Consider the following 140,993-nt stretch of genomic DNA (forward strand, 5'->3'; position numbering starts at 1 on the left):
CTCTCCGAGGGAGCCGGGACAGCGGAAGCAGCCCGCCGGGCTGGGATGTCAGACGCACCCCCATCCAGCTTCCACCTGGCAAGTTGTGGACCCTTGATGAGCCTCAATTTTCCCTTCCATAAAATGCGCACAATCACGAGGTCTTTGCACAGGAATTAAATGAGCTAATGCACGTAAAGAACGTGGCACAAGTCTGGACCCATGGGAAGCTCGGTCACTGTTGGCAGTGGCGGCGGGGGCAGGACTCCTGGATCTGCTAGACACTCAATAATGAACTTTGCTTCCCTTCTCCTGGCCCTGAGAGCACCGGGGGCACAGCCAACATTCATGCAGCCGACCTGGAACTAACAAAGGCCCAGACGTTATAAAACAACTCCTGAAACCCTGCGCAGCCTGGCAGGAGGCTTCTTGAGAGCCGTCCTGGAGATCCCCACAGGTGTGGGGCTGGGTGTGGTTCCCCATTCATTCCACAAACACGTAATGTGCTTCTGGGGATACAGTAAAGGACAAGACAGATTCTGTTCCCGCTCTCCTGCATTTCCATTTTAGTGAGGGAGACCCAATAAATGAGTAAACAAAATGATTACTAATTACGGTAAGAACTGCAGAGGAGGTAAAAGGCTGAAACAGAAAATTAGGGGAGAGGAGATCCTAATCTGAGCCCAGGGTAGCCTCTCTTGGGGAAGCGGTACTAGTAGGAATGTCTGTGCATAGAATAGCTATAAAATAAATCTACTGAGGTTCCCCTGTGCCCTGGCTTCCTCCATACACAGGTAGGCCAAATCCTGAGTAAGAAGTCCAGAGGGTGAGGGCTACGAAGAGAATACATACAATTGAAAGGGGCGGGCACGGAAGTACTGGAGAAACAGTGGTCAGCCAGGGTTTCTCCGAGCTGAGACCTGAACAAGGGGAAAGAGGCTGAGGAGAAAGGCAAGCAAGATTTCCAGGTGGCGGGTACAGCACGTGCAAAGGCTCTGTGACGGGAAAGAGCTTGGCGTGTTCCAGGGAAGGGAGGCCGGCGGCTGGAGCGTCTGAGGAGGTCGGGCTATGCAGGCCAGGGCAAGAAGGGCAAGAAGGGTTTATCCTGGTTGCAGGGGCACACAGCTGATGGGTTTTTAAAGGGTTTGATTTTTTTTTTTTTAAGATTTTATTTATTATTTATTTGAGACAGAGAGAATGAGAGACAGAGAGCATGAGAGGGAGGAGGGTCAGAGGGAGAAGCAGGCTCCCTGCCGAGCAGGGAGCCCGATGCGGGACCCGATCCCGGGACTCCAGGATCATGACCCGAGCCGAAGGCAGTCGCCCAACCAACTGAGCCACCCAGGCGCCCTAAAGGGTTTGATTTTTAATAAGATTATTCTGTGTGTTGGATGGCCTGGAAGGGACAGGAACAGAGCAAAGAGATCTGTTGTGGTATGATGGGGACAGAGACCAGTCAGGGACAGATGATGAGGACTTGGGGAAAAGCTGCAAAAGTAAGATAGTGAAAAATGGCCCAAATGAGGGTATATTTAGAGGTAAGTGTGTCAGAGCAAGCTGGCGAGCTGGAAGTGGGATGTGACAGAAAGGGGAATCGAGGATGAGCCCCAGGGTCCTTGACACCAACTAAGCACCAGCTACTAAGACATAGAAGTATGGGAGCAAGCTGGGAGGAGACCAAGAGTTCTGGGATTTTAGGGGGGTTTTTTGGTTTGGTTTTGTTTTTGAGAGAGAGAGAGAGAGCAGGGGAGGAACAGAGGGAGAGAGAATCTGAAGCAGGCTCCACTCCCTGTGCAGAGCTCAACACAGGGCTCAATCTCATGACCCTGGGATCATGACCTGAGCCGAAATCAAGAGTCAGATGCTTCACCGACGGAGCCACCCAGATGCCCCAAGAGTTCTGTTTTTGACAGGTCATGTTTGAAGTGCCCGTTTCACACCCAAGTGGAGAGGTCAAGCAGGCAGCTGGACAGGAGAACCTGGGCCTCGGGGGACATCAGGGTGAAAGCAGACGAGCGATCCCCAAGCCCTCCAACATGTAGAGAACAGGAAAGAGCCAAGGAAGCCAGGGGGTAAGAAGACACGGGGTATGATGTCAGGAGCCCCGGGAAGAAGATGTTTCAGGGAGGAGAGAGGCCCCCCGGGCCCCAGCTCCTGAGAAGGGACATGGGGGGGGGCCCACTGGGGCAGGTGGACGAGAATGGGAGCACAAAAGCAAAGTCCTCAAATCTCAGGAGTGCTTTCAAGTTTTGCTGTGAAGTGGAGCAGAGAAATCGGGCATCTGGGGGAGGTCAAGGGACAGTGTGCACGTGTGTTTAAGATCGATGGTGCCATTAAGGAAATGCTCAGGGGAAAACAGAGATTAATGGTGCCAGACTTAGGAGCCATGGCCAAGCAGGAGGCCAGAGTGGGATTCCGAGCCAGACAAGGGTGGTCCTAGTGGAGGGAGGCCCCTGAACCAGGAGCAGGGACGGGCTGGGGCAGGAAGGGACAGGGAGATCACAGAAGTCCTCACACCGGGCCAGGCAGAACCTAGGTGATCTACACAGCTCCTGGCACAGTTTTGTGAGCCAAGTTGGGGCCAGGCCAGGGATGGTCGTGCAGCGAGAGGCGGGGGCCTTGTGTTTCCCTCCGAGTGAAAGCTTCCGAGAGGCTTTAGGTTCCCTCCCTTAACCCACACACACCCTCTTTGGCCGAAGCCCTGGGCTCAGCGAGGGCCGAGTGGCAGCGTGTCTCCACAGGCCGGGCTCCTTGCTTCCCCAGGCCCCGAAACTGCCTCCCACACCTGCCAGGAGCCACAAGCTTGACAGACAAAAAGACGAGACCCAGGTTTCCAGCCAGAGGACTGAGCTCAAGACCGGTAGCTAACTCCACCCAAGGTCACACAGCATTCAGATCCCAGCATTCTAAATGCTGTTGTCTTCCTTCTGAGACAGTTTAGGGCACTTGCAACTTCATAACCCCCAAACCTCCAGGCCCTTTCCTCCCAACCCAGCTGCACCCCCCTAGGATTCCTGCAGAGAGGAGCAAAATATGCCAACTGAGGTGAATGGGCCTTGTTCTTTTAAAGTGTATTGGAAGCAAAGAGAAAGGGAGCTTTGGGGGTGATGCCAGGAGCCCATCACAGGGGAGCCCTGTTCCCCTCGGATGTGACCTCCTTATGCCCCCATATTCAACATATACTCTCTTCCCTTCAGGGAAGCCCCCCACCTAACACCCCACTGCCCGTGCCTGCCACCTCTGGCCTATGCCTTTGGCCCCCACAACCAGCCACCTCCCAGAAAGCCTGTCTCCCTCCCTCCTCTATTCCACCCCACATTCACCACGTCAATCTTGCCAAGTCCGGGGAAGTTTCTCCTGAACCAGCGAGCCTGGGCCTGGTGGTGTGCACGGTCTCCACCCCACCCCAGGGAAGACCCACCTGGGCAGTCCCGTTGGGCTGTGGGCCCTGTCACCTCACTCCTGCCCAGCCCTGACCCCTCTCTCTCCCTACTCCTCCACCATTAAATGGTACCTCATTTAAATGCAGGAACTTCACGAGATGGTTTTTACTAATGGAACGACCCCCGCAGCTCCTTCCTGTATGCTCTGGCCATGCCACCCATCTCCATCCAGCTCAGATGACACTGGCGCACTCCATACTGATGACATCCTCCCATTCCTCCTTAGCCTTGGAACCCGAGTCTCAAAGATTCAGGGTGCATTCCATCCCCCACAGGCTTCCTCCACGTGGGCACAATTTAGTGACCAGTGTTTCTACCTCCAGCTTCTTGCTACAGATTTCTAGCTTTTCGGCGGGGGATGTTTGAGCCTTCACTTCCCCACTGGGATTAACACTTTTCTGAGTTGGTCCAACTAAGGACTATGTTTGTTTTTTTCCTGGACTGAGAGCCTCAGAGCTTAAGATCTACTACAGGTCTGCTGACCACTTGGAGGAAATCAGGTAAATGTGTCAGGAGCCAGCCAAAATCTTTCTCTCTTTGTCCCAGTACATCTCACTTCTGGGAATCTAGTTAAGGAGAAAAAACACAAAATATAGGGGGGAAAAAAAACCCAACACATAAAGATATTTATTACAGCTCTATTTATAGCTAAAATAAAATGCATATATATAGAAACATATCCAACAAGAAAATACCATGCAGCCATTTGAGGGAAAAAAAAAAAGCATTCTACATCAACACTGAAAAATAGAAAAAAAGTAGGACAAAAGTTAAATGTACATTTACAATTTTGTAAAGAAAAGTGCCCATGAGAAAAGTTTATTTTCTCCTTTTTCTCCAATTTCCCCTTTAGGATTTCTTTCAAAGCAGCCAACAAAGTGGTGCAGTCCTAAACCCCTCCCAAAGTCTAAGGCAGGAAAGAAACCTTGAATAATCTACCCTTAAGGGAAGCAGCTGTTGGCAGGGACTTGCTTGGCACTTGGGAGATAGAAACACCACACGGAACGCCAGGGTCTTAGAGCTGAGATGTGGCAGGAAGATCCCGTTCCTATGTGTGTTCAGATTCCGGTTTTTAGATGGTGGAGACTGGGAGTCACTGAGTGACTCATAGACAAAGAATTGTAAGGATGAAGGGGACATTGCATACGAATGGACTCTTCAAGCCATAAGGCACTGTCCGCTTGCAAGACAGTTCTGAGAAGGGGCTGGGCAGCGAGAGGAGCCCAGACTCAGGGTTTCAAGGAAGCCCAGTAGTATCCCCAAACGGCTGCCCAGTACCTCTCCACTGCCATTCCCGGAGGCCCCATGCACTGCTGGCCAGGGGCCAAGAAGGATCTATCTTCAGCTGAGCTGAAATGGGCTGACTTCCCGCAAACTGGCCCCACTTCTGCCTGCTTTTTGGAACTACCCAGAACAATCGCAGCCCCTCGGCCTTGCCCTGTCAGTGTTTGCAAACATCTCTCGATTCTCTCTTTTTTAGGCCAAATGCCTCAGTCTGTTCCAGGGTCCCCTGCACTGTCCAGACTGCCTACCTCCGAGAAACCCCCTAGGGAGGGGAACAGTGCCCGTAACCAAAAGCCCTCCGCTCGTCTGACCCAGGCACTGGCACAAGGCCCCCCGTCTCCCGGCAGCCTGAAAACTCCTACCCCTCAGCCCAGGACAGATTTTGCTCCTTCAGCGACCTCGTCTCACTCCGTAACTTATGTTGGAGCTTCGAGCTGACAAAACTGTCCCTTTTTGCATCCAGTCTACAGCCCCTATTTAATGCTCACGCAGGTGATATTTTCAAGGGAGAAACTGCATTGTCTGGACCCAATGCCAGTCCCTCCCCACTTGGGCACTTGACCCCTCTGGGAAGGCTGTGAACAGTCATGTGGGGGGGGGGGGAAGGAGACGCAAGACAAAAGGACATTATTACGGTGCTTTTTCCGTTTTTCTTTTTGCACAAAAACAGTCCATTTATTCAAGTGTTCTCCAGCACAAGTACATTAGAAAGGAGCTTTATTATATTCTTCTGGGCACAAAAAAAATGTGATGAAGGCGGAACTGACAGACTTTCTACATCTGCTGTACGCATTGACCTCTTTAATTATTTCATAAACAGCTATGTCACGAGCATCACTTACACAGAGATACAACAGAACACCGGGGGACGGGGCTGGGGACCCACTCGGGGTGGGGGGGCCCCCCTCTCCCGCGCCCCTCCTTGGATGTCCCAGAACCAGACTGTGAAATGTACATTATTATTGTCAATAAATAGAGAAGCAACCCTAAAAAAAAAAAAAAATACAGTGGTGAAAGGATGCTGGAACCAGGAAAACAAACAAACGAAAAAAAAAAAAACCCCAAAGAAAAAAAAAAAAGAGGAACTGAAGAGAAAGGCTGGGGTGGGGGAAGGGCGGGGGAGGAAGTCCTGCATTTAGCTGCGTGGAATGTGGAGTAAAAGTGCTCTGCCGCGGGGGGTCAAAGCGAAATCGTCTGTAACAGTAAAAGGTATTACCAAATCAGCTACAGAGTTTATTCTTCAGTATGAATACATGATTTCCCACAAATAAGTAAGCACCCGCTACTTCAATGCCTCAGCTAAAACACATGAAATCGCTCATTTAGTTTTCAAGTACAAAGTTAAAATGCCTTTTTAATAATAATATATCAGAGTAAAATAATAGTCTCTTTTAAACTCCACTACAAGAAAACAAAACAAACAGTCATTGTCCAGACAGCAGACTTAATTTAACAATATATATTTTTAATAAAATGTTTTTAGCACCTTGTTGAGTCACCTCCTCCCTCTGCGTATTCTAAGAAATTTCGGCATTTTGGTTGGATGTTGAATTCTAGAGCTGTGCGACCGAATCAGTCTGGGAAGTGAAATGGGACTGGTGTGAGGCTTTCGATCCCTGCTCATCTCCTCAGGTGCAGGGGCTGGAGGCTGCGGGACTGGGGTGGGGCGCGGGGAGCGGGGAGCCGCCTGCCCTCCTGCAGCCCTCCGGTGGAGCAGACTGGGGGGGTTTCCAGTTACCAGAGTTCCAGGAGTCCATGGGCCTCCGTTCAGGCAATTCAGCCACAGTCACAAATAGCAAAGGGACCTTGTGTCCTTGTCCTCGCTGCTTTAGACCTGCCTGTTTCTCCCGCCCCAGAAGCTCCACTGCCTAGGGTCCGTGATGGGCAAGAGGTCACCAAGCAAAGGCCCCCCTCAGCCAGGTCTCTGAGACACACAGGGACAGGAGGGGCTGCCCTCGCTTCCCAAAGACACCCAGGCTTTCCTTTACCAAAATGTAAAGATTCGAGAGCTTCTGCTAGAACCTCAGAGTCTATCCTTGCCATCAATCTCCCCCTCTTTCCTCCCAGATCCTGCAAACATGTGTCGTGAATCCCTGCCTCAGCAGGGTCAGGCCGGGAGGCCGTGCCAGCTCCGGGCCAGGCCTCCACAACAGCCCCCCATCCTGTGCTGGAGGAAAGCCTTCAGCTCTCCTGCCAAGGACAACTCCGATGTCACCTCTAATCACAAGCACTGGGAGCAACCAGACTAGACAATGCCCGAAGACAAACTCAGATCCCTCACCTCCTGGGATCAGAACGGGGCCTGGCTAGAAATTCTGTTCTCGCCAGAATCTTGGGTCTGCTGTTCCCCTGACCAAAGGGAACAACCAGCCCTCTCTAGATCACAGCGCCAGGGGAGGCCCCAAGGCCCTAATCCACAGTTTGAGGGGACTCCTGCAAGTTTCCTAAAAATGACTGCTCCGAAAGCCACAGCAACCTCTGGCCAAGCAGAACGGCGACAGGAATTCAAAACCTCCTCCGAGATCAACTTTATGTATACCTAGATCGTCAAACACAGGAGGACTCTGGATTGCAGTTTTCCTGGAGCACATGCTTCCCAGATGGCTCCTTCCCTTGCTCCTGCGACAGACCTTCCTGTGCTGGAGATGGTAGGTATTCTCATCTAGGTTTTCCCAGAACCACCAGCGAAGCGGGGAGGAGGGGGAGCCGACCCTCAAGAGACCAGTTCAGTGTCCAGCAGCCTTCCCTGCTGCCCGGTCTGCCTGTCCCAATCCACACCCTAGCGACTCACCAAGACTCCCACGGGCATCTCCACCAGCCAACCACTCCCAGGCCTGTCTCAAAAGCTAAGAGGTCCTGGACGCTCTTTGGGGAAGTTTGCTTTCTAGAAGAATGTTCAATAGCAGGAAGGTTCTGAGGTCTAGAGAGAAAAACAGATAGTAACACACTCATGGCGTGATCTGCTGACTGCAAGAACCCTCTCCCCGCCCCAGTCCTCACCTGCTGCTCCCCCAGCCAACTGCTCTCCAGCCAATCCCACGGGGAAGGGGCTTAGCACCGGCCAGCTTGAGGCCCGGCCCACAGGGCTCAGCAGCTGCCTGCGGGAGACTCACTTCCTCCCCAGGCAGGCGACCGTCGGCTCTGTGACCTTGGCACAAGCCCCCGGCAACCTCCCCCAGACAAAAGCCACCCATCTCTTTGGCGCCATCTTCTACTTGGCACCTGCCACAAATGGGGAGGCATCAGCCTCAGTACCCAGAAGCCCTGGTTTCCAGGGGTAAATTTCGTAAGAAAAATCCCACTGGGGACATACTCCAGAATTTTCCCTGGGCCTTCTTGGTTTCTCCTACTCCACGCCTCTACCCTTGGCTTCACCCACAGCAAGTGTAATGATCCCCTCCTTAATCCTCACGCAACCCTGCCTCGGCCAAAGCACAGCCCTCCTTTAGAAGGCGACCAGATCCATGTCCCCAGAAGCACCCCAACCAGGGCTAGAAGCAGACTGTTGCGAGCATCGGGCACGGCCAAGCTGGTACGTTCCCAAGTTCTACTGAGGGGACCAAGCCCGTGGGGCGGGCTGGAAGAAAAGCTGGTGATTGCTAACGGTCATCTGGCCCATTCTGGGGCCTAGTCAGGTTGCTGGACCAGGAGAAACAAGTACTCCTCAGGATCAGTCACAACAAGCAGGCGTCCCCCCAGCAAGCTGGCCAGCCCACACTAAGCCCTCAGGCTTGCTGCCTCCACGGCTACCACACCAACCCCCCGGTGAAGCTTGGGCCATCGGGAAAGGCAAACTCCTTCACGTAAGCAGTGGACGAAAGGCCTAGGAGGGCCAGGAGAGCTGGAAAGTCTGTTTGCAGAGGCAGGCCCGTGAAGAGCCGGTCCTGACACTGGGGGCTGCGAAGACCTTAGCCTTGGCCAGTGGGGGAGGGAGCACCTTGGACTGCCTGAGGCAGCCCCTCCTCCCCGCAGCCCTCCTGGAGTGGTGCTGGTGGACCCAGGCCAGGGAGATGGAGCCCAGCTGGAGAAGGAGGGGACGAGGGTGAGCACCACGGGTTAGGTACAGGGATTCCAAAGAGGGAGGGGCAGAGGTATTCCCCCTCCTAGCTGCTCCAGCCCCAAGGGGGCCCACCGTGGCCACCTGCCGCCAAGTCACAGAGTTGGCAGGGAGCAAACTGGGTGTGATCTTAAAAACCAATCTGACAAGGAAACACGTAGCCTGAAGCCCAGGACCAAGCACCTCTAAAAGGAGTGGGAGACCGTGGCCACCAGCTGTGAGCTTACTCCTGAGCAATGAGCGAGGGATTCAAAGCCTTGGTTTAGTTTTGTCACCAATTACTAATTTACTTTATTCAAAAGATGAGTTTCACTGTCCCATTTTTCTTTTTTTTTTTTTTCCCAATGGAAGCCCCCTGGCCAAGACAGACCTGGATGTCAATTTTATTTTGATTGGGGGAGAATAGGTAGGGGGAGTCGAGGGCTGACTTGACTGGTGCCTAGAGTTGCAGGTCAGTATCACAGGTTGCTAACAGAAGAATCTTTTGACATCACCAGGGGCAAAAGAGATAGAATGCTACCTGCTAGAGGAGAGCACCTGCGGGAATAAAACCTCCTCCTTTTCCTGCCTTCAGCACCTAGCAACTTCTGGGATTGAGAGTCTACCTGCAATCAGGGCAACAGAGGTAAAGAGCTGCAGGGTCGACGCCACAAAGTCCTGAATCCTGGGGAGAAGAGCGCTGGGAGCCCCCCGGCTGTGTGTGTGTGTGTGTGTGTGTGTGCCCATTCCGCATCTGTAGAGATCGGTTCCTGTGTATGCGTGTGGGATTGATTGATTGGTGTGGGGCTTATGTCTGCAGTGGGACCCGAGGCTCAGCACTCTGAGCCCCCTCGCCCCGCTCCCCACTACATAATATTTCTTATACATGACCCTATCTATGTATTTATATAGCGCCTATCACCGTAGGCCCTATCTTCTAGGGATGCGAACTTGGGACCATGTGCTTGACGGCACCCCTCCCAGCCCTGCCCGTCCCAGGAGGTGCCATCCCCCCTCCCATTATAAAATATATATCTCTATATGCCACATATCTACACCCCATCTATTCAGGCAAGCATCTGCCCATTGGGCCCTCACCCTGGAGCCACTGATGCTGGCCCTGCCTACCGCCAACGCCTGCCTCGGTAGGAGGGGCAACCAAGTGTCCGTGCCCTTGGGGCTCCAGGAGCTGCCGGCTCCGGGTAAGAGCACGGCTATCATCAGACCAAGTACTAGAAAAGAAATACACACCACTCCAATCATACACACGAGGAGAGAGATGGCCTGGTCCTCCCTCCGGCCCTGACACGCACGACTCAGAGGAGGGGAAGTAGAAGAGAGGAGAGACGCGCCCGGAAGGCCGGCCTCGGGGACTCCCCTGGCCGCCCAGCTTTCGCTGCGCCCGGTGGCCCACCTGGCCCGAGGGGTGGGGAGCCAGGGCACCAGGGCCACCGCTAACTTAGAAGCACCCTGCTCCCCGCACCTCGGTTTGAAACTGCAAGGGAGGGGGGGTTGGGTTTTTGTTTTCTTAAAGAAAAAATCTGAAAACAAACATAATTATAACCAGAACCATAAGAATAATTATTAACAAAAGGTGTCATCAGCCTCCCAGTATAAAACTGCAGCCTTTGGAGATGACCAAAAACATCACATTCCAGGGGCCGGAAGCCGCCTTGTGCACAGAGGGTGGATGGTGAGGGCCTCATAAAAGAACACACAAAAGGCGACTTAGACAGGAAAGCACCAGTACGTTTTGTATGTTTTTTTATTTGCTCCAGGTGGGGTTTTAACGGTCACTTGCCCACACTCTGGATTATTTCTGATCCCACCACAAGGAGCCCTCGAATCGGCTAATGTGAGAAATTGGGAAGGAAGACCCCTTATCCTGTCATCTTGCCGAGGGAGTCTCCTTTTCGAAAAAAAATCAAAAGGTTATTGCGTGAGCCTGGATGAATCCCACTCTCAGCTCTCCACGGTCCGACCCACCTCCCCTCACCCCCGTTTTTGACAGGGAGAAGCAGGAGAACGCGGGTCCCGGATTCTCCCCCTTCACCTTGTTCAATACCGGGGGAAAGCCCACCGCGGCAACGATTCACCTTCAAGCTGCCTCCCTTCTCCATCCTCGGTTTAACCCTTTGCACGTAAGGCAACGTGGAAGCTGATGTTTTTACTCATCTCGCTGTTTAAAGCACCAGTATGAAGTCGGGTTGTACAGTAGTTAACAGTACCTTTTATATATAGATCTCATATCTATCATATATATATAAACTGTAAACAAGAGGTAACAGCGGCTTCTAGAAACTGATTTTCTTCAAGGTTTCCTGTGTGGTAGGCACCTGAAATACTGTATAAAAGGGTCTTGTGTGTTCTGTCTTCCTGCTGCTAGTTGGGCTCTGTTCTGCATGACCAGGAATGGTGCTGGCAAGACAGCTCAGCGGCTGGGAGGGAATTCTGCCGCTGAGTGTCACTATTTTCTGTCCCTTGCTTGTGCTCCTATCTGATCAGGCTAGAGACAACAACGAAAAAAAAAAAAAAAAAAAAAAAGATATATAGTAAAAAAAAAAAAATTCAATATATAGATTTCTATAGAATTTCCTTTTTTCCTTTTCTCCCACCCTTCTTCTGCAAGGTATTGTTACTATTTCTTGTTACTGATTTTTGCTGCAACAAACCCTCTCGTTTCAGTCACAGCAAGAAACAAAAACCCAAACAAACAGAAAACCCCTCTGAAAAGAGTAGAAAACAAAAGGTTTGACCAAAACCAAAAAAAAGGGGGTGGGGGGTGGGGGGGGGGGAGGGAGCTTGGTTTTGTTTTTAAATAGGACTGAAGATTAACATTGAAAAATCAGGAGATGATGTCCAACCCTTTGTGCAAGGCAAAGCCTCCGGTACTTCGGACTCTGTGGTTTCTGTTTGAAATTCCTTTTTCTCTTCTGGGTGCTGATACTCCTCTCGATCCTCATGTTGTTGGTGTTTTGTGTTTTGTGTTTTTTGTTTGTTTAACTTTGTGTCACTACCTCAGTTTGCCCTCATGTCCCTTACACACAAGCAAAATATTCCTTCAGCGGAGCGAAGAGGTGGCGGATGACCGGCACGCTCCACGACCGGCCCAGCAGTCTCTGCCTCGCCAAGCGGCTCATGTTGGAGACGTCGGTATAGTGGACAGGGAAGCCAAACACCCTGGGGAGAAAAGGCAGAAAGGGCGGGGGTGAGCGCGGGCGGGTGCGATCCGGCTGCATCTTCCGTCTGTGTCGCCAACCACGACTCAGGCACCCTGCCACCTGCCGGGGGCCTGAAGGGAAGGAAGCCAACCGCCGCCCGGAGTGGCCACAGGACAGAAACAAAGTTAGCATCGGGGAAAGACACCTCCAGGGCGTGCTCCGCCGGAGACGGAGCCGCAGCAGGTACCTGGAGTCTATCCGTAATAAACGCGCATCCCTAGGACCTCGCCCACAAGAGCAAGAACTCGACAAAGGAGCCGAACTCTTGCCCGACTGCAGGAGCTCCAAGCTTCTGTCTGCTCGCGTCGCGTATGTCAAGGGTCGCTTCGGCTAAACTGCAGTTCCACTGGGGACCAGGAGGCCGTCTAGCCCGTGAGTCTGGTTTGCACCCAGTCAGGGCATGAGGGTGCGCGGCCCGCCTGGTCCTGTGCTGTCCTGGTTTGCACAGTTCCCGAAATGAGCGGCCCTGTTTCCTGGGAGTTTAGCCACGGCCCCCTGAGCCCACTCCTAGATCCCTCTGATCCTGGGCCCGGCCTTACAATGCACAGGAGTGTCCCCCTACCTCCAGGAACCTGCCCTGCTGGGAAATGCTCGGGGAGACCCACTGCTCACGTGGTATCTGGGCAAGCTACGAGCCCGGCCGGAAGGGGCAGCGATCCCTCCCTCAGAGGCCGCAACCGCCACGAGCCACGCATCCCACGACACCAGCACGTGGCCTCGGGTACTACCTTTCCATTTCAGTGCACCATAAGATGTCCTCTTTCTCATTCATGAAGACGGGGAAATGCTGGTCTTTGCCTTGCTTTATGGAGTTCGACCTAGTAGTAATGGTCCGCACTTTGCTGAACTAGAAGATGAGGAGAGGAAAAGAGGAATGAGCACTCGTTCGCTGGCCATGCATCCAACACGTGTGCCAGGCATGGGCCGGGACGGGTGAATCAAACACGGACAAGGCCTGGTCCACACAGGTGGCCGGGGTAAGGCTCCAGCGCGGGCCTCCACAGACCCCACTGCCCTGCTCTTCTTCCCACTTGGAGGTCACCCGGCCATCCTCAGTCCAGGCTCGCTGGCCAAGGACTTGAGAGGGAGCAGCTCGCACCACTGAACTTCCTCAGTCTTCTACGAATGGGTTCTTGCACACGTGTAGTGACTTTGCAGGCAAAAGGATCCCAAATTACTGAGGGGCGCCCGCAGGGCTGGATGCTGGCGCCCCGACTCATGGAACCTGACGCCCGATACACTCACTCCGGGAGATTTCTCCAGAGAGAAATGCAGCTTCCACATCACAGGAGAATGCGCCGTCCTGAAGGCTTGTGCAATAGGTCCTGGCCAAAACGTTTAAGCGCCCTAGCAGATCCAGGGACTTTGGCAAAGACTTCTTAAGTGTCTGCTTCTTCCAGGACCAGCAGGCGATGCTCAACGAGGGACTGAAGACCGGGAAGGATTTCTGATCTCTCTCCTTGCCATCCAGGCTCTCCCCTGGGCGCCCCCCTCTGGCCGGCTAGGTGTACGACCCCGAGCCACCTCCTAAACTGTTCTCCGCACCAGCAGGGGACACTGGCCTGGACAGCACTCGGGCTCATCCTGCCCTCTCTGCCCTTCTCCCTACCCCCCAGCAGAGAGAGGGCTTTGGCACCGGGGCTAACCTTGGCTATTCTGCCGTGCTCCAGACACTCCTGCAGCTCCAGCTTATCATTCACAGTGGATGCCAACGGCCTAGGAAGCAGAAAGAGAGGTAATGACAGAGACCAGGAGACCAGCAGGGATGCAGCCAGCAGCCAGGACTCACACGGAGAGGTAAAAGGGGACTGTCGTCACCCGCACACACTGAGACCCCCTTCAAACTCCCCCAGAACATTCGCACACACACTGCAGCCATCCACGGACAGCACACCAAGCGTTAACCCTTAAACCTAAATTCCACAGTGGTCTCAATCTACAAATAAGCAGATACCACCTGTCCACAAGAAGGAAAACCCAGGGCGCCTGGGTGGCTCAGTCGTTAAGCGTCTGCCTTCGGCTCAGGTCATGATCCCAGGGTCCTGGGATTGAGTCCCACATCGGGCTCCCTGCTCGGCAGGAAGCCTGCTTCTCCCTCTCCCACTCCCCCTGCTTGTGTTCCCTCTCTCATTGTCTCTCTGTCAAATAAATTTAAAAAGATCTTAAAAAAAAAAAAGGAAGGAAAACCCAATGACTTTTATGCCAGTCATCGTGAAACATACTGAGTTCTAAAAGTATCTGTCACAGGGTCACCTGGGTGGCTCAGTCGGTTAAGCATCTGACCTGGGCTCAGGTGATGATCTCAGGGTCCTGGGATCGAGCCCCGCTTCGGGAATCGGCACTGAGTGAGGCCGTCTGCTTGTCCCTCTCCCTCTGCCCCTCCCCCCACCCAAGGGTTCTCTAATAAAATCTTTTAAAAAAAAAGTATCCGTCACAAAGCAAGCTTTGGGGGTGACCAAATGTTCTGTACCTTTGAATACGGGGATGGCTGCATGGGTGTATGCTGGATGAAATTCATCGAAGCGTGCACCTGAACTGTACAGTTTAAAAGGCTTTAACTTCTGCACAGTGCCCAGAAGACCACAGTTCTGTGACACTGAATGTGTCACTTCTCAGAGAGCGGAGCAGATCACTGAACGTCACCTTTAGGGCTGACCTTTTCTGATATTTCACACAGCAGTCTACCATCTCAGCATGGGACCCAAAGGGACCCGTGGCCAAAGTGCACGCCTCCAGCCTCCGCCCTATTTATGCACACACACACCCCCTACATGGCCCCACACAGTACCTCTGCTCCACCTCGAAGCTCAGAGTTCTAGAATTTTAGAGTTGGAAGAAGCAGGTGAGAACAATCCCATAGGACCAAGGTCTGTGAGGAGACACTGAGTTCGTGGCTCCATGGAATACTGGACCACATAACCCAGTCTACTCTTCCAGGACACAGGTACAGCTGGGGAACCTAGGAAGGGGCACTCAACGGTCTGTAGGTCAGCTATCCCATGGACAGGTCTCCTTCCCATCAATAAACCTTCACAAAAGATAGCAGCTTTGTAAAGCGGGGTATGAGACTGGGATGTTCCTACAACTTCATGCTAATGGCGGAGAGGGAGAGAAGACTGAAGCCAGATTAGATGATGTGAACAATTTATAGATACAACAAAGTTGACAATCCACTCTTAGAACATTCTGGAAAATATTTCCCTGCATAACAGATATCCAGATGGGGTGGATCTCACTCTGCTCTTGAACTGCTGACTCTCAATCAGAATTCCTTTCTCCTCACAGGCCTTTTTATAATCCAACTATGACACTGAAGAAATGAAGTTATCTTTGTTCCCAGACATTAACATCTCTCTCTGTGTAACCTAAATAAAGAACCTCCTCCCAACGATGGACCCGAAGCCACAAAGTGTGTGGCTCATAAGCAAAGCAGGACTCTCTAAGCTGCACCCAGCAGGTGTGGCCCAGCTGTGGGCACCACTCTTCCCCATCCCAACTCCACCCTCCACAGCTTCACCTCTGAAGACCGAGGACAAGCTGACTCCAGATACGTCACCAGTGCACGAGAACCAACGATGTAACTCGGCAGCATGGTGAGTCTCCTATTTCAACCACTAGCCGTTGGTTTCTCAGGCAAATATTTTCTATACCCTCACTCCCCTTCCCCCTCAAGGAGAAGGAAACAGAAGAACGTGGTAGAGCAGCAAGCTAGTCAGCGGGGGAGGGTGCCCAAGAGCGGCCACTCAGTGATCGCCTCCTCCTTGGGCCGAGCTGCCTGCAGACACCAACCCACTGCCTCCCCAGGCCCGAGCACTCTCACCAACCTGTTCATACCAGGAAGGTTCCCCCAGAAGTAGCGGGCCCTGTGTGCAGCTGACACTTCTTTGGCATCAATCATCACAGGGTTGGACTATAAAACAGGAGAAAGATTAAAGATGAGCGAGAGAGGAACAGCAGACGGTGCCAGGAAATTATGCTAGTTTGGAGCCTTACAGCCTCAGAGGCTCTTGCTTACTCCTCTCTCAGGAAGCCACGCAGTGGGACAGCCTGAAGCCTCCAGGAAAAGCCAGAATGGAACCCAGCCACATTCCACATGCTCTCGTTAGAACATTCTAGACCACTGCAGTCTAACTGAACATTCTGTGATGATGGACAGGTTTTCTGTCTGCACTGTTCAGTGGAGTGGCTGCAGGTGGCTAATGAGTACTTGAAATGAGGCTCGAGCGACAGACGAATTTTAATGTTACTTTAAATACCACACGTGCCTGAGGACTACCCTAACTGGACTACGTAGCTCTAGCTCACCCAGAGGCTCTGAGCAAGAAAGTTCCAATGAGTGCAGACGTGTTCACTGTATGTCCAGATCATGAGCCAAATAGACACTTGCTCACGCTTCAGAACACCCGCTCGAGGCGTTACTGACCCCAAGACTCTGGAGCATGGGCTCGAGCTCCCAGACCGCCCACCCCGAGAATGCCTCTGGCCACAGAGACCCTCTGTGCATGCCTCCAACCCGGCTCAGCACGGACATGGGACCCACGTTATGGGGAATAAAAACAGGTAAGCCGTGTCTTTTACTTCCCAGGCACCACAGCGCATCTGTCATGGTGCCAGGGAGTGAGGGCAAGCCATTCTGGTCGGGGAAGATTGGCGTGGCCACCTCAAAGGGCGCCCCTAGGGAAACACCACTCAGAATCCCAAACTCTAGGAGCCTGGCACCCCACCCTATTAGGAACAGTCAAGTCCTTCAAGCCCTGAGGCCCACACCCACACACTACCTCTTAGAGTCAGACCACAGGTTCTGTCCAGAGCAGGCCTCGACCAGTGTCTCCTCCCTGTCTAACTGGGAAGCCCTCGAGCTTCCCGAACAGGCCCCTTGCAAAGCAGAAGTCACCAGTCCCCAGCTCCACAATGCAGATGAGACAGGGATAAAGCAGCAGTCCAAGGTAGAAGCCATTAGTGAGCTGGCCAAACCAAGGTTGCTGGCTATACCTCGAGAAATCGCGAGATGTCCCTCTTGTCACTAACGCCCATGGCCACCACATTCTCAAAGAGCCAGAAGAAGGGGCGGTCATCTCCCTCCTTGGGCCGCGCATCATGCAGGAGGCGGTAGAACTCAAAGAAGAGCCGGCCAGTGCCCTCTGAGAGGTCGGAAGAGAAAGCCATCAGCTGGGGCTGTCTGCACGAGACAGTGGTGTGGCTCGGGCACAGGGAGGGCAAGGGAGGACAGGGTCATCGGGAGTAGCTGTCCCAGGGCAGAAATGTCCAAGTAGGAAACCTACGTGCGGAAGCACCAGCTCAGAAGGTGGAGGGGTGAGCACGGCACCTACCGTAGAGTCCTTTACGGGCAGGGTTGACGATGGAGAGATCATTGCAAGGACTGCCCCCAATCACCAGATCGAACGGGCCCCACTCCTGGATCTGGGAGGATAAAGGTAATGGGATGGCCTGATGTCCGGGGACAGAGGCAGAAAGGAAGAAGGAAGTTATCCGTGGACTTGGCTAAAAAAAGTACTTTGGCACCGGAGAGAGGAGACCCAGCGGCTCGGTATGCTCACTCTACACCTTCATAAGTACATACTTCACACACACACAGCACCACGGGCAAGTCACTGAGGCTCTCTGAGCTCAGTTTCCTAAACAAAGGGAAGGGATCCAGTTGGATCATCTTGGAGGCCAGCAGGGAGACAGCTGTGCTCCCAACACGAAAAGCAGCCACTTAGGGGGAAGGCGGTCCAGGCCGGGCAGCTGACCATGAAGGCATTTTGCGCTCTGTGCACTTTGGGCAGGGTGTCCGGGCCATCTGAATGCCCTCCAAACGCCCTTGGGGATCCCTGAGGGCCTGCAGTTTCAGGGTCGTAGACACAGTTAACTGGAAAGGCAAAGGGTCACCTGGGCAAGACCCTGCCAGAGTCCCCCCCAGAAACGGAGGCTGGTAAAGCTGTTGCCAAAAGTACTGGGAAAATGGGAACCAAAGCGCTCTGCTACAAAGGCCCTGAAGCTAGTCAGGGGGCAGCCGGAGCCTCAAAAGGCCAGCTCCCGGTTCCCACTGGAATCTGCCCATATTCCACACGGCAGAGAAGAGACTGGGAAAAAGGAGAAAGGAAAAGAGCAAATGAGCAAAATGCCAGAGGGCCGCCGCCGCCCCCAGGAGCAAAGTGCAAGGGACACAGAGAAGTGGGACGGGACCCACGACACTGACGTACATGCTTCTGCGTGACGCTGCGGACGTCCCCGACGTACATGATCTTCCCCTGGTGCCGCACCATGCCCACCGTGATGGAGTCCTCACACACCTCTGAGGCGATGTAGCGGTCCACCTGAATTCCCAAGTCCTTCAGCACCAGAAGCCCTGTGCCAGCCAGCGAAAGGCACGGTCACTGGGGCTCCTCCCCAGCACCCTGGTCTTCGCAGGGGGCTCTCCGGCCAGCCGGACACATGGGTCAGCAACAGGCCTGAGCCCTACCCTGCCCAGTGAGCTGCAGGATCCTTCTGGATCCCATTTCATACCTACTCTGATCTACTTAGAAGGCCGTCAAGACCAGACAATAGGTGGTTTCCAGGACCAGAGAAAACAGCAGGTGACTTTTTGGGTGGCCTTTTCTTTGCTGTTCCTACATCCTGCATAGACTGCTCCTTCCTCACCCCCCCACCCATGGCCTCCTGCTGCACTTCATCCTCCAAGACTCAACATAAATGCCACCTGCTCCAAGAAGGTTTCATCAACACCCCCACACCGCACCCTGCAGCCCCCTGGAAGCAACCCCCTCCGCTGTAAGCCCCCCACGCTTTGCATCTCTCTCCAACTCCTCAGAACCCTGTGTATTCCTCATTCAGCTCTCCTCTTAGATTGCAAATGCTCTTCAGAACAGAGGAGCTCACCCAGGTTTCCTCCCGAGCAAACTACACTCACTTCCTTACCATGACCCCTTCACAAGTGTTTGCTGGATTGAGGGCAAGGAAACAATGAGAACAGACCCTGAGAGCCTCTGGAGAAATAGGGTTCAGCAGCACCATTTCCTGCTCCCAGAGACCTCCCCACCGAGGAGTTTTTCCAGCCTCTCGGGGTGTGGCGTGGTTTAAGAGGGCCTCCAGGTTCTGGCCTGGGAAACCAAGGCTGTAAATTAATTTCCCTAGGTTTATAGAATCTCAACACTAAGCCGAGAACAGAATATAAACATCTGGCCTGGGATGCCACCCCGCCCGGGCCCTCTGACAGCCCGTCTCCCTCCGGTCACGTGAAGACACCTGTACTGAGGAGGTTATTCCTTTCTTAAGAACTGAGAAGCCGTCGGCCTGGGGCTATGGCAGGGGGGTGGGTATGTGTCAGGAGCACCTTGCGGGAGGGCTCTCGGGCAAGGTCAAGAACCATATGAAACAAACTTCCTACGCTGTGCCCCAGCTCTCCCTACAAGAGAGTAGTTTACGTATATAATGATGTGTGTGTAAGGATGCTTGTCACAGCGCTGCTCGTAACAGAGAAAAATAATCAACAACCCAACAGAGGGTTAGTTACATAAATCATGGTACTTTCCACCCAATGGAATCCTATGCAGCATTTACAAATAAAGGATGCAGTTCCATGTTAACATGAAAAAGCAGTCATGACAGCAAATGAAAAGGCGAGTTACAACACAGTGTGCGTTTTACTATACTCTCGTTTTATTTTTCTAGCTACGTAGGATTCTAGAAACACACATACATATATGCACGGAAAAAAAAACATCAAAGGATATTCACCAAAATGCTAATTATAGAATTATATATTATTTTTTACTCTCTTGTTTATCGTTTTTTTGGGGTTTTTTTTGTTTTTTTTTGTTTTTTTACTGTGACTTACAGTCATCGTACGACAGAACACTGCCTATGTTTCCGTTCTGGTCGCCGAGTCTGTCCTTTGAGGCTTTGTGAAAATCTTCAATAATCTCTAATGATCACCCTGTCCAATGCTGGAGCTCACCACCCCCCCAACAAAGACACGTGCCTCCCGGACACAGCAGCTGACCACGATTTTACTTCTCACTCAACACAAATTTTCCTCGGCGGGGTACCAATTCAACGGCTGTCGTGTTAACTATTGTTTATCGTGTGAGAAACACACGCGGTCCCTCACGCGGAGCTCCCCTGCCCCGGGACAGGGACGGCAGCACCTCGTGGGGCTCGGGGGCCACACGCTCACCTGTAGCAATTCCGTCAAATAGAGACAGCACCCGGATGGGCTTCCTCTTCTCGGCTGGGACAGGTGGGTACACCTTCGGAGGGTCCTAGGTGGCGAGCACAACGGGCCAGGTAAGTGCCCAGGAGGATTCTGCAGGTGGGCACCCAGGGCTGGCCCCCCCAGCCCCGCTAGGACCGCTCTGGCTTCGGAACCCGCCCCCGCGAACGGCCCAGGCCCAGCACTCACAAATTCCTGGTCGTGGTTATTGGCGAAGAACATCTGGAGCCGCGAGGGCCAGTCGTCCCGCCGCCGCAGCAGCCCGTAGGTGCCCTTGTGCCCACACATGTAGCAGTTCCAGGGGTCCTCCTTGATGGCTGCCTGGGCAGCCCCTGGCCCCACCAAGAGGTCCACACACTCCACACAGAAGCACCTGGAAGGAAGCCCAGTGTAGCGGGGGGGAGAGGGGAGCTTCTCAGCCCCAGAGGGAGCCTGGCTGGGGGTGGGGGGAGGGGGCGGGCCGGGGAGCCTCACCTGCAACAGTTGTTGTTCCCGCACATGAGCACCTCGCGCCCCCCGCAGCAGATGGTGCAGTATGACTGGTACCCATCATCATCGTACTGGTACGCACACTCCAGGAAGCAATTCTAGAGGGCGGGGGCGGGGGGGGCACGTCAGAGACCACTGGGCAGCACCCCACGCGGCCAGCGTGACGGCAGGCTTTGCGCCCGGCCTCTGGGCCCCGACCCAGGAACCGTAATCCGTCCTTGCGGGCGTGAGCCTGCCGCCTACTGAGCCACACGCGTGGGAAGGGGCCAGCAGGTGTCCCGACCCAGAGCAGTGCACAGAATCGGGAAGCCCCCAGAGCGAGGCCAGAGAGGCAACCGCACCCCCTTGTCCCTCGCCACAGCCCTGGGCTCTCCTCCCGGGACCCCAAGGACGCGGCAACCCGCCCACCCACCCATCTGTCAGCCCCCTGCCCCACACCAGGGACCGTGACACAGTGAGCCCACATCTGCGGACCAGAATGGGCTTTCGAGGGGGACGATCTTTCCGGGGAGGACAAATAACAGCAAGTCGAACGCTTCGAAGCCCACGGGCCTGTTTGATCAGGACTCTGCGTCCAGAGCAAACCGCGGGGTCACCACAGCAGCTACTCCAGGTGACAGCGAGCCCCAAGACTGGAGAAGGTATAGACCGCCGGGGGCTGTGCCCCTACCTTACAGTTTTGGCACATTCCTCCGATGAAGAGAGGGTGTTCCAGGGTGACGTTGAGGCTCCCACAAGAGATGCAAATGTCTGGAAAGCAGGGAGCGTGGAGAAAGCAGAGTGAATGTCTCCAAAGGGCCCCTTCCCACCTCGGCGCCTAAGCCCAGCTCCAAGAAGGGCTACAGGAAAAGGGCGTGTCGGAGCAGCAGCCGAAAAAGGAGGCAGACAGGAGTCTGGGAGGGTGCCCCATGGAGCAGGGGGGCATTGTGGCCCCAATCTCAATGCCCATTCAGCTCTCAGAGCGGCAATGCCACCCACCCAGGAAAGGCATAATTCGAGGACGGGAACGTCTGAGAAGAGGGCCGGGGCCCTGGGGGACTCTGGAGACAGTCCCTGGGCAGTCCTTAAATCTTAGGCTCCTGCCCCCATCTTTGCCAGCCCTGCGATGCTCTAATGACCACTGGAGAACAGATGAGGAAAGGTAAAAGGCCAAAGGTCACAAGTTCAAGCAAATCCAAGAGAGGCCACCCTTCTCGGACCCACTGGAGTGTCCCAAACCCTAATGACCAGTGCCTGCCATTGATAGGAAAGTAAGATGGTGGCACCAGGAAGACAGCTATGTGGGTGAAGCGGGGTGGGGGTGGTGGGACGGGCAGGACAGAGGCCTTCACTGGGTACAGACGTCCCATGACGTTCAAACCTCCCTAAGGGCCTAGGCTACTCTGCACCAGGCCCTGCGCCAGGAGCCAAGCCCTCCAGCCAGTCCTGGGGGCAACAGACTACGGACTTCGCAGGGAGTCAATGGCCGTCGGGACTCACCCTCGATGTTCCGGCACTTCTGCCGCACCTCGTACACCAGCCGCTCTGCGGGGGGGAGGAGAGCCCAGCATCAGAGGGGGCCGTGAGGGCCGCGGCCGCGCCTCTGAATGCCAGCCTCGCCGCGCCACTCTCTCCAAAGCCAGGCCAACTACCTCTTGTGCGTTCGTCAATTATCTCCTTGACCTTAGGCTTCTCCGTTGTGCTCTTTCGGGGCTTTTTGGCGGGTGGGGGTGGTGCATAGGCAGCTGCCTCGGGTTCGACCCACATGTCTGTGTAAACTTCTTTGTAGGGGTTCTTCTCTTCTGATGGAGAAAGCAGGTGACGAGATCACGGTCACCACCAACACGCAGTGCCGGCTTCCTCCCCTCCTCTATTCTGCCTACGAAGGGGCGCAGCCTGGTCCCCAACTTGTTCTAGCTCCCAGCTCTCCAGTGCCAGCAAACCAATGGGAGGAGTTTATCCTGAGTCCCCGAGCGGCCCTGCCCCTATCCTGACCCCAGGGAAAGGGAGACTGTGGCCACGCCCCCGGGGCCTCTCAACCAAAGAGCTGGCAGCTCTCCCAGAAGGCTGGCCTGGGCACCTGCATTTACCTTCGGGTGGCTCCAGGCCCTTGGGGCCAGAGGGCTGGAACCCTCCGAGAGCCCACTCGATCATCTGTTTGTTCTGCACCTCCACGGCCTTGGCTGTGTCGCTCTCGTCGCTGTCATGGCATGCTGGGAACAGCTTCCCGGCGCGACTACTGGCCACCTGGAGGGCAGCACGTATGGGGGAGGGTGTCAGGACAGGCTGGAGGACAGCGAGGGCGGCCTGAGGCGAGTGCTGGGGAAAGGGGCAGGGGAGGGTCACAGGAGAGTGTCGGAGGAAGGGAGTGCAGAAAAGGGGTGAGTAATGGGGGGGGACACGGGGGACAAAAGGGAGTCCCGGGGGCCTTGCAGGTGGACCTCTGCACTCCAGCTTCTAGACCAACTAGGAGTCCCTGCTGTCCAAGCCCCCTCTACCCGGAGGGGCACTCACCTGCAGGACTTCGTAGATGGCTTTGCGGTACATGGGCTGCTTGTTGTAGGTGGCCTGGTGGAAAGCACTGCAGAAGGAGCTCAGCGGCATCAGCTTCTCAACGCACACCTGGAGGAACGACCAATGCCCTCGCTTTCTCCTTCTGCCACACCCATCAAGCCCCCACCACGTGCCTGGCAAAGGGCAGGGACTGGGGCACTGAGACCCAGCCTCTGCCCTTGAGAGGACCAGATGGATTGATAAATAATTCTATGATGCTCAAAGGAAGAGTCCAACCCAAACGTGGGGGAGGACCTGAATGCAAGCAGGAAAGGCGTTCTGGAGAAAGGGTCCTGGAAGGCAAGAGCTTGGCAGGCGCCCCAGCTCCCTGAGTCCCCCCAGGGCAGCCCACTTTTCTCTAGGGCTTCTTTTGGTCCCATGTGGAGAGTGGGGGCGAGCAGAGCCCACTTCTTCCACCGCAGTTCTGGACCGAGTCCCCAGCCCCAAACCACAGGCCCTGAGACCAAGACCCATCCCTCCCCGAGGCTACCACCAGACCCCAGGACTTACCACCGAGAACTTGCCGTCTCCAAACCACATGACCCAGCGGGTGCCTTCAGCTGCTCGGCTCCGGCCCGTCATCCACCAAGACACAATGCGGCCTGGCCACCAGGAGAAGCCCCGAAGTTTCCCCCACACCAGCTCCCCAATGCCAAAGCCCCGGCCGTCCTGGAGCCCCAAGGAGCAGAAGTCATTACGTGGTGGTCACGAGGCCCTGCCACCCTGACCCCCCCATGGCAACCCCAGCCCTGGGCATCTGAGGGTCGGGACAGCCAGGAGGGAGCTGCATCTGAACCGCCCGAGACAGAGCAAGACTGGGCAGACGAAGAGGCCTGGGGTCAGGTGGAGAGAGGAGAGCAGGATGGGAAGAGCTGGTAGTGGAAGGACCCAGGAAAGAGCTGGACGAGGCAGTTGAAGAAGCGAGCCGCTCACCTCGTACTCCGGCTCATCGTCGGCTGCTTTGGTGGTGTTCTTGTCCCCAGCGTCCGCCCCCACGGGCTCAGGTGTGGTGGCCACGGTGGGGGATGCAGGGTCGGTGGGTTGCTGCACTGCAGGAGGGCTGGCCTCCTCCACCTTCTGAGACTCGCCAGACCCCTGGTTTTCCTCCACAGCATTCATTACTGCAGTCACCTTGGCTTTCTTCTCAGCCTGGAGAAACAAGGAACAGAAGTTACCTTGACCTCTGCAGGTATTAGCAAGCAAGGCCGCTTGATACGGGGTGGGGGGGGGGTCCTGCTCTTCTCAATCTCTTTGTGCTCTGGAGACAGTGACGGGAGGTAAAGGACTGAGTTCTTTGCTCATCAACTCAATTGGCTTGCCATGGAAAATGGGAAAATCTGAAGTTGGTCAGTGAACGCAAATCATTTGGCTGGTTTCCAACCTTCTCTTGTGCCTCTCCCGAAATCTTCCTCCATAAGTCAGCCTCCATCAGTTGCCCACCCTCTGACATGGAAAGAGTAATTCTAATCAAAGAGTAATCGTGCGTCTTAGCTTAGGCACAGATCTTGGCTCCGTCCTCTCCTATCTTACTTCCCAATCACGAATTGGATCCTCTCGTCCTTTTCACAATTTTCCCGGGCAATCAACCCCTTCTATTCCTGGTCTTGGCTTCCAGACCACAAATCCAGTTTGGTCGTGATGTCTACAGTGATGAAATCACTGCTCCGTGTCCCCCTCTGCTCAAACACCACCACAAGCCCCTAAAGAGCTTGCCTGCTCCCACGCCATTCTGGAATCTTAGGATTCTATCAAATGTATGTTATCAGATTCACCCATTCTTTCTACACACACCTTTCAGATCCGTCAATACATTTATTCTTTCAACAACAGTTTACTGAGAACACACTACAAGCCACGCATCCTCTCTGCTATCCTGATAAATTAACAATCCACACCCAATCGTGCTCCCATTTGGGCAGCCTCCATCCATTCACTGTCTCGCGCTCATCCTTCCCAAAGCCTGCTCCAGGATTCCCATCACCCTACAGAAGAGAATGAAATCCTTGCTCCTTAGCCCTGAGAATCATTCAACCTAATCTCACCCCAGCGACTGAATCCGAGGGACCCGTGAACTCAAACTTTAAGGCTCTGCACCTGTTTCCACCACATTCAGTGAAAAACCTCCCATCTTCAACATGGCTTTCAACATGAAGCTTTCCCAGAGAGTTTAGAGCTGGGAATGCAAAGCCCACCCTCAAGACTAAACAAGAACATCAGAAAGTAACTGGGAGTATAAGAACTCTAAGCTAGAAGGCAGAGGATCTGCATTCCTGTCTTCGCTTTGCAACTCACTGAACAGCAGATTCTGGAGCAGTCCTTGCTCTTCCAAGTTGCTTCAACCTAAAAAAGCCTTTCATCTAAAGGATTTCCGTTACACTTTTCTGACTGGCTTAAGAATCTGATGTATGTAAGTATCAAGAATGCCAAGGACTCTCCCAAGTTGCCAATGGACTCCCAGATCCCAGGGCCCCAGGTTAAGAACCTTTGTGTTGTGCGCAAGGTCTACTGTGTTGTAGAGTCATTTTTGTTTCAGTCTCGTGTCTTTGCCTCCAGGCCACCAACCAAACCCGCTTCCGGTAGAGTCCTTGAATACTGAGGATGGAAATCCTAGTTCTTTCCGTGATTCAACAAATTCTAAGATGGGATGATGCATCCTTTGCGCCCAGCCCACAAACAGCTGGGCAAAGGAGCAGGAAGCTGGTGGTGGGAGAATACAGAGCAACGGCTCTTCCCTCCCGAGCCCCTTCTCTCACCTGCTGGGACTTTGCCCTCCCCTTCCCACTGTCAATTATCTACCACCCCCTCCCCCATAAGAAGGTGCACCTAGGTGTGCACTGAAGCCCATCCTCTTCTAGGGAGGCACTATTAAAGCCCCAGATCCGCTCACAGAGAAACTCCACACCTCCTTGAAATTCAGGCACGGCTGACTGACCTAGACCAGGGTGCTGCCATGGGTGACCCCAAGACCCCGCTTCAGGGCTGATGAGGCCCCTCGGCCAGAACAAGGTGCAGGTGGCAGAGGGCGGGAGGGGCCTTCTGAGGAAAGGTGAAGTCACCTGCACAGCAAGCGGGTGCCGGGCTCCCCAGGTCTAGAAGGGAGTCGTGCCTGATGCCACCCTCCTCACTCCCCCACAGCCCCTTTGTCTCTCTTCTCAACCTCTCCACAGCCAGTTCCTAAACATTATTCTTCCCCCACAACTTCCCCCAGCTTGTCAGACGCTGCTGCTGACGGCTGTTAAGCGCCCCCAGCCCACTAGGTGCAGGAGAACACGCACCCAGCAGGGTTTTGGCAGGCGGAGGAGGAGGAAGAAGGGGGCCTCCGTCGGGACGAGGCCAGCAGGGGTGGGGGAAGGAGGAAGGGGGTGGGTTAGCAGCGGGAGGCAGGAGGAAAGGGGAAGAAGTGGCAGAGATGGTGGCTGGGTGGGGGAGGGGCCTCATTAGAATAGTCTGCCTAGGGCAGTGTGGGAATGCCTTTTTTCCACGCTCACTCCGACCCTCCTCCCCAGGCAAACAATGGGAGAAAGAAGGGTTAACTCAGGGCTTTGGCATTTGGGCTAAAGGCTCCTACCCCCAGTCTCGAGGTCCTACGAGGTCCTACTCCACAGCGGCCCAGAGATGGGTCAGGCCCAGGGAGACAGCACCCCAGCCCCCACTATTGTGGCTCAAGGAAGCCACTTCGTCTGGAGTTTGTCCAGCCTGGAAAGCCATTGGTAACTCCACTCGAGTAGAGGCAAGGCCTCCCCGACCAGTCTCATCTTCCTGGGCGGCTGTCCCGCCTCCGCCTTCCTCTGCGACAGACACAGGCTGCTTCCCGTTCCAAAGGTCAGAGGTCTGGGCGCCCATGCGGACTCCCCGCTGGTGCAGTGGATCCCAGGCTGTCCCAGGCACCTCTCCCATCACAGGCGGGCGTCGTCAGGCTGCCCCCACCCCCCACGGCCCCCGCTGATGTGCCACAGCCCCTGTCAGGGTCACACTGCTCCCTCCCACCCAGCACCACTTCTCTCTGCGGGCCTGCCCGCTGGCTCCCAGGGACACGCACGAGAGGAACTGTCCCTCCCAAGAGGCCGCACGGTGGGCATGGCCCAAGGACAGCATGGTCCACCAGCCAGGAGCACGGGTCCGCACGGAAATGCCAACAGCCCATCAGCCGGCCAGCTCAGCAGGGGCGCTCCTTGCAGCCCAACGCCTGGTCTCCCAGCTCCCCCTGGGCCAGGGCCTGCCCCCCAGCCGTCATTGACTACTGCCCCAGGCTCACACGCTGGGGCTGCTCTTCGGGCCTCTGCACCGCCAGGTCCCACCTGAGCGCTGGGAGGAGCGGGGCTTGGGGCTCCTGAGGAGGGAGTGGGTGGGACAGCACTAACTCAGCATCTCCAGAACTCGGGCCAGGCAGAGCAACCAGCTCCTGCGGACCAGGGAGGCACACTTTGACTCTTCGCAAATCCAGAGGGCTGCAGCGGCCCAGAGATCCTCCCACCGGCCCCTGCCGCCTCCCCGCCCCCAGTCTCCCCAGGGCTCCGTCCAGGAACCTACCCATAAGGCCAGGTGCAGCCCCTCTGTGGTCCGGCTCAGGTGTGAGCCCCGGCCCTGAAGCTCTGTAAGTAGCTGCCCGTCTGGGGGGAGGGGAAGGGGGCGATGGGGCTGGGGGCGGAGGGGGCCAGAGAGAGGGGGAGGGGGGCGGTGGGGGGGAGGGCTTGAACATTTTCTTTGTCTAGAACTCCAGGTCACGTGGGCCCCGCTGGAGTGCCTGGTTGGCTGCAAGCGGGCCGGGGGAGGGGGCCGGCTCTCAGACGCTGGCAGTGGGCCAGCCCCTCTCCTCCCGTCCGAGGGGCGCGGGCCGCCGCTGGGGCCTGGGGGCGCGGCTGGGCCTCCGCCCGTTCCCAGGACCCCGCCCAGGCCGGGCTGGAGGCGGCACCACCCCCTCCTCCGGGCTGGCCCTCCCGCCCCCTCTTCCCCCGACTCTGCCAGAGCTCCGAGGGGCGCCGTGGGGGCGAGGCGGGGAGCCCGCGGAGGCAGGGAAGGGGACCGGGAGGGAAGGGGCTGCTGTGCAACGGCGGAGGTAAGCCGGGAGCGCGGAGAGAGCCAGGAGCGCCGGCAAAAGAAGAGAGGAGGTTGCGGACAGCCTGGGAGAGCCAGGAGAAAGTTGTTAAAAGTCAGTCTCTCGGCAGCACAACCAAAAAAAAAAAAAAAAAAAAAAAAGGAAAGAAAACAAGAAAAAGCTTACAGATGAGCGTAGAGGCCCAGGAAGCTGTAGGGAAAACTCAAAGCACACAGAGGCGGACAGAAGGCGCCTGCGGAAATTGGGAGCGCTCCAGAGCAAGAACTGCTGGGGAGAGGGTTCTCCTCTTCATGCTACAGGTGGATAGAGAGGGGTCCCTTAAAAGCGTGGCTTGAGTTCAGGCTCTGAAAACCTCTTCCTGGCCAAGTCCCTGGGTCCCCTAGGTCAGTCAGGATCTGCGCTGAACGTCCCATTTTCCTCTGTGCAAGGTGGTGGTGGGGAGGGCACACTCTAAAAGCTCTGCAATTTCTCATTCCTGGACACAACCATCTGCAGCTCAAGGAGACTTCATTCATCTCCTGGAGCCTCCAGGTGCAGCCCCCAGGTGCAGCCTCAACCGATTCAAGCTCCCTCCTCCCTAGCAGAGGCCCCGCCCCCCACGGACACACACACACACACACTCACAGTCTCCACCCACATCACATAAAGAAGCAGACCCTCTTGGCCCTGCCTTCAATGAGTTGACAGATTCAACTACACCTGGAGAGGTAGGAAAAGGTCATTGAAAAACATCTGTAAAGATAACTATACCACAAATACCCAGCCCCACCGACCTGGTTGGCTTCAAAGCCAACAAAAACCAAATGGCTAGTAGGAATGATAAATGAGGTTAAGGAGGGCAGTGCGGAGCAGAGATGAATCAAGTTTGGAATGAGGTCAGACAGGAGGGAAATAAAGAGAGGTAAGGCTGGAATGGGAGTAAAATCTTGCCCACCTCCACCTGCCACCTCCCAATACAACTAAGGCTAAAGGGTGCAAAGAGGTCAATGGATACATCCTATAGCAGCGAAGGATAACGGCAGACTTTCTGAGAAGACCAGATGAATGGGTATTTTGGAAAGATCAGCCTGGTTTCAGTTTGCAAGATGAGATCCGACGAGATCCGGCGCCTTCAGGCTGGTATGGCCATAGACAGTTTGCAAGATGAATTGGAAGGAAGAGCAGAGGAACTGAAGGCCATCACTCTCAGCAGCAGAGGGCTGCTTAGCCAGCAGCACTTGTTGGAAGAGCTGGACTTGGGTTCTGGTTCCACCACCATGACCTTGAACGAGTCACTTAACCCCAAGAGGTCTGTTTTCTCATTTGCGAAACAGAAGTGATAACATCTGCCCTCCCAGACCCTGGAATACCAGCATCTCTTAAAAGAGATAATGCCCCAGGTGCCTGGCTTCCAGCCACAGTCAGCTGGGAACATACCAGCTGGAACCCATGCCCGGAGAATGAGGTCAAGAGATGTGCTGTGAAGGACAGCCCACCTTCCCTCCTGGGGCTGAGCATCCTTCTGAGGGCCATCAGAGCAAGCAAGCCCTGAAGAGGGAGGAGGACGCCAAATCAGAGAGAGGGCTTTCTCCAGATAATACTTGGGGAGTTCAAACTTCCCTCTCCCAACCCCGAGGGAGGCCCAGAATCCATACAGCCAGGAGAAGGAGCCGTTCTGCAAAACACAGGCTCTTCTGCTCCAACCCATCTTTCAACCCTATTAAGGTATCTGGTACAATTTTTCAGGAGAGCTCCAAGCAGAGACGGGAAGCCCTGAATTTGTACCTCTCACCTGCTCTCCTTTAAGGAATGCAATAGGACTTGCTTTGCTGCTTCTCTTCCTGATGTCTGCTCAGCATCCAGGGCTGGTAAACAAGGCCACTGTAGACCCCCCCCCCCCCCACCCCCAGCCTCTTCTCAAAATGAAGTTTCTGATCTGGCTTGGCTGGCTCTTTTTAAAGATACTCTGTCTCCTCTCTGACATCTCCTTTTCCATTACTACGTGGCTATAACACCTTAGACTCTACAACTCTTTGGTCTTGGGACTTCTTCAGACAGTAAGTAATGACGCCTATGCACACAGCCAGGACTCAAGGTGCCAGAATGGACCAGGGCCATCATCAGTTTCACTTTCTCTTGCCGCACTTATAAAGTAGCCTTTCCCTCCAGCTGCCAAACGTCCTTATTCTCATCCTTTGAAATTAAGCTCAAATCTTATGTCTTACATGCAGCTCCCAGCTGAAGCAAAAGAAAGCCCAAACTCAAGGTTGTCCCCTCGCCAACCTCAGACACCGTCCCTCTCCTGTAGCTATGTGGACAGGAAGGGTTCCCCCTCTTCTGTACAATGCATGAGTCACTTAGAGATTCGTGTCTTCTTCATGCTCAGCGGGCAGAGACAGGCCCCAAAACAGAAAAGACCTCAGAGTTACAAGAGGTGACTTTAGCAAAAGGTCAGGAACAAAATAGGGCAGACTTCAAGGATCCTCAGGTCATGTATGTCCTCGACCGTCCAAAGTAACCCTTTGGGGCTGGTTCCTGAGATAGATCTTTTTTCTAAGTTTGTTTATTTATTTAAGTAATCTCTACACCCAACGTGGGGCTTGAACTCACGACCCCGAGATCAATTCCAACCAGGCCAGCCAGGTGCCCGCAGACAGGCCTTTGTGATAAAGATAGTCAGCCTGAAGTAGGAGAGTCATGCAAATCCAGGCAGGGTCTTGGCAACGTGATAAAAGTATGCTGAAAGGGGGAACTCCTGGATGAAAAGAAGATCTGGTGGATGTCAAGAGCCTAAAAGAAGTGTTGGAGAGAAGTATCCAGGATGGCCTCAAAGACAGGGTGACCTGAAAGAGAGGGCACACTTCTGTTTGACAGGCAGAGAGCAGGCCTGATGAATTACCTCGTTTCAGGACACCTGACTCTTTGCCTTGATCCTGGATTCATCAAGCAAACTTCTAATCTTAATGACATTTCCCAGTGACTCTGATACCACTAAGTTGCCAAAGGCAGCAGGACAAGCAGTAGGATCTATGTGGCAAGGAGGTCACGTCCTGTTAGAAATTGGTAAATTTAACATTCTGGTATATGTCGTGCTCCTGTGTTTCTGAAGAACACGATCGCAGTAAGTGTGGTTAATCTGACTTTCCAGCTCACAGAACTGAGAGCCCCCCCCCCCCCCCCAAGCAGGAATTCCCACATGTCAAGGTGGGACTGCCATGTCAGCTGGGCTGGGTGTTCTGTGGTCTGCTTTGACATGAAATCCAGTGCTGGAATGAGGGGGGAGGTTATGTGGCTTCCATGAAACAGTATATTTAACCACCGGAGTCCCTTTACTCAAAACCAGAGAAGCCAGGATCCCTCTGAAGCCATCTGCAAAGGCACGTATCGAGGAGGCACCTCGTATTTTTTTTGCCACACGAGCATTCCCAGCCATCCCAAGGCCAGGGAGGCTTTATCCAGACAAAAGGCCATGAGATCAAAATGGATGTCTATTCTGATCCTGCCCTTCTCTTACCTACAAGCTCAAAAGCCTCTGTGCTGTGCAGGAGACTCTGACTACCTGCTGGTTACAGTCAACACTCTGCATGGCACTCAAGGCCCCCACAATCTGTAGAGCGCTTACATCACACAGCCCACACTCTGCCCACCCACTTGCTATTCCCAAAATATGCCCTTTTCCCTGCCTCTGTGCCTTTGCTCATGCTGTTCCTTGCTCCTCCCCTTCAACTCCCACCAGCCCAAATCCTATCTGTCCTCCCAGGCCCAGTTCACCAGTTACCTCCACCAGGGAAGTTTCTTTTGACCCAAACTGTCCAACAGGGCCGCCACTCACTGCATGTGCTATTTCAATGAATTAAAATGAAATAAAAGGAAAAGTTCAGTTCCTCAGTTGCACTGGCCCACCTTCCAAGTGTCCTAGAGCCACACGTGGCTGGGGCTACTGTCCTGGACAGCACAGATTTTAAAACATTTTTATCGCTGCGGAAAGTTCTGTGGGGACAGCGCTGCTCTGGCCTCTCCCCCTTACCTTCCCCTCACTGAAAAATTACCCTGCCCCTCCTCCACCTTACTCCCATAGCACCTTGTAATCTTCTTTCAGCACCTGCCCATATTTGCCCACTAAGGCGATTGTGTACTCATCTTTCTCCTCCACAAGATTAAAAATTCCTAGAGGGCAGGGCCTGGACCTTATTCAGCTTCCTATGGAAGCGGTGAGGACTAGCGCTCCTTGCACATTGTAGAGGATTTAAACAGCGTTTGCTGAACTGAATTCAACGTTGTCTTGGGAGCCTCTTCCAGAATCCACTGCCCAAGTTCCCAGTGGGGGACAGATACTTTCCAGAGCAAATTTCTAATAGGTGCTAAGAGGTGCAGGCCTAGGGCCCCCCAAAGAGGCCAGGAATCTTTGCCTGTTCCCTTGCAATCCACATGGAGGTTGCAAGCAAATGACCAGGACTGGGCTGCTGGCGGTGAAGCTAAAAATAGCCACGGAGCCAACAGCAAGGAGTTGGCAGGACTTGTTGCTAGGGAGACCAATCGCAGAGAGAGCAACTAAGCAGGAGAGTGTCAGACCTGCACCTGGAGAGCAGAGGCCATAGTTGGGGGGGGGGGGGTGCGGCTTGAAGTTGACAGGGGTCCAAGGCTCCCACCTAGAGATGTTCTGCCTTCTGGCAGCTCCTGACTAATGCTCTAAGTGGGGCAAATGTTCCCCCTGTCCCTCAGTAACCCATCTCCATGGAAACCACCATTACTGGGGTGAAGTACCAGCCCCTGGAAGGAAGGCCTCTGCCTAGAGCTGGTTGTTATGGCAACATCTCCCCCCCCCCCTTCCTGTCATTCTCTCTCTCTCCGGGCTTCTCCTGTGGGGGAAAGGTGGGGGCTTGGTCTTGGCTTAGCCAGCATGACCAGGAAACACCCGCTTCCTGACAAGAGTAACCTGCGAAAGGCTCTTCAGAAGCTCCTGAGAACCCAGAAAGGCCGGTCAGTCCTCAGCACAGGGCAGAGCTTCCCTTTCTTCCTGCAAGGGCCCCACAGATCATCTTGCCAGAAGAATCCCAAAGTCGGTCGGGTTTAATTGTATTAGGATCACCCAAGGAGGTTTTTAAATACAGATTCTTGGGCCCTCCTATGGAGATCAGCAGGCTTGGAGCAGGGCCCAGGAATCTATTCAGAAACCTCCCTAGGTAATTCTGATTCTTGCCAGGTGTGGAAACCACTAAAGGCCCCGGCTGTCCTTGTTACAAATGAGGAAACTGAAACCCTGCAGGAACTGAGCCCACCCAAAGGGTCAGAGCCACTAACTGAAGAGGAAGCGGTCTGGAGAGAGGAGGGGGTAGAGGTCTGGAGGTAGAAGGAGATGCAGAGGTAAGCTCCCCCAGTGCCTGTGTCTGAACTGAGGCCGTATCTCCGGGGCCTTATCCCTCCTACTCCCCTTCAAGCCAGAACACGCTACCAGCTGATACTGGATCGTGGCTTAGAACCGAGCCTCTCTCGACAAGCCGTCCCCCGTGGCACAAAGCAGAGGTAATGGGGCTGGGCAGCCTGGTTCCCAGAGTGCAGAGAATGGTGGCAGCCCAGGCAGATGATCTGGGCTGAAAGAAACTATCCTCCTTCGGAAAGGAAACCAAAAGGGTCACCATGGCAACCTGCACTGTGCTGGCCTGGTTGGGCTCCGTGCCATCCTCCCAAACTTGGGCCCAGGAGAGGTGCAGCGTTCAGGCAAACGCTGGGGGCCAGGGGCACCCCACCCCCCCGCCAGTCTAAGAACCCGCAGGGGGGCTGTGCTGTGCTCTGGAACCGACAATCTGGGAGCACAGCCGTCCCGAGCACCTGCAGTAGCTGGGCGAGGGGAGGGCACTGTGGAGGTGGGGGAGACGGGCCTCCACCCTTCTGTTACTCACAGCCTAATCGTGTGCCCGAGACCCACCGCACATGGAACCACAGCCCTCATCCAAGGCAGCATGCAATTAGATGGTAAATTATGTGGTAGGGATGCTGTCTCCATGTGCTGAAGGAAATCGGAGGAGACCGAGATCCGTAAGGGCAGCAGTGGGAGCATGGCAGAGGGTGAACGAGGAGTGGGCACGACCTCCCAGGTTTTTCAGATGGGAGCGGCCCCATCTTTGGGGGTGTGTGCAGTTGCATCAGCCCCCCAGCAGATGGAGGCAGGGGTGCGAGGCGCAGGCACAGCGTCTGCCTAGCTGTGAGAGAGGAGGCGCCCCGGGGCACCTGCTGCACAATCCACGCACTCCAATCACTCACATGCATTCTTCGGATCCAGAGAGCCACAGAAAGGGTGGGGGCGGCACCTCCTGGCTGACCCCTCGCCTCACCTCTGCCCGCAGCCTTCACTCCTCCCCAGTCCCCGTCATTCTCTAGTCACTGCTGCACGTTCGCTAATGCCATGTGCCTGGAAGCCCCAGCTCTCCAGAGCATCCCTGAGGCTCCCGGAGCCGCAGCTGCTACCTCCTTCCTCACTGCCCCCATCTGCCTTCTCCTTCCCTCCAGCTCCAGGTCTGCTCCGTAAGGGGAAGACTTCCCCGCAAAGCCAGCTCTCCCCTCTGGATCACTTTCATCCCCTAGCCCAGAGCTGCTGGGTGTACAGGGCTCCGCCAGTGAGTGGGGGGCAGGGTCTGGGCCGGGAGCAGGGGTGCAGGTGGCCGTGTGGCTGGTCCCCATACCTCACCACGTCCGCACAAGGAGCGGGATATGAGGTCTCGGACTGAGCAGGGACTGAGCAGCGGATGCCAGGACCTTCTGTAAATGCCTAGCTTCTCTGGATCCTGGTTCCCTAATCAGTCTGATGGGACCACGAATATCTGCTGAATGTTGCAGGGAGGACGGAAGGAAGTCGGGGGGGTGGGGGGCACAGCACTGGAGAGGTGGAAAGAACCCTATGACAAGTTGGCCTGAGGACTTGTCAATGTTGTCCCTTTGCTTTAGAAACCTGACCCTAGAGAGAAGTGTAAATTTCATACCTGGGGGGTACGGGTCAAAAGGAACCTGGTAAACCCAAACTGCTTGGGCTGCTCTCCCCTCCCCCCACCCCTGCTCCAGGCCTGGGGGTCAAAGGGAGGGGCCTTGGGGACCACCATTCAGATTCAGGCATGCAGACCCTCTCAAGTTTCAGAGTCCTAAGAGAAGCCCCAGGAGGAGCCCGGCAGACCAGCATTGCGGTAAACTATTGCTGAAAACAGCAGGAACGCCTACCATCTCCATCCCAAAGGGAAAATTTGAATTCCTGTACCAAGTCCTTTCCGGTCTTCTCTCCCCCACCCATGTTTGGAAACAGTTCCCTAGCTCTGCCTGCTTAGAGGCCGCACTTCTTTCCCAGCTCAGTGGTCCCAGATCAGAGTCTCACCCCGGGCTGTACATTAGGATCACCTGGAGAGCTTCAGAAACTATGTGGGCCAGGGCCCATCACTAAATTCTAAATGTAATGAATGAATCCAGAGGAGGGGCCCAGGCCGTGGTGGTTAAAGCAAAACAAAACTCCCAAGTGATCCTAATGTGCACAGAGACCCCCCCCCCCCGCAATGTGGGTGCTACAATAAATGCATCTTTCAGGGAATCACTTCTCTGCCAAGTTTAGTTTACTTGGAATCATCCAAAACTTGGTGGTTCTCAAACTTCTGTAAGCCACAGAATCATCTGGGGAGTTGGCTAGAAAACCAGCTTTCTCAGGAACGGCCCTAAAGATTCTGCCTCCATAGGTTCTAAAAGGGGCCTGGGAATGTGCCTTTTGAATGCACTGCACAGGTGATTCTGATGCAGTATTATTACACCAACTCGCCCTTCAAAACTGAATTCTGATCGCATTTTTGTTACGTATAAAGCAAGTCCAACTCAATTTTTGGTTTTTGTTTACCCCCGCAAAGTTGCCCTTTAAACAGCATCTAGATGCAAATACACAGGAGACTGAGCTGTTTCATCCCTATTTTTGTTCAACCCATCTGAGTTGGAAATGAAAAATTATTTATACTGCCCACCCTCTACTGACTAAAGAGGAATAGGGGAAGAGTCATAAGGCATCTGCAAAGAGTTGTAATTAAAAAATGGCAAGTCTGAAAACGGGGAAAATTACACACACACACACACACACACACACGACCTGGTGGCCATGGGAGAGTATAAACGGAGAGGTGGAAGGCCAGGATGGCCAGACACCACACGGATATTAGACAGGGCTCCACAGATTGGCGGAAAAGGGGGGCTTGAATGGTCCTCTAATGGCTTCCAGAACTCCTTCAGGTCCCGGACATCCGCTCCGTGTCCCTGCCCCTCCCTATCCGGGTCCTGTCAATGCGGGCTGCCCTCCATGCTCCAGGCCCTCCCCTCCCCGCTCTGCAGCATGCACTTGCCCTCCACAACGGTGACTCTGGTTCCTGACCCACCTTTTGAGCTGCCTGCTACACCTCTCCCTGTGCACAGCCACCCTGCCAAGAAGCAGCTTGTCTAACGCCTGACTCAAAGGTCCAGCCCCTCCCAAGAGAGTATTTTCCTGACCTTGGGGTAGGCAGAGAATTCTTAGAGGTACGCACACGAACTAATAAAAGTAAAACAAAATGGATAAACTGGACCTTATTAAAATTAAAAGCTCTTGCTGATCAGAATACATCCTTAAGGAAATGAAAAGCCCCACACCACCTTCTGGTCCCAAACCTGCTCTTCCTCCAGGATTCTCTAGCTCAGATAATGACCATCACCCCCAGCCCCTGGATAGGAAGCAGGTTTCTCCCTGCCCTCCAACTGGAGACAATTCTATCATGTCTGCCTCCTGTTACCTGGACCCTCGGTCAAAGCCAAATGGAATGCCCTCCTAACTCATCTTCCTTCTCAACTTTTCCACTCTGGACTCCCTTGCAATGCTGCCAGGGCTATCTTCCTAAAATCCACGTTCACTTCTCTCACATTCCTGCTCTCCCCTGCACAATGAAGCCTAAATTTCTCACCGTGACAGGAAGGCCTTTGCCGATCTGACCATCTTCGTTTGCAGTCTTATCTCTTCTTACGCTTCCTCCCTGACTCTCCCACCCTAGTTACCAGATCTCTTGCTGTTCTCTAAATAACCCAGAAGCTTCATGCCTCCTTCTCTTTGCCCTCAGTGATCCTTTCCCTGAAATACCTTCCTTGTGTATCCGTATCTACTAGAACTCTCAAAGGATGCCTCCACCAGGAAGCGCCCTCCCCCTCCTTGGTAGCTCACCAGACTCTTGGTGCCAGAAGCACAGAACAAGCCCCACGCTCTACCTGACACCGAGGTTCACGGTGAACATTCCAGGCTCTTCCACCAGCCACCTGCGCCCCTGGGATGTGCAATCCTCCAACACACAGCACAGTGCTGTGTGTTCAGTTATAACCGAATTCAAGCCATTACCCCCTTCGTCTAGCATATTGGCTCCTTACTAGCGTCACACAGTTCATCCGCCCTCCCCATGCTTGAACATCCCTGGGGCCTCCTGGACAAATGGGCTGGTCTTTAAAGCAAAGCAGAGAGAACATCACCATTGTATCTTCTCCTTTGCCTCATAGAAAGTACTACGAGAATTCTTCTCAAAGTTGAACTAACGATGCAAGCTATCTTGAGGTGCTCTAGGCTCCAAACTGCCAGAGATTTCTCGGCACCTACCTTAGGATCCCCCCTCAATGCCCTTCCCCCACCATCCCTGCCAGGGAGACTCCTGGTTCCCGTGGAAGGCCTGCAGGCTGTCTCTTCTCTTTGGCAAGCCGGCCCCAAGGTCCTCAGGCAGGGCTAGTTAGTTGCTCCCATGGCCCATTTGCTCATTTTTCTAAAATGGTCCTACTGGGTTACAGTGTGAGGTACTCCCTTACGTGCCTATCTCTCTGGGGGGAAGGGGAATCCCAGGGTGGGATTCTGGCTTTCCTTCGCATTCGTTTCCTTAGTGTCTAGAAAATGTTGACATGCAGTAGATACCCAAACACATGTGGTCTTATCTTAAAGCCTGGGCACGCCTTAACTGAACCTTGCTCAGTTAAGGTTTGACAAGTCTTTAAAATAATGAATGAATGATTATGTGATTCACGAAAAGAAAACTAACAATAAGGGGCAGATCTAAGTAGATGGCCACCAAAGCCAGAAGCTGGAACGTGAATTCCCGAGCTGAGGAAATGCCCCAGGAAGACATGAGTGTCAACCGCTGTGGGGAGGAGGGCCCACTTTGCAACATGGCCTTTTTAGCCCCTCCCCGGCCTGGGCCTAGTGCCTGAAGATGAGCACCAAGGTCAACATTTCTGATCTGGGTATATAACAGCAGAGGAGGAAAGAGGGATAGTAATGAAGAGGAAAGGAAAGCTAGACTCTAGCACCAAACACGTAAATATTACGCAAGTCTTTATAAGAATCCTTATCAGGATACTTTACATGTGCGATTCTTGAAGAGGCATGTATGTAAGGTCTGAGGATGCACTCCGATATTTAATTTGGAATTCACGTACAAGGTAGTATGGGAGACAAAGGCGCTACGGAGCATGACTCCAGCCCTCCTCCCCGCAAATTATAAAATTTTAGAATCTCTGGGATCAGCTACGTCTATTTCCGTCACGTTACAAATAAGGAAGCTAAAGTGCAGAGAGGGGAAAGACCTTCTCAAATGCATCAGGGGCAGAGGCTGAGTCCAGAAACCAGGCCTCCTGAATCACATCCCAACATTGTTTTAATCCAATCTCACAATGTCAAATGGACAGTCACAAGAAAACAGCAACTCAAGGGAAGGAAGGGCTCAGGACCAAAGGAGCGGAGCAGGGGACCAGTCCCGAGGGCTGAAAAGGACCCAAACCTGGAAAGATGGAGTGGCCTGCATGCATGTGGGCAGCCCAGGAGGTGGGGAGCGGAGGCAGCTGGGGGCTGCTGGGCCAGCTAGCTCTATCCCTCTTTTAGCCCCATACTTTAGTTGGAGGAGAAGTCACGACTGCAAACCAGGCAGATCCTGTTCTAGGTGAGTCATTTGGGTGCAAAACAGAAGCAGCCTGAGATCAGTTTTGCCCCTGGGAATGTTCTACAAGCATATCCATGTGGCTCTTACCGCCTTATCTAGGGGAAATCTTGGTTTCCTACGAGTAAAACAGGGATAAAAATAGTTCTTATAGTAATTGCAGACAATATATCTGTCAAATGACAAAAATAATACAATTTAGTAATGAGTTTGATGTCCTTTGTTCAAGGGAGAACAATCCACGGTTTGGGGAGTACAGAGCCTAACAAGAAATGGAGCACTCTTCCTGAGGGATTCTGGATAGGATCGAGCTTGACGGAATATTAGGAGAGGCAACTCGGAAGCAGGGCACGATTGGCTAGGACGTTGGGAATTTCCTTAAAAGGCTGGCAGGTCCTGATTTCTAGGGTAAGGTGAGCTAGCGTGAAAGCTGAGCTGGACAACTGTGATTGGTGCCTGTGAGGTTTTGGGGACAGGTGTTTCCCATAAGCACAGAGGGACCGCGGTTTAGATTTCTGCCCTGGGCTGGGCCCCTGGAGCAGACTCAATTTTGTGGGTCCCGATACACAAATTCACTTAGCTCTGGGGTGAAAGTGAATGCTCTTGGCACAGTGCCTGGCATGAAATAGGTGCTCAGTCAAGTCCGACCCCTTTAGCCTGGTTCCAGGGTTGGTGCGGGCCCCCTCCGCACCCCCCTGCCCCCGCTAGACCCCGCCCACTACTATGGCCAGCCCCGCTGCTTGCTTTCTCATCCCTAAAAAGTTGGGGTTGTTCTCAGAGCTCTTCTCTGTGTCCCAGGGATGAAGTGAACCCTCCAGTGTGCAAACGGCCCACCCACTTGGGAGACCATGGGAGCCGCTAGGATGACAATTTCACAGCCCATGCTAAAGGCCAGCCCTGAAAGTCACTCTGATTACAGGCTGTCACAGGCATGCCTTTAAAAACGTGCTCAGCCTTTTGGTGAAGTATTCTTGTCACGCCTGCCCCCAAATGGCCTCACCTCCTTGAAGGGAGATGTTATTTTTGAGGCCATCCTGCAAAAGTTCAGGTTGTCATTCATTTATATATGGTGGATAAGTGAGGAATGCCTACTGGCCAGAATACCCTAAAACTACTAGCCACATACTTTGCTAATAATTTGGTTTTAGTGCTTAATGATCTACTTTGTGTTGTCACCATTTCTCATGTCTCCTGTGCTAAAGCCCATGGGATCACACCTAATTCATCCCAAAGCCCCCAGCACAATGGCCCCCTACTTAGTAGGTGCTTAGTGATTGCTTATTAAATGGAATATAGCACAGCAGGAGATGACCCTCTGGACATTCACAGGCTGTTCTTCCCAGGACAGACAGGAAGCACAGTCTGTTGAGACTGCAGGGTTATAAAGCAAGAGGAAGCAACATTTGCTCTGCTCACAGAAGCCATAGCACAAATGTCCCATAACCATATGAAAAGATGTCCAGCCTCACTTAGTATCTGGGAAATGCCAATTAAAACCATAACAAGATACCGTTTTTTCCCCACCCGTTAGATTAGCAAAACACTGATGTTGGCAAAGGTGGAAGTCTTCTCATACCCTGTTTATGGGAGCATAAATTGGCAGTTGCCCTTTTTGGAGGGCAATTTGGCAGATCTGACAAAAAGCAAAATACACATTCCCTTCGACCTAGCATTTCTCTTCCTGGGTGTCTGTCTTAGAGAAACACAGATGCACAGAGGCATGACCAAGGATGTTCACCACTGCAGGTACTCAAGCAGCAAAATACTATAACCAACATGAACGCTCCCCACTCAGGTTAAGTAAAATCATGGTAATCCATACGGTGGGATAGAACCGTAATTACATGGCTAGATTATTGATACTTATCGTAAGTGAAAAACCAAGCTGTAAAATGAAACTAAAATGTGGTTCCATTTATGTAAAAAAGGAAAAGAAACAAAAGCAACTGTGAAGCAAAATTATACATTTTTTTGGATAGATGGATAGAAAAAAATCACGTCATATATGCACCAAACTAACATCAGGCACCTCTGCTGGAGGAATTAAAACCATGGGGGAGGGATGAGGTTTTTTTTTTACAAGAAGAACGTATTTGGGTAATACTTGTGTCATTTAGAATCATTTCAAAAATCACCCGGCTCCTGTTATATGCTAGTCCTGCCCTAGGAGCTTTAGATATTAAGGATTACTTTATCAACCCACACAATTCTGAGATTAGAATTATTGATTCATTCAGCACACCTTTACCCAGCTCCTTCTGAATGCCAGCCCCGGGGACAGAGGTGCCTAGAGTGCCTGCATCTACCAGGCTCGGGTTGGGGAGAGGCAGAAAGCAAGCACGGGCAAGTGCTGCTCGCGGGGACATGCGACATGCCTGGGAGCGCCCAGCATAGCCCAAGGCCAGCGACAGCTGAGGGACCTCGGCTCGGTGAGATTAAAAGCGATGCTGAAGGTCCCACCTCTGGTAAGTCGCCAAGTGCCATCTGAACTAGCCTCCAAAGGCACCCTTCCCTTCAGGAATATGAAAGTTTTGCTACCTGTAGGGCAGCCTGGAGGCAGGGGATGGGGGAGCTGCCCGATGTAGGAGGGGGATGGAAGGGGACAAGAGACTAGCCTTGAGCCACAGATTATTTGTCATCATCGCTACTGAATGTGTACGAAGCATCCCATAAGTGTAAGGATGCCTAAGTCCCTCCCTTCAGAGTGGGAGCCAGGAAAGAGACCAGATCCTAGATCAGCAGCACGTGGTATCCTTGCCTCGACAGAACTTAGAATCAGGCTGGGGGAAGAGACTATTGACAGAGCCACAACATTCCCCAGCTGCAAGTGAGTCCTGAAACCATAAGCAGAGGGGAGTCCACAGCCCCTCTGGCTGGATGACTGTTCCGGCTGCCTGACTAGCCCTCCTCACCCCCTCTTCCTCACAGTGGCGAGAACCAAGGAAGTACCACATGTGAGAAGCCCTTCCTAAGCCCAGAGTCCTTGGGTCCTTCTGTCCCGTTAATTGTCAGAAAGAGGAGCCTAGGCCTTGCCCTCCCTGGAAGGAGGAATTGCCTCACACCTGTCCTCCCCGCTGCCAGGGCCCAGGCCCCTCTGCCCACCAGGGCAGGGCAGGTTCTCCTGGGCTCAAGCACAGCAGAGGCCCAGCAGAAACAGCAGGAGCACAAGGCGGACAAGAATCAAGGCCCCACCTTATCCATGAGAACCTAACCACACAGGTCCCCTGGCTCCGTGCTGTTCTCCAGATACACTGTCAGCGCCTCTGGAAAAAACCATATGGAAACCAAGGGCTTGGGGCCTCAAGGCAGAAATCCCCGGCCTGAGCTCTCTGAGGGGGTGTCCCACATTCACCAACCTGTCAACTGCATGGCCAACCCAGAGCCATTTGTTGAGCCTATTTCCCCTGCCCAACATCCGACTGGGCATGATGGGGGAAGACACGATTAACACGTAAGAAATAGTGAAAAATACCCTATGAGATATCACGGAGTGCTAAATCCAAAAATATTGACAGTAAGGGCTACGGGGTGGAGAGAAGGAGGTCCCTGTGAGCCGGAGAGCCTCCGTGGACTCACTCCCAAAGAACAGATCAAGGAAAGCCCAGTGGGAACAGAGGCAGGGAGGAAAGAAGAGTCAAATATAAAGCAGGGACTGGTCCCTCTTAGAGGACCTTTCTCTTAGAGAATGATAGTGAAGCGGGGTGGGATGAAGTCACAGCAAGAGTTGACACCTTGAGAAACAGCCGGAGGATTTCTGGCACCACGAGGGAGACAATGGGGAGCCGCTGTACATTATAGAGCAGGGCCTGGTCATGATTCAAGCAGAGCTTAGTCCTTAAAAGGATTAGTGAGGAAGTGAAGGGAATCCGTGATGGGAGAGACAGAAGATAACACCTCCCCACCTCCAGCCGGAGTTCCCACCTCAGCCCCAGGGAAGGAGCAAATGTCTCATTTTCCTCACCTGGTTATTTTAAATTTCATTCCTTTTGTGATATTCTAAACCTTCTTAAACATTTTTTTCTGGGGGAGGAAAGCCTGGGGAGGTCGGTAATCTCAGATGTAAAAGTCAAAAGTAAGCCTCACTCAATAACTGGACTGACAAGGGTGTCATGGCAAAAAGAAATTTAGCTGACGGAGTATCTTGAGGGAAGCAGGCCCCACAGGTGGGGCATGTGGACCAGGGAAGGGGCAGGTGCAGACTGGGGTCAGATGGAAACCCCAAGACAGGACAACACAGTCCTCAGGCCCCACATCCTATGCCCCACCACCAACTTCCCTTCCTGATGCTGAAAAGGCCATGCTGCCTTGTGCCCCAGGACCTTTGCACAGGCTGTACACCTTTCTGCAATGCCCTTCTTCCCTCTTCCCGAAATTCTAGTTCATCCCTTAAAAGCCAAAAGCCAAAAGCCACCTCTTGCTGATGCATGGATGATCCGGGCAGAATTGAGATCTAAGCCCCTTGGGGTGATGCTCTTCCCGAGGTGCCCTGAAACCTCATCCCATCTTGTGATAACTAGGAATTCTCCAGGCTTCCGGTACTGCCAGTACCCCCCAGCGCTCAGACATGGAGGGTTCTGGTCGCCCAGTAACAGTGCCCTGGAGGAAGTTTTAAAGAGCAGGTGTTGCATTCTGAGGTTAGGACGTGCTGGCTGGGCCTTCAAGTGACACTGCCTAGGAAACAGCTGGAACCATGCTTCTGGGAGGGGAGGTGTCTTTTTGGGAGGAAGGCAGGTAGTAGGATCTATGAGAGCACATAAGTGGTAAGGGGATCAAGAGTGGCAGGCAGAGATCTGGGGATGCCATTGTCATGGGGCAGAGGAGGAGGCTGAGCAGATGCAGTTGGAGGAAATGGGGAAGAATTTCAGGGCCAAGGGGCACCTGCATGGCTCAGTTGTTAAGTGTCTGCCTTCGGCTCAAGTCATGATCCCAGGGTCCTGGGATGGAGCCCCGCATCAGGCTCTCTGCTCAGCGGGAAACCTGTTTCTCCCTCTCCCACTCCCCCTGCTTGTGTTCCTTCTCTCACCGTGTCTCTGTTAAATAAATAAATAAAATCTTTAAAAAAAAAAAAAAAAAAGAATTTCAGGGCCAAGGTCAGGAAGGCCGAGGGAGGCGGTGTTAGAAGAAAGGGTCGGGGCGCCTGGGTGGCTCAGTTGGTTAAGCGACTGCCTTCGGCTCAGGTCATGATCCTGGAGTCCCTGGATTGAGTCCCGCATTGGGCTCCCTGCTCGGCAGGGAGCCTGCTTCTGCCTCTGACCCTCCCCCCTCTCATGTGCTCTCTCTCTCTCATTCTGTCTCAAATAAATAAATAAATAAATAAATAAATAAATAAATAAATAATCAATCTTTTAAAAAAAAAGAAGAAGAAGAAAGGGTCGATGCCAGGGAACGGGGTGAGGTTACGAGAGGAGGAAGGGTTTCTTTACCTCTGGTAAGCCACTCTGCTGGTGACAGTTACTACTCTTTTGTCTGAAGGGAACCTGGCAGTCTTGAACTGTTGGGGAACCGTGTTTCCCCAACATTGCTGTTACCTGCAGCTAGCTCTCCTCGAGACTGCTGGCCCAGCCCAAGGCGGGCGGGTACAGCACTGGGGCCAGGCCTCGGAGGGCAGCAGGAAGCCTGAATGGAGCCCGGGCCCATGGCCAGCACCTAAGTGCGGCCCCTGCCCCCCAAGCCTGAGAGGGAGGGGACCAGCAGTTCTGACACCTGTGCTGGCAGTCACAGAATTCTCTACGGACATCTTTAGTCATAGAATATAAATAAGGAAGGAACAGTTTGGCAAAAAGTATACTTTTTTTTTTTTTTTTTTAAGTAAGCTCTACACCCAGCATGGGGCTTGAACTCATGACCCAGAGATCAAGAGTCTCATGCTTGGCCGACTGAGCCAGCCAGGCGCCCCAGAAAATATATTTTGGGGGCAGGGGCAGGTCTCTACATCTCAAGTCACATATACCTCAAACACTTTGAATTAAATCAACTTTTTAATTTTTTCTGATAATGCTCATTGATTACCTTTCTTGGCTGGGGCTAGGGAAGCGGATGCCAAACACTTCAAGTTTACTAGAAAAGCTTTTGATGATTGTTGAAGCTGGGTGAAAGGTACATGGGGGTTTGTTCAGCACATTACTGTCTGTACTTCTGCGTATACTACAAGAGATGCATGATAAAGTCTTTTTAAATTTTAGTAGGAATCTTAACATCGATAAAATGCATCGACTCTCAATTTTTCCTGCGAGTTGAGAGAAGATCCCCTTTGCTATGGCAGCTGAAAGCAGGTTCCCATACTGCTTCTCTAGGGGAGCATAGTTTGAGAACCACAGAACTTATAAATGTTCCAGGTCTAAAAGTCACCATGCCTACGCTTCCGGCCCCCGGGCTCAGGGAGAGCAGGAAAAAGCAAACCCCCCCCTGCTGGCCGCCAGGGACTGATAAGTGGGCAACTGACCAGATGGCAAGAACAGCCCCAGCTCCTGAATTTCGTCCTAAAGACCACACTTTGTGCTCAGGGTCAAGTGCCTCTCTTCTCCGGGACCTTCGACAGGCTGCTCCTTTTCCAGGCTCTTCCAGGAGAGAAATTTCTGCCTTCCTGGATCCCGAAGGAACTGGAAACAGTCAAGTAGCCAAACCCCTACCTTGTTCTGACCTTTTTCTAGAGCAAGCTCTCACACAATGTAACGCCTTCCTTTGTAGGCCTGGGGTAAACGCCCCAGATGGTGGCAACTCAGCAACATTTCCGCTCACTTCCTGGTGCCAGAGATCAACCGCCTTGTCTCTGAGGATCAGACAGGAGAGCAGCCCCTCACATCGGGATTGATAGGCTGCTGGCTCCTTGGTCTTTCAGTCTCCACGGCCTCACCTCCTGTCCCTGCTGCAGCCTGCCATGGGCTGGCTTCCACCCCCATGGAAGCTTCTCTTAGAAAAGTCACCAGCTACCTCCAGGTTGTCAGAGGCGATGGGCATGCCTCTCAGCCCCTGTAGGCCTCTCTACACAGCCCATAAATGGTGGAGTTTCTGTGGATGCGATCCTGGGACATGGCCTCTTCTCTCTCCCTGTCTCTAGATGAGCTTATCAGTTTCCCTGGACTTAAACACCAGCTTCTGCTCTTGACATCCTCCCACCTTTGCATCTGCAGCGCAGACTTCCCTAACCCCCGAGCTCCGGGCACCTCGGCCTCTCAGACTGAACTGGCAATTCCCACCAGTCCCAAACCCACTTCTCCACCTGCCTTCCCCATCTGAGGACATGGCACAACCATCACTGGGTATTCAAGTGAGACCCCTCCGAGTTGTCCTTGGGTCCTTCCATTTCCTCCCCTCCTTCACCCCTCCCATCCATCAGCAAGCCCTACTGATTCTATCTCCAAAATACGTCCTGAATCTGCCCTGTCTCCACTGCTGCCCCTTTAATCCACATCAAATCATTCCTCTGCACAGAAACCTTCCATGTACTCAGAATTATACCAGCTTCTGGCCAAGACCTGCAGAGCCCCACGTGTTTGGATCACTGCCTACCTCCCAGCCTTGTCTGACCCCACTTTCTCCCTCACTCGTTTCACACTGGGCATACTGGTCTCTCATTTTGCCAAACAAGCTGGGGTCTTGCTTGTGGTGTTTCCTCTGCCTAGAACATTCTACCCCATCCCGCTCCTCACCAGATACCTTCCATGGGGGTCGTGAGCAGCAAGGGTCGGAGGGTGGAAGCTAGCTAGTAGAGGGATTTAGCAGCAAGAGGCATTGAGGCAGTGGAGAACTGAAAGACCAAGGAGCGACCAGACCAGAGCCAGCTCTCCTGCTCCTTTAGGTCTTAACTTAAATGCCACCTCCTCCAAGAAGCCTCCCCTGACCACCCCCACCTAAAGCAGGCCTCTGTTATCCTCTATTTCAGCCCCTCCTTTACTTTTCTGTCTTGTTCTATCTCCTCCATCAGAATGTCAGCTCCACGAGGCCGGGAATTACATATGCACAGAGCCTAGTACGCTACTTGGTACACGGTTAAGTGCTCAATAAACGTTTGTTGAACAAAAAAAGAAACCAGTCACTGCCTAGCAGTTAAGCAGTTCCCTGTAAGTGCAAGAGGTTAACCTGAAGGGGAAACTGAGGCTCAGCCGGGGCCTGACAACAGCTCCAGAGGGTGGCTGAAGCTAACTTCTGGTTTTCCAATTCTGTGGGACAGGCTGGGGCCCAGGCCAGAAGGCACCTCACCTCCCTTTTCCAGCGTGCCAGCCACTCGTCCCGCTTGCGCTTGCTGATGTAGTAGGGGTCCCCCGCCTGGAAGGTGAGGCGCGGCATGGGCCGCTGGCGGAGGCTGGACTCCCAGCCCAAGCCACCCCGCAGCCGGCCCCGGGAGCCCTAGGACAGAGAGACGACAGAGAGACAGACTGGCATTAAGATGGGCACTGACAGTCCCACTGCAAGGTTTGCTCCTCCTGAGGGGAAACTGAGGAGGCACTCACCTCGAACAGAACACAGGAGCTTTGACTCCTGGCCAGAGATGTCAACCCTGCAAGTGCTGGGCAAGGCCCTGTTTGGACTGGAGAAGTGAGCCACGGGCTGAGGGGGGCACATGGACGTGAACCATGAGGGGAGGAGCTTGGTCTCAGACGGGGACCAGCTGGCTGCCTTGTTGGGGGGCTTCTAACCTCCACACCCATCTCCTTTCCTCCTTACACGGGGACATATAAAGAAGGGGACGGGACCACCTCAGGAATCCCCTCACACACATTCGCCACAGTTGGTCAGAGAGGTGGCTTTCTTCTAGAATCAGGATCCACAGAGCCCCTGGGGGTTGAGCAAAACACTTGCCTCCATTTTCATGGATTCGATGTTGGTCTCCTTCTGTTCTTTGCCTGTGGAGAGGGAAGAACAAAGGGACTGTCGGCAGAGTTACGGGAGTGGCTCAGAGGCCCCACCTTGTGCCTGGGGTCCCTGCCACAGGGACAGGGGTCCTCCAACCATTCAGTTGTTCATGTGTCAAACCTGATAGCCCACCATGTGCTAGGCACCATGCTGGCCCCAAGGACTCAGAGCATGGCCTAGAGCAGAGAAGAGACTGGGGCAGGTTCTTGGAGGCCCAAATCCAAAGGAACGATAGGAAAGCCAGGGCCACGGTTTCTGGCCCACTGACTCTGTCTCAGGCACACAAATGGGGTCATCTAGGAACAGCTCCCTTCCCAGAGGAGGGGCCTAGATGGCACAGTCTCCCCCTGCCCTGGAAGGGAGCTGCATACTGCTATGGAGTGAGGCAGAGATGTCCTGGGGGGCAATGGGGTACACGGCCACTGCAGCAAGACTCTGATAAAGCAACTTTGTCTCTGAGGCTCAGCATCCTTATCTGGAAAATAATGATGCTGGAGATGATTTCTAGGGTCCTTCTGCAGTTCTCAATACTGTGGTTCTGTTATTGATACCTGCCTCTGTACCGCCATTTCCCACCCCAGTCTCAGGTCTCTGAACCTTTATTCTAAAAGACTTGGATTCCAGGTGTTGCCGTGTGACCTCTGTAATCTCTCTTAGCCTGTTTTCTCACTGAATCAAGATAGAGCCAACTGTTCTAAAATCTTTAGGTTACTGGGAACATCGAGTGCCTGGAGCAGGATTTGGCATATAGTAGGTGCTCAATAAATATTACTTTGGATCCCTTTCCCTAAGGCATCTCCCTGCTCCTCTTCCCTGCAGCTCTTCAACTGGGCCCGGATTCCAGTTCCTAGAAGGAGAGGCTTCCCTGGGGGCAGGAGGCCCCAGAAGTTCTGTCTATAGGACAGTCTCGTCCTCTCCCTGTCCAGGCCCCACACAGGGCAGCCACACTCCTCCAGAATATCCTTGTGCTCCTACCCTGGGCCTCTCAGGTCCTCACCCAGATGCCCTTCCCAGGCCCAGCACACGCGGTGCAGTCCAGCTGCCCCTGGCTGTGGGGCTGGCGTAATTATGCCTTCCAGAACTTCGGGGGGGGGGAAGGGAGGGCAGCCCCCCCCTCTCATCTGGGCCCCTGAACTCCTTTCTCTGAAGCCAAGAGGACTGAGCTTGGGCCCAGAGCAGGAAGGTCGCTGAGGCTGGCTCATGGTAGTTGGGGTGGGGGAGCCCCAAACGGAAAAAACAGCCCCTACTTCATCTCCCGGCTCTGAGGCGGAAACCAGACACAGCATTGAAGGCCCCGGACAGGAAGTTTCTTTCCCTCTCTCTCACTAGAGAAGCCCTGGGGCTCTCCGTGTGTGCCCCCGGGGGAGGGGCAGTCCCGGGGTTACAGCGCCCCTGGAGCCCGGGGGAGGGGAGGCAGGGCCGGCGCTTGCAGGCCCCGCCCTCCCCCGGCAGCCAGCATGGGCACCAAGCCGGTGCCACGGGGGCGGGGGGGGGGGGGGGACAACGGGACACGGACGTGCCAGTGTCTGTCGTGGGCGCGCGCGCGGTGGGAACGGGGGTGCCGCCAACACTTTACACGACAGGCTTTTTAAGGTATGTCTCACCCGGGCTCGCTGTCTCTTCCTCCGTGCTTCCGCTCAGCACAGCCAGCTCCCCCGACTTTTTCTCAGGCTCCCTGGAGCCGGGTCCCCCTCCTGCCCCCGGGGATCCCCCACCCCTTTTCTCAGACCTGCACGTTCTCCCGGCGAGGCTTTGGGCTGCCAGAAGGGGGCGCCCGCCCTTGGACCAGGCCGCGGCCAGGGGTCCCTCGGACCTCTCGAACATTTCCTATGGGGGTCCCTCCGTGGCATCTCATTATGGGGAATCATCTATTCATTCGGATGAAAGAAAATCAGGGTTGAAGGGAACTACAGAGATGATGGAGCACCTGTCCAGCCCCTAGATTTTGCCAATGGGGAAACTGAGGCTGGGGGGGTGGGGGTGGAGTGACTTACTGACAGAGCTGAAATCAGATTTCAGGGCTCCTGAATGCCAAGCCCGTTCACGTTACCCTCCACTACCTTCCTGTTCTCCCCTTCCCCATTCCCTGGCCCCCATGCTCCTCCAAAGAGAATTGCTTTTCCTCATCCAGTTTCCAACTGGCTTCTTTCTGGAATTTTCTCCCTGACAGATTCTGCACATGCCCATTGAGTGATATCTCACACATAAACACACACACACACACACACACACACACTTTCCAGCCTGGCCCAGCAAAACAACAAACTGGGCTGCCTCCGAATGCAGCACTTGTCCTGAGTCAAGGAGGGTCAGCTGCTCTCTCAACACTCCCTCTGCAGTCCATCTGCTCCTGGCCCAGACCCAGGGTCACAGGCGGGCCAGGTGGCTGCATGCCTCCCAGGGTGGCCCTGGCAGGCTCAGACATGACCCTAGAGTATCTCAGGTCCAGGGGGCAGGAGAGGCCAGGGTGCTTCCAACACTTAGCCATCGGTCTAAGCCTATACTCAGCCGGGGGACCCGCCCCAAATTTCATTTAAAAGGAACCCAAATCTCCATGACAAGGCTAAGGCCAGGCTTGCCTCAGAGGGCAGTCACTAACCCAATACTGGGTGTTCCATCTGAGCAGAAAAGGGTCCTTTACTAGTTGGATAATCTTGGGTAAGTAACTTAACCTTTCTGAACCCTCAGTCTCCCCATCTGAAAAATGGGGACAATAAGAGTCTTCCTCACATGATCACAAAGATTAAACAAGAGAACGTGTAACTAAAGAGCCGGGCTTCTTAAACTTCAATATGCATCGAAATCAGGATCTCTTTAAAATGTAGATTTTGACTCCACAGGTCTAGGGTGGGGCCTGAGATTCGGCATTTCTAACTTCAGAGGTGATACCAGGCAAAGCTGTTGGTCCATGGGCCACTTTGAGTAGTGAGGATATAGGACAGTAAACACATAGTCAATATTCAGTAAAAGAAAGCCATATTACCATCGTTTCTATGAGGATCATGGCAGCATTAATGCTAGGAGTGCAGAAGCAGTCCCGAGGCCGCCACCTGCCCATCCAGGTGGCTCTTGGCCTGATGACTCATCATCTCCCCCATTCCTCCTTCTTTCTCCTGGCTGTACTATCAGGATCTGGGGCGCCTGTGTGCACAGGAATGTTGCCTTAAAGTCCTCCGTTTTTCCTGTATAGGAACTAATGGGAGGGGTTCAGGGGAGACGGATGGGGCCCCCTGAGAGGAGACGTGGAGTGAGGGGAACAGATGGGAGACCATGGCCAACTCATTTCCTCCCTGGGGCCTCAGTCTCCTTCCACCTTGGAACTAAGCAGCTGCGTACGCGTTCTGTGTGGCTGCCTGCAGGCCAGGTAGCCGAGCCCCCAGCAGACCACTGCCTACGCCCCCCCGGGGCAGCACCTCGCCGGTCTCAGCATCCAGGCAATGCATGTGGCCTTCAGGGGTCCCCCCCAGCTCTGAGGCTGCCAGCACACAAGAGTGCTCTGAGGCTACTGGGGGGTCAGGGAGGCTTGGAGCTTTGGCTCCACACTCAGCACTAGGATTCTGAGGAAGGTCCCCTGATGTGGGAAAATCCCAAACCCAGGAGTCACCTCGACACCATCTCTCCCTTTTCCCCTTGGGTTCCTGGCGCTTGCTCGCTTCTCCACCTCTGCTGCCACCTCATTACAGCCGCCCTCCTCTCCACCACGCCTGCAGCAGCCCCTAACCCGGCTTCCCAGCCCCTCGGTTCCACTCTGGGAACCAGAGAGCAAAGTGATTTTTTCAAAACACAAAGCAGATCATGTCACCTGCCCCCCGCCCTCCCCCCCGCCGGAGGGTGTCCTCAAAGGCCTGCCCTGGTCCCGTCAGCTCTCACACCCTTCTTTGCTCTCTCACTGCAGCCTTACTGGTTTCTGTCAGGTCTCTGGGTGCCCTGCTCCCTCCCACCCAGGAGCCTCTGTACCTGTTTTCACTCCCTCCCCCACCACCCCTCACCTGGTGAACCCCCAGTCATCCTTCCACTTCCGTGGAACAGGCCGGGCTGCCTGGGGTTTCCCTGGTCACAGTTCCTCAGAGAACCGTGTTTATTTTCTCTTAGAGAACCTATCTCCCTGTATAATCACACGCCTTTCAGTGTGAATTTCTCATTAACGTCTGTCTTTCCAGCGGACTTTGAGGTCCTTGAAGGCAAGAACCAGGATTTTGTTCATGACGGTTTGCCCAGGTCCTGACACACACACACAATGGATGTTTCATATACACCTACTGACTGACTGAAGAAGGAACTCTGGAGAACAAACGGAAGTGGAGACAGGGAAACACCAAAGTGAAAGCAAACCCTCAAGGGTTAAGAGCGGCCTTAGAACTATGGCTCCATCCCACCAGGCGGGAAGGACTGCAGCTTACTGCCAGTCGTGGTGGGGTCCCAAGAATCAGCACATGGCGGGGGGTGGAGCGTATAGGCTCCCAGTTTCCGCTCTGGAATACCTGGTCTTTTTAGCGGGAGGGATGGGGTCTCTTCTCCCTTTCCTCCTCAGTTTCCCTCCACTCCGGCCCCTTGAACACTCCCGCCCAGTGTCAGGACCTACCCACAAGGCACTCAGGTGAGGCCAGACGCCCTGGGCAGTTCCGGGCTAGCCTGCCCCAAGCCCCACTGCAGAATAAAAGGAGACAGCAGAAGGGCACACCAACTTTGAAGCCAAGACGGAATGCATCCTGGATCCACCACTTACAGGCTCGGAGGCCCTGACCAAGTCACTTCATCTCGCTAAGCGGCAGGTTTTTCCTGCCTTAAAACGAGGATAACAATACCTCTCGAAGAAGATTGTTTGGAGAACTAAAACAGCGAATACGGAGTACCTTAAAAAGCGCTTTGCACATAATGGGAACATCATAAATATTAGTTGAATAATAAATGAATGAAATATATATATTTTTTAATTTGGAAATCTCCTTTCTGGAAATGCTCTCAATCCTGCATGAATATTGGGTTTAGATCCATGCAAAATAAGTTATGCCAATTAATCGATTTACTCATTCCATCAGACGCACTTGGAAGACTTTTTGAATTAAAATGCACATATGCAAAACAACCTGGCAGGGCCCCGGGAGGATCAAATGTGATAATATATGAGGAAGCGCTCTGTAAACTGTGAAGCCCCATACAAATGCTAGTTGTCCTCATTACTAACATGTTTACAGCTCGGTTGGCCCTGAAATCACTGGCTTAACCTGAAAGAGAAAAGTAGGCAATTTTCCAGGACTCCAGGGCAAGACCAGAAAGCCTGGGGAGCAAGGGGTCTGGGCCGGGGCGGCGAACTGGCCACCCCCCTCCGCCCCACCCCCACCCTGCTCAGTCACAACCACACTTGAATTGAGTCAGCTGAACTGTGGTGGGTTCGAGACATCTGTGCTGGGGCAGGCTAACTGGGGTTTCAGGGCTCCGAGGGCATCCACTGCCTGGAGCACCCAGGCCAGGGGCTACACACGCAGTCCCCAGGAGCTGCAGGGCTTGTAGAAGAGGAAGCAGGCCACGTGAGGGCTGAAGGAAACTGAGGCTCACAACCAGCCTATGAAGGGGTGGGGGGGGTCGGGCAGGGGGACAGCCATCACCCCAGTCCTGCAACTGTTGGCGTCCTATAAATCCACTGTTGCCAGATCTAGCTTTTTTTTTTTTTTCCACGAGAAGCCAAAACTCCAGATTTTTATGTGAAATTTCTTGATTTTTAAATACTGGCAACTAATTTTTGAAAATGTTTAAAACACTACATGGGCCAAATAAAACATGTGTGCAGGCTGCAGCCAGCCAGCAGACTCCGGGGTACAGCCTTGGCAAGTAGACCTCCAGCTCCCGTGCCTCCTGGGGCCTGCTGGCCCCCAGTCTCTAACCCTTGGGAGAATCCTGGGGATCCCAGAAGAGGCTGCCCCTTGCGCCCAGGACTCACTCTCTTCTGCAGGGGCTCCTCGGCCATCCTTGGGGGTGCAGCAGCCATTCTCCAGGGCTCTGGAGGCTTCGAGCGGGGTCTCAGCCGCACCCTCTCCCTCTGCTGGGGCCCCGCCCTTCTGCCCTCCAGCGGGGCTCCCCTCCTCTGGCTGGGGCTCACTCCGCTTCTCCAAGTCCCCGTTGGGTAACAGCTCTGAGGGGCCTGAGTCCTGGGCCATGGACGGGGACTTGGAGGTCACTGCAGAGTCCTTTGGCGTGTCACTGCTTTCCACCTGGAAAGATGAAGAAACAGGAGGGGACAATTAGATCAGTGGCCTTGCCTCTTTTGGATCACTAACCCCTCTGAAGTTCCGGTGAAAGTTATGCACCCGTTGTCCAGAAAACCTTGTTCGCATAAGTGTCCGCACAAGCAAATACACACAATTCTGCTCTCAGTTTTAAGGGATCTCTGGGCCTGACTCCCTGAAGTCAACAGGTTTGTGGACTCGAGCATAAGAAGCAGAAGAATGCAGGCAGGTCTGCCAGCCTGGTTTCAATGCCCAAGCTGTGACCCACGGCAGCTAGCACCCCCACTCCCTGAGGTGACATAGGGCCTCCGAGCCTATTCTGAAGCCCCTATTAAAAACAAACGTTCCTCTATACATAAGTGGGGAAAGAAATACATATATATGTAAGTGAAAACAAACATTCTGGGGTGCCTGCCTGGCTCAGTCGGTAGAGCATGCAACTCTTGATCTCAGGGTTACGAGTTCAAGCCTCACACTGGGCTTACTTAAAAAAAAAAGATTTTTTTTTTTTTTTTTTTTTTTTCCAAAACAAACATTCTTCACACTATCCCTACTTCAAATCAGGACCCCTCCTCCGAAGACTCTAGTGCCACCAATCAATTCTGGTAACTTTGGGCTGATCTGACTTTTGCCAGATCCCTCCGGCTTTCCTTTTGGCCTCTCAAAGCCCAGACCCAAACAGGGACTAGCTGCGCATTGGAGCAAAAGGGTCAAAGGAGGCCTCCCAAATAAGCATTCTGTTGAGCCCCAAAGCCCAGCACAGTTATTTCCTTCAGCTCTGGACCCCCCGTCTCTCCGGCACCCTGACCCTGGAGATCCATAGCCCCCACAAGCAGTTTGCAGCGTCCACAGTAAGCGCCCCCTGGCATGTGGTCTCACGTTCCCCTTCCAGAAGGAAATGTATCCCTTCATCCCCAAGAGTCTAAGAACAGAACTTGCTACAGTTCCAGGTAATAAAAATCACATCAAGGGTAATCCTCTAACTGTCCTTTGTAAATGCCACTGCCTGGTGGGCAAGGCTCCTTCTCACCACGACCATCCTTTAGAGCCGCTCAACCTCCCTGAGGAGGCTCACAGAGAATTGCTCAAGGTCACACACTCTGTAAGGACAGAGTGAGGGCATGAGAGCCTGGGGAACACTCTGTCCTCGGCCCTGCGGGGGGCAAGTAGGCTAGAGCATCTCAGAGGAATGGAGGTGCTCTCTTGCGGAGGAAGAGGCAAGCGTCCCCTGTGCTCACGCCCATGGGCACAGGGCTGCCCTCAGCAATCCCAACCGGCTCCATCCGTGGAATGCCTCTGGGAAGGGCAGACACGTGGCTAGCCTGCCACCCCAGCAAGGCGCTGCTCAGGAGGGTGCCTCGGCTGCTCCACCTATTTTGGTCGTGGTGACCAAAAATGAGTCGTGGTGAAAAGTTAAAGCTCCTTTTTCAATCCCCCACCTCTGAAATCATAGGTAAACCCTTATTAACAGTTTGGTGAGGATCCCTTCTAGACTTTGTTTCTGTGTCTACAATCATCTGTGAGTTACATGTTTACACACATGGATTCACACGCACAGCCAGATCCAGAATTTTTTTTTCTAATAGGGTGTCTTGCTACTCAGTGTTCTATAACTTGCTTTTTCACTTAACAAGCATAGTGGGCATCACTCCATACCCGTGCATATGGATCTGTCTCCTATTTCACAGCTGCTCAACATTCTATTGAATGGATGCTCCATAATTTATTCAAACAGTTCCCTAATAGTGGGCCTTTGGGCCGATTTGCTTTTTGTGCAATGAACCCCGTGCACTTACAGTTCCGTGCGCCTGCATATGTCTATAGATCGCGGTCCCAGAGGTGGGCTGGCTGGTGGAGGGCCTGCCTAGGTGTGAGTAGACAGGCCAAATTCCCTCCAAAGAGGTGTACCCCTCGGGCACACCCTGACAGCCTCAGAGCGCGCTGGGCTCCCTCCCACACAGCCCGGCAATCTCCAAGGCTGCTTCTGCTCTAAGGTCTATATCCTCAACTCTGAGCCCACTGCTGTCTGCTGAGGAACCCCCAGGGTGGCAAATAGGGACAAGGGCCTTGGGGACAAAAATAAAGAAATAAAAACAAAATAAAAACCAGAGTCTTCCCTGGACAAGGTTCCAGGCACATAGAGCAGCCTAAGGGAGAGCAGAGGGACTTGCCAAGCTGTTTTCCTGGCTGAGTGGGGCAGCCTGGGGCAGGCCTGCTTCCAGGAAGGGAAGCTCCCAGGGAAAGCTGCAAAGGTGTGCAGTCCTCGGCGGGTGGGGGTGGGGGCTGGAGCAAGAGAAGGAGGCAAGAAGTCCTCTGTTGGCCTAGCCTTGGGCACAGAGGGCTGAAGGCAGCAGGGCCAGGAGGTCAGACACAGGAATGCGAGTGAGCAAGTAGGCCCTGTCTTTCTCCTTAGCTTCCATCCCTGAGTGTTGGGACACACTCTGTCCAGGACTGAGATGGCCTTTCCCACCTCCCAGGTCAAGCCGACAGGGTTCCCTGGCCTAGAACGCCCCTCCCTGGTAGAAATCCTCTCACCTCTAGACAGCCCAAACAGAGTGGGGCATGCCCAGGCCCCCACAGCCACCCCGATGTCCAGCTGTGCTGGGCATCACAGAGCTCTGATCGTGCCTCTGCCAGGGAGGTGGGCTGGGGAATTCAGGTCAGAGTCAAGCTCTTACCACGGCCGTGTCCTTTTACCTTCTGGCCACTTGCTGCCCCAAAGACACCTCAAGTTAGAGCAGGCTCCCAGCCCACAAAGCTGCTTGAGACAACTCTGCTGTCACTAACTTCCTGCCTGGGGACCACATGGCCTCCTCTCACCCTGGGACTCACTTCCTGTTGATTGCCAGCTCCATAGCAGAGAGAGCCAGGAGTATCTGCTCTGACCCCCCACGTGCTCTCATCAAGCATCCCTCCCAGGCCGGCCCTGGAGGACCCCAGGCTGCAGCAGCGTGAGGCCCACACCCCTTCCAGAGGTGGGCGAATGAGGGAAGGGAAGTGGTCTGCACAGCCCCCGCCAGGGTTAGCTCAGCATGCTGAAATCCCCCCTGATCCCCCCAGGCCTCACCTCCTCTCCTCCCAACTGAGCCACCCTCTCTGGTTCTAGATGACCCTGTGTTAACCAAAGTTCTGGGATCGGGGAAGCTGCTGACTCCTGCCCAGGCCAGCCCTTGATTCAACTTACCCCTCAAGAACCCCCCCACCCTGGGGTGACTGGCTGGCTCAGTCGGTGGAGCATGTGACCATGATCTCCAGCTTGTAAGTTTGAGCCCCACATTGGGTATAGAGATTACTTAAAAATGAAATCTTAAGGGGCGCCTGGGTGGCTCAGTCATTAAGCATCTGCCTTCAGCTAAGGTCGTGATCCCAGGGTCCTGGGATCGAGCCCCGCATCGGGCTCCCTGCTTGGCGGGAAGCCTGCTTCTCCCTCTCCCACTCCCCCTGCTTGTGTTCCCTCTCTCGCTCTGTCCAATAAATAAATAAAAAATCTTAAAAAAAAAAAAAAAGAAGAAAGAAAGAAAGAAAGAAAGAAAAGACCCACACACCCCCTCCGCCCCACCCAGCCAGGAGTGGACCTTCACTGGCTCCCTCTCTGGGGCCCAGGCAACTGAGCAGGTTGAATCCACGTATAAGAAACCACTGAGAGGGAAGAAGGAGGTCCACAGGCAAACGGACTGAAGCAACTGTCCAAATCTCTTAGAGGGGCTGGGTGCACCCTGAAAGGGGCATCTTTGATGAGATGAACAGCCTAATCCACACCTGGAAGCCACTAGGAGAGCCAGGCCTGCACCCTTCTGCCCCCACCTCTCAGCCACCTCCTGTCCCCCATCACCCTTGGCTTGTCCACTCCTGGAGTCAGGGACTTTGCTTTCTCAGGCTAGACTCAGGGCGCTCAGTATCCATAACTGATTCCTGAATGCCAAGCCTCGCTTAAGACTCAGAACATCCCGCTCGTGTGAGTAGAGGGAGTTTCAACTTAGTTGCACATCAGAAGTAACTGTTTAAAATTCTGTTTTTGTTTGCTTGTATTTTACAGTTGCCTTCAAAGGAGAGACAATATACCCTGAGATACTCATTTTTCCCTGTGGGGGAGGGGGAGCAGCAGAAGCCCCTAGTCCTTCTAGAAGCACCACCAGCAGCTGAAGTTGACAATTCCAACTTCCTCTGCTTCTCACCTGTGAGGCTGGCGGAGGGGGCGGGCAGCAGAGGTCTCCCCTGGAAGTGGGGGGCTGGGGGGGCAACAGATTTGGGTAAAGTCTGATCCTATTGCCCTCTGTGCGCCTACCCATGTCTGATTTGCCCCATTCTGGATCTTCAGACCCTGCCCACCACCTCCTGGGGTCCCTCAGAATTCGTTGCCCTTTGCCTTCTGTCCAGGAAAGGCCCTCCATCCCAGGACAGCTGCTTCCTGCTTCTCTGTTGCCAGCCACCCCCACCTCGGGCTCCCCCCCCCCCCGCCCCCGGGAGCGGCTTCTTCCAAGCTGGTGAAGGCAGTGCTTCTCCCCTGGAGGCAGTTTTGCTTTGACTGTGTGTCTGAGACACTTCTGGTGGTCACGCTGGGGTGGGGAGACTGCTGGCTTCCAGTGGGTAGGGGTTGGGGATGCTGCTGAACCCCGCACTAGAACAGGGCGGTGACCACAACGACGAATTATTCGGCCCAAGATGTCAATAGCGCTGCTGTTGAAAAACTCCGGGCTGAAGGTCGGCGCACTGACCAGAGACTGCCTTTCTCTAAGAACCTTTTTTAAAAAAAATTTTTTTAAAACTTAAAAAAATATATTGTGGTAAAATATACATAACGTAATATTTACCATTTTAACCATTTCCAAGTGTACAATTGAGTGGCATTAAGTATATCCATATTGTACATGTCACCACCATCCATCTTCAGAACTTTTTTGTCACCTCAGACTGAAACTCTGTCCCCACTAAATAGTAACTCCCCATTCCCCCCGGCCCCCGGTCCCTGGTCACCACTACTCTGCTTTCTGTCTCCTCGGGAACGTCTGAAAGTCTGCCTGTCTCTTACACACACACGCACCCCTGGGAGGGAGGCATTTGTGCTAGGCCCCGCCCCCCAGCCCCCCAGCGAAGGCGTGGGGGTAAAGTCCGCTCCAGTGGTCACCGAACCCCCAGCCCACTGCAGGCATGGCTTGTTCACAGAGCTTTTCACACCCTATCTCATTACAGCACTCCTGCTCTTAGGCTGCACCTACTCACTGCGTGTCTCCCTCCTAGACTTGTGAGCTTTGCCTTACTTATTTTTTTTTTTTATTTATCTCCCTTCCAACCACTCCACCTACAGCTCAAAGCACAGCGCCCAGCATAAATATGCGTATACAATTAATAAATGTACTTATCACGTTTGTCCTGATGTGTAGTGCTACCCTCACTTTTCTGAGGGAAAAGGCTCCAAGGCTTGCCTCAAGGTACACACCTTCTAAGTGGTAAAGCTTCCAGAATGACCCAGGTACAAAAGAGTCATTTGAAAGCTGGCTCCCTCTTTGGGTTGAGTCTCTGGAAAAACCCAACCTCAACTCCCAAGGGTTCCAAGGAGGAAAAGGAGGCTTTGATGTGCCTAAGCAGGGCCAGGCTGTTTCCCTGGCAGCAGCCACTGCAGGGACAAGCCGGAGGCAAAGCGAGGAGCAACCCTCGGCAGTGAACCTGTCCAGGCCCCAGCCCCTGTCCTCCTCCCCCTTTGCTGGAAGTCTGGACCAGACCCCAGAACTCCCACCCCTCCCTCTCCAGGTGAGGCCTGGTCTCCCAAAGTGGGGCAGAGTGCTGAACTCCAAATAAGGAAGTGATTTTTGAGTGGCCCTTTATTATAATAATAATAATAATATTTACACAAAAAAAATTAAAACCTGGCAAATAAGAGATGAGGGAAACGATACAAAGGAGACAAGGCCCAGCCATGTGTGGTCAGAGGAGCCCATCGGCTGGGGGCGGCCAGGGCACAGGGACCAGCTGTCCAGGACCAGCTGCGTGCAGGCTCCCCTGGGCCCAGGTGTGGAGGGGACAGGCCCAGGGCCCGGCCTCGCTCACTGGCAGCCCCTGGAGGTCAGAGCCAGGGTCCCAGGCTGGCTCTGGGCACCTGCCTCACTCTCCCCTGAGGTGCTGGAGGCCAGGGGCTGCGGCTGGAAGCGGACTTCTCTGCTGCACCCCAGCGCAGCGCTGGGGAGGGAGGCCCAGAGGCCGGCAGATGTGGGGCGGCCCCCCCCCCCCCACGGTACCACCATTGTGCCTTTAAGGCCCGTGGCGGCACTCAGCTCCGTGCCAGCCAGGAACCCTGGCATCCGGCCAGCCTTGGCCTCTTGATTAAAGACACCCAGTCGCACGCACAGACACACAGGGGTGCGCCACCTCCTGGAGACACAGTCCGGGAGATGGGCAGGGATGCGGCGGAGCCATGTCAACAGTCCCCCTCTCCTTGCAACTGCAGGCCCATCAGCCCCCGACCAAGGCCTGGATTTTCCCAGGTTGACTCCAGCTTCAGGAAACAGCCTGTCCCACAAACACTGGCGCTGGGCCCACGCCTCCCCCCTCCCCTCTGCTCCAGGCCTTCCTGCAGCCCCTTCTGCTGGCAGCCCGGCATCCGACTGGCCCTAAGTGGCCTTGAGGCAGGGAGAGCAGGAGAGGTCCACCCTGTGCCAGCTCCCAAGAGAGGTCCTCAAAGCCTCCCTGCTCAGCCTTCCTGGGGCGAATGGAGTCAGGCTCCAAGACTTTGGAACTAGGACCTCTGATTTCCTTTTCCCTGGTGGAGCAGCTAAAAGGGCCACCAGGGGGATGAAGGGACAGTAGGACCAGAAGCCAAAGAGGGCCAACTTTGGAAAGCCTGGGCATGCTCTCTGGGTCTCACCATTTCCCTCGCCACTTGGGCGGGGAGCTGCCTTCCCTCCCTCCTCCCAGAGATCTGTCTACCCCGTGTGTGTGTGCCAGAGACAGACAGACAGACAGACACTGATTCTAGGAGAGAACTTTGGGGCCCGGCAGAGCCTCAGAGGTCACGCAGTCCGTGCCGCTGCTGGCCATGGCAGGGACGCAAGAACGAGCATGCCTGGTGGTGGCCAAGCCGCTCGGGGTTCCGCTTCCAGCTGGGACACCTGTCCACCTGGAAGAGGGCCTGGCTGTGCTCTTTGAAGTCAACCTCAAAGGATTTCAGGATGAGCTGAAGGCTCCCTCTAAAAAGCCATTATGTACAGGAGATCCATACATTTAAGTAAATCTCTTTTGAAGTGATTTCTATTTTCAACCTCTACCATCCATGCCTGGGGTGTGGTAAGAAGGAAACCCACCATGGGAAATGGGGCTTTCTTTTCTATGCTTCACGTACCTTTCTAAAGCTTCAAATGGGTATCTCCCCACCCCGCCGCGCCCCCACTGGGGTGCACTCCCCTGCCCCACCCCACAACGTGATTTCATAGCTTTAATCATATCCCCTCTAGCTTCTGTCTCTCCAGACTGGAGAGCCATAATCTCTTTCGTCTGTCCTCACTTGGCAGCACTGCCTTCCCCTTGATCAAACTAGCTGCCCGGCTCTGGAGCTTTTCCAATTCAGTTCTATCTTTCTCGAGGTGGCAGGACCAAAAGGCACCCAATTCTCTAGGCGAGGATGATGAAAGGAAAGCAGCGACACCAGCTCTGTCCAGATGCACCTGCCAGCGAGTCCCTCTGCACAGGAGTGGCGCCGGCGCAGCTTGGGCTCTAGAGAAGGCTGCAGGCTCCCAGGAAGCCCAGGGAGGCCAGACCCGGGGGAGTGAGTGACTTCCCTGGAGGTGGCCCTGGAATGTGTGACCCCAAGGAAGGGAACAGGGAGGGATGAAAAGCAAGGGGAGTCTTTGGAAAAACAAAATGGAGATGCTGGGATTTCACTGAGATGCTCCCCTACTAAGTAAGACCAGCTATCTAGAGTGGCCTCTGCAAGGGCTGTTGCCAAATCTGCTCTCTTCCAGAAGTCTCCCTCCGTCTCTGACAGTAACACTGATGCCATCCCTGGGGCCTGAAACATCTCCTTCCTCCCCTTGCTCTCCCCGGTCCGCGGCAGCCAGCGGCGGGGGCCCTGCCGATTCTGTCCCCCGCTGCCTCCCCCCAGCAGGCTCTGGGGGTGTTTTCTGGCACCACCCCACCCCACCCTGCCCTACCTCCCTGCATCCTCTCGTGCTCGACCCACCACGCTCACGGATGCCAGGCCCAGCTTCCCAAAACAGGACTCCCATCACTTCACGCCCCCCATCCCCTCAGAAACCTTCCAGATAAACACATTTCTGAGATGATAAAGCATAAACCCCTCAGGCCGCCTGCAAACGACCTCTCCAACCCAGGACTAATGTGTCCCTCCCCCAGTGCACATTCCCCCCTCCACACCTTCATTCAGGAAGGTCCCAGGTAGGAAAGTCTCCCACTTTGCCCTGGACTTCGAAACATGACCTCCCGCCCCCCTCCCCCCAACACACACACACACACAAAAAAAACATGTCTTTGGCACTTGAAGACCAGCCCAGCAGCCGGCCTCTCGGTACTGGATGCCATTGGTGAGTGCTGCTGACCAGTCAGGTGCAGGAATGGGCAGATGAATCTGCAGGGCACAGTTACAAGAGAGGTCTCTAACTTCGTAAGACATGTGACAGACCTCTTTTCCTCACACCTTCAAACACGTGAGCAGAGGGGGGCCAGCAGTGTCCATGCAGGCTCACGGGTAGGGGAGACCTCAGAGGGGCTGGCGGCTAGGATGGGGAGATACTCTTTCTGGAAGTTTTGTGCATAAAAACAAGGGGGGTACCAAGTCACTGAATCAAGGTTCCAGGGATTGGTGAAGGAACGATTCTGACCTGGACACAAAGAGGGGATTTGAGCTCCGTGTTAACTTGGAGACAAATCAAAAGTTCCTATTAGACTGGCAAATGAGCCCACACTGCAAACTCCCCAACAGCTGAGTTAAACTGTCCGCAGCTGGCTTAAGCTGTAGCTGAATGGCTCCCTAACTTCCCAGTTTATACCCCAAGTCTTCTGCTCCTGAAGAGGGGCAGCTTTGCCCTCTTGAACTCATTTGGGCATTGTGACAGAGGCTTAGCCTCCAATGTGGAGTGAGTAATGCTGGCTTTGGGCTGGCCTGGCTGAGCTCAGCCCCTGCTCCCAGCCCCAGCCCCTTCCCCCTACCCCTCCCTTTCTGGGTTATTCTTAGCAAGAGGTGACCTCAGAATGCTCCCACTGAGCAAAAATAACCCTGGAGGAAGTTGGTGGGTATAAATCTTCAATGAATAAATACAGATAGCTAGTAAATAGGGTATGGAACCCCAAAGGGCTGGTCACCCAGGGTCTGGTGGGCAAGGCAGAAACTGTCCCTCCTGATGCCCCAGTTGCAACCAGCATGAAAGACAAAGTGGTGGCGGGGCTGCCTGGGCTTGTGACCAGTCAGGACCCAGCTTCGGACGCCCTCACTTGTGACGTCCTCAGGAGTTGGTGCACAGGAAGATGCCTCTTCCTCTCACCCTGACGCTCACACCCACACACAGGCTCACACTCTCCGGCCAGCAGAAATCAGCCCTGCACACTGCTGTCCCTCCTCCCCATCGTGGGCACCGGCCAGCCCACAGGCCCTGAGCCCAGGTGCCAGCTCCCTTCCTAAGCCCCGCCCAGCCCTGCCCTGGCTTCCGGTTTCCTGTTACCGACTCCGCTCAAGCATCCCGGCTCTGAGGCCAGCACCGCAGGGCACCGCACTGCCTGGTTTGGACGGCCCAGCTCTCGTTCCTCAGACCGCCGCAGCCTTCCCCGCTTACCCACAGGTTCCCTGGTACTTGGGTCAATCACCCTCCTCCCATTATATATATGAGTTCTGTTTCTCTGTATGCTCCTTGGAGTCTACACTTCTAACAGCCCTGCGTTCACATGTTAACTTAAGGGGGATTTTGGACACCCAGGCTTCCAGAGCACGTGACTGCAGTGGTGAGGAGGAACGAGCACTGTGGCCTCTGCAGGGCGGGACGCATGGAGTCCCAGGCCCAGTCAGCCTCTCTGAACCTCGGTCTCTTCATCTGAATGTGGGCGTGGTAATGACAGGGGCCCCACCTACTTCCCACACAGAGAGGTCATCCTTGCCGGAAGCCTCTGTAGGCCATAAAGTGCTACATGACTCTGAGCCTTTATTCGTGGCCTCTGGCCTCAGGGAGGTGGGTAGACAGTGCAAGGTCGGGTGGTGGTAAGCGTCAAATCTAGTGGAAGGGACAAGCTCTCTCTGTGTGCTTTTCCAACTATCTGAGCTGAAAGGCCAGGTTTTTGCTGTAGTTTTCATCGTTCTCAATCCATCAAGAAATGATACTTTGGTAAAATACAAAATGTGGGGACAGTACCAAATGGACGTAAAAGTTTCAAATTACTTATTCTCCCGTCCTAGAAAGACCTGTGGCAGGTCAAAGACCAGCGCCGTCCAAGCACACGATCAGTGGGCTTTGTATCTCCTCTTTCATTCCTTAGTGTTCATTTTGATTAATTGTACAAACAGCTCAGGAGAGAAGGTCACAGTGGCTGAAGTGGGCTTCACTTGCAGGACGGGCTTGGATGGTCTGGACGGTGGGGCAGGGAGAGAGAAGAGCAGACCGTGGACCAGCACGCGAGGCAGCAGGAGAAACATGCCTGGTGTGTTCCAGGGGCAGCGAGAAGTCGGGGTTTCTATGATAAAAGCCATGGATACTGAGTCCCAGAGCAGGGGCAGGAGAGATCATGTGGTGAGGAGCCATCTGGAGTATTCCAGACCTTAACCCATAAGAAATGGGGTCCCTGGGGGCACCTGGGTGGCTCAGTCGGGCACCTGCCTTCAGCTCAGGTCATGATCTCGGGGTCCTGGGAGCTCCCATGTTGGGCTCCCTGCTCAGTGGGGAGTCTGCTTCTCCTTCTCCCTCTGCCCCTCCCTCTCCCCTGCTCATGCTCTTTCAAATAAACAAGTAAAACCTTAAAAAAAAAAGGGGGGGGGCTCCCTGGAGAGTCTTGAACAGAAACGTACCGTGGACAGTATTTAGTGTAACTGAATGTGGCCCTCCTCTCTAGCACATCAAGGTGAAAGGTAAGTCTTATTTATCAGTGTGGCCTCCTCAGCCTGGTACGTGCTCAGCGGGTGTCAAGTGTCCGTCACTGAGGGGTTATAAAGTATACTGGGGGGCAGCCAGGAGGCTAAGACCGGAGCAGGAATGAGTGGGAGATACCCAGGAACAGACGGGCCTTGGGGACAAAACAAGGAGAGAGACGATGATTCCTTAGCCTCGGAGGCCAGGGGATGGTGAGGACGGTGGTGGTGTGCCTCATTCCCCCCCGTCCGGCACGGGATATGCACAAATAAAGACCCCAGCCCACAGCCCTCTCTTACTCTCGCTTCCCAGCACTCCCCACTCCGTGCCACCTGCCGGGATGTGAACCAAGCTCCCTCCTCTTTCCAGGCTTAGCTGGATGACACACACTCAGCTGCTTTAAAGCTCCCTGGTCAATCTATTCCCAGGGCCACAGCTGCACCAGGTCCCCAAGAAGCCCTCCGGCTACACTTCTCTGCTGGGGGGAGGGGAGGCCAGGGCAAGCACCTGCTCCACAGCAAGCCAGACGGCCTGGGAGCCAGGGGACCAGGAGCCAACCTCTAGCAGCAGTGCCAACGTCCCCCACGTGGGCTCCCTTGGGGGCCCGGGGGCCTGCTGTCCGGGAAGGCCTGCGTGCTCTTTTCTCTGGGGTCCGTCTTTCCCTGCTCCCCTAGGGTGCAAGGGTTCCCTTTCACAAGAGCTGCCTCCCCCATCAGCGTTGCCTTCCCCATGCTCTCTCTCCCACCTTGGGGCCTCTGTTGAGAGTCCAGGAGGCTGCAGGTGTCAGCCAGGCTGAGGAGGCCACACTGATAAATAAGACTTACCTTTCACCTTGATGTGCTAGAGAGGAGGGCCACATTCAGTTACACTAAATACTGTCCACGGTACATTTCTGTTCAAGAGAAAATCCTGCAGACCACACGCAGACTATGACCCACACAGGATGTACAGCACCTCCCACCAGGGCTGCTGCGAGGCCAAGGCTGGACTCCCAACTGAAAGGTCTGATAGACGCTGGCCCCACTGGCTCAGGGGATCCGCCCTGCACATTTGGATCCACTTTGCAATTTGCAAAGCACCCCCGGGGGTGGACAGGACAGGTATTACTGGTAGCCATATTTTCCCAATGAAGAAGAAGTTCCGAGAAGCTCAGTAACTTGCTCAAGGTCACACAGCTGAGAAGCAGTAACTCCAGTGTGGTTTCTTCTATCAAACTGAGGTTGCTGTGGCCTCCTAAAGAGGAAAGGTTTGTCGGGGCAAGGGCATGACGGCCTCTGCTAAGCACTGGCTCTCTCTGGTGCTTGCACACATTTAATTCCCCCAGGCGTCTAAGAGGAATGCATCCTTATCATCTCTGTTTTTCAGGCGGGGGAAGCCAAGGTTCAGACAGTGACTTCTTCAAGATCACATGGATGGTGAGTGGTGGAGCTAGGACTTAAACATAGGTCTGTTGTATCCTGAAGATGGTGCTTTTCCCTCTACACTAAGTCCCTGTCTGGGGCCAGGGGTGGGAAGGCTGGAGGACCCACTGACCCTTCCCCGACTCGGCCCTGCCCCTCCTCCCTCTCACTGGTCCCTCTCTGGACACATTTCCACACACCTGCCCCTGACTTCCTTGCACTTTCTGTCCCCAGGGCCTCACTCCACCTCCCGCTGATGTGCCCTCCCTCTGGTCCTGGAGACTCACAAGGATGAGCCAAAGGGTTGCCAGGTCTTTATTTGCTATAGGTGGTGACTCTTGTCCCCAGTGCACCTGGATGGGAGGTGGGGGGTGGAGTTCTCGCCCACAGATCGTAGTCACAAGGGCAGATGGGGAATTACCAGTGGGCTCTGACTCAGCCTGGCTCCCCCTTCAGCCTGCACTGGGGCCCTCCACCTTCTCCCACAAGGAGGAGAGGAGAGGGGCACCCTGGGAATCTGGGAGTACAGCCTGGAGTCTATTCCTTTGAAGTCCCATTTTATCTTTCAACTTCACGTGAATTTTTCATTATAGGCCATAAAATATCCATGTTTGCTTTAATATTAAAATGCTTAAAATTACTTACCAATTAAACGACTTAACTTCTCCCCCCCGCCCCTCCCAGTCTTTAAGCAGATTTAGCAGTGGTGCACTTTGGTTCGCGCAGGTGCCCGGCCTCTGGCTCTGGGCCCCCTCACCTCCCGCCGCTGCAGCCCTCCCACCCTCCACTGTCCCTTTCGCTAAGGCCACCATGCACCCTGACTCTCCACCCCACGGGAGAAAATCCTGCCCTGCTGAGAACATTTCCTTGATGGGCTGAGTTACAAGTCTGAGCTCTCATTCTCAGCTGGAAGGGGCTGAAGGAAAGGAACCAGCTGTCTTCGGCGCTTGCAAGTAACTTCTGCCTCTGAGTCGAGCGCATAGGCACGCAGGCTCCTAGAGCCCATGGGTCGTGCCCCCCAGAGCACTGTTCATCTTGGGCAACCCCGGGGCTCCCCCCCAGACTCAGAGAGGTTCTGGCCCCCAGAACCTGGGCTTGGGGCCAGCCCTGAAGCCCACACTTAAACAGCGTCCGCTTCTCCTTCTTTATTCTGAAGGGACCCATCGGCCTGCATCTCCCCTCACTTTGATCAGACTCCCAGGCCTGGGCTCCCTTCCTCCAGGTTCTCAGGTGGGGCTGAGGCCGAGGGTGGGTGTGTGGACGGGGAGGAAGGGGCCTGGGCAGGCTGGCCTGGGGTCACCGTCAGGCTCTCTTACTGCCCCTTCCAGAAGGAAGTCCCAGCTCTGCTCCAACTCACAGTGCAAGTCCTCTGGTCCCTAGGGGCTTCCGGTTCAAGGCAGAGAGCAGGAAAGTTGTGAGGATGATGGTAGGGTTCCAAGCACGGGGAACGTCAGGGAGCTCTGCAGCTGGAGGGCTGCACCCCATGGCCCGGCCCTAATGACCTCAGGTGCCTGCAGGACACACATGACTGACTGCTGTTTAGAGCATGTGTGCGTGCTCACGTGCGTGCGTGCGTGCTGGGGGGGGTGCCGTGACACTCACCGGGGGGTGCTTGCGCTTCCGCCCAGGCCGCCCCACCTTCCGAGCGGTGGTGCCAGGTTCCTGCCGCTCCTCCTTGCCACGAGCTCCGTCCTGCTCCTCTCCCTCCTGTGGGTACAGACAGCCTGTGAAGCCGGGGCTGGATCCAAGAGGCCCCTCCCCTGTCCCCCGACCCCCACGACGGCCACACTTCCAGGGCCACGCCAGGCTGTTCCCCCTGGCAGGGGCGGCCTTCGCCTGTCTCTGGCCTGGCAAAGCCAGAACCCACCCTTCGGGCCCCATGTAAACAGAACCTCGGGGGACTTCAGGGTAGGCGTTGCTGGCCTGACGCTATGTTGCCCTCCCTCCTGGTGGACACGTTCTCTTAACCCCAGAATCACAATGCGTGCTCTGACAAAAAGTGTGTTTCTGGAAAGGAGTTTGTTTCTGTGAAACACATCTTACACGGATACAAAAATTAAATGAGTCTCATATTTAATGGATCACCTTTCTTGAAAATAAGATCCCCTGAAAAGAAATATTAAATTGAGCAATTGGAAACAGGAGCAACACTTGGAATGAGGACCGTGGCCAACGATGGAGAACTTTCACGGCCCCTGTGAATACACCTGCTGGGGAGCGCTTGCCCCGTATGCCTGTCACCCCCCAGGAGCATCTCAGGGACAGTGTCTTGGTTCATCTGGATGCCCTCCCTGCACTCACGGAGTTCTGGACCCGAAGTCTGGTTTGCGGACCCACCTCACCCGACACCTGCCAGGGCCAGGCCCTGCTACGTTGTCTCATGGAGCATGGAGTAAGAAACCTAGAAAGCCCTCCTGCCTCACTGCTCCAGCAGCCCGGCCACAAACCACCCACAGGTCGCTTCTGACTCAGCCGGCTCCAGCATGACTAATCACAAACAGAAACAACGCTGGGGAAGGACCCTGACCCAGCGGAGGGACCATGGGCAGCTCTCCAAGCCCCTGCAGGACGTCAGGAGCCAATGATGGCTTCATGGTCCTCCCTGGGGAGGGTGCCACCCCAGAGCAGCCCCGGTGCCCCAGGAGAGAAAGGGAGGGTGCCCAGGTTCCCAGTGGATTTAATCAAGATGTCCCTCAACATCCCACTCAACTTTCATTTTCTGTGATTTCAAAATAGCTTGTGGTTTGCCCGTCTGTGGGTGGGAGGGGAGGGTCCAGGGTGGAGAGAGAGTGTGCACCAGGACCAGAGACCCCTGACAGGCTCTTTTCAGGAAAACACGGCAGAGAAGCTGTGAGGGCAGGATGGCCACAGGGGGGACAGCCAGACGGTGGAGGGGCCGGGGCACATACCCCACAGTAGGCCAGGCCTCTGGTGCTGGGCTGTCCTTGAGATCCCTGCAGATAGCCCTGTAGAAGAAATGATCACTTGGATCACAGAGAGAGGAAGTATTACCAAGGCACCCTAATCCTGGTGATGGTTTCAGCTGCATCTACGCAAAGGCGGTGAATTTTAGGGCGAGACGGTGCTTTGGGTCTGACTCTACCGTGGCTAAATGGGCACTGTCTTGATCATCCTGACTAGGTAACTCAGCGTTTACAAAACAGAGTCAATGTGAGGTCATGTGAGGTCATGCAACGGCACTGGGATTTAGAGCAGACCAGCATGGGTTTGGGCCCCGCTTGTCCATTAGCTAGTTACAGTATATCACTTTCTCTGAGCCTCACTCTCCTCATTCGTAAAAGGGGAGCATGAAGGGGCCCATTCTGCCCGCTTCTCAAGTTTTTAAGAGGAATGAACAAATATTCTGTCCCCTTGTCTGTTTTGTGCACTGCTGAGTTTCCAGAGCCTAGACCTGGCCATGCACTTAGTGAGTGAGTATTCCACATGCCCCCCGGCCACCCCCGGGAAGGGTGGGGGGTGGGGGGGCTTACATATTCCCTGGGTGGCAGGAGGCCCGCTCAGCCCCTGTGTTTGCCTGGAAAGCACTAGGCCAGACCTCGCCAAGCTGCTGACCATTCCTCACAGCAGGGCCCCTGGGACTGGAATGCACAAGGCAATGGGCAAGAGGGGGGCACCAATGTGGATCGGGATCAGTCTGGGTGGCCACAGGGTCTGGAAAGACTCCTACCGCCCAGAAATTCTGGGCTATGAACTATTTCTTTAACGGACTGCATGGAAGATCCCTCCGACAGAGGGATTCATCTGAGTTTGTTTTATTCTGAACTGACCTGAGATGCAAAAGCCATTCTGTGCCCCTGCTCAGCACTAAGGAACCACAGTTGCCCCACTGCAATGACCTAACAACAAAGACACTTGGTATTTCGGGACCCCTAAGCCCTGGCTCCCATCAGTACATGAAGAAAGGCCCAGGGGCGCCTGGCAGGCAACTCCCGCGCTACCTGGAGACTTCTGTGATTCTGCACGTTGGTGACACAGGCTATGCGGGATGAGCAGGAGATGCTCGACACATCCTCCCCTGTTGTATTCAATGCAGCCGCAATATACCCAGGGAGGAAGGAATGCCCAGATGCCATGCCACCTAGCCAGGCCCCGACGTGTTGAGAGTGTGGACATCACCAGGGCAGGCCGTCCCGTGCAGAGCCCAGCGCAAGGTGCGATATGCCCCGTCTGGCATTCAGGCCTCAGGCTCCCCTGGTTTGTGCCCGAAGAAACCAAATCTCCCCAAGAGCCTGGGTGGGGGCTCGAACCTAGGTCTACGCAACTCCTGACCCATGCCGTTTCCATCCGGCCCTAGAGTACGGCTCTGTGAAAAGCATGTTATTTGGGGCCAACATACACTCTTTCACCATGTAGCAGTGTCATGAGGGCAAAGAGAGGGTGGCGGGACCTCCTGCTCCAGGCCTGCCTGAGTTCACACAGAGTTAGAGAGATAACACACAGAGGAGGGTGAGCAGATAGCTCGGGGCCAGGCCCCTCAAGGAGGCGTATCAAGTGGTCCATTCTTGCATCTGTCATGGGGCCGGGTTCATTCAATATCTTTGCTGATGGGCTGAGCAAAGGAATGTAAAATATGCTTATCAAATCTGTAAGCAGCACTGAATTAGGCGGCATCACTAATACTCTGAAAGGGAAGAATCTGATCCATGGGGACTTGGGCAGCTGGAAAACAAACTGAGCAGGAACAGACATGAGCCCGGGTTGGTTTCCTCATCCATCCACTAAGGGGACTGAATTAGTCAATCCCTACAGTGGGAAGTGGCAGAAGGGGGGCAGAAATTCTAGTTGGGTGGGATTTGGAGAGGGCGGGGGGGGGGGGGGGGGCAGGCGGTGAGCTGGACTTCCTGCCCTGCTCTTGACTCACTAGTAACTTCAGGCTAGTTACCCTGAGTCTTGCTTTCCTCAGCTATAAAACGGGGATGATAACATCTCCTTTACAGCGATGCTGTGACAATTCAATGAGGTAATAGTCTATCCAAAGCTGACACATGATATAGTCCCTCAAGAACTGCTAACTTCTGCTCCACACATCCTGATCAGAACTATTCACAAAAGTGCATCCCTCCCTCTCCCCCCGCCCTCCCTCCCCATCCCCATGCGAATCCCAGCGCCCTGCATTTGCAGCTATCACTCACTACCACAGACAAACCCCAGCATCTGGCTGGTCCTGCTGCAGTGAGATACTCAGGAACACGGGGCTCTCTGATCTTCCCAAAATGCAAAGCTGATTATGTCACTCTGCAGAGCTTAAGCCCTTGCTGAGGGGGCTCCCGGGGGCCTGCAGGATCAAGCCAAGCTCCTTAGCCAGTGTGAAGGAAGGCCCCCAAGATCTGGCGGGCCACCTTGGTCTCTTCTCCCCACTGCCTTCCTCCCACCCATCGCCAACAGACTGCACCAGGTGCAAAAGCAGGCTGCTTCCCTCCCCAGCGCCTTGGCATAGAACATTCCTTCTGCCCCGACTACCTCCCCACTCAGGTGGACCAGCAAACCCTTACTTTTCCAACCTCATTTCCCAGATTTCCTTCCCCTAGGCTCCCTCCTCTGATCCTCTGACTGAGTCATAGGTCCTCCCTTCCCCATAGAACCCACTCCCCAGCACTGCGATTGCTAACTAGTGTCCTAGACAGGCCATGAGCCCCTTGGGGGAAGGGGCTTTGTCTTACCTCGGCAACCCCAGTGCCTAGACCGAGGCACCTAGTGTGAGGCATGAAATCCACAAACCGGCATGAATATAACTGTGCATGAGGCTCTAGTGCGGCTCCGATCTTTAGGATTTGAAATCAGGAAACAGGATGACTAAAATGTACTTTCTAGCTTAAACACAATCATGTCACTTTACATTTATGTAACTCTTCACAGCTTTCCAAGCACCTTCACATTTGGTGGCCTGTTAGATTAGGTAGTTACCATCAGCCTCTCTAAACTTCTGAGGCTATGATTTGACCTAGATTTCAGCACAGCTCACTGGATGGATTATTTTAAGCCACATACAACTTCTCATTCTGATGAGCTGGGCTGTGACGATAATAATCTCTCGCAGTTGTACAGTACACGGTAATTAACAAAGCATTTTCACATACATTGTTTCATTTTGTTCTTCTGCTCTACAGAAAGCAGAGCCCATATTATTTTCTTCTATCACACAGGCGGGAAATCTGAAGCTCAGAGGGGTTACCTAACTTGCAGAGATCAGAGAGCCAGGAAAAAAGGCTTTAGAACCAACATTTAAATCTTTTGATTCCCAGCTCATGGGCCTTTCTGCCACTATGCCCTACTAGGCTCCATGCTCCTGTTGTGTGTCACCGTGTGCATCACCGGGAAACCATGAGCAGGCAGGCAATCCAAGGCAGGGGCACACATTAGCATTCACATGTACACATCCACGCAGCTGTCTCAGGAGGCTCCTGCCTGGACATAGGACCCCTCCCCTTAAGAGATCTATGTCTCACCCGGAGCCAGCCAGCCAGCCAGATGTACGTGCTCCCTCCAGAACACACACCGGATCTACTGACCCAGCATCCGTTGAGCAGATGTCTGAAGTTGGTGTTTGAGTGGAGGGGATGAACTTGCCGGATCTAGCCAGCCACTTGCCCAGACCCTTTGGGACAAGAAGCACGTACAGCTTTGGCCAGCTGCCTGGCTGGCCTCCAGGGGTCCGTCCATGATCGTGGAATTCAGTGAAACCAACTGGCCTCTCCGCCAGGCCCAGCCCCCAGTATGGGCTGCCCGAGGCCCAGGACTGCAGAGCAACGGCCACAGGACCCCTCATACCACACCGTGCACACATGCTAACAGGTGCTGCACGCCCAGGCTGGGCCTACATGCAGGTGGGTGGCAGGGCAAGCTGCTGGAGAACAGGGGGTGGGGGGAGGATGAAGGCTGCAGTGTGAGTGACCACACAGTGGCCCCGGGAATGGTTGCACATGCTCATACTTCCGCAGAAACCCCCAAAGCCCCCCGCTGTTTCAGTCGCCTCCCAAAGCTATCAGCCCTCTGTTTCAATTATTCAACAATATTCAACAAGTATTCATCGACTGTTTCGTATGCTTCATACTATACATATTGATGAAAGCCTCCATCCCTCCCAAAAGGCCATGCTCTTGGAGGGTACCGCCATGTCCTGTTTGGCCCTCCATGCCCCCACAGCTCCCGGGGACCCGCACACAGCAGATGTTCCGTAAGTGCCAAATGGTTGAAAATGGCGGTGCTTGTGGGTTTTCCCAAGCCCTCCGGCCAGGGCTGCAGCCCTCCCCCACAACCTGTGCACCATGCTGGGGCCTCACTGCCTTCCAGAATGGAGACTCCACTAGGCACATACCCAGTGCACTGCAGCCCAGCCATGTTAACCTCTGTGCCCTCAAGGCCGACGTGAGGCCAGGCCAATGGGCGTGCTCAAAAATATTTATCCAGCACCTACTGTGTACTGGATACAGAGATAAGCAAACACAACACTCAATTTGGAGAGAGAGGCAACACATAAACAAAGAAGAACCTGAGTAGAGTGTCCCCCTTTGTGGACCCGAGCCCACCCCAGCCCTGCACAGTCCACCAGCTCACCCCAATCCCATCAGGGAACCCCTTTCTGGATGCACTACAACACTACATAGGGCTTGATTCTTCTCGATTTAAAGAGGGAAAGAATCCAGATGAAACTGCTTCAGAGCCATGTGACCTTTGCGAACTTTCTTAACCTCCCTATGCCTCAATTCCGCATCTATAAAATGGGGATAATGAGAGGCGATGCCCCCAGGGCAATCGTGAGGATTAAGTGAGTTAATTGCCAAGCCAAGGAAACTCCTTTATATGCCCTTCCATACTATGCAAATGTTGCATGGGACGGTTATAAGTAATATCCCTAATTGCCCTGTGTCTCTCCACAGGGCAGGGCAAGGCCAAGGTGCCAGAAAGGAAGGGCATCGACCACCCCCCTTCCCCAGCTTCCTGGGACACCCAGTGCAGCCTGCCCTTTTCTACTCCGCAGAGCTGAGCTCAGCTTTTCCCACCAAGGCCTTGGGAGACACGCTTTTTGGCAGGGAGGGGCTCCATCCCCAGCCTGACCAATAAAGGCCTGAGGGACCCTCACCCAAGCTTCTGAAGGTAGTCACAGCCTCTCCCAACAAGAGTTAGGGCTCCCTGTCTCTTGCCTCAGTGCTGCTTCTATTCAATGTGTGAAGGGAAGAGGGACCTCAGGCCCGCCTGTTCTCAAGGACCCAGAAATAACCTTCCTTCCACATGCCAGGTTCTCCATGGACTTTCAACCCACACCATTCACACCCCACCTATATTTTCCACACTCTTACCCTGTGCCCCTGAGGTCCTTGGGGCTGCAGTGGATCTACAGCATGAATGTGCAGGTAGGCAGGTAGATAAAGAGATCGCTAGGTAGGTAGATAGCAAGCTAGCTAGTTATCCAAAGTAAGTCCCAAGACTAACGGAATACGTGTCAGGCCCCCGTGTTAAAACACACACCACGTAAACCTCTCATTTCCCCGCTCAGAGGCCACGTCGCCAAGTCACACAGCAGAGTCCAGATTCGAACATAGGTCTGTCTCCAGAGTCCCAGTGACGCCTGCTCACAACCGTATCGACCTGAACCGGACGTGCACAGCCAAACCTCCTCTCACCGAGCCACGCGGATATCGCACGTTTTGTGAACCGAAGGTGCGTGGCAACCCTGCGTCCAGCAAGTGTTTCCAACAGCATGTTGCTCGCTTCGTGTCTCTGTGTCACATTCTGGTAATTCTTGCAATATTCCAAATTGTTTCCTTACTATTTTTTTATTTTTTATTTTTTTTAAGATTTTTATTTATTTGCAAGAGAGAGAATGAGAGACAGAGAGCATGAGAGGAAGGAGGGTCAGAGGGAGAAGCAGACTCCCTGCTGAGCAGGGAGCCCGATGCGGGACTCGATCCCGGGACTCCAGGATCATGACCTGAGCCGAAGGCAGTCGTTTAACCAACTGAGCCACCCAGGCGCCCTCCTTATTATTATTATTACTAGATTTGTTATAGTGACCAGTGATTTCAATTTGCTGACAGCTCAGAGGGTTAGCATTTTTTAGCACTATTTTTAAGTTAAGGTATGTAAATTTTTTAGGTGTGTCATTGCACACTTGATAGACTCCAGTAGAGTACAAACACGTTTATGTATTAGGAAGTCAAAAAAAATTCCTCTGGCTTGCTTTATTGCGATACTCGCTTTACGGTGGTGATCTGGAAATGAGCCCGAGATCTCTCTGAGGTATGCCTGTCCTATCTAACTTAGAGAACTTAAGAGAATCTGAACATGGGCGCCTGGGTGGCTCAGTTGGTTAAGCGATGCCTTCGGCTCAGGTCATGATCCTGGAGTCCCGGGATCGAGTCCCGCATCGGGCTCCCTGCTTGGCAGGGAGTCTGCTTCTCCCTCTGACCCTCCCCCCTCTCATATGCTCTCTCTCATTCTCTCTCTCAAATAAATAAATAAAATCTTTAAAAAAAAAAAAGAGAATCTGAACACGGAAACACAGGTCCCCGTCAGTGCAGGGGTGGGCATCGTGTGCATTAAACACCTGCTCCACGTGCCCAAGCATCTAATGGACTCCACTGAGCTAAGAATGGATGCACCCTTCTTCTTAGCTGGGTTCCTGAAGAGGGAAGGGGACAGCTGCCTCTTCTGCAACTGCTTGAATGTCCTAAGCGGGATGCTATTTCAATCAACAACCCCTATAGTGACTATTATAAAGCAAAGAGCCGGCCCTCAGCGACAGTATGTGGGCATCTGAGTGTAATGAAGGCAGAGCGTGCCCGAGCAGGCAACAGACCTACGGACCAGCAAGAACAACGGAGAGTGGAGCTGGGAGAAGCCCACCCAGGGCGCCCTCGAGCCTGTGGACCGACCGCAGGAAGTGGTGAGTGCCCAAGGGAAGTCGGCACTTGCCGGGCCTCCGGGTGGGCCTCGGGTGAGAAGGGAGAAGCCCGGCCACAGCACTGGCCACACACGTGTCCATACACGCACATGCACTCAGGCCCACATGCTGTGCTCGCCCAGCACGGATCCACATGCCCTGCTGTTGCTTCTACTTCTCCCCAGCTGTCCAGGAAGGGCCTCCCCGCCCCGGATGGTAGGCAGGACTTGTATCTTCCTATTCCCTTTCCTTTACCAGGTCCTCCAGGAAGGTTTATTCAGTTCATCTGACAGAACTGCGGAGCCCTACTACGTGCTGGGTACCTGGGAAGGTACCTGCAAAGAAAGAGAAGAAGAGGAAAAAAGGGAAACAATGCAGGAGGGAGGGAGGTGGGCACACAGGCAGGAAGGGAGGAACGGCGAGAAGCAGTGTGGCCACGGCACTGTCTTCGCGGAAGAGTGAAGTCCGGAGTGCATGTGTGCGTGCATGCACGCTAGCCTTGTACGTGAACTCTTACTGGACATGAACGCCCCCAACCTCCACCCCAGGGCAAAAGCGCTGCCACACCGAGTAAAGCATTCTCTGACCATCCCGACTTCCAGTCTAGATAAACAGCCTTGAACCTGCAGCAGAAGCACCATGGGCAGGGCTGTGGGGCATCCCAGCCGGGAGGCACCGCTTCACGCAGGGGACCGCCGGCTGAGTGCCACGCCACTGGACTAGCCACTCACTGGCTGTGTGACCTTAGGCAAGTGACCTCACGTGTCTAAGCATCCATTTAGTGGTTAATAAGCTAGAGTGCTGAAAAATACCTTATGGAGCAGCCCTAAGAGTGAAGAGTGGATGTTATCCACACCAGTGCTTCTCAGATGCCCTAGAGGCCTGGCTAAAACAAGGACTGCTGGGCCCCAGCCCCAGAAGCTCTGATTGGCATTTCTAACCTTTCCAGGTGCCACTGGTGTTCTCAAAAGCACCGCGGGTCCCCTACAAACTGTAATTCAAGGCAGACGGAAGAGATACCGCGAGCACAGAGCTTAAAACAGCACCTGGCAGAGAGTCAGCACTCAGTGCATCTTGGCTGTTGTGTTTCTGAGGACAGAGGAAAGAGGGGAGCCGCACAATCGGGGGCCCAGCCTGGGGCTTGGACTCTTGGCCAGGCGCTGATTCATATTTGGGGATCTGAGGAGGCCCTTCTGGCCCCAAGGTTGGAATGCTCTTGGTCCCCTTTGCTGCTGCCTCTGTCCCTCCCCTCCCCTCCATGCAGGGCCTGACACCCCACCCCGGCTCCTGGCCTCCCTGCTGTTCACCTCCCCACCCATATCCCATAAGACCAGCTCCCCCTCCCTCCACTGTGGCCACATTTCCCCAGCTGACGTAGCCTGGCCAGAACCCCAGCGCTCAGCTCCCCCAAACCTGCATGGTCCCAGCCTCCCCACCAGCTCCCTCCCCATCTGACACATGGGCAGCAGGGTAGGGGAGGCCGCAGGGAGAAGGGGCGCTGGGCAGACCCCTCTCTATGCACTCCCAGCTCCTCAGCTCTTACCCCTGGCTCCGCATCCAGCCTGCCAGATCCAGGCCCCCGGCTATTCCCTTGTGGAGGGGTCTTACCACTCTCATTTTCCTTCCTACCCTAGCCACGGGGTACTTCCTGAGCACCTACTCCGTGCTAGTCAGGCCCTGCCCTCCAGGGGCAGCAGTGGGGCTGGATGTTACCCATACTGGTACTTCTCAGATGCCCTGGAGGCCTGGCTAAAACAAGGACTGCTGGGCCCCAGCCCCAGACGCTCTGACTGGCATTTCTAACCTTTCCAGGTGCCACTGGCATTCTCAAAAGCACCGCGGGTCCCCTACAAACTGTAATTCAAGGCAGACTGAAGGAAGCAAAGGCTTTGATCAGAGAGGAGCGGTGAAAGTTAGGGAAAGGGCCCACCAGGCGGAGGAAGGAGCATAAACAAAGGGCTGGCGGCTCCAGGAAGTACCAGAGTGGAAGGTGCGTGGAGGCGTGGCCGGGAAGGAGGCTGGAAGGGCACGTGGGGCCCAAGGCCAGGGGGGTGGCCACACCCCTTCCCTCTGGCTCACCGAACAGTTCCTTAGTGCCAGGTGCCTCTGGCGACTCTGCCAGGCTCCTTGGGCTGCAGCCCAAGCCCATCTTCCCCCTCTGCAGTGACATGGCACCTCTGCCCCAGGCCTGGCTTTCTCCAGCTGCCGTGGGCGGCTGTCAGTGTCTCTACCAGCCCCCCCCTCCCCGGGCAGCTCCCCGGAGCTGCGGGAGCCAGCCCAGAGATGCCAGGGAGGTGTGCCAGGTGAGCCAGCATGCGCCCCGTGGGTGTGGGCGTCTGGGGAGGAGCACCCACCGAGCCCCGGCCCCCGTCTATCAGCCCGCTCTATCAACACCAGAATCTGGGGCTGGGTGTGTTTGTTGCCGCATGAGCCAGAACAGTTACTATGGGTAGATAATAATAGCAATCGTAATCCCTCATAATTGGACCAGACTTTGCTGTTTGCAGGGCATTTCCATGCCCATGACCTCATCTGACTTCCACAACCACCCTGTAAAACAGGCACAGCTAGAGTTACTATCCCCACTTTACAGCTGAGCAAACGCGAGCCCAGATGGCCTGAAGTCACATCTCCAGGAAGTGGCATACTCGGGCCTGGGACCAGGGCCTTGGGCTTCTGACTCTGTCCAGTGCATTTTCTCTATCCTGAACTGTCAGAACAGAGAGCCTGCTCTGCTGCTCTCCATGCGAGGGAACCAGGGGCTCTGCTATCTAGAGCAGCACCGTCCGGTAACAAGGGAAGCTTGGCCTGACTGTCCCTACCTTCCCCACCTGCGGGGGGCAGCTGACCCCCACCTGCAAGTGTATGGACACAGAGCCCTGTCAGCACCAGTCCGGGCATCAGACCGGGTAGGGGGGTCAGGGTCACCTAATCCAACAGAGGAGCAAAACAGACCCGATGAGGGGAAGGGAATTATCCCGAGCCTCCACTCGAGAGCACAGGTGGCCGGCCGCAGGTGGCCCTGACTCTGTGTGGGTCGACTGCTGCCTGGGACAGGAGTAGCTCAGAGGCGCATAGGATAACCTGGACTACCTGTTCTTTCTCTGTGGGGTCAGAAAGAAGGGGACCTATAGCCCCTAGGAGCCTGGCTCAGCAGGCCACAGCAAGCACTCTCTCCCCAGCTTGCTGGGTATACACCCCCCAGTAGGGCATTCCGCATGATTCCAGGCTGGGGAGGCAGGTGACTAGGCTTCGTGCGCACACCTGCGTGTGTGTCCGCACAGGGACTGACACAGGTGCGGCGGCAGGAAAGGTTCTGATCCACCAGGCTCTCATCTGGACCCCCCACTGAGTAGCTGAGCTCAGCTTCCTCATCTGTAAACTAGGGCCATCAGTCCTTGCCCCCACTTATTTCAAGGATTGTTCCCAAGAACCAACTGGCTGGAAACCACTCAGAGAACAGAAAAAGGCTGAAAGGCTGAGGGAGCCCAGGAAGGAGCTGAGCACGCGTGGGGACGCATCAGGGAGCTTAAGCGGGTCTCAGAGCTGTCCCCAACGGTGGGCGAGCAGATGGGACACTCCTTGCAGTGCCCAGGGGCCCATACCTGGTGCCAGGTGTCCACTCTGGTTCCAGAAGGACAAGCTATACCTCCCACCGAGCATCACCACCCCTCCCTCCTGCTCAGGAAAAGGGGAACAGGCAGAGGGAGACGTGGGGACCAGGGCACAGCAGACCGGATACCCCAGAAAGGCCCATGGCTGGTATAGCTTCCCCAGAAAGGTGGTGGTGTGGTTTAGCATCTCACTGCCAGAGAGCGAAAATAGAGCCCAATTGTTAGGGGTTCAGGGTGGCTTTCCTGTGGGGGGACACAGCTTGGTGAGGTCCCAAGGCAGCCTTTCAGGACTGAGCAGGGATCCCTGTGGGGCTGCTGGGATCTCCTTTGATTCAGGCCCATCCTGGAGTTCAGCAGAGGGTGATGAGGTCACCCCGCAGGGGGCTCTGAGAACAAGGATGTCATTGGCTCCATGGTCAGAAGTGACACTCAGAGCCTGGGGTGGGGGTGAGGGGCAGGAAATCACCATCTCCAGGATGACTGGTGTCACCGTGTGCCTGGCACTCTGAGAGGGGGAGCCCTCACGCGGCCTCCTATCTACTGAGCCTCCCCGAACTGGTCTTTGGCCTCCCAGAAGCTACTGAACAGCCTGGGGAGTAGCTAAGACAGGTCAAGTGACCCAGCTGAGGACACAGCGTTGGTACAGGCGAATCCAGGAAGGAATCTGGGTTTGGGGACACTCTGCCAGGCTGCCCCCCAACACTGTCTACAGACCCGGGGCTTGAACCTCTGCTCAAACACCAGGGGAGTTAAAAAGCGTGGGTCCTGGAGCCTGATTACATGCTTCAAATTCCCGCCATACCCCCAAGACCGAACCTCTACAAGCCATGGCCCCAACAGGAACATCAGCCCTCCCCACCGCCCAGCGTGAAGACTGAGCTGCGCGGTCCAGCGCTCAGCACACCAGAGCTGTCATTCCTCGGGGACGGGCCCTCCCCCTTCCCCTCCCCAGGCTGGGGCCGGGGGTCCCGGGGGTCCCGGGGGTCCCGGGCAGAGCCAGCCGCTCACCTTGCGGTCCTCCTCCCGCTCCGGAGCGGAGCTGCTGGTGTCCCCGGGGCCGCTGGAGGGCATTGCGGGCAGCTGGGCGGTGGGAGGCAGGCTGGGGCTGCGTGGGGCTGGGGGGCTGCTGGGCTTTGGGGAAGGAATTATCGTGGTCTTTGTAAGCAAGAGTTAGAACTTAGACATAGATCCCGGTGAAACTCGGACTCCGGCTGCCTGCGGTGTGGGCTTCCAGTGGCTCCACCTGTGGGGGGAAGACAAGAGGGGTCAGCAGGGCAGGGCAGGGCACCCCCAGCCCAGGCCCCACCTGACACCCCCCCCTCCCCTCAGCCCCCCCCCCACCGCCCTGTGAGGCCTGTTCCTCCGACCTCACTCCTCTTCCCAGGCTCACCAGCAGCTCGGGCCAGCCTAGCCCGCCAGAGAGCGGGGGAAACCGAGGCTGACTCAGGGCCGCCTCCTGCCTCCGAGGCGGCAAGTCTCCCCGGGGCCTCCGGGTTGCCGTGGCACCGTGGGCGCCTCTTCTGGGCCTTCCAACTGCCTCCTGCCTCCTCCCTTCTCTTCATTCACTTCTGTTCTCTCCTTTGAAAGCTTCCCGCACCCTCCCTCCCACCCAGCCACCCCCTGGGAAATCCCAGAGGTCCCCAGCCCTGCTACATTTTCCTTCTAACCTGTCCTCCCCTCACGCCCCCACCCCCACCCCGCTCCCACCACGTGGAGGAAGTGAGCTGCAGTCACAGGATGTAGTGAAATGAATGTCACCTCACTTTAGGACCAGCGCCCGGGCCCCGAGAAAGCTGAGTTTGAACTCGGGCTGCGGCCAGGCTGAAGGCCTAGGTCCGCCGTGCTGTTGGGAGGACGTCCTGGTGGGCAGAGGCCACAGCCAAGGCCACGCTGAGGGCGGACCGGGGGCTGCTCTCCCCGCCACCCCGCGAATCGGCCCCATTTGCCTCGGGAAACTGGGGGGCTGGAGGGGGCCCTCTGCACCCACACGGCTTAATTTTAGGGGCTTTTCATCTTCCCTGCTTCAGGTGTGGGCCTCAAGCCAGTGAAATAACAAAGCCCCTGCCGCAGGCCTCAGCTAGGGGTGGGGGTGTTGCAGATTCAACCCCCTCCGCTCAGAGACACCGAGTTCTCTGGCTCCCCACCCCCCAGGAGGAAACACGGGCCAAGCCCCCGCCTCCAGTGCACCCGCCTGCAGGGAGGGGATTGGCAGGAGAAGGAAAGTGGGAGGCAGCTGGATCTGGGCCCACCCACACCCTTCCCCTTCCAGTTCCCGTTCTGCTTCCCCGGCTTCCCCTCCCTCTTGGGCTTCTTCTCCCATCCCCCTCCAGCCAAGGCTCCCTGGAAAACCAGGCACTGGAGAAAGCACAGGCTTGGGTCTCCCACGGGCGCAGCCCCTTCCCCGGGGACGCGCGCTTCGCTGGGAGGTGGGCTCTGCCGCGGGCGTGGAGCGGGAGGCTGGAGCTGGGAGCAGCCTCCTTAGGGCCAGGGCAGGAGGGGCTTTAAGTTAAAACCTCACCGGGCTGAAGGTGATCCAAGCCCCACAGGTGAGCCCTAGGGAAACTCCAGGTGCAATGCGCGCTGCTAAGCTCAGCACCGGGCTGGGCTCCGGGCACGGTTGCTGCCCCAATACACGCGTGCGTAGACAGCAACAGAGAGTGTGCTTCGTGTGTCAGACGCGGTGCTAAGCACGTGACAGGCCGGCCTGCCCGCCTGCCTGCCTTCGGGCAGCTACCGATACTATTACTATTCCTCGTTTACAGTGGAACCTCAGGCTCAAAAAGATCAGGATTTGTCCATATTCCAGAGTCAAAGCAGAGGCTTGAATCCAGATCTCTCCCACTAAAGCTCTGAGGGCGGTCTCTGTGAAGCTGTGTCCCCCAGCTTCCACCACCGCCCAGAAACAACTCCCGAGAGCCCATTACAGAACTGGTCCAACCCAGAACTCCATGGGGCTTCCCTCCATTATCAGCCAGAGATTCCCGCTTTAAGCCCACACACCGTTTGTTAGCACAAACATATCCAATGACCCCCCACCCGCCCCGGCCCCACATCAAAACCTTCAAAAGGATGCGGAAGCTAAGAGAGGCAGAGTCTGGTTGGAAAGAACATTGAACCTGGAGTCAGCAGATGTGGGTTCTAGTCCTGACCAGGGCCTCCCACCCTCAGCTTCCTCATCCATGAAATGGGAAAGTTGGACTACATGATCTACAAGGCGTCTTCTAGCCCTGCCCTGCCAAGCTGTTGGAGGTGCCAAGGGCAAAGGGGAGAAGCAGACAAGGCTGGGACACTTTCAGGAGCCCCAGAGCCCCAGCATGGAGTCCATGAAGGCCCAGGCACAAAGTAGAGGCAGATTCTGCCAGATGTTTGTCTCAGCACTGCCCTGAGGCCTAGAAATATCCAGGGAGCTTCTGTGAGAAAAAAAGCAAAACAAAACAAAAAAAACACACTTTCAGAGAACCTCTCTCTGATTGCCAGTGAGAAGAGGAAGAAGTAGGAGGAAAAGCAGAACATCACAAGGCACTGAACCTGAGGGCAGACACCCCGGAAAGGAAGGGAAACGCTCTTTCCTTCTCCCCTTCCTCCACACATTCCCCTGATATCTGAGCTGGTGCGCTAACCTCACGGCAAATTCAGCTGACCTGGGTCAGTCTGTAGGTTCGTGTTCCTCAGTGGAACAGACCTGTCAGAAAGTGTTCCTCAGAGTCCCCCGGCATCATCTAAATCCACCCAGCATATGGCCAGGCAGGCCACGTGCTGCACGACGCCAGGGGGCCCCCTGTGGTGGCCATGGTCCAGGACTTGACACAGTGCTTCCCACCTGGCCTTAGAAGCTTCCTTCTCTCAAGCAGCCCTCCTGAGGGGAGGGACCTGCCCCGAGGCCCACGGTCCCAACACCAGCAGCCTGTGTCCACCATGATGGTCCTTCGCCAAGCATGGTTCTACTGCTCCTAGCACTGAAGCATCTTCCTCACCCACGCCAAGGGCTGTGCCACAAGAACCACCACCAAAGAAGAACCCATGCCAAGAACCCTACCACCATGACAGGCAGCTTTTATTTCCTCCTTTATACTTCCAGTGGCCACAGGGGCCATAAATAATGTTTCTAACAATAACTTCCACAAATGTTTAAGGAATCCCATCATAAAAAAAGTCCTGGAATCACAACTGACACGCTCACCATTATTACCACTCCAGTTACAAAACTGTTGTGGAAAAAGGACTGGGATTTTGACTACGCACACCCAGTTTCACTACCTTCTAAATCCAACTTAGTAGAAAGCTTTTTTAAAGACGTATAGTCACACGAGTGGGCCGAACAAAGAGGACACACCACCAACACAATTTTGGGGTCTGGAAAGCAGACTTGTGATGGCCAGATTTCAGACAAAACTGCTCTCAAATCAAAATCAAATCAAAACAAACCTAATTTATAACAAGAATCCTTAAGAGACACTCGAGAGGCAAGAGCACCCGGTACCTCCCGGGCCAGGGGTGGAGAGGACCCATGTGTGAAAATAAAGCGGACTGAATGAAAGAAGGAACAGCCCTAGACCCCCTCCCCCAGAAGTCTGAAGGTTTACCCTCTGGGGAACACAAAACACAGGGTCTCTGCACGGAGTTGACTGGTGCAGTTGAGAGCAACGGTAATATAGCAAAATCAAGGAGATGAAGGTTATTTTAAATGCTGATGTTGAGTGCCCCCAGCTCTTCCCCCACTGGCTCCTCGAACCCTGGCAGCCAGACCCTTATCTTCTTCTCTGGAGAATCTTACAGTCCGAGAGGAAAGACCTACGGATAGAGATGCTGCCCCCAGAACCCAAATGGTGTCCAAACGGCTTGTGGGGGCTAACCAGGATCTGGTGGATCTGCCAGGAAACAAGCCCCACCATCATGCACAGAACTCCCAGTCCCCTCTTCTGAATCCTGTACAAGACAACCATGGACCAGTAGACGTCTGAGGGAGGCCTCTGACTTGGAAAATAGAAAGGAGAACAAAGAAGCCAAACCAAACCAAAACATAACTTGGAAAAGACACACTTCATGCACAGAGAAGAGACTACGTTCACGAAACAAGGGCACGTGGTGCTATTTACAAAGAGCATTCAGAGAACAAAAAAGATCTGTAGAAATACAAACCATGCTAGTAAAGATGCAAAATTCAATGCAAAGGGTACCTTAAAAAGAAAAATGAAAATTGGACAGGATGGAAAAGAGAGAGAACTGGTCCAGAAGTTTGCACACCTGAAAAGCAGGAGTTACAGAAAATAAAAAAAAAAACAGGGGAGAACATTACTGATGAAAGAGTACAAGAGAATCTCCCAGAACTGAAAGACATGAGCGGCCCAGTTGAAAAGGCCCACTGCACGTCAGCACAATGGAGGAAAGCAGACCCACAACAAGGCACATCACTGTGAAATTTCAGAACACTGGCACAAACAGCAGATCCTACAGACCTGCACAGAGGGAGGAAAAAGTGACCTACTGAGGTTCAGGAATCAGAATGGCCTCAAGCTGCTCAACGTTAATGTGGAAAGCAGGAAGACAAAGAACCAATACCTTCGGAATTCTTAAAACAATTCTCCCACTAGAGTTCTTTACACAGCCTAATCCTCATTTAGGTGCGATGGTAGAATAAAGATATTTTCAGGTCTCCTTTCTCAGGGACCGCGAGCAGATGTCCTCTAAGACACCCGAGACACAGGAAGGGATTCTCCAGGATTAAGGTGAAAAGAGGTCAGATGAAGCCGTAGGGGGCCAGTGTTCAGATCTAAGCAGTGTGACTCAAGACTCGGGCCTGCTGAGTGCTGTGGTCGCCATGCCCACGACCACCGAACCGTCTTCTCAATCCGACAAAACCACAGGTGTCCCTCCCTGTCTGCACTCCGCCATCCAGACTCAGGAATTGAACGGACTCGGATATTGACAGGTACCTTGTCCCGGAGTGGGAGTAAGCCAAACAAGAGAAAGACACGAGATCCAGAAAACAGGAACTCCAACCAGAAAGAAGGCAAAGGGAATGCCAGGGAGGCCCACAAAAGGAAGTCCCAGAATGGCCGCTCCGACGTGTCACAAACCCAGACGGCAGAAACTGGAGAACTGGAACTGAAACGTGTCATACTTGATGCGACTGCCCTTGCAGAGAGCCCCGCCACCAGCTGTGAGAAGGTGAGGTAGCAATCAGCAGAAGGTACAGAGAAAATAAGGCAGATGACGAAACAAGGTTGTTATTAACTTCCGGGGGAAAAAAAAGAAAGGAAACTCTGGCAGGATACTGTAAGGCCTGGTTGTGAACACGGTTGCATTCACTGATTTAACAAATACGTGTGTGTCTGCACACACACGTATGTAATGCGTGTGGATGTGTGTATGTATACACATATGTACATAGAAACGTCCTGCTCCTGCTGTTATAAATTACCACAAAATTAAGGGCTTAAAACAACGCATATTTGCTCTGTTGCAGCTCTGGGAGTCAGAGGTTCCAAATGGTTCGTGTCACCGGGCTACCCATCAAGGTGCTGGCAGGGCTGCATTCTTTTCTGGAGGCTCTAGGGAGAATCCGTTCCCTTGACCCTTTCAGCTCCTAAGGCTGCTCACATGCCCTGGCTCCTGGCCCCTCCCGTCCCTGGAGCCAGCAATGGCCATGACTCTGCCTCTGCTCCCACCCTCGCTCCCCTGCTTCTCCTGCTTCCGCCGTCCACTTCTAAGGCCCCTTGTGATGACAGTGGGCCCACCCACAGAGTGCAGGATAACCTCCCCACCTCAAGATCTCCAACTGCAAAGTCCCTCTTGCCACATAAGGGTAACATATTGACAGGTTCGGGGGCCGAGGATGTGTCGTCTTGGGGGCCGGGGCATTATAGGGCCTACAACACTCGTCTACACGCATATATCCACATGCGCCTAAAACATTTTTGAAAGAACACCGGTAGGGTGCCTTTAATAGCGTGCCCACCCCAAGAACTCTTTAGGAGTGGAAAGCGTGGCCACGTAGGAGAGCTACGTTTTTATTTACTAAATAAGAAATCAATGGGAAATGTCTAAAATGGAAGAGTCAAAAATAGGCACATTCCTCAGAAACGTGAGATGTAAAGTTGCTAGAAGAAACAGCTCGAAGGGGTGGCCTCTGCGAAGAGGAAGAGGGTGGGAGCCCGTCTCTGGTGAAGAGATGCTGGTATTGCCTTCTTCAATGATATGCATGTACTACTCTGAGGAAATTAAAAAAGGAATTGTACAGAGACAGAACGGGGATGGGAAGGAGATCTTACCTCCCCACTGCAACCATTGGTTGGGTTTGGCTTCCATCCTCCTCTCTGAGCGCAGCTCAGCCCTTCCACCTCTGTTGCTCTATGAAACCATCACATCCCACAGCATAACCATGACCAGCTAGCTGCTCACACCCACACCGAGTTCCATCACCAGCTACAGACGTGGTACCTCCTTCCCCGCCCCCCACCCCACCCCTTCCCACACGTTTAACATCTCCCAGTACATCACTTGCACCCGGCGCGGCCCAGGCACCCGGGGGCCTGCTGCACCTCCCAAACTGCATCTGTGCCTGCCACGGCTGCCTACATCCCTAACCACGGCGCTGGCTCACTCAACAGCCCACCTCAGCCGGAGACCCACGGTGCAGCCATCCCCGCCACCCGCCACGTCACCTCTCGCCCCCGCCCCGCCCCGCCCCCACCACACGGTCCTCCCCACCCCACGCCGCGCCATTCCCGCCTTCCTCCCGAAGCCCAACCTCATCAGCCCCTCCCCCGCGGATCATCCCAAATCTCCCCTCCACGTCTGCCCCAACCAGCACTGACACCGTGACCCCACGGTGTCACCTCAACAGGGGCCGCCCAGAAGTATTTTCTCTTCCAGAAGCAAAACCAGCATTGCCCCAAACCTAAATCCTTGCTCCATCAAGAACAATCCAAATGCCATCGCCATAAGAGCCCCTTGGACTCCGTCTCAAGCCCTGGGTCTGCACTGCTGAAAAACGTCTGACCGTCTCTGCAGCAGGCCCTCCTTCCCCCCTCCGCCTGAAGCCTGCTTTCCTCCTCGTGGACTTTGCTTGTTTCCAGCTATCTAGCGGCCTTCCCCTCCCCACCAGCCCGAGTAGGGTGCCTCGGCGCTGACCCCGCCCCTCACCCCGGGCGGCGAGCGGGCACGTGACCAGGCAGGGCCAATCAGACGCCTCCCGGGCCCGAGGTGGTGCAATGGAAAGATGCTACGGGGTAGGCTGTGAGTCAGGAGCCGCTGCCTGCGGGGGAGGGCTTGCCCGAGAACAAAGGGCTGAAGATAGACGGATGGCAAACTGTGGTCATTGTCTGGGTCCCCGAATCTCGCTGCACCTGGAGGCAGGGCATCTCTAAACCTCCCCGTCATGGGAGCCTTTCCGTTCTTGGGTATGAGTGATATGAGTGAGTCTGCGTCCGCCCTGCGGCTGACAGTCCTGACTCATATGCTAATCTCAGCCTCCTAAAGGGCTTCTTCCTGCGGGGGTTCAAATCCTGACCTGGTTACTCTAACAGCTGTGTGACCTGGGGCAGAACCGTGGCCCACAGCCTCAGTTTACTCAGCTGTAAAACGGGGGGAATGACAGGAGCCACTTCGCGGGGCTGTTGCGAGACTCTAAATGAAGTGCATTGAACGCGCTTACAAGGGTGCCTGGCACGAAGAAAATACGCAATACATTTTAACAACTGTTAGTCCCTGACTAATCCAGCCCACAGTTTTCTCTCCTTTTCTTGAAATCCCCCGAGTGCCTGTGAGCGTACATCGCTCAAACAGGAGCTTTACTTAGGAAGCTCCCACGATGTTCCAGCCTCTGTGAATAAAGCTTTACAATTGCAACATCTCGTTCATCCTTACGCCTCACCCCGACCTTTTGAAGCGGGGGCCATTTTTTCCCCATTTTCCAGTATAGAGAGGTTAACAAAGCTGCCCAAGGTCATGATTAAACGGTGGAGCCAGATTCAAATCCAGGTCTGTCCTACCCTGAAGTCCAGAGTTTTCCACGCCATCATGTCCTCTTATAATTCACATGTGACTGTCACAGACATATTAACTTTGGGCACAGACTGGTCCAAAAGCAAAGTTTCCGGTTAGCCTCCCTTTCCTGGTCAGGCCTGTCTACAGAGGGGGCAGGCGTAGGGATGGTGGTAAGCAATGCAATCTTCTAATCATGGCATTCGGTGCCCGGCCCAGTGTGGCCATCATTCATTCGGCTATTTGCTGAGTACCCACCATGTGCCAGGCCCTCGCTAAGAGACATGCCCTGTCCCATTTCAGCCTCACAACCATCCTGTGAAGTTTCTGAAGCACGTTCTCTTGTTATTTCCATCTTATAGGAGGAGAACCTGAAGCCAAAAGAGGTTTATTCCCTCTCCGAGGTAGCGCAGGTAGAAAGTTCCAGAGCAGGATTGTGAATCCAGGTCCATCTAACTCCAGAGGCCTTACAAACATGGCAGCACTCTGTCATGGATGTGCATGCTAAGCATAGACCCCAGATCAGCTCTCTACGCCCCTGCTGTGACATCAGCCCACAGATAACAGCTGCATAGCTGAATTTGCCAGTTGAGCTTGGGAGGAGGAGCAAATGACTCCTGTAGATGACAGAAGGCAGGAGAGTAATCTTGTGCCCCATGCCGCCCAGGGTGGTGATAAGCTCCAGGGCTGGTAAGCTGGGGACCAGTAGAAGGCTGAGGGGAGCAATCAGGGCTTCCTAGACAGAGATGTCTATCTGCCAAGTCTTTTCCCCCCTACCACAGCCTCTCTCAGTCACAAGACTGGGCTGGATGTGTGTGGGGAAGGATGAGTATCTCTCCTTTGGACTGCTCATTCTCTCTTAACATGAGTGAGATGCATATCATCATACCATTACCCTGGCTTCCAGAAACGTCTCTCCCATCCAAACCACCAGCTGCACATAGAATACCCAAAGCCACTGGCAACAGGCCAACAGTCCTGCCATCCTGTTGCCACTTCAAAGCACATCTGTCTGGCTCTGGAGTCACAAGATGACTTGTGGTTCTCACACCACCCTCAAGGCCAGAGCACCAGTGTGAGCATTTATGATCACCCCAAACCTGCTGCCATGTTATCGGCCACACTAGCGGAGATGAGCTGAATCAGACTCCTCTGCTCATACTAATGGTTACCATGACACAGCCCCAAAAGCAAGGAGGCAAAAAAAAAAAAAAAAAAAAAAAAGATTTATACCCAAAATAGATGCTGGTAAGGAGCTGAAGTTGTCCTTGGGCATTGAAAAGAGCCAGTACAGACTTCCAGAAAGGAGCATGCAATTCTGAGCGTGACAAGTCAGGAGATGCCCTGTCGGGAGCCACGCATGCTGCTGCAGCCAGATGGGCATCCCACGCCCTCGGGGTCAGGGGCCAGGCTGAGGGTCCATGTGAGAATCAGCCCTGTGAACCCCGACAGGGCCTGCTGTTTGGGGTGGCTGTGAGCATGGGTCAGATTCTGTCCTCCCCTCCCGTGGAGGTGGCCCGTGGTCCACACCTGTCATCTCCAGACCGTTGGCCCCTGCATCCAGTCCCCCACCCCATGTCTCTGAAACCCTCTAGGAGTGCTGAATGTCATGATCCCCACCACCATGGTTCCTCTGGAAGGCAAGTCAACAGCCTGGCTTTTTTGGATCCCTCTGCCACTGAACCAACAGACAGAAAAAGGAGTTACCCCACTGGCTTGGGTGATCGATGCTGGTTACCAAAGAGAAAATGAGTTGCTGGTTCACAACAGAAGCAAGGAAGACCATGTCTGAAATCCAGAGGATTCTCTCAGTTACCTCTTAGAATTTCCATGCCCCAAAGTTAAGGTTAAGGGAAAACTTCAGTAACAGTGACAACAACAAAGAAGATAGGACAACCGGGGATTCGGATCCTTCGAGAATCTAGGTTTAGGTCACTGCACCAGGTAAAAGAAGGCTGGCCTGCTGAGAGTACAGCTGAGTGCAGAGGAAATGTAGGGTGGGCAATGGGAAAAAGGAGCCAGACAGCAGATGTGGCCTTGCAAACAAATATAGAAATGAGAACTGTAGTAGTTTTGCATATTTTCTATTTACTTGATATATATACATGTTTATTTGTACATGGTAACTGTTTTCTTGTTTTCCCTCTTTCTTCCCATTATTTCATACACCAGTTGTTGGAAGTTAACTTTATAATTTAGTCCTTTTTTTTTTTTTTAAGGGCTCAAACTCACGACCCCGAGATCAAGAGTTGCAGGCGCAGAGGGCCTGGGTGGTGTAATTGGTTAAGCATCCGACTCTTGGTTTTGGATCAGGTTGTGATCTCAGGGTTGGGGATCAGGCCCCGCATCAGGCTCTGTGCTCAGCGCAGAGTCTGCTTGGGATTCTCTCTCCTTCTCCCTCTCCCTCTGCTCCTCCTGCTCATGCTCTCTCTCTCAAATAAATAAATAAATCTTTAAAAAAAAAAAAAAGAGTCGCACGCTCCACCGACTGAGCCAGCCAGGCACCCCTATAATTTAGTCTTTAGGTAAAAGAATAGTCAATGGGACTGTGATTGAATTTGAGAAGTTATTCATGTAGACAGTGGCTGATACAATGATTGGTGGGACTCTTCATCTGGGGAAAAGGGTGAGAACCTCAGTGAGAAAAATAGCTGTGTCTTGCTAGGTAGAAATATAGCTTATTTGGTAGTTGTCGGGGGGCCCAAATGTGCGTGAAAGGTGCAAATGGAACTGTGCAGCCAAAGGAGTAGACGGTGCCAGTTATGGATTTATTCATCCTTCATTTCCTGCTCAGTGAAAATGGAGCTAGGCCCTTGAAATATTTCTCCTTGGCCAGAGGGCCCGGCGTCAGACTCCGCCAGCAGAGGGCGATGGAGAGACACTGAAGAAAAGGGAGCCGTCTTCCCTAGACCCAGTGTGCTTTCTCTGAGGTTTCCAGCACCATACACAACTCCTCCAGCAGCCAGATCCCGCTGCCCCTGTGGCTCCCCTACACCCAGTCCTGCCCCCAGGCCTGCCCCGTCCAGCACCGGGCTCCTGCAGGGAAGGGGCTCCTGCAGGGAGGGGGCTCCTGCAGGGCCTGGCCTCTGCCGTGTGTGACCGGCAGCAGCTTCACCCAACACTCCTCTTGAGGGGGCTTTAGTGGCAACTGTGCCCCCAGCAAGATATTTCCTCATGCACAGCTTTCCTTGGGACCCAAAGGATGGGCTTCCAGTGGGTTCTAGGGGGCAGGTTTCCAGCAAAGGTCTCAGCCCTGGGGGGCCTCTTCCCCTTAGTGGCTGGTCTCAAATGTGCTATTTCTAGATTCTCAGCCATTCGTTTTACTGCTCACTAGCCAATCTCTCATTACTCCCATCCCCTGTTGTAGTTAATAAGTCTCGATGGTGAACTTTTCCTGTTCAAATCACTATGTGGTTTCTGTCTTCTGAATGGACTCTGACTGATACGGTCACCCACAGCCTCAAAGGGCCATTTTCCAACCTCTCAGTCCTTGAGTTCAATTCAGCATCCGTGCCAGCCACCCATTACCCACTTCCAGCACGTCAATCATCTACTGAGCGCCACTGCTGAGCCCCGAGACACCCCTCCTTCTGCAAGTTCACAGGGTGGGGGATTCTCTGGCTCTCTCCCCCGTCCATGCCTCCACCTGGCTCCACACCCTTGACTCTCCCACCCCGCAGGCCCCTCTGCTCTGTCTCTACTAGTGGGCACCCTCTGGGGTCCCGCTGGACCTTCAGCCGCCCTCTAACTTCCCCCTGCTGAGACACTCAGGCTTCGGAGTCCACTTTCTGAACATCTCCACCTGGCTGATTGGCAGTCAACTAAAATCCTACTCTTCTAGAACCGGATGCCTCCTGTTTCTTCTGGCTTCTCTCCGTCTGTGGAAGTGGCAGCACCCTCCCCTCAGCTGCTGAAGTCCCAAACCCCGAAGAGAACTGAGATCCCCCTTCCCCCACCTGATCCTCAGGCCTCCATCCCCACCTCCGCCCTGGCCCTCACCACCACAGGCCTCGGCCTTGGTGGTTATTGTGCAACGGGCCTCCCTGCCTCTCGTACCTCGACCTCCCACCCCAGCCACTCAGTGAAGATTTTCCACACATGGCTTCCTCGGTCAAAACCTATGATGCCTGGGGCGCCTGGGTGGCTCAGTTGGTTAAGCGACTGCCTTCGGCTCAGGTCATGATCCTGGAGTCCCTGAATCGAGTCCCGCATCGGGCTGCCTGCTCGGCAGGGAGTCTGCTTCTCCCTCTCCCACTCCCTGTTTGTGTTCCCTCTCGCTGTGTCTTTCTCTGTCAAATAAATAAATAAAATCTTTAAAAAAACAAAACAAAACAAAAAAAACCTATGATGCCTGATGAAAATGCTCTAAAATCGATGGTAGTGACAGTGGTACAACTCTGTGGATGTACTAAAAACCATCGAACTGCACACTTTAAATGGGTGAATTGTACGGTATGTGAATTATATTTCAGGAAAGCTGATATTTTAAAAAGCCCATGATGCCAGTGATTTTCACGCACAGTAAAATCTAAACTCTGGCCTGGTCTATGCCCATGGCTCACTGCAGAACCCCCCCCCCCCCCCCCCCATCGTTCCAGGACCAGTCACTGTCCCCCAGCTTACATCCTCCGTCCCCACACTTGTGACTACACTCACACCATTCTCTCCTCTGACAGGGCCCCCTCTCCTCCATCCCTCAGCACCCCCCACTCCCACTGCTTCTCCTCGACCACCCAACCAGGGGTCTTTAATCAGTTTCTGTTGTGTGGGCATTTTGCTTTCCATGTGTACATGCACATGTCTGCTTTCCCAAACAGATGAGGTCAGAGTTCACACCTCGCACCTTGCAGGGCCCCCTGAACGGCCAACAGCTGTCTCCCCCTCCCGCCCCTCCCCCTCCTGCCTATTCCAGGTGACCCTTGAGGCAGAGAGGACTGTGTGAAGTCACTCCCAGGCAGCTACAACATCCCTAGCACAGTGCTGCGGTGCCCAGAGTGACCCCCCACGAGCCCCATTCTAGGGGTCGTTTAGCAGAGTTCCCCGAGGCACTGTGTCAATGGAAAGGGCCACTTTCAGGGGCTCTGGGCTCCTGCGTCACCTTTCTCAGGCCAGGACGTACACCTGCTGCACGAGCCCCCAGATGCCCAGGGAGAAGGGGTTTGTGAGGGTCCCAGGTCAGGGTGTCAGTGAACCACAGGGAGCAAGGGGGGCTGGTCTCCCACACCCCTCCAGGCGCTTGGAGGCTGAGTCCCCGGCTTGCCTGGGACCACTCTCTCCCCACCATCTCTGCACATGCTTCTTTCACTCCTCCCAGATCAAGTGACACCAAGCGACCACCCACCTGACCCCCTCCCAGGCCAAAACTAAGATGTCCCCCAGAGGGTCCTCAGGGCCTCGGAGCTGCTGTCCTCTCTACCCACTGCTAAATGAACTACCCACTGGTCCCTGGTTTGCTTTCTCCTCACCCTCTGCCCCACCCAAAACCAAACCTCTTGTGGAGGGGGCCAAGGGGAGGAAGAAGAGCGCCAGATTCTGGGCAGCAGCCCTCAGAATCACTAGCCCCTGGCCCAGCAGCCCTGGTGCCATTCATCCCCCACTTCAGCCCTAGGGAGGCTCAACCGGTCCCTACCTCAAACCCCGGCTCTGCCCCTCAGAGACGTGGGCTTGGGTTTCCCAATCTGTACAGTGCAGTAAATAGGAGCCCCTACTTTATAAACCCATTTTAAGGTATGCGAGAATCCGAGTCAACCATTTAGCACAATGCCTGGTACACAGTGGGCACTAAATAAATGTTAAGTCTTTAAAAAAGTATTATGTGATCAATCAGGCCAAAAGGCCAGTGACGTGTCCTTAGGAAACCTAGAACCTAGACTCTGGCTTCAGACCACACCCACAAGTGGTTCTCGCTCGCTGTGGCCTGACCCAGAGTCCCCCCTTGGGGGCTCAAGCCCGAGTCTGCCGCGAATCCCCCAGTCCAAGGCCCCTGGCCACAGGGACAGGTGACGTCTACACCAGAGCCCAGAATCTGTCATCGTGGCCATACGCACATGCACACACAGATATACACAGACAGATGCGCGTGCACGCATGCACATGCATGTGCTCACACAGACACACATACAGACACTCCCCCCACAAACACACAGCCAGTTACAGACACACAGAGACACACATATGTAGACAGACACGTAGGTACACACAGACACACACACACACACACTCTTCTCCCACTCCAGGCGCGCCCTGCACATGCGTCATACATTTCACCTACGGTCTGGGCCAAAGAGGCATTTGGAAACCAGCTTGGGAACCTCATAACCATTCATAACATTGTTCCGAGAGAAAACACAAAACATCGCCCGATAAACAAACATTTGCAATAGAATTCCTCCAAGAGCTAGGAATTGCCTGTGCTAGAAAACTAACAGAGCAAGAAGAGAAAAACCGCATAAACTTAGTTTGCCTCTGCAAAATTAATACCAATTACAAAAACATTTATGTGAACTGCTTACCATTGACACCTAATTACCATGCAGCACAATTATGCATACCATTAAGGGCATGCCAGATTAATTACGGCTCTCCGTTTCATCGGATTACACCACCACACCCTCAGTCCATATCTGCCCAGCTTCCAGAGGGCTGCCCCTCCGGCGGGGCACACGCACAGGTCTGTACAAATCCAGAGAAGCATCGGGTTCCACACTCAAATCGAGAGTGGTCCCCACCCCAACCCCTTGCTCGGCCAGAGACAGCCTGACTCCGGCCCAGGCCTTCCTGCTGACATCACCACCATGGGAGCCCCGGGCCGGGAAGCCATCTTCCCCGCAGAGCCTCCTCCAGAAGGCAGAGATGCTTCGAAGGTCTCCCCCTGGGCGTGGCCGCATGCCCCGGGGGCCAGGATACAGCCAATGGTCACCATGTGTACTGCTCACTGTCCAGACAGGGTCACCCCAAGCTCATCTCCCAGACCCCACCAGGGCCCTGCAGCCCTTTCCCTGGCCCTCCGAGGCAGCTCCTGGGCGAGGTCCCAGCCATGCTCCGCCCGGGCCGTGCACAGTGCAGAGCCTCTCCCTCCCTCGCCCTCTGCTCTCCACACAGCCGTGGGCAGTTCTGTCCTCCCTTTATTAAGGAGAAAAGGAACCGACTCCCCTAATTCCCATGTCACCCACTAGATGCTCTTCAAATACACTAGGGTGACCCAGGCCTGAGAGTCAGTCCACGGAGCGTGATAAATGGACCTGCCTAGGACAGGGAACTCGAGGAGACAACTGACTGAGGAGACAACTGACTGAGGTGGGACAGGCCTCCCAGCGGCAAAGAGCAAGAAGCAGCTCAGCCAGCGAGAGCGGGAAAGCAGGGGCACGCACGCGGGCGCCTCCGCAGCACCAGACCGGGAACCCGCGCGGCTGAAGGTTAATTCTCGAACACCCGTGAGGCCAACCGCATAAGGATTCTTCTAAAAGATGGGGGACATTAAAAGTGTGACGAGTGACATAAAATACTCAGGTTTAGTGCAAGAAGCAGTGTTTCAAACAAGCTCACACAAGCCTGTGAGGTTATTTGCAGATGGCAAAACTGAGGCTAAGGAGCATGGCATGATTTGCCCAAGGGTGCGGCTAGGAGGTGGCAGGGCCAAGGTGAGACCCCTGGCTGTCCAGCACTGGGTCTGGTGGCCCTGGCACAATGCTACACTCTGCCTCTTCTCTCAGTGGTGTTAACCTGGCTCATGTCGTTTTTCTAGAAGTTCTCTGGAAATGGCCTTTCCCGTGACATACAGAAGACTCACTTCTATTTTAGAGAAAGTTTTTGTTTGTTTCTTTTACTTGCTTCCCAAAACTCCTGTCCCCAGCTAATCCCCAACTATCTCGGCAGGCCTGCCTCTGAAGGGAGGGTGGATGCCAACTTTGCAATTCACATAGTGTTCTCAAAGGGTGACAGGACTCACCCGGGGTCCTGCAGCCAGGGAGCCCAGGGACAGAGTCTAGGCCTTGAGGCTCATCTTTTTTTTTTTTTTTTTAAGGATTTTATTTATTTATTTGAGAGAGCGAGCAAGAGAGAGCATGAGCAGGGGGAGGGGCAGAGGCAGAAGCAGACTCCCCGCTGAGCAGGGAGCCCAGGATCATGACCTGAGCCTAAGGCAGGCAGGCGCTTAACCTTAACTACTGAGCTACCCAAGCGCCCCGAGGCTCATCTTCTGAGGGGGCTCCTGAGAAGTACAAGCCCCTGCTCAGGGCCCCAGACATCAGGATCCCCCAGTTACTTCCCTCCTCAAAAATCTACAGAGGTGGCCACAGTTATGGAAGAAAATGTGCCCGCCCTTCTAATCCATCATGCTGGACCGGGCCCCACGCTGGGCCCCCCAACTGCAGTCCCTTCCCCCACGTGAAGCACCCCCAGGGCTCTCCCAGCCTACCCCCACCTGTGCCTCTCCACGGCTGCCACCTGCACCCACGCAGCTGGCCAGGTGACATGGCCCAGCCGTTCCTGGCAGCTCTGCTCAGCTCTGCTCCCAAAATGCCTCACAAGGTGCCCCGCCTCCACGCCCACACTGCTGCTCTCCCCTTCTGCCCAGGCTCCCCCTGCCCCCAGCCTCTCGCCCGGAGGCCCCTGAGGGCTCTCGCAGGTATAAATGCGGGCACGTTACTCCAAGCCCGACATCTCAGCGGGCTACATCCCAGCCTTCCACGGCCCAGCTCCAGCCCCGCCCTCCGGCCCCACAGCCCACCACCCCTCATATCCCACCAGGTCAGAAAGTGCCCTTGACCCCCTGGCTCACTGCTCTCTGCCCTCTGACGCTCTGCTCAAGCATCACCGCTTTAGAACGGTATCGTGAGGAGCACGTCATTATGTCATTGTCGAATCACTATGTTGTATATCTGAAGCTCATTTAATAGTATAGGTCAACTAAATTTCAATTAAAAAAAAAAAAAAGCCCTTCCTGATTTTCTCTCCCCTCTGAATGAGACGTCCCTTCTCTGAGCCCCCGTGGTGTCCAGAGCTCTCTCCACCAGCCTGGATTCTAACAGTCGCCCTGGTCAGACGCATCTCACTGTGCACTTAGAGACCGCCTCAGTCCCTTTCATCTTTGTGGCCAGTGCCCGGTGCATAGTAGGTCTTGAGTAAAGGAACAGATGAACATTATTTGAGGATCTGAAGCAGGGGACCTCTGGACAGAAACCCGAGAGCTGCCAGGCCTGCCAAGGTGGGGCCCTGGCCACTCACTCCTACGGAAACCCAGCTCTCCTGGAGTCCAGGCTGCATAGAGGGTGTTGACCGAAGAAAACAGAGAAGCAACTGCCCGGCCCCAGTGGGCTTCCCAGCTGAGCCTCCAGTACCAGGTGGGCCCTCAGGCCACCACCAGATAGGAAGGGAGCCGGGCATGAGGGGATGGCAATAGGCACCACGTTGTCGCTGGTCATAACCCCACTAGGATCCATCCGCATGCCATCTGCCAGGCCCACTGTGGTCTAGACCCTTCCACGCCTCCAGGCCGGGGGGCAGGGCCGACTCTGCCAGCAGGCCCAGAACCCAGCAGAGTCACTGCCTGTTCTGGGCCCAAAGAGACCAGAGGGGAGCGAGAGAGGAGGCCCAGGGCTTAGGGGACCAGCGAGGGCCCCAGTGGGCATGGACTCTAATAAGACTGAAGTTCGTGCATCCAGATGAAAGGCCCAGAGACCAGGCGGCCAGGGCCTGAGATCCACCAGCCCTGAGACCCGTACAGGGAGGATGACAGACAACATTGGTGGGGTCTGAGGGAGCAACAGGGCCTTCGCGGGGGGTCATCTTGCCCGGTCCCCACAGAAACCCTCATGCAGCCCTCTCGTGACCCCACGTAAAGAAAAGGAACTCGTATCTCCTGGCCACCTACTGTGTGCCAGGACCAGCGCTCGCTGTGTTTCAGACAGCGTGCATTTGATTCGGGCAATGCGGGGGAGAGGCGGAGGCTCTTCTCCCTGATTGATGCACAGATGCAGAGCCTGCGGCACGAGGACCGGCCCGAGGACCCGGGGACAGGAACTGCGGGCTCCGAGCGCTGAGATGCGCATCCAGGTCTGCCCGCCGCCCGGCCTGCCAAGTCTCCTCTGGGCCCAGCATCTCCGTCCCCTAGGGGCAGGGGGCTCAGGGCGCGGGAAGGGGAGTGGGGCAGAGGGACCTGCTCCGCGCTTGCTTGCATGGTACCATATTTATCTTCCTGCCTTAATCCAGGGGTGGGGCAGAGACAGACAAGGACGCATACCCTTTCTCGTATCATGTTAAATGGGCAGCCTCAGAGGGGAAAGCAAACTCCCAGAGGGCACCCATGTGTGGGGGCTGGCGCTGGGGGGGGGGGGCTATGGAAGGGGAAGGTGGGGGCTGTTGCCAAGCAACAGACAGAGGAATTTGTAGCTGCTTTTTCTCACCTCTCCACCCTGTCCCCTGGGTCACTGCCACCCACTCATGGGCCTCCCGATCACAGAGCTGGGTGCAGCTTGAGCCCACATGCCAGATGAGTTCCCCAGAACCCTTTCCATCCCTTCCTGGGGCCTCCTGAAGCCCCATTCTGTCCTCCCTGTGTGCGGCCCCCCACGCTGGCCATTCTGTGCCAGGGCTGGGTCGCCTGAGCTCCACCCTGGGACCCGGCCCTGGTTATACCTCCGGTTCCCAGGGACCCATTTGGGCCACAAGAGCCACCAGATCGAAGCCTTCAATGATCTGCTTCCCATCCTGGGTGAACTGAGAGTTCAAGTCGCCGTCCTATCAAGCTAACTTGGCCCACTGGCCCTGGCACAGACGGGGATTCAGCCAGCTGCCTATTTTCCACTCGCCCACTTAGCCCCAGCCTTTGCTTAGAGGCCTCCGAGCTGTACTATTTCTCCCTGCAACCCTCCCAGGAAGGACAGGTACTTGAGTGGCCCCACCCTCTGCTGTCAGTCTCCAAGCTCACCTCTTATCCATTATTAAAAAGAGTCCTCCTTCCAACCCTAGCATGACTCAAATCTTTTTCATGTCCTTACCCAGAAGCTTTAAAAAGTGTGGTTTGGGGGCGCCTGGGTGGCTCAGTCGGTTAAGCGGCTGCTTTCGGCTCAGGTCATGATCCCGGGGTCCTGGGATCGAGCCCCGCATCGGGCTCCCTGCTCAGCAGAGAGCCTGCTTCTCCCTTTCCCTCTGCCTGCCGCTCTGCCTACTTGTGCTATCTCCCTGTCAAATAAATAAATTTTTAAAAATCTTTAAAAAAAAATTTTTAAAGTGTGGTTTTATTTATTTTTGTTGTCATTAAGAAAGTAACACACGTGCGTTTACATTTTTTCAAAGATTACAAAGATGTATAACGTATATAAAGTAAAAAGGCAAAGTCGTTGTTGACAGGTCTGCTGTGTATCCTCCCAGAACAACTTTTTCTGTCCATGTATATTTGTATTTATTTTAAAGGATTTTACAAAAAACAAGATTACACTCTGCACACTGCTTTTGTGGGTTACCCAACACCATATCGTGGACATTTCACACATCAGAATAGACATGCTTACTACCACATTTCAAAGGCTTGGCTCGGGGGAATCTAAATAGATTCCCCTTTATCCATAAATGTATTTATCCTTTCAGAATCTCTAAAATTAATCACACAGGACCGTTCCCTCAAGAAGCCCCTTCCCAACAGGTTCCGTTTGCTGGAGTGTTGAAGGATCCCTCCTGCCAGGCACAGGCCCCTCTCAGGGTCCTCTGGGGAACCTCTGAGGGGAGGAACACTTCCAGAGGCCCCAGCCTCCCAGCCCAAGCATTCCCCGACATTCACCGTGACACGGCCCGGTCCAATTCGGTGCTCAGTAAACCACAGATCTGACCCCACCGTCCCATAACATCCCCTATCAGCATCTTTTAACCTGTTCAAGTAAGGACCACTGGAACACAGGGATCTAGGTGAGCTATTAGGTCCAGAACATCTGCACCAAGCCCCAGATCCATCCACACACCACAGCAGCAGAGAACTAGAGTAGAAGTCAGAACACCCAAGTTCTGACCCTCCTCTTACTAGCTGGCAGAGATGGTCCTCTGTCCCCTCGGTGTACCCAGACAGGGCGGCTAACAACTGGCTCAGAATAAAAATGACCTTGACATTTGAAACAGAAACAGAGAGGGAAGATCAATAGGGATGACAGTGAGCAGGGCCATGACCGCAGGAAAGAGAAAATAGGAACCTGGGTATAGAAGTAAATAAGGCTGGGAAGCCTTAGGGGTCAGAGGGGCCCTCAGCAGGACAGGAGTGGACCATGCTGAGCTATGGTTGAAAGAAAAAATTCCACTCCCTACTGGGATTCAGTTAGGAAAGCCCCAGACGTCTGCACCTCCTCCCCCTGTCGCTGTCCTCCAGACAGGCCTGGCCTGGATGTGATCAGCAAGGGAGATGTGGTCTGGAGGGCCCTGACCACTAGCTGTCCTTGCTGGGGGCTGCCAGGCACCTGCAGCCATGCCCGGGTCACATCCCCTCGGAGCCGGGGGCTCAGTTCAGCTGCGTGTGGCGGAGAGAGACTGGAGGGAAGGGCAGAGTCAGCTTCTGTGGCCCCCATTTCCCTCCTACTCGTAGCCCCTTGCAAGAATGTTCTGGAGGCTGGGGCACCTCAGCCTGGGTGAGGGGAAGCAATGGGAGGCCAAGCCAGGGACACTCCTCCTCCCCATTCAACCATGGGCATGCCGATCTTACCCTGGCTGCTGTTCCCCTTAACCTCCACAGCCCCCTGGGGTTGGTGTGATTTAAATATGCTCTCTTTCCCTCCAAGTCTGAGCTCTTAAGCGCTAGTAGTCTTTGGAATATAAAGGGATCATCAAGAGCCTACACCAAATGAGCTCAGCTGGCCCCTTCCCTGCCCTCCCTTTCGTCCTTCTGGCTTCTCCCCACCCCACTCCACCCCACAAAACCACTACAAACAGGGCAGTTCAAAACGACTGTCCACAGGACAAGCAGGAGTTACAGAGCACAGGGGCCGCTCTCCCCAAATTGATGTGGGGCCTCAGCCTGGCCCCCAGCACACCCAGGGCCCCACTCCACCTCCCACCCCCCCACTCCCCCCCAGCATCTCCTCCACACTCCAGCCACCCCATCCCCCACAGCCTGGCTTCCTCCCCTCAGCCTGGAAGCCCCACCTCAGTGCTTTAAGGCCCATCTTAGGTACCACCTCTTCCAAGAAGCCTTCCCTTGATCCCCTCAGTTCTTTGTGACCTCACTGTCCTTCGAGCGCTTTATTTCTCCCTCTCCTGTGACTTTGGTCTGTGGTCATTAATTAGCTGGGCTCATCCTAACTCACTCTGTGTCCCCTCAAATCCTAGCACAGGGCCTTGCCCACAGGAAATGCTCAGCAAGCAAACACGGGACGGAAGAAAGAGCTGGAACTACAGCGTGAGGGATTTAAGGTGAGCACACAGACAACCTGTTCGCGGGGTGATCCGTTACACTGGGGAACCGACTGCCAAGTGGCACTGAGGAGCCCTCCCCTCTGAGGCTCTGTCAATCAGAATCAGCCGTTTCCTCCGCTGTCCAAGATTGTGCAAAAGAGGCAGGACGGTGGACCAGGCTTCTGAGCGCACTTCCTGCAGCATTGGTCCACCCACGCTGCCCAAACCCCTCAGACCGCCACTTCGCTAAGGGAGGGACACACACCGTGCTCTGGAATTCTCACCACAACCTTAAGTACAGCCACGTCTCATTTCCACGGTACAGGTGAGGAAACTGAGGCACAGAGCCACTAAGTTAGCTGCCCCGGATCTTGAGGCAGGAAAGTGGCTGACTCCAGGGCCCTCACCTGGGCTGCCTCGAAACGGGCTCCTGTCTAAGCAAGTCACCTCCCTCCCCATGCGGCTGCATGGAGAAGTCCGCACAGACACACGTGCTCCCCACCCTGTCCTGCCCACAACACTCAGCCAAGGGGAGGCAGGCTGGACACACACACACACACACACACACACACACACACACATCTCTGACACTTCATGGGTCTCAGATTTGGTTTTGGTTTTGGTTTTTCTTTTTTTTTTTTAGGGAAAAATAGTCAGAGACCTGACTGAAAACAAGCCCTCAAGATTTGGGGGGAAAGGAATCTGGCACCTTAGTTTACCATGAAAGCCCTCAGGAGCAGCAAAACGTAGGCCCACGGAGATGCCCAGCCTCAAAGGGCAGCTGGGGGCTCCAGTTCCCAAGGGCCGCGCCACACCCCACACTCAGAGTCAGGGACCCCAGGCCCGCACAAGCAGCAGGAAGGGAACAGCGAAAGGCAAGGCGCAGGATCGGCCCTTCTGGCCTCAGGCTCTGGGTAGAATTCCCAAGCCCAGCCTGGCCCCACCCCCAAACAGCCCCCAACCCAGCTCCAAGGGCTCTTAGCACTTAAAGTTCTCTTTCAACCCTACATCGTAAGGCTTGGATACTAATGATAACATTTCAGGCCCAGGGGCGCCTGGGTGGCTCAGCTGGTTAAGCGACTGCCTTCGGCTCAGGTCATGATCCTGGAGTCCCTGGATCGAGTCCCGCATCGGGCTCCCTGCTTGGCAGGGAGTCTGCTTCTCCCTCTGACCCTCCCCCCCCCATGCTCTCTCTCTCTCTTTCTCCCTCTGAAATAAATAAATAAAATAAAATAAAAAATTTCAGGCCCAGTGATGGGGAGTGAGTGGTCTATTCTGAACTGACCCATTGTGGATGGGGAGCAGCTAAGATTGCTCCAAGTTCCCTACATGCTTCCCAGCAAAAGAAGCCTCGCCTGGCCACAGCTAGGGAGAGGACAGGGACCAAAATCACAGATGTGTAGCAAGCTCCCCCACCATTCAGCAGACACCCATGGAGGTCCCGCTAAATGTCTGATGGGGGACCCAGAGGCAGCCAAGTCAAGGTCCTGGTCCTGTGGGGACCACAGGCTTATGGGAGAGAGCGGGAGCAGGGGAGAACGTAAATTCCCCAAGGGCCAAGTCACCCTGGGCAAGCATTTTATAGCTTGTCCTGCATTTCTTGCAGCCTTTTTCAGAGGACCATTGGCAGTGATGTGGGACTGTGATAGGAAAATATCCACAAGGGGGGGCGCCTGGGTGGCTCAGTTGGTTAAGCGCTGCCTTCGGCTCAGGTCGTGATCCTGGAGTCCCGGGATCGAGTCCCGCATCGGGCTCCCTGCTCGGCGGGGAGCCTGCTTCTCCCTCTCCCACTCCCCCTGCTTGTGTTCCCTCTCTCGCTGTGTCTTTCTCTGTCAAATAAATAAATAAAATCTTTAAAAAAAAAAAAAAAAGGAAAGAAAATGTCCACAAGGGACTCGAGAGCATATTGTGAATTGGACTCCGGGGGGGGGGGGGAACCTCAGAAATTATATACACACACGGATTTACACATGGAAGCCTACAGAAGGACACACGCGTGTGAAGGTTTACCGGGGAGGCTGTATTTTTACACTCTCTGTGGAGACACCTGAGACAAACCTCTCTCCCTGCAGGGCCCCCACCCCTCACGCCACCTTTTCCTTTCAAAGCCCCATCCCCCAGGAGGCCTTGCTCTCTCAGACCTCCTCTCCTTGGAAGCCCTTCCGGATTACCGCTGTGTGGTGAAAACAGACCACCCCACCCCCATTCCTGGGTCTGAAATTCCACCACTAGAATCAGAGCCATAGAATTTCAAAGTTGGAACGGACCTCCAAGCTCCAGTCCAACCCCCACCCCACAGAGGAATCCTGTCCGCGGACACCCTGTCAGATGGCCACAGTGCGGTCCGGTGTCCTCTCCAGGGCTAAGGGGGCAGCCCTCGCACTGTGCACCCCGCACTCCTCGATTCTAGAAGGAATTCACCTTTCTAAGGCCAGCCTCCTGTTGCAGCCCCCCTGTGCCTGGGCTGGAAAACAAGGAGAGAGCCTGGCTCAGCCTGAGCTGGGGGCTCTGCATTGGAGGAGTAGCTGCGGACAAGAACCAAGCAGCTGGACAAGAGTGCAGAGAGGGCGCCAGGGCCCAGAGAAGTGGGGCCAGGGAAGGGAGGCAGGCAGGCAGGTGGCAGAGCCCAAGCCCAGTCGGCCGGCCCCTGCCCGGGAGCACCACATGCACGCACACTCACGCTTGCACAGAGTGGCCTGTCAAACAGCCCAGCCAAGCTCTCCTCAACGGGACCTGGAGGCGGAGGGGGACCACGTTGCCCCAGAAACCTAGCAGCAACTCCTGACAACCGCCGCCTCCCAAAGCCAGGCAGCTCAGGAAACCACCAGAAGATAGCCCCTGCCAGCAGAGAGGACAAGCCCAAAGAGGGTCCCTCCGCCTGACAGCTGGGCTCCCCAGATCCCACAGGCCGGTCCTCACACTCCAGCAACGCCTAGGAAGAAAAGCTTCCCTGGCTGCAGCTGTCCCATCTGCCTGGAAGGGAGGAGGCACAGGCGAGCAGCACCTGATCCCAGGATCCCTTCACAGCCCGCCGGCCCAGGAGGCTGGAGGCCGGTTCGGCCGCTGGCAGCCCAGGGTGAAACATGAAGACCGGACAGTCCCCCAGGGATGCTGATGGCAGTCTCTGGGCATGGCGGCGAGGGGCAAGCTGGGTCACAGGGCAGAGGGCGCTTCTCGTCCAGGCTCCTGTCCCTGCTGGTTTGAGAGGGGCCGCGTGGAGTGGCTCTGGGCGCCCCCTCCCCGCCCCCCGCCGCCCTTCCTCCCCCGCCCTGAGGCCAGAGCTGCCCAGCTGGGTGCTGGACGCCATCTTGGGTCAAGGTGCAGCCACAGGGGGCTCCCCTCAGGAGCAGGGGAAGAAAGCCCCCGAGACTCAGCAAGCCCCCCATTCCTCAACCAGGGCAGCAACACCTACTCAACTGGCTTTGCAGTAGAGAGAGGTGGAAGGACGTGCGGATGGAGAGAAAAGTGGGAAATAACAGAGAGGGGGTGGGAGGGGAGTGGGTGCCCCCAAGAAGGGAGGTTCCAGGAAAGCGAAACGCAGTTTGGCAGCCGGAGGGCCGCGGGCCCCAGCGATGGGGGGCTGGGGGAGGCCGGGGGCGGGCCCTGGACCCACGCCAGCTTGGTCCGCGCCGAGGGGGAGGGAGGGCAGGGAGGCCTGGGGGAGGGGAGCCGGGGTGAGGGCGGGACACGGACCGCGGCCGCCTGCGGCTCCGAAGCTCGGGGTCTCCTGGGGCGCGGGGCCGCGGGGCCGAAGACCCCGATCTGCAGCCTCTGCGAGGCCTCGTCCTTCACTGTACAGATGCGAAGCTTTCAAGGACACGTCTGCACCGGCCCAGCGGGGGTGCGTGTGCGTGAGTGTGTCCGCGTGCGTGTGAGTGTGTACGACGGGGGGTGCTGCTGCGGGGGGCGACCCCGGGCGCTCCCACCCGCGCCGCTCCCGGCCCTGGCCCTGGCCCTGGCCCTGGCCCGCAGCTCCCATCCCCGCGTTTTCCGGCCCCCGGAGCCCCGGCCCGGGATCTTCGCCCGCCCCCGCCCCGCCCCCACACTGCGGCGCCGCCGCCACCGCCGCCACCGCCGCCGCCGCCGCCGCCCCGGCTCCCACGGCCCGCGGCGGGGGCAGGGAGGAGCCAGGCACGACGTCCCCCCCCGCGCGCCGCCCGGCCCTCCGCGGGGAGGTGTGCCCCCCAAGTGGCACTTTCCCCACCCCCGCCGCCCCTCCCAGATCCGCTGGCACCCCGCACCCCCAGCCACAGGTGGCCGGAGGAGGATCGCTGCGCAGCGCTCCCCGGCCCGGCCCCCGGATCACCCCTCGGCCCGCCCCCGGGGGCCTCCCGGGTCCCCCGCCCCGCCGGGCCGAGGAGGGCCGGGAGCCGGGGGGAGGGGCGGGGGGCCGGGTCGTGCCAGGCTGCCATTTTCTGCCGCCGCCGCGGAGCCTGCGCGGGGCCCGGCCCCCGCCCCCTCCCCCGCTCCCTGCGGGCCGCGGCGGGAGCCGATCATTCCGGGTCGGGGTCCGCGCCCTCCGGCGCCCCGGCCGCAGGCCCCAGGCGGGGCCCCGGGGCGGGGGCAGGGCCCGGAAGGCGGGGGCGGCCAGGCCGGGGCCCCTGCGGCAGCGCCGAGCCGGGCACCACGGCTGAGGCCGGCGGTGGAGGGGGGCCCCCCGCGGCATTGTATAGACTTGAACTTGAGCCCGGAGCCGGGCGGGGGCGGGGAGGGGGCTCCGCGCCGGGAGCGGGCGGGACGGGAGGGGGCGCCTGCCGAGCCCGCGGGGACATAAACAAACCCTCCAATCCCCCGCGCCGCCCTGGCCAGCCCGGCCCGCCGTCCCCGCCCGCAGCTCCGGCCCCGCGAGCGCCCGGCGCCGAGTTGCAGGGGTCCGGGAGCGTGCCCCGAGCTGGGCACTGCCCGCCGCCGTGCCCCCCGCCCGGCCTCCCCTCCTCCCTGCCCGCCTCCGGGCCGGCCTCCCGGGCCGCCAGCAGCGGCGCTCATTACCGTGTGGCCGGTGGGGTCGGGCCGGCCCGGCTGCGCGCCCTGGTGCCGCGGCGCCGCGTCCCGGCTCGTCCTCTGCTCTCGCCGCCGCCGCCGCCGCCCGCGCGCCCTCCCTCCCTCCCGGCCCGCCTGCCTGCCTCGCTCGCTCCCTCCCTCCGCTCGCTGTCGCGCTCCCTCTCTCCGCCTCCTCTGCCGGGTCCCCCCCTCCCACCCCTTCTCTCCGCCTTCCTCCTTCCCTCCCTCCGGCCGCCCGCGGGCCCAGGCCTCCGCCCGCTGCTCGCCCCCCGCGGCCGCGCTGGCCCCGGCCCCGGCGCTGCGGAGCCGGCCCGGGAGGCAGCGCCGACTGGGGGGCCCCGGGGCGCCGCGGCGGTAGCGGCCTGGGCGCGCGGCCGGTCCTAGCGCCCTCGGCCCGACTTCCCGGCCTCTGCGGCCCCGCCGGGGGTCTCCGCACGCTGCGAGACGGAGGGCCGGACCCCACAGTGCCCCGACCCTGCGCTGGGCCTGGGCACCCCGCCGCGGCCGCGCTCCGGGCCACTCCGCCGGGGGCCTTGCTGCAGCCCTCCTCCGCGCCCCCCCCCGCGGGGCACCCCGCTACCTGGCGCTGCCTCTGCGCTGGGTCCCCGCATCCAGCACTGGCCGCAGGGACAGCGGCCCCTCCTCTCCCCGGGCCGGTGTCAAGTGCCTCCCCCCAGCAGCCCGCGGAGCCCCCGGCGGCCTTCACCCTGCAGTTCTCCCGACCTCCACCAGAGCCCACTGCACTCTGCCTGCCTCAGCACTGGGGCTGGGGACAGCAGCGCCGGCCCATCCGCACCGCAATCCCCACCCGACCCGCCACCCCCGCCAGGTGCCGCCGCCGACTGGAGGCCAGCCCACTCGACAGGGCCAAGGTCGAGGCGCCAGGTCCATCCAGGCCGTCCTGGAGGCTCGGGCACGTCTATAGGATGAGTCCCCTTAGGGGGAGTGAGCTCCCCATACCTTGAAGTGTCCAAGTAGAGTTGAGTGCCCTCAGTTGGACAGTGGAAGACTGAAAGACCTCATGGGGTGGGAGTTTGAACTAAATGACATTGAAGATCCCTTCCAGCTCTAAGATTCTGTGCACACCTACACTCCACCCTCACGCTTACTCACCCCTTTCCCGCGGGGGTTGTGCTCATTTCCCAGAGACTTCGGGCTCCAGGTTTCTGACTTGGGGCATCTCTCTCTACTTCTGTCAGCACAGCCACCCTCTGCTCATCACTTCCCCAACTGCTATCTCTAGGGCTTGGTGCTGGGCCCCCTGATCCCCTCAGCCTGGCTCTCCACTTCTGCCTGTACCTCCCCCAGCCTCTCCTACTGTGCACCCCCAGTGCACCGAGCACTTCAGCTACATGGCAGTGCCCTCAGCTCTCTGACCCAGGACATGTTGTGCTCCCTTCCCCAGGCACCCACCATCCCACTTGTGGGCGGGGGCTCCCAGAGATGGGCACTCAGGCCCTCATTGCTGAAACCAGTCCTGCTTTTCCCTTCTCCCCCACCAGCTTCACCCCTTTGAGGGCATAGGTACACAGTTACCAAAGTCTTTGAGACATGGAGCCCAACTTTCGTCCAGGCGGTTTTCCTTCTGGAAGCTCCCTAATGCTCCCAGATCCTCCAGTCTTCCCCACTCCCCAGCCTCAAGGTCAGAGGCCACTCTCCACACAATCGTCCTGGCCTTTTTCAGTGTCACCCTCACTCGAGTGGTCACCCCATGCTGCTGATGACAGGCCCTGCTGTCCGTGGATTCCACCTGTCCAGTTCCAGACTCGTGCTGTTTCTCCCATGAGGACAAGAACCACATCTGTAGCTTGGCACTTGGCACCCAGTAGGTTCTCAATAAACATTTGTTGAATGAATGCATGCATCGCTGGCTCCTTGCTGCTCTGCTTTCCACACCAAGATAGGCATCCGCAAATACTGTAAAGCAGGGCTAAGGGGAAGACCATGTTTAGAAGGATGGTGCCATACCTCTCCCTTCCTCAAGGGCTTATATAATACTGCCCCCAAATAGCAGCGACTGTTTCCTGAGTGCCCCTGCGTGCTAGGCACCGGGCTTGGCACATTTCTCTGCCAAACCTGTGTGGTAGTTTATATTATCCTCACTCTACAGATGAAGAAACTGAGGCTTAGTCAAACCACACAGTTGGGGAAGTCACAGAACCAGGATTCAAGGCCTGGTTCATCTGACCCTGAAATCACCACATCACACCTTTGAAACATTATAGTTGCTCTCCACAAGCTGAAATTCTCGGGATCAAGAAGGGCAAATGTAAGTTTCTGTTGAGTAGAACTACCTATGATGAAGTCACTGGGAGCCCATAATGTGTGTGACCTTGGATATCTGTGTTGCTGGGGTCAAGAGGCCCAAGTTGACCATGTTAGAGGGGGGTTTGTGTCCAGTAAGAAGCCACCATGTGGCTACAGGGCTGGTTCCAGAGCCTGGCCCTGACGTCTTCGGCATGAGAAGGTCCCTCCGGGTGGTCCCAAGAAGAGGCATATCAGTGCTGGCTAATCCTACTGGGCCCTCCGTACCACACATCACACTGGGTCTGGCTCCGATTGGTTTAGCCCTTTGGGCTCCTAGACCCCCTCACTTCTGTCCATTCCACTGTGGTCTGACCAGAATCCTGGTTGATCCTAGATTATCTGGATCGAGGGGCAGTATCAGTCAGGATATGCTAGGTTATCCTGCAATAGCAAACAACCCCAAATTTTCGTGACTTAAAATCACAGAAGTTCTGTGGAAAACAGCATGGTGGTTCCTCACAAAAATTAAACGTGGAATTACCATATGATCTAGCAATCCCATTTCCGCGTATAGACCCAAAGGAACTGAAAGCAGAGACTCTCATAGTCTCTGCTATTTGTACACCAACGTTCATAGCAGTATTATTTGCAATAGCCAAAAGGTTGAAGACAACCCAGATGTTCATGAATAGATGAACAGATAAATAAAATGTGGCGTATACATACAGTGGAATATTATTCAGTCTTAAAAGGGAAGGAAATTCTGAAAGCTGCCGCAACATGGATAAACCTTGAAGACATTCTGCTGAGTGAAATAAGTCAGACACGAAAGGACAAATATTGTGTGATTCCACGTACGTGAGGTACGGAGAGTAGTCAAATTCATAGAGACAAAGTAGAATAGTAGCTGCCAGGGACTGGGCTCTGGGGGGTGGGTGTGAGGAGTGGGAAGGTCATGTTTAGTGGGTGCAGAGCTTCAGTTTGGAAAGATGGAAAAGAGTTCTGGAGGAGGTGGATGGTGGGGATGCTTGCACAATATGTGAGTGTACTTACCGCCTCTGAACTCTACACTTAAAAATGGCTAAGATGGCAATTTTATGTTACACATATTTTACCACAAGAAAAAAAATTGAGCATGGCACAACTGTAAATTAAGTGTACCAAATATAAAAAACCGTAACTTTTCCTGCTCCTGTTACATGTCTGTGGCAAGTCTGCAGAGGGGCAGAGCTCACGGAATATTCTGGGACCCTGGCTGACAGAAGAGCTGCCAGGAGAGCGCGGGAGGGTATCACACCGACAGAGCTGTTCGTCCCTCATTGGCCAGAACGAGTCCCACAGCTCCATTCAACTATCAGGATCCAGGAAGTAAACACTACCACGGATCTCAAAGCAGGGAGAACCAGACACATTTAGCAAACAGCAGCAACTCCTTCACCCACAACATGTTCCTCTAACATCTTCCACCCGGCGACTCCAGCGGAAGGCTCCATTCCCACACCTCTGACTCAGACGAGACTCTACCCTTGGCCCCCCACACTCTGCTAGACCTTATGTCCTCTCCATCAGTCGGCTTCTGAAACTATTCCACCTGCCTTTGCTGCACCCCCTCCCTGATGTCCGGACCTGGCTCACTTACCATCCTGCTGGGTGATTTCAACCGCACAGTGACTCACCACTTGGGTCATCTTCATACCCACTGCTTGTCACACCCACCGGGAGAACTGCATCACAGGCCACTATCCACGTAGGTTCTTCATCGATAGCAAATGGTGACACTTCCACCTACCTTCCATGTGGCTTGTTATATTCGTCAAGACTCTCAGTCACATGGGACAGAATCCCAGCCTAAACCAGATTTTAAACAAAGGGATTCAGTAGTTTAGAGTTTAGACAATTGGGAAGCCCAGGGTTGGAGAGTCAGGAATAGGTCAATCCGGGGACTCAAATGCCACCTCCTGAGCTCGCTGTCTCCATCACGCTTGTCTGCTCCCCATTGTGTTGGCACTTTCTCTCCTCCTTGCGTCAGATTCCAAGATGGTGCCAAGCAGTCTCAGGCATACCTTCTCCCAGTTCAGAATCCCAGTGGAAGAACAATGTTTTCTTTCCCCTCAGGAAGCACCCCAATGCTTCTAGGACATGAAACTCCACGTCTTTTAGCAACAACCCCTCCCCCACCTTGAGCCTCAAGGTCTGAGACACGTAACTGTTCTGTTTTTTGTTGTTACTCTCACTCAAGGGGCCATCCCCAGCAGAAAAGTTCCAAGGGTCACTTCAGTTGTTCTGGCCTTGGTCACAAGCCCACCGTGACCCAGGTTCTACAAACAGTAGGACAGCATGAGTCACATGCCCACCCCCATAAGTGAATGCAGAACGTGGCCCTCGCATGGACAGATCCAGCCAGCGCCCCAGGAAGTAGGAGCAGAGTTGTCCCCCAAAGCAAGGGGTGCTGGGCAGACACTCTGCACGTCACCCCATGGCTGCCCAGCATCCACGCGGACCTTCTTTCCTCGTGTATGCGCTTTCGAAACGCTCTGGCTATCTGATGGAGATGGTGGTTGCACAACATTGCAAATGTGCTACCCACCACTGAATTGTACATTTTTACATGATTAATGTTATGGGAATTTCACCTCAATAAAAGAGATATTTTTAAGATGTTCTTACTAAAACGAAGAACCCACGCCATCTACAACTAAAAATGCACTTGATCTCCTTCCCAAAGGAAGATGATCCAAGTATGACCAGCTCTAAAATCAGGATCTCTGAGTAATGTGCATTTCTCTCAATGAGGTGGATGTGGCTTCTTATCTATCACGGTGGCTAAATTATAAATATAACTACCCCAAAACACCAAGTCCATGACGGCAGAGAGAAAACAGATGATCCACTGTAAGGACTGACTTTGCAAAAGAGGAGAAGGGGAAGATCCTTCGGGGGTTGCCAGCCCACGGCCTACACCACACCCTGCTGGCTGGGCTGCCAGGGCTCACTTCTCCACGGGGGAGCCCGGGCCTGGTCCTGAGAGAGTCTCCCCAGTTCCCTGTCCTCCGTGGCCGTGCCTGAGGGCCCACAGGGAAGAAGTCTCCTTCGGGGAGGGCCAGCTTCCTGGTGGCGCGGTCGCGTCTTCCTGGGGATTCCTTCAGAGCTTGAGCCATCCCTAGGTCTGGGGATTTGATATCACTTCTGTAAAGCCTTAGCCAGCTGCCTGTCAGCTCATTCTCTGGGAGCTCCATGGACCAGCAACCAGCCCCCCGAAGGCCCCACTCCCACAGCAACTGTCATGAACCTCCCCCATTTCTAGACGTTGGTTTGGCCCCTTCTCCCCAGGAGACACCTCAGCCTCTACCTCTCACTCCAACATGAGCCTCACACTGCGCTTTGACAGACATAAAAATATAGATGTAAAATATATATGTGTATATATGCATGTCTGTCTGTGTCTCTATAGATGGATTCCTTTTTTCTGTCCATGGAGAGCGCCTACAAGCAATGAAACCTCCCCAGCAATGAGCACACCTCATGCCCAGATCTTAGTTTCTAAATACCATTCTTTACTAAAAAGAACTGTGCCTTTTTGGAGGAATGGCAGATTCCAGAGTGGGGCCAAGCAAGGAACAAGATGAGCCCAGAACATGTCACACTGAAAAGTAAGGAAGTGCTCAAAGAATAATGGGGTATAGGGGAGGGGCTCCCACTGGCAAAATATGGGAAAATTTGAGCATCAGAATCATGATGATACCAACAGATTACAACCCACCAAATAAAATAGGAATCTAGGAGTCCACACTGCTAGAAATAAATGAATAAATTACAAGCGTAATGAGGAACAGGATATTTACATAGTCTCAAAATACTTCCCAACAAAATACTAATTACAAAGGGAAAAAGTGACTTTACAATGGAAAAACCTGAAACACATCCTTTCATCAAGTGATTAAAGTTAACATCATCAGTAATGAGCCAAATTGAAATGGTATGCTACCTAACAGGAAGCCGTGACAACCACATGGCATCATTTCTATATTCCAGCCCAAGATGCATCACCTGAATCTAATCTTGAGGAGACATCAGACAAACCCTATCTTAATCCATTGGGCTGCTATGACAAAGTACCAGAGGCTGGTGGCTTATAAACAACAAAATTCATGGGTGCCTGGGTGGCTCAGCCATTAAGCGTCTGCCTTCGGCTCAGGTCATGATCGCACGGTCCTGGGATCGAGCCCCACGTCAGGCTCCTTGCTCAGCGGGAAGCCTGTTTCTCCCTCTCTCACTCCCCCTGCTTGTGTTCCCTCTCTCGCTGTGTCTCTCTCTCTCTGTCAAATAAATAAAATCTTTAAAAAACAAACAAACAAACAAAACAACAAACATTCACTTCTCACAGTTCTGGGGTCTGAAAAGTCAAAGATCATCACACCAGCAGATCTGATGTTTGATGAGGATTTCCTGGTTCATGGACAGCCATCTTTTCTGTGTCTTCACATGGTGGGAGGGACAAGCCAGCACCCTGGGGGCTCTTTTATATGGGCTTTAATCCCAATCATGAGGGCAGAGCCTTCCAAAGCCCTACCTCCTAATGCCATCACCTTGGGCATTAGGTTTCAACATACGAATTTTGAGAGGACACAAACACCAGACCACAGCAAACCCAAAACAAGGGATATTCTACAAAATAACTGACTTGTATTTTTCAAGCATATCAAGGTCATGAAAGTCAATGACAGATTGAGGAACTGTTCCAGATCAAAGGAAACTTAACACATGACAATTAAATATGTGATTCCAGGGGCGCCTGGGTGGCTCAGTTGGTTGGGCGACTGCCTTCGGCTCAGGTCATGATCCTGGAGTCCCGGGATCGAGTCCCGCAACGGGCTCTCTGCTCAGCAGGGAGTCTTCTTCTCCCTCTGACCCTCCCCCCTCTCATGGGCTCTCTTGCTCTCTCAAATAAATAAATAAAATCTTTTAAAAAATTAAAAAAAATAAATATGTGATTCCGGATCAAATCTTTTTGCTCTAAAGGATGTTTCTGGAACAATAGGAGAAACTTGAATGGGGTCTGAGGGTAGATGGTAGTAATGGGTCAGTGTTACCTTCCCGATTTTGATGTTTATGCTGTAATTGTGAAAGACAATGTCCTTATTGGAAAAGAAATATATACAACACTAAAGTTTCCTGGAAGTGATTGGACATCACGTTGACACAGTCATAAAAAGTTTAGAGAAGGGGTGCCTGGGTGGTTCAGTCAGTTAAATGTCCGACTCTTGATTTTGGCTCAGGACATGATCCTTGGTCATGATCTCAAGATCATGAGCTTGAGCCCCACATGAATCTGCTTGGGATTCTCTCTCCCTCTCTCTCTCTTCCTTCCTCCGCTCATGCTCTCTAAATAAATACATACATACATACGTAAATACATAAAGTCTTAAAAAAAAAAGTTTAGAGAAAACGAAGTTCTTTTACTGTATTTGCGTCTTTTCTGTAAGTTTAAGATTGCTTTTAAATAAGTTTTTAAAAATTACCCCCAGGGGTTGTAGCATTTTGCCTTCCCTGCAGGACTATGTATGAAAAGGTGTGTTGCCAGTTGAGTATGTTGTTAAACTCTTGGATGTTTGCCCATCTGATAGGTGAGCCGTGCTCTCTCACCACACGTTTGGTCTTGCATTTCTTTCATTTTGAGGAGGTTGACCATCTTTTCATAGGTTTAAGGGCCACTTGCATTTATAAACTGAAAACGATCTGTTTGTTTTTGACCCTATTTCTCTCAGGCCATGGATCTCTTTCTTCTTGAATTTTATGACCGCTCCATAAATCAAGGGGGTCATCCCTTTGACTGTGATATAAGCCAACAATTATTTTTGTACTGTGTATTCTATGCCTAACACTGCCAAGGAGCCTGGTGCGACGCTCTCTGTCTGTGAGGAGTTATCATGTGACACAACGCAGCCCAGTGTCAGCCAGTGAATCATGAGCTCAACTGTGGAGCTCAGGGGGGCCTGGGGGGCTCGGTCAGTTGAGTGGCCAACCCTTTTTTTTTAAAAGATTTTATTTATTTATTTGAGAGAGAGAGAGAAACAGCGTGAGAGGGGAGAGGGTCAGAGGGAGAAGCAGGCTCCCCGTTGAGCAGGGAGCCCGATGCGGGGCTCGATCCCAGGACCCTGGGATCATGACCTGAGCCGAAGGCAGTTGCTTTTGAGCCATCCAGGTGCCCCAATTGAGCGTCCAACTCTTGATTTCGGCTCCGGTCATGATCTCAGGGTCGTGGGATGGAGCCCCACGTCGGGCTCCCTGCTCAGTGAGGAATCTGCTTGAGGATTCTCTCCCTCTGCCTGTCCCCCCTCCTTTCCCTCTCTCTCTCTAAAAAAAAATAATAATAAAAATAAAATGTAAATTGTGGAGCTCAAACAAGAAGGGATTGAGGCTGGCATGAGCATCTCAGGAAACAGACCTAAGCCAGAGCTGAAAGCTTGGCTGGGATTTGGTAGGTGAGGGCATCAGGGCTGAGAGGGAACTATTTGGGGAGGCACAGGGAGGGCAAGAACTTGATGCCCAGGGTCACTCCCCCTCAGTCCCTCTCCTCTGCTGCTGGCCTGCACCCTCAGACTCAGTGACCCTGCCTTATGGAACTTTCCTGACTCTGATGCAGCCTCCCCTCACCCAAGTCCTCCCCACCCCTTCCTTTCATTGCTTCTCTGGAGGGAAGAGGGAAGGAGCTACCACCTGCTGAATCGGGCCTCATGGGCTCAGGGAAGCTGCTGAACAACCCCACAGCCCACCTGGCTCTTTGTGGGACATGTAATTCAATGTCAAGATAAAAGACTGGAAGCCTGTGGTTTGTGTCAGATACAAACATTTTCGTGAGTAAAAAGCAGTGATTTTTTTCAGTCATATTCTTTTATTAGTAATGTACCTTCCAGGCTTTCAGTTCCATGCAACTCAATAAAAGGGGTATCTTTTTAAATTTATTTTTATTTTTATTTTTTTAAGATTTTATTTATTTATTTGACAGAAAGAGAGAGATAGCGAGAGCAGGAACACAAGCAGGGGGAGTGGGAGAGGGAGAAGCAGGCTTCCCGCGGAGCAGGGAGCCCGACGCGGGGCTTGATCCCAGGACCCTGGGACCATGACCTGAGCCCAAGGCAGATGCCCAACGACTGAGCCAGCCAGGCGCCCCTTTTCAGAGATAATTTTAGATTCATGTGCAGTTGTAAGAACTACAGAGAAATCCTCTGTACCCTTTACCAGTACCCCCCCCAATCCCGTGATAAATTCTCTCAACACTTAAACGTCATATCCCGATCAGGGTATTTTTTTTTTTTAAGATTTTACTTATTTATTTGAGAGAGAGAATGAGATAGAGAGTACATGAGAGGGGGGAGGGTCAGAGGGAGAAGGAGACTCCCCGCTGAGCAGGGAGCCCGACGCGGGACTCGATCCCGGGACTCCAGGATCATGACCTGAGCCGAAGGCAGTCACTTAACCAACTGAGCCACCCAGGCGCCCCCGATCAGGATATTGACATTGACGCCGTCCCCTTTTACAGTCTCACCCACCTGCCCTGTGCCTCACCCCAGCCCTGGGCAATACGAATCTGTTCTCCATTTCTACAGTTTTCTCATTTCAATGATGTTATATAAATGGAGTCAGACCTTTTGGGATTGGCTTTTTTTCACCCAGCGTTAAGTCTCTGGAGATTCATCCAGGTTGCTGCATGTGTCCATAGCACCTTTTTTTTTTTTTTATTGCTGGGGGGAATTCCACGGTACAGATGTGCCACAGTTTAACCATGCACCTGTTGAAGGACATCTGGGGCCTTTCCAGTTTTTAGCTTCAGGTTAGAAACCGGAGGCCAGGGAGATGAACCCAACTGCACACAGGCAGAATATGATAGAACCAGCATGCAGACTCTGGTCCAGCCACTAGAGTCACGTGGGGATATGGGTGGGAAACATCAGGCAAGTTCAACGGGAAAGAGTGTGGAGACTTGGCAGCAAGTGATGATCTGATGTCTTGGGGATCATGTTTAAGCAAGGCGAGTCTGCTTTGGAGGGAGGCAGCTCAGAGACAAGATCTGTGCTCAGCTCCAGCAGGGGGTATGGGCAAGCCATCAGCCTCCTTCCAAAAGGAACATCTATTGCTGACTGGAAACAGAGATGACGGGAAGGGACATATTCACTGGTTTGGGTTGTTATAGTAACATTCAGATAAAATATATATTCAGGGGCCGGAGGAGAAATGGAACTGAATGCAGATGAGCTGATGGAATGACTGGAAGAACATCGCTATAGACACGGTAGGTAGACATTACTGAAGCCATGAGTAGATGGGCTCTCGCTGAGGTGTGTGGAGACCAGAGACACTGGGGTAGACCTCAGCCTGGGGTGGAAGAGATGACAGTGAAGGAGAGAGAAGGAGGCTCAGGAAGGCAAGGGGAGAACCAGATAAGTGAACAAAGGCCAAGGACATAGGGCTGGTGGGGCAACGGGGTCAAGGACAAAGGGGTATATCTGTTATCTATCACTGCATAACAAACTAACCCAAACCTTGGTGGCTTAAACAGCAACATTCACTATCTCACGGATTCTGTGTGTTGGGAATCTGGGGGTGGCTCCGGCCATCTCCAGATTTGATGCGGAAGGATCCATTTCCAAGGTTACTCGTGTGCTAGTTCTTCACAGGATTCAGTTCCTTGTAGGTTGTCAGACTGAGGCCTTCCATTCAATGCTGGCCGAAGGCTGAAAGCGGCCCTCAGTTCCCTGCCACGTGGCCTCTCCACAGGACAGCTCACAAGATGGCAGCCACCTTCGTCAGAGTGGCAAGCCCGAGAGAGGGAGACAGTATTCAGGCAGGAGAGAAGTCACAGACTTCTGTATCCTCTTAGAAGCTTTTGTCCTACTCTCTTTGTAAACAGCAAGTTACCAGGACCAGCCCACACTCAAGGGGAAAGGAATATACAAGGGTCTGAATCCCAGGAAACCATTTTAGCTGCCTACTACAGGAAGCAAAGACAAGGGGGCTGCGTTTGACCCAAGACTGACCCAGGTGGCCCCTGAGAGGACAGTGTCAGGAGAGTGTAAGGGTCAGGGGACAGAATGGAGGGAGACCAGCGGTGATGCCCAATTCCCAGCTGCCCCCAGCACGTCGGGGGACACGGACAAACTCACGGCCTCCACCCCAGTTCCCAGAAGATCCCAGCGCAGCTATCTGCCCAGTCTGCTTCCTCCACCCCCCCTTCCCCCCGCAAGCAGAGCAGGGCCACACAAGCAGACAGGGCCTGGGCCCCCATCTCCATTTCACCAGCTGAAACCAACTCCATTTCTCCAGTGAGAGACAGGATCCTCCTCAGAGCCTGGGAGGACAGGAACAGATTCCATAGCCCTTTGCACACTCCAGGACTGGCCCCCAGCCAGCTGACGCACCAGGAGTGACCACTGTCCCATCAGCAGACGCGTTCCCCCTTCCCCTGCTGAGCCTGGCCAGCAACCTGGGCCTGTCTCCCTGTCCCTCCTCCAGCCCAGATGCCAAGGGTCCACTTGTGGGAGGGACACACAGAAAGACAGGGAAGTGCTGGGAAGGTGGGAACCAGGGCCCTCCCACCAGGATCTGGCACCCCCTGGGAACACTTGCAGGGGAACATAGGAAGCCAGAAATGGAATGGAGGGAAAATCCTCCAGGGATGAGGCTGGGGCCAGACACAGTCTTTTCCAAGAGGTGCATAGGGGAGAGCCGCGGACGCAAATCACAGTCCCTGGGCCGGATGTGCAGGAAATGTGACTATTTGGGGGAGCTGCCTTTGGGACAAGGGGCATATGGCAGCCAGAATAATGACCCCCAAAGATGTCCACACCCGAATCCCTGGAACCTGTGAATATGTTAGGTCACATGGCAAGGGGAGTTAAGGTTGCTAATCAGCCCAGCTGGAGATGGGGAGATCACCTGGATTATCCCGGGTGAGGGGGTTCGTTGTAATCACAGGGGGCCTTCGAAGTAGGGGAGGAGACAGAAGAGGAAGCTTCAAAGGGACAAGGCCTGAGAAGGACATGACCCACCGCTGCTGGCTTTGAAGGAGGAGGAAGGCGCCCCAAGTCAAGGGCTATGGGCAGCCTCTGGAAGCTGGCGAAGGCAAGGACATGGGTCTTCCCTTAGGCTTTCAGAAAGGACCCCAGCCCTGCAGACACCCCCTTCCTTGTTCTTCCTCCTCTGCTCCAGGCTGGGGCCTGAGCCCAGGGAGCCAGAGCAGCCTGGTCTAGGGCTTGAGAGATCTGCAACAACCCTAGCTCTGCCTCTAACTTGCTCTTCGACCCGAGAAGACATTAGTTTTCTGAAACATGGGCTTTGGCAACAGGCTACAATGTCCCCCTACTCTCCCCTCCCACACCTGGGGTGGTTGAGTCCAGACCGCACGTGGGGATGCTCAAGGGCTGCAAGAATCCACTTTAGGACTCAGGGCCACCCCCCCAGCCCCCTAGGTCTGTCCCTCTTCTGCCCGTCTATTCCTTTTCTAACCAAACAGAGGACTAGCGCCGGGAGGAGAGAAATGACCCTGGAACACCCGGCCGGGGACATGGAGAGCAAAACCCCTTGTAAACAAAGGAGGGGGTGGTGGCCCAGAAAAGTCCATATTTCCCAGGCCCACGCAGGGAGCTGCGGAGAGCACGGAACTCAGGTCGGACTCCTCGGAAGGCGTTTCCCCAGGCCGGGGGTCTCGCTCCCCGGAGCTCTAGTCCCAGGACGGGCACCCAGCAAGCACTCCACAAACGTCAGCAGACAGCACTTTGATTTGTTTATTTCTAAAGCAAGTCTAGTATGTTTGCATCGCCGTCGAATGAGCATGCAGTGTGATATTAGTTTCAGGTGCCCTAACAGTACCTTTATTAATTGCCTTTCCACTTCTCTCTGTCCCCTGTCGCAGGAGGTGAGAGAGGAATACGGAAAATGCCCTCAACAGGACCTAATGTTTACAACGGGGCTCTCCTTAGATCCTAATCACAAACCTGAAGGCACTGGGCCAGAGACCGTTAGCTGGTGTGAAGGCTGGGGCCACGAGGCCCAGAGAGGTCTCCTGGCAAGTCAGCAGCCCAGCAGGACCAAAGCTAGACTCCTTGCCACACTCGGTGCCCACGTGGAGGGTCCCAGAGGGCCCCGGGCCGCTCTGAGCCCGGGAGGGTGGCCGAGGTAGTGGACACAGCTCGCCGGCTCACTGTGGCCATGCCACGTGTGGGGCTTCGAGCTCACAGCTCTGTCCCCGGGCAGGCCTCACCCGAGCCCTGCCCCTGCAGTACCCCGCACCCCCTCCCCAAAGGGGCCCGGGTTCCCAGCATCCGAGGAGTGTTCAGAAAACCTTCCTACCCCTAGACATCTTGACATTTCTTTACTTGGAGACCAGCCACTCCTTTTATTCCACAATTAATGAATTCCCAGGCGCTGAATGTGACCTGTGGCCCTGCTGCTATCGGAGTCCCCGGGCAGGCAGGAGAGGAGTGGAGAGGGGGAAAGGGGCTTGGGAGAGGGGGAAAGGAGAAGCTGGGCATGGGAGCCGATTTTTCTGACCAAAACTGGGATTAGCATGTTCCTGGGGACAAAGTAGCCAGGAGGAAATTGGAACGAGGAGGAGAAATAGAGGTCAGAGGTCAGGCTACCCCAAAGAGGGAAAAGCTAAGCTTTGGTTCTTCTCAGGGGTCCCAGCAGTGCCTGTCTCCATCCCGCCCCGCCCCAGCACAGGCTACTTTACGTGATGCCTAGAGATTGGCCTAGGGATTGACAGGAATAGCCTGTCTTAGGTCCTGGGTTGGCTGTTGGTTCTGCTAGGGCAAACTTGGGTCCCCAGGAAGCAAGTCTTCCCTCACCACTATGGTGGTCTTAGACAGAGTGGTTCCCCTGCCAACCCCCATGGAGCCCTGACTCAGCTGATTTTCCAGATTCGGTAACTGGCCTAGACCCTCCCTTCCCAGCAGCCAGCAGTGAGCAGGGCTCATGGAGTTGCCCTCTCCTCTCCCCCTAGACCGGACACATCATCTTGGAGTTTCCAGAGCCAGTTTCTTCAGAAACCTCAAGCTTCTTCCTTGCCCGCCTGGGAAAGGCCTGGATCCTTATTTTCCAGCTCTCTCAATTCCTCTGGTACTAATCAGACCAGGATCTCATCTCCCTTCTCAGGTGATTTTGGTGGCATACCTTAGCCTATCCATTCTATGCCTATAGACTCCCACTTTTTTTTGGCCACAGGTAAGAAAAGCAGGGCCAGGTGGTAGAAGAAGAGCCTAAAGGGATATTCTTGTTTGTATAAAATTAATATGTGATATTCAAATGATAAATATGATTTTTAAACCAAATTTCTTGGGCTTTTGTGAGGACATTGCTGTTCTGGTCAGAAATCTAACATGACACATAACAGGTGCTCAATAAAAGGTCCTCTTCCCCACACTTTTACCCTCCCCGACCTTCCCCATATTGGGGGGTCCTGAGAGCATCTGGACTTCCCGGATGTCGGGCTGCCCTCCTTCCAGAACAAACCCCTTCTGTAGAGGAGGGCAGGCAGCACCAAGGGGTTGTCCTGAGGGCCACTGAGTGACACAAGGGAAAAATCCACCTTGAGCCAGGCAAGTCTTCAGTGTCCTGCAGGTATACTCCCCAGACCTTCTTTCAAATTAGGAATAAGGGCGCGCCTGGTTGGCTCCAGTCGGAAGAGCATGCAACTCTTGATCTTGGGTGGTAAGTTCGAGCCCCACGTTGGGTGTAGAGATTACTTACATAAATAAACTTTGCAAATGAATGAATGAATGAATGAATGAATGAATAATAAAATTTTTAAAAATCAGGAATAAGGAATATGAAATGAATGGTGATTATTTTAGCTCCGACCAGGTGAGGGAGAGCGGGGCTGACAGTCACCCAGTCAGGCCCATTCAGAGAGGGCACCTGCAGGTCTGGGTGCAGTGCCAGCGGCCTGGGCTCTCCGGGCCACTAGCTGGAAACCAGCCCCCCTCCACGTCCCCCACTGACTGGGGGCCAGAGAAAGACTGCCACCCCTTCTCCGCATCCATCTGCTTAATGGAGGTTGGGCCCCAAACAGATGCCACTAAAGCATTTAAAACCACTATTATGTCACTTTTCTCAGACACTCATTAAATCCATTCTTCTGGTCAAGCAGGGATAATTTACAACGAAGTAGGGAAAGTTGTGGGAAAAGTCACTTGAACAAACAAGATAAACACCGCTAGCGACAGCTCCTCAGAGGTTCCCGCTTGGTGGACCCCTCAGCGGCCCCCTATGCGGTCTGACTTGGGGTGGGTGTGACAGAGTGGCCGTGGGGACCGGAGGCCAGCGTCTCGATGGGCCCCAGAGACCCAGCCGGGTCTGGGCAAAGAACCCCTCGGCAGGCGCCGCACTTGCACTTCTCGACCTCCAGGTGGCGCTGCGCTGGTGCGGAACATGCTGTCTGTCACCCATGTGGCGGGCGGGGCCTTGGAAAAGCTGACTTCTGATTGGTTGGGCTCAGTCTCGCTTTCTTTTCGTGTCCAGAGCAGGTTTTAGGGAGGGGCGAGAGGAAGTGTGTGTGTGTTTGTGTGTGTGTATTTCATGTTATTATTTTTTTCTTTACAGCTAAAACTGAGTTTCCATTTTTCATACCCTTATAAGACACCTCATAAATTTACACATCAGGGAAAATCCTTGGTCAGACCTGTTTATAACAAATACATGGTTTATTTACAAGGGAGCTAAGATTTAGGGTTTACCACGCAGACCTTCCTTTTTCGCGTTTCCTTAGTCTTTGTTGTATGTGTATTACCAATATAATTGTATCTTGGGTATATTTTATTTGCATGTTTGACAACTGTTACGCTTCTACTATCTTCCAGGCATTGGGTGAGGTTTTGTGGAGTCAACGTGAGCAAAACAGACCTGGACCCTGCCCTCAAGGAGCTCACAGACATGATTTAGCAATCACATCCATGTCAAATTATAACAAAACAAAACAAAAAACTCCTTGTGGCAATAAATGAGAAGTGGCTAGTGCTTTGAGAGAGAAGCATGGAGATTTGAGGAAGTGTAGTACTGAGGACAAGTAATAGAGCCACTCCCCCAAAAGAGTAGGATACTGAAGGGTAACTGATCTCATTCTAGAAGACCGGTGGGCTCCCTTGTGAAGATGAGGAAGCCAGGGAGGTGTAGAAGGAGATTTGAGGGGGTTCGGGAGATACCTTCAGGCAGCCAGGGTTGGCTACCTGGCCTTCTGTCTGGTTGGTGTGGGGGAAAGCCCTGGAAAGTGTGTAACTTCCGGAATATTCTTTTCTTGCTCCAGGTAGAAAGCTGTATTCTGGGATTGGATATGATAGGGGGACTATAAACTTTGTCACTGGAAAAGGTAGCCAATGAAGGACTGGCAAAGCAAGCATGCAAATAAGCAACACCTGGCTGTGAAACAGAGAGTGGACTTCAGAGGGAAGAAGGAGGGGAAAAGGAGGCAGGAAGGTTTTAGTCTGAGACTGGATAGGTTGCTGGGAGTGTCTGGCCTGCGTAGCCAGCAATGGTGAGACATGACCCAGAGGGTCATAAGCTGCCAGGGCAAAAGAGTTTGTCCTCAACTGGATACCTACCAGAGCAATTTCCTGCCAAGTGTAATTGTGTTTTCTCTTTGTTCCCCTAAAAAGTGGCCAATTCCTGCACATAGGGGCAGAGGCTGAGAACACGGGAAGGTTCACATGCTGCCCTCCCCGCCATATCCTCTCTAAACTTTCACCATACCTTCCCACCCCCCCGGCCCCCACCCAAGCGTCTTCCACCTCCTGGCATCACGCAATCGTTTGTTGCCTGGCTTGTGGAGGGCAGACACCTGGTTGTTCTTTGCTGTATCCCCAGGGCCTGGAATATGTCTGGTCCCTAGTAGGCACTCTATGAATATTTGTTAAATGAACGAAGCAGATTCTTCCTGGTCTGTAGAGAAGCCTCCTTCCATGTAATGTGGCATGTGCCGAGCGGGGATCACCATCGAAGGATACATTGTTCTGAGAGGCCTCTGCCCTGAGAGAAGGCTGGTGCAAGACTCTGGTGTTTCAGAGGCTTGAAAAGTCTGCCTCACCCACTGAGGGGGCCGCTCAGAGGGGTGTGCAGGTACTTGGGGTGTGCAGGCCCAGAGAGGGGTGTGCAGGTACTTGGGGGTGGGGTGGGGTCTGTGAGCTAGTCACACTCCAAATCCCACCCTTCGACCTGAAGGTGGCCCCTCATGTGTCTGTTCAGGGGAGATGAGCTGGTGTCTCAAGCCCTTGCGGCCCTCGCTGGCCCTGGGAGACACCACCGGGGTGACTTTGAGCCCCCTGGGCCAGGCATGGCTCCGGAGCCCTCCCCAAGGCTGAGGCTCTGGAAGGGCAAGGCCTGCAGTGTCAACCGGCGGGGGCACTTAGTGTCGGAGGAAGGAAGGAAAGGCAAGGCTCGTGGTCATTTGCTATGTGCCGAGCGCTCTCCCGGACTTTTAATATAATCGTTATAACAACCGTGTAGATTGAAATGATCCTCATTTTATAGATGTGGAGAATAAGGCGTGACTGAGGTCACGCTCCAGAAAGAAGCGGCATGAGGATTCGGACACAGGCGTGTCTGCCCCCCCAAAGCCCACGTTTGTTCCACTCTACCCTACGGCTGCCCAAGAAAACAAGGTCGGGGCAGGGAGCCCAAGGAAGATTTCCCCAGGAATAGGACCTCACCTGGGCCTCCGAGAGAGGAGGGGACAAGCTCAGAGAAGAGGGCAGGGCCCTTGCCAGTGAAGGCACTTGGGAGGAAAGATGGGGCAGAAGGAGGAGCCTTAGTCAGGGGCATGCAGGGGGCAGGCTCACAGGGAGAGAAAAGAGAGAAAATTCAAAAGGAAAAGTGAGGCCAGCTCTGGGGAGGTCGTGGGGGAAGAAGACCAGGGCAGCCCGAGGTGGCCCAACAGGCCTGGCTGACTTGGCACCAAGTCGGAACAGAGGGCAGGACTCACGCACTTGAAGACCTCCAGGAGCTGGGCTGGTCACGTCCACGGGCAGGTGAGCTGGGGGCACGAACAGACCCCGTGGAAGCAGGCGCACACGGGCTGCCGGGACTGAGGGAGTTAGAGCAAGGGTCCGGGAGCTCCCCGGTGACCAGGGGTCAGCCGGGGACCACACTGTCTTTCCTAGGCAGGAAGAGGACACCAGACGCTCGAGCATTGGCTCCCCTCCGCCTCTTCACGCGGTCCTTACTGTCCCCGTTCGCCTCTCCGAGTTTCTTTCTACAGATGGATGCGTCTCTGCATCATCCTAAACCACATAGTCATTAACTGCACTGAAAAGCACTCTTTTACCCATATTAGTTAGGAACAGTCTACACAACAATTTGGTTCTAATTTAGGTTTCATTTCCAGGCCAGTGCACTCTCTGGGTCCCCATACACCGGCCATTTGCTTGCTCAGAATCAGCACCCAATCTGCCCTTAGCACTCACTTCTAGCTCCTTCTCCCGTGCTTCAGGTTGACTGGTATGTTTGGGGAGGTCTATACCCCTTCTGGGTGTTCCCAAGTGGGAATACCCGGTGTGGTCGCTGCCACAGAACAAAACATTGCTTCCTGCGGGCCAGGGTAATTGGACTGCCGGCCGCCTCCCCAGGAAGCACCTGCAGGCAGGCGCCGGCTCCCATGGAGCCCGAGGACGGCCCCCGGCTTTAGGAGAGCACACCTGGCCTCACGGCTCCAGCTTTGGGCCGGAGCGGCTGTGGGCTGGAGGAGGTCATTCAGGAAGACAGGCGATGGGAGGTGGATTTTTTTTTTTTTTTAATAAAAAGCAACAAAAGGGAAGCCTGAGTGGCACAGTCGTTTAGGCGTCTGACTCTTGATTTTGGCTCAGGTCAGGATCTCAGGGTTGTGAGATCGAGCTCCACGCTGGGCTCCACGCTCAGTGGGGAGTCTGCTTGAGATTCTCGCACCCACTCCCACTACCCCTCTTGCTTGTGCTCTCTCTAAAATAAATAAATCAATCTTTTTATTTTTAAAGATTTTATTTATTTATTTATTAGAGAGCGAGAGAGAAACAGCATGAGAAGGGAGAGGGTCAGAGGGAGAAGCAGGCTCCCTGCTGAGCCGGGAGCCCGATGTGGGACTCCATCCCAGGACCCTGGGATCATGATCTAAGCCGACGGCAGACGCTCAACCAACTGAGCCACCCAGGCGCCCTAAATAAATCTTTTTTTAAAAAGCAACAAAATAAGGGCTCCTGGGTGGCTCAGATGGTTAAGCATCTGCCTTCGGCTTAGATCATGATCCCAGGCTCCTGGGATCGAGCCCTGCATCCCTGGGATCGAGCCCCGCGTCGGGCTCCCTGCTCAGCGGAGAGCCTGCTTCTCCCTCTGCCTCTGCTGCTCCCCCTGCTTCTGCTCTCTCTCTCTCTCTGTCAAATGAATAAATAAAATCTTTTTTAAAAAAAGGCAACAAGGGCACCTGGGTGGCTCAGTCGTTAAGCGTCTGCCTTCGGCTCAGGTCATGATCCCAGGGTCCTGGGATCGAGCCCCACATCGGGCTCCCTGCTCGGCAGGAAGCCTGCTTCTCCCTCTCCCATTCCCCCTGCTTGTGTTCCTGCTCTAGCTATCTCTCTCTCTGTCAAATAAATAAATAAAATCTTAAAAAAAAAAAAGGCAACAAAATAGCAATACTATTTGTAAACTTTGTTCAGATACTATCAGAGCATTTCATGGGTGTTGACTGATGGGCAGAAATTTAGTTACATTATATCCATCTATATTAAATCATTTGCACTTTAGGTATTTGTCCATAAGCACTCATTTTAGTCACTAGGAATGTTGGAGAACAGTATTTCCTGTTGTGAGAAGACTTGAAGAAAGAGGTCACCATCCCTGCCCTCGGGGAACTTGCAGTCCATTCAGGAAGGCAAGAGGAGTCCATGTTAAAAAGCTCGAAGGGGGGTGCCTGGGTGGCTCAGTCGTTGGGCGTCTGCCTTCGGCTCAGGTCATGGTCCCGGGGTCCTGGGATCGAGCCCCGCATCGGGCTCCCTGCTCCGTGGGAAGCCTGCTTCTCCCTCTCCCCCTCCCCCTGCTTGTGTTCCCTCTCTCGCTGTCTCTCTGTCAAATAAATAAAATCTTTAAAATAAAATAAAATAAAATAAAAAGCTCCAAAGTTCAAGGTTGTGTATGTTGAATGAATGGAGACACAAAACATAAACGTTTCCAGGGAGGTGAGCTTCTGGGCTGGGTGGTTGCTGACTTCCTGAGTGCGACAACATTGAAGCGTCTCTCCTCATGGTCTTCCTCAGTTGCTTGTTTCTCTAAAACCACCTCTCCCTTCCTGCTTATAGCCCAGGGCCATCCTGGACAGTCACTACCGGGCCACCGTCACTGTGGGGTGGCCCAAAGTCATGTCTGCCAGGAAAACCACAGTTTGGCATTTACCTATGCAAATTTTACATCAGCCGCTGATGAGCAAAACAGTGTGGTCCACATATAGATTGGGGGTGTGGGGCTTTTGCCAGTGGAGTCCCCCAGTGTGATGGCAGCTGGAGGCGCGATGGCAGCAGCTGACCCGGGCAAAGGGGACTGTTTGTGACTCAGCGGGGAGGCCCGTCTCTGGCCTTTCTGGCCCAGCACTCTGGATCTGCATGGCAAAGGGGGTGGGATGACTGTGGGTGTGGATGCTTTCCCACAAGTCAGAGCTCCCCAGAAATTCAGTTGTCTCGGCTCTTATTAAAAGGGTTCTGGGGCGCCTGGGTGGCTCAGTCAGTTGAGCGTCTGCCTTCGGCTCAGGTCATGATCCCAGGGTCCTGGGATGGAGTCCCACATCGGGCTCCTTGCTCAGCGGGAAGCCTGCTTCTCCCTCTCCCACTGCCCCCTGCTTGTGCTCTCTCACTCTCTCTCTCTGTCAAATAAATAAAATCTTTAAAAAATAATAATAATAAAATAAAATAAAAAAATAAAAGGGTTCCTTCTTCTCCTTGGGGCCAGAGGGAGGCTCCCTCTGGGCTGCAGCCTGGGAATGGCGGGGAGGTGGGAGTGGACGGGTGGGTGCTCTGTGGCTGGGGCTTCAGAGGACGCAAGGACACCCCACACAGCAGGAAAGTGCCTGCTAGTTCCAGGCCCCGGCAGCCCCCAGAGCAGCTGCCCAGGACGCGCAGGCATGGTCAGTGGGGAGGAAGGGTGGCTGAGGGTTTTCGGCAGAACCATTGCCATGGGGGACTTGTGGGACCAGAGTAGCCAGATATTCTCACTTTTCCAGAGAAGCTGTAAATCTGGATTTTACTGTGAAATCTTCTGATGTTTCACCGTTTGCAACCCATTGAATTGTCTTTAAAAACACCTCTTGGGCCAGAGAAAATGACTTCAGGCCATTCCCTGTTGCACCCTCCAGTTTAGACCCCAAACAGCAAGCCCAGCATCTACCTCTGCAGCCCAAATGAGGAGGGCCCGCCCCCTGTGGTGTAACGCTCCTCAAAGCGCTCCTTCCCCAGAGGGCCAAGTGGGCGAACGAGACTGGGGCGGGGGCAGGTATCAGTGCCCGCGGGGAGTCAGCCCAGTGTGGGGTTGCCCCTTCCTCCGATGCCCACGGCCTTGTGATGCCCTGCGCCCGGCCTGGCATCTGTCGCGGGCGAGGCTGCGGAGGCCTCAGCAGGTGAAGTGCGTGCTCTCTGGGTCACCTGCCCCAATCCTGGGCCCAAGGAGGGGAGGAGACACGGGTCATTCCAGGCCTGAGCCCAGTCTTAACCACCCCGGGGCCAGGACCTGGTTTGGGTGCCATGTCTTCACCGCCTCCGTTGGGGAAGCTGAAACAGATGCCGCTTCCCTCCCTGGAAGCTCCACGGGCCCTTTGCAACTCGCCTTGCCCTTGTGTTTTTAAGGTAAATCTGCAAACAGATGTACTTATTTGCTTTGTCTGTGTTTTGGGTTGAGTTGATTTTGTTTTGACATGCTGGTTCAGAATAAGATTGACCCTTTGGAAACTCGCTAAAGCCACCCGCTCGGATTCAGCTCGAGGGGTTTAATTGGAAACGGCTGTAGCACACCACCCGCCACCCCACAGGCCTCCGGACAGACTGAGAGGGACCGCAGAGGAGGCGCTGGCTCGGGGCAGGGGACGCATAGCTTCAAAGGCAAGAGCCGGCGCAGGGAAGTTTTATCCCAAGAGGAAGGGTTTGCTTCAAAAATAGCTTTTAATATGTGTTTTTTCAAACTGAAGATGCTGAAGGAGCTGACCAGGCATATTTAAGACCTAGCATGCAGAGGAAACAGAAGAAGAACTCACTGGAACTCTATCTGAAAGCATCCTTGGACAGGCTGAGTGAGCACGTGAAGGAATGAGTTCATGTAAGAAGAGACACTAGGTTTTCTGTTTTTTCATCTTTTCCTATCATTTGGTTTACCTGTGGTTGAACTCTTCCTCCTTCCCTGATTCCCCGGGGAACTTTCCTGCACCCCAGTGTGTGGTGATTAACAAGCATCCCCTTGTACTATTACCGCCTCTTAACAATATACGCTCTCCCACCTTGGGGAAAGAGACAACACGGTACACACACAACCAAGTGTGGATGGCAAATTAAGAACTCTATTTTTCATGCAGTATGTACCCATTGACCCCTCTGATTTTGCCAGCAACTTAAAAGAAGCAGAGAGGGGCGCCTGCCTGGCTCAGTCGGTGGATCTCACAGTCATGAGTTCAAGCCCCGCGTTGGGCATAGAGCCTACTTAAAAATAAGATAAAAATTAAATTAATAAAAAAATTTTTTAATAAAAAGCAGTAGAGAGGAGGGGGATTCCCTGTGCTTGGCCAGCCCGGTCAGTTAATGAGAATGCTTTGTAATGTGGCTCAGGCCGGCGGGGTGGGGGTGGGGGGAATGCTCACTTAGCCTAAGACCAGGCTACAAAGTGAGGTGTAGAGTGGTTAGTATGTTCTCACGGGATGTCCTTCAACACCCTGCCCTAAGGTTCAGGATGATCCTGAGCAGCAGGGCCAGTTGCCTTGATGCATATCAACAGAAGGAAGCCTGGAAGGCCAGCACATCCCTCCATGGGGCTCACGATTAAATTCCTGTTGATTCCTACCCCCCCCACACCCCTCCCACCGGGTCTATAGGGATTTGGCCCCCTTTTCCTCCTCCTCCCATCCCCAGGGGCTGTTGATGGAACCCGCAAGTCCTTTCAGTGTGAGGGCTGGATGTGACAGGTGGATGGAGGACCTTCCAATCCTGCCCTGCAAAGTCAGGTGGAGCCAAGGAGCCCCAGACGTTGGCATGGGCCCCTGTGCGTGCCGCGTCCACAAGGCAGAGTGGGCCCTAGGGGAAGACCACTCAGCTTAACAGGAGCCCGAGTCTTTACCTCCTTCCCTGCGTGAGAGAATACGTGGAAAGAACATCACAGTGCCAGGCACAGACGTCTGGCTCAGTCACTGTCAGCCGGAGAGGCAGAGCATTGTGGTTGGGAGATGCCTCCGGAGATAGCTTGCCTGGATTCAAGTCCCTGCCACTATGGTACCCCGTGTCCCTGGGCGAAACACTTTCCTCGTTCCAGCTCCCTCATCTGTGGATGGGGGGGCGGGGGGGCAACAGAGCTAGTGGCTCTCGGGGGGAGTTGCAGGGATCAAGGCCCTGTGCTTAGGACGGGCCGGCCCACATGCACACCACATCTGTGCGGATCTGCGCTCATGTCTGCACCTTCTCTTCTTGCTGGGCTGGGGCTCACGGGCCCTCATCGGGGGGAAAACAGACTTCCGTGTCCGTGGCACGCACAGGCTGGGTTTGCGCTGGCTGAGGCACGCCCAGAGGAGAGGTGAACTTAGGAATTAGAGACACTATCTCGGTTAAGATTAAATATATATAGGGGTACCTGGGTGGCTCAGTTGGTTAAGCGACTGCCTTCGGCTCAGCTCATGATCCTGGAGTCCCGGGATTGAGTCCCGCATCGGGCTCCCTGCTCGGCAGGGAGTCTGCTTCTCCCTCTGACCCTCCCTCCTCTCATGTGCTCGCTCTCATTCTCTCTCTCTCAAATAAATAAATAAAATCTTTAAAAAAAAAGATTAAATATATATATGTATGTATATATATATATATATAGGCAAATCTGGGCAACTATTTTCTCCCGTGTGATTTTTCAAAGTAGGCAAACCAGGCTCTAGTTAAGTCAACTGATTCAACACTTCACTTCCTTCCCTGAGCCATCTCCCTGCTCCTCCTTCCCCAAGCTTGGAATATTCTTCCTCTTCCTGCCGAAATTCTGCCACTTCAGCAGTCTGACAGAGCGGGAAGTAGAGCTGCAGCCCAGTCAAGCCGACTGTGTGCTCTTGGGCAGGTTACTTGACCTCTCTGAGCCTTGTTCTCTGAACTGACGGTCCCTACATCACCGCTTTGTTGAGTGGACGACGCTAAATAAGACCTACAGATGTGAACGCACCTGGCGCACGGTAGGCATTTAACGTAACTCGTTGGCTTCCCTTTAGAGCAAAGCTCTAAGAAGCCCACCTGGTTCTCATCACGCAGTGACCTCAGCGAGCCTGACGTTTCCTGCCTCTCACGGAACAGCTACGACTGATTATGCGTGTAATTATCTTGTTATTTTTTCTGTTCTAGTATTTTCCTTAACTCCCTCCTGGAAGTCTTCAAGTGGCTCTGGTGGCCGGTTGCCGGAGGCAGAGCTCCTCGCTCTCTTCACAGCTCCCGGACAGTCCTCTCCAGACACAGGGCCTCGGGGCTGTGGTTCCGGAGTTGCTCGGGTCCCTGCCCGAAGGGAGTTCCTGTCTTGGGTGTGCCGGGGTGTGCTGAGCCTTTCTGAAGGTAGTTCTGTGTGTACAATACACCTGGAGAGTGACCTTGTCCAGGGCGCTGTCCCCCCCCCCAAAGAATATGCAGGTGAGGAAAGACCCAATCTCCGTCATAAAATGGGGGCAGGCAAAGACCAGTTGCAAGCGAAGTGAGGTGGGCTGTGGCAGGTCAGGGTAGGGGCCTCAGTAAACAAATGTCAAACAGGGCCTCCCCAACTCCACCCTAGCTTTAAACCCCCCAGTTGGCGAAGTTTGGCTCCAGAGGCCTCCCAATGACCCCGATCTAACTCCCCTCCGCTCTCCAGTGATGGCCGAAGGCAGCAAGATAAGAGACTCCTCAAACAAGACAACCCCCAGGGAAATTCCATCACCCCTTCTGAGGCTGCAACTCAGCTCTCTCAACTGCTGGGGGCAGGGTGGGACGTGGGGGGGGGGGGGGGCGGCGGGATAAGGCCTCTGCTTTCTGGGCCAACGGCCGCGCCAGGGGTGGGAATCCCAGAGGAAGGCGTACGCAGCACCACTTTCCAGTGGGGGCTAATCAGGGTAAAATGTGGGGGCAAGCTGCAGCAACAACAGCACAGGAATGAGATCCCCTAAGCCTGGGGGATAATCTGCTCCCCCTCCTGTCCGGCCCCCTGCACCCCAGAGAGAAAAGCTCCCCTCCTCACCTGAGCTCTGCCCCTCTTCCCACCCTCTCCTTCCTCTTCTCTCCCCTCTCTCTGGTCCTTCATGCCTCCCTCACTCCACCCTGCCGCTCTGTATTCCTGTCCTTAGTCCCCCTCCTCTGTGTGGGCTCCCAGGGTAGGTGGGTGACAAACGGTGACCCCAAGTGGTTGCCTAGGCAATGATGAAAGTGGGACAAATGCCGACCAGCCATCAGGGCAAGAGGGGAACCACCTGAGGTCCCCAAGTGGGGAGGCCTCGTTCCTCGCACCCCTGAATCTGGTTCTGAGGAACTGGACCGGCTGGAAGCGCGTCCAGCAGAAAGGAAGCTCAGGCTGACCCCCTCGGCCGCCGACAGCTGCACCCCCCCACCCCTGCTCTGTCCCGGAGCTGCTCCCCACTTCCCCTCTGCATGCCATCCTCCTTCCAAAGGGCCGACCCGGTCAGGGAGCCCCACAGAGGCAACATCTCACAGGCTAAGGGGCCTCGGCAGGCAGGGCCTCACCCAGGCCACCCATCACCACCGGTGGCCATCGGGTTTTGTGGAAAAGAAGCCCCAGGGCCTGCTTTCTGGGGGAGCAGGAAGATGGGGGCCCTGACCAGGAGGCCTGGGATTCTGAGCAGCTGTGGGTGGGGAGGACTCCCAGAAACTCTGGACCCCGGACCAAGTTCTTCCTGCTACGGGATGGTGGCTGGTGTGCAAGGATGCCAGCCGTAGGTGGAGAGGGAGGTAAAGACTAAGTGACAGAGGTCTCGGGACCCGGCCCTGGTGGAGCAGGCATGTCTCCTGAGCGGGCACCTGAATGAAAAGCCCACGGGCTACAGGTGATCTTGAGGCCTGCTGGTGTAGACGTGCCCCGCCCCAGGTGCTGTGCTGAGTCTAAGGATTCACTCTGCTGAGGGGGGATCGCCACAGCATCCGTGGCCTACAGCTGCGGCCAGAGGGCCCCCCTGTGTGTGTGCTGAGGACTCACCGTGCCCCCTGCCAAAAGCGGGGGGGCGTGGGGTGTTGTGTGTCTGCCCAGCCATCCCCCTGCAGGCCACAGGCCTACAGACTCCGGCTCGGAGGTGGGGCAAGGGCCTGCACCCTAACAGGTTTCTCTGGTTGAGGACTCTGCAGGGGCTGAGGGGACTCAGGCTCTAACTATGAATTATAATGAACTGTTACTACTTGGCAGTGTGCCTGGGCCCCAGGGGCTGCAGACAGGACACACCCTTCCTAGTCTCCTCTCCCGTTCTCGGGCCTGAAGACCAACACTTCCACGCGACCAGAACCACTCTGAGCAGTGACCATTTCCCCTCCCCTGTGACCTGTCCCATTTGTGCCCACTGTCCCCAGTCCGGTAGGCTCCAGAGGGCAGTGCAGGCCCTCCAAGCCCATCCCCACTCCCTAGTTATGAACTCAGACCAACCTTAACCCTGAGAAGGGGGCCTGGTGCTCAGCACACAGAGCTCCTAAGTATCTTCTTGATTGAATGACAGTCCCACTCCAAACTACTTGTCCCCCCTCTCCTTTTTTTTTTTAAGTAAACTCTATGCCCAATCTGGGGCTTGAACTCATGATCCCGAGATCAAGAGTCACATGCTCTGACTGAGCCAGCCAGGGGCCCCTACTTGTCCCTTCTTAATGTCTACCTTTAGCAGTGCCAGGCTCCCTTCACTTCAGAAATACCAAGATGGCCATCTGGTGCCTGCTTTTCCAAGCACCCTCCCACCCCCAGCAAGTCCAGTTTGCCTCATGGTGTCCCTTAGGAATTATACATTCCCAAGTGAAAGCACTCACTACCCATCCAAACTTTCACACAACAGGGAAACTAGTACTGTTTTCTGGGAATCTGTAAACTGATTTCATGCCCACTTCTTTTACACCGTGGCCCTACCTTAGCTGTGCCCCCTTGGAGTAGGAGGCAGAGGGCTGATGGTGCCAGCACGCTCCCCCTGCTCATAAGCACGCCCACCACCCACGGGCCTGGTTTTGCGTGCAGAGAAGGTGTCAGAACCGGTGGGATCTGCTCTTCATAACTGGGAAGGCCTGCAACCCTCATCCTGGGCCCTGCAGTAATCATTTCCTCTTAGAATTATACGCATGGGGGTCAGAGCTTCAGGTAGGCTCCAAGTCAGCAGCCCAGTGGGGGCCCAAACACCGGGTTTGGAGTAGAGTATGGTATTCGCATTCTGGTGTAAAAGCTCCAACTGTGGGGGTCCGGTGACTGTTACACCACTTCTCCCCATCTCCCTCTGGAGCCAGGCAGGCCCTTAGCCTCCTCATGCAAGACCCACTCAGTCACTGGGCATCTGGGATATTGGTCTTCTGTACATTCATGGCCTGTCTTGTAATGCTGCCCCCTCTTACACATCTGGGGGGGAAGGTCTTTGTTTATGGATTGCTGGAGACAAAAAAAAAAAAGTGTAGGGCCCCTGTCTTGGGGTTCCCCAGGGCATGTGTTCCCCAGGGCACCTAACCAAGAAAAATGATTGCTGAGGCTCCCCTCTTTTTCTTCCTTTAGAACAGACCACTGATTCTGGCCTCTCCGCCTGACTGGCCGTGGCTCCTGAGCCTTCTCTTGTACTTGCGAGTGTGACTGGTCCTCATGGTGTAGGCTTTGGACCAGCAGTGCCAATACCATCCAGGAACTTGTGAGAACCGCCACTGAATCAGAACCTGGGGGTGGGACCTGGCTCTCCATGTGTTAATGAGCCTTCCAGGGTATTGGGATTCGGAGTTTGAGGAACCACTGGGATCGTGTCTTACCTAAGAGCCCCAGGTAGGAAGCCTTAGTTCTCTGATCCACACAAGGAGAACCTGGTCCGGTACACATGGCTTGCAGCTATGGGGGTATCTTCCCAAGGAAGATGGGCTACCTACCTCTCACACTGCCAGTTCGTAACGGTCATCTAGCCCCTGGCTTAGGAGAGGCCGGGAAGGCTAGATTTGGAATCCACTGGTTTCTTCATCAGCCCTTTTCTTCCAGAAGGTGCAGCAGGAATTCAGATGGCTCCAGGCATTGCCATAGCAACTGTACCTTTCTGAAGCTGTCACGGACTACGGGAGCAGGGAGTAAGCAATGCAGAAGAGGGGGAGTCTGCCAGGGGATAAAGCACAAGCAGCAGATGAGGGGGGCTGTGAGAGTACACGGAACCTGGGCACGGCTGGCATTTCTGGACCTGAGCTGCGTGGAGCCGCCACCTCCTTGAGACCCAGGACACATTCAGCACCTCTCTAGGGGGCTCTTCACAGCTACGAAACACCAGCCCAGGGGGCTGATGGTGTGGACAGTATCTGCACTTCTGTTAAAAGATCCTCTACTAGGGATGCCTGGGTGGCTCAGTCAGTTAAGCGGCTGTCTTCGGCTCAGGTCATGATCCCAGGGTCCTGGGATCGAGTCCCACATCAGGCTCCCTGCTCAGCGGGGAGCCTGCTTCTCCCTCTGTCTGCTGCTCTCCCTGCTTGTGCTCGGTCTCTCTCTCTCTGACAAATAAATAAATAAATAATCTTAAAAAAAAAAAAATCCTCAGGTTAAATTAGACTCCCAAATGGTCACAGAGCAATTAAGAAGGAAGTGCCCCTCCCCACAGGGTGACACCTGTGTTCTAGGTCAGAGTTGAGCAAGGGACCTGCTTCAAACTTCTGATATGGATCTGCATTCTACAGCAGATGCCGAGAAGTCAGGAGGCACCTCGGGGCCTTGGATAATGGTGGATAGTCTAGCTGTAAAAGAACGCAGCTGTCAACAAGCATTTGTATAAAACCCCACACCCCACGCACCGTCCTCCTGCCATCTGAGCTCATCCCCGTGGCTCTCTGGCCACGCTTCCCACCCCCAGGTGCAGGTGAGAGGCTGAGAGTCCAGAGCCTCTCCGGTGGTTGAAGACATTGAGGCTCCTCCTTGGGGCGAGGACCTGCTGAGCGGTGGAGTTGGGCAGCCTCCCAGATGTGGAGGGTCACGCCCGGGGCCCAGAGGACACTGCCACGCGCCACGTGCCCCTTAGCTGGCCTGAGCACTTGGCTGTTTTGGAGTCCCTGGTGCTTTTAATCTGACTGTTCTTTGGCTGTTTCTGCTCCAGAAGCAGCAAGCAGCTCATGTGAGCAACTGGGAGGTGGGATTCTGCCCTGTCCTCAGGGGCAGGGTACAAAGTGTGGAAAGTCCAGATTGTGGGGGAAGCATATAGTCACCCCACAGGATCATCCCTGAGACCTTGTTGCAGCGCCCCCGCAGACCTAATCTCACCATTGGTGGGTACGGTGTGTCCCCTAGAACTTTCCACATGGTCACTTTCATTCTTGCCCCATCCGGCCCTCTAGGCAAGGCTGGATCCCCGTTTCCTCAGTGTGTGGGAGAACCTTTTCGCCAGTGCTTTTATTTTCCCAGGGCCCCTGCTGGCCGTGGAGGGCCTCGGCTCCCTGCTGGTCACAGTTGGGGCCTACGCAGCGCTCAGGAGCTGCCGTGGGAGGGAAGGCCTCCACTGGCATGGGAGCTTCTCCTCAGGCTCCCGTTTCCTTTTTGCTCTCACAAGCTGGAACGATCCAAGTTGCACCTGCCCCTCACACCTCGTATTCATGACATCGGGGCACTGGGCCTTGCGGGGCACAGCACGCCCTCACACGAACCTTCACCTCCTTCAGGAGTGGGAGTTATGGAGGGAGCGCGGACTGTGAGAGGGAAGGATGCAGAGCTACGCCCACCCGTGTCACCCTGAGTGCCCCCTCACGAGGTTTCCATGCGACTCTCTCCGTGTGTGGCTACAGGCTGAGCCCACTGGCCCTGCCCCAGCCTCCTCAGGCAGCGGGCAGGGGTCTGCAGAGGTGTGTGTGTTGGGGGGGGGGGCGACGAGAGAGCCAGCTGTGGGGCCTCTCACTTCATTCCAGTCACTGCCCTTTATAAATATTTATAGCAGTTCTCCTACTAAAAATAACATTCTGGAGCCCAGGGAGCAGAAAAAAATAAATGAAAATCACCGGGAATTGGGATTGATTATCATGTGTGCCAGAGCAGAATGGAACCCCGAGCAGGGGAGAGGCGGCGCGAGCACAGCGCCCGGCGGGGGTCAGCGCTCCCTCTGGTGGTCCCGGGTCAGCGCTCCCTGCCTGGCCGGCCGCGGGCTTGGCTGCAGAGAATCCTCTGGCTGCCGAGGGGGGGGCGGGGGGGGACACGACCGTCCGGGGCTGCAGTGCAGAGCGCTCTGCTCCCCCTTCCCGCCTAGGCTGCAGAGCAGCAGCTTCAAACGGGGCGGGCGGAAGCCTAACCAGTGTGAGAGAAAGGAAGGAGGCTATTTTTAGCACTGTGGCCAGGGTGTGAATGTCTGTAAGACTGAGCAAGGCCTGAAGCTGTCTTTGCACGGTACACGGAAGAAAATTTGTCGGTTCTTAAAGGTCAAAGGTAGGAAGGAAACTTGGGCCCCCACCCTGGGGAGCACCCCATGTGCCGGCAAGAACTCCATCAGGTCACACACACAGGAGATTCGTGCTGTTTCTTTTCTCTTTTCAACCTCCCGGTAAATTCCTGTTGCAGAGATGAGACCGTGGCCCGAGGGGAGTGATGAAGATGCTAGTTCATGCAGGACTGCGCAAGGGGGAGGCCCACCGGCGGCGGCGGGCGGCCCCTCCCACTTCCCACCGGCTCGGGCTCCCCTCTCCCTGCCAGGTAGTGACGTCTGGCAGCCCACAAGCCTGGTCCAGGTGTGCAGCGGAAAGATGGACTGGAATGCGCCTCGGGGGGAGGGCCTCGCCTTCCTCATGTCAACGCCAGCTTGCTGCATGTCCCCTGTGCAGGACAGACACGCTGTTACTCACGGGCACTACCGAGGGCCTGCGAGCCAATGCTAACATCTGCTGGGGACGAGACGGTGTCCTGGGATGGGGCTGTTGGGATGGTTACCTTTCAACTCGGGAGATGCAAAGAACTGAGAACACTCATGCCCCCTTTTAGGGAAAGGGGTATTCTCTTTTCTGGGGCACCTGGAGTTTTTGCAGTCGTTGCTGAGGTCACAGGGTCAGGAAACGTTTCCAGGAAGAAAGAACTGGGTTCACAGTGCAAGGTTTGGAATGTGGTGTTTTTTTGGGAAGAAGGATTGTGACTGAGGAGGGCACCGAGCTTGGAGAGGTGCCTATAAATACTGGGTGGAAGGGAAGACAGCCTTAGCCTCAGGCTGGAGGAGGGCAGAAATGTAAAGGTCTGTGAAACTGAGCCACCTGAGTTTTTACGCTTTTCATCCGACTCTCTACTACTAGTGAGTTTCTTGGAACTCCCGACAGGGTCAGAGGACAGCATCAGGAGACGCCACTCTCAGTCTACTTCTGGCACCAAGCTCCCAGGCTGTGGGCTTTCGTTTCCTCATCTGCATGAAGAGGGGGGTCGGATGGCTCCAGTGTGCCTTTTCCTTATCCCCCAGTTCCTCTGTGCCCCGGGGAGAGGGGCTCTGGCTGGCTCCTGAGGGGCAAGTCAGATCCTGACAGCCTCCTTGGCTGGGGCAGCCTAGGCCTGCTGTTGGGAAGGGCCTTGCCTGAATGTGCAGTGAGATTAGGTAGAGCCCAGCCCAAGCCCCGGAGGCCCTGAGCTTTCCAGGGCAGCGGGAGAATTTCTGCAGCTCGTGTGCTCGCACCATCCCTGAGTCAGTGCGGGCTCAGAGACAGCTGGCCCCGCAGCGGGAGCAGAACAGAACCCCTCCAGGCCTGGTGCCGATGGGGGCCGGGCGATCGGGAAAAGGCTGGGAGGCTGCTCCAGGATGGGACTCCTCGGAAGGGCCTGGGAAAGTTCCTTTTTTGGGATTATGGGGCTGCAGCCCTGGCTCTTTTGCCTGGAAGATCTGTAACGGAGGACCATGGCCTGACTTACACACAACTAGTGCGGGAGGGGAGGGAAGGCAAGATCAACAAAGAGACATCTCATGGCCAAACCAAAGACATCTATCCTTGAAAGAACTCTTCTCCTGAACAGACTTGGTTGTCCTATTATTTTCATCCCTTCTTTCTAGTGAGCAGGCCCCAAAGCCACAGTATCTCAGAACTGGGGGGGAGAGGAGTCAAGGTCCTTAGATGGAAAGGTGCGGAAGACTAATTCCTAAAGCAATGAGCACTGTCCTCTGGGGAAATCTGTGCTTTCATTAACCGTTTTAGGACGTGAGACAGTGCGGGTTGACAGGCACCATGGGAAGGGGCTCGGGCGGCCTTATGCAGTGAGAGTGATCCTGCATGATGGAAATTCAGTCTGTGGGCAGGTCACAGCTCTGGGTGTCGGAACCCCAGGGGCACTGGCAGTGGTTTGGACCCCTGGAGAGAAATGACAGTGGCCGTGGGCCATCAGGAGCAAGGTGGCAGAGGTGGCCAGACGGCCTCTGCCGCCTGCTCCCAGAGCCTGGGTCAGCCAGCAGCTCTCAGCCTGCCAGCTACATCCAGGCACACGGGCCACCAAGCCATGCCTGAAGCCCAGGCCAGGCCCAGTGTAGTGCAAGATGGGTCAGAGCCCGGGAAAGGGGCCAAGAGGGTACGATGGCGGGGCTGCACCAGAGGGAACAGGTGCGGCTGGGCTCTTTAAAGGAAAACCTTAACTTGAATCTCCCACCCTTTAGGACAGCTCTGGCTTGGAAAGTGTGACCAGGGCAAGGGAGGAGGGGGACAAAGACATTGGCTACAAAGGGAAGGGGGCCGTGGGGAGGGCAGAGAACACTGTACTCACCTGCGCTCCCTCTGTCCCAGCTCCTCTGCTAACCTGTACAACACGAACACAAACAACACCCAGAG

General features: G+C 54.7%; 2 protein-coding genes and 1 long non-coding RNA gene across 14 annotated transcripts in view; 1 reads left to right on the forward strand and 2 right to left on the reverse strand.

The window, feature by feature from the left end:
• Positions 1–5,353: 5,353 nt before the first annotated feature.
• On the reverse strand, positions 5,354–109,284 carry DNMT3A (DNA methyltransferase 3 alpha). Of its 7 annotated transcripts, none has more exons than XM_035000709.1 (23): positions 108,173–109,284; positions 81,244–81,478; positions 68,323–68,427; positions 53,978–54,248; positions 47,986–48,029; positions 47,386–47,532; positions 24,133–24,348; positions 23,710–23,868; positions 23,161–23,268; positions 22,737–22,893; positions 22,299–22,448; positions 22,147–22,191; positions 21,338–21,417; positions 20,653–20,765; positions 20,368–20,551; positions 20,143–20,227; positions 18,170–18,315; positions 17,294–17,384; positions 16,956–17,104; positions 15,788–15,873; positions 13,610–13,679; positions 12,692–12,810; positions 5,354–11,922 (listed from the first exon to the last, which is right to left on the reverse strand). In XM_035000709.1, exons 2-23 carry the CDS (start codon positions 81,304–81,306, stop codon positions 11,781–11,783), a joined length of 2,730 nt encoding a protein of 909 aa, XP_034856600.1. In that variant the 5' UTR covers positions 81,307–81,478; positions 108,173–109,284; the 3' UTR covers positions 5,354–11,780. The 7 variants fall into 7 exon arrangements, with proteins under 7 accessions (XP_034856600.1, XP_034856598.1, XP_034856601.1 ...); XM_035000707.1 differs by lacking the exon at positions 108,173–109,284 and adding an exon at positions 107,581–107,665; XM_035000710.1 differs by lacking the exon at positions 108,173–109,284 and adding an exon at positions 81,999–82,385.
• Positions 106,194–109,448, forward strand: LOC118007660. The gene is made up of 2 exons (XR_004678460.1): positions 106,194–106,432; positions 109,277–109,448. It is a non-coding gene; the product is annotated as an uncharacterized LOC118007660 (long non-coding RNA).
• Positions 109,449–138,717: 29,269 nt separating this feature from the next.
• DTNB (dystrobrevin beta) overlaps positions 138,718–140,993 on the reverse strand; it is a 227,745-nt gene continuing 225,469 nt past the window's right edge. For 5 of the 6 annotated variants that reach the window (XM_035000718.1, XM_035000714.1, XM_035000715.1 and 2 more), the window contains 2 exons: positions 140,929–140,961; positions 138,737–139,017 (listed from right to left, as the gene is read on the reverse strand). In XM_035000718.1, coding sequence (XP_034856609.1) covers positions 140,957–140,961 — 5 coding nt within the window. In that variant the 3' untranslated portion in view covers positions 138,737–139,017; positions 140,929–140,956. Of the gene's footprint in view, positions 139,018–140,928; positions 140,962–140,993 lie in introns of all 6 variants that reach the window. The other variant, XM_035000716.1, reaches the window with a different exon arrangement.

This window comes from Mirounga leonina, unplaced genomic scaffold (genome assembly GCF_011800145.1).
Source record: "Mirounga leonina isolate KUSES-001 unplaced genomic scaffold, KU_Mleo_1.0 Mir_125, whole genome shotgun sequence".
In the NCBI taxonomy this organism is placed as follows: domain Eukaryota; kingdom Metazoa; phylum Chordata; class Mammalia; order Carnivora; family Phocidae; genus Mirounga; species Mirounga leonina.

Coding starts and splice junctions, on each gene's coding strand:
- DNMT3A (XM_035000709.1), bottom strand. CDS start 81,306: ATGCCCTCCAGCGGCCCCGGGGACACCAGCAGCTCCGCTCCGGAGCGG. Junction 47,533..47,985: donor TCGAATCCATGAAAATGGAG/GCAAGTGTTTTG, acceptor TCTCTGTCCTAG/GGCTCCCGGGGCCGGCTGCG. Junction 23,869..24,132: donor ACGATGAGCCGGAGTACGAG/GTGAGCGGCTCG, acceptor TTGGGGCTCCAG/GACGGCCGGGGCTTTGGCAT.